At 43.4% G+C, this 101,684-nt stretch overlaps 1 protein-coding gene across 3 annotated transcripts; it reads left to right on the plus strand.

Moving 5' to 3' along the window:
* Nucleotides 1-407: 407 nt before the first annotated feature.
* LOC122557074 (sodium- and chloride-dependent neutral and basic amino acid transporter B(0+)-like) lies at nucleotides 408-95,368 on the plus strand. 3 transcript variants are annotated; one of them, XM_043704355.2, is made up of 14 exons: nucleotides 415-676; nucleotides 4,088-4,235; nucleotides 6,441-6,572; nucleotides 16,745-16,912; nucleotides 28,281-28,419; nucleotides 28,887-29,019; nucleotides 30,129-30,269; nucleotides 34,105-34,333; nucleotides 47,745-47,870; nucleotides 63,060-63,178; nucleotides 77,198-77,297; nucleotides 87,838-87,947; nucleotides 88,036-88,206; nucleotides 93,945-95,368. In XM_043704355.2, the coding sequence occupies exons 1-14, from the start codon at nucleotides 605-607 to the stop codon at nucleotides 94,083-94,085; spliced, it is 1,929 nt and encodes a 642-aa protein (XP_043560290.1). In that variant the 5' UTR covers nucleotides 415-604; the 3' UTR covers nucleotides 94,086-95,368. The 3 variants fall into 3 exon arrangements, with proteins under 3 accessions (XP_043560292.1, XP_087848369.1, XP_043560290.1); XM_087992243.1 differs by lacking the exon at nucleotides 47,745-47,870 and having other exon boundaries at nucleotides 411-676; XM_043704357.2 differs by lacking the exons at nucleotides 87,838-87,947; nucleotides 88,036-88,206; nucleotides 93,945-95,368 and adding an exon at nucleotides 77,387-77,498 and having other exon boundaries at nucleotides 408-676.
* The last annotated feature ends 6,316 nt before the right edge of the window (nucleotides 95,369-101,684 follow it).

The following is a 101,684-nucleotide window of genomic DNA, read 5'->3' on the forward strand; positions in this document are numbered from 1 at the left end:
CCCACCTCAGTCCCCCCTCCCATTTATCTCTCAGCTCCATTGGGCCACAAGCCTCATTCCTGATGAAGGGTTATGCCCGAACTGTTGACTCTTCTGCTCCTCGGATGCTGCCTGACCTGCCGCGGATTTCCAGCACCACACTCTTCATGTTTCACAACACACCCTGTATTTAAGAATAAACCCAGAAACCTAAAACAAAGGATTCCATTATAGTTGGAGCAAAAGCAGATTTATAGGAAGCAAATCTGGGCTGTCCCTACCAGTTATAAGATTCTGTTTTGTCGAACGTTTCACTCAGTGCTGAACTCTTTAAAAATTCAACGCTGACAAACTGAAATCTGATACTGATTATTCGGAAACTACCTTTGAACTGAGATATTCAGTATGAAAATTAAAGATTAACATCAGACATAATCTTGGACTACCACCTTAAACAGCGCAAGAGATTGGTTACTCATGTGGAAGCGTCAATTATCTGTGAATCAGCCTTCCAAGTGTCTCAGAGCAGATAAGTGTTTGCAAACACTTCGGGGTGAAAGCAGCGTACTGAATAGTTACATCCAACTCTGAAGCCAGTACAGGAATCATTCACCATTGACCAAATATGGACCAGAAAGAATTGGTTTTAAGTGCGTGCTCACAGAGTGACCAACATACCCACCCTCCAGAGGACACAGTGAGTATTTTGTCGAATTAAAACTGCAGTAATTTGATTGAAATGTACACGATTGGTGGGGGGTTTTGACAGGGCGTCTGCGGAAAGGGTTTCTCTTGTGGGGGTTCCTTGAACAAGAAAGATGCATGGGGGAGACTTGTGACTGCTCCTGGGTTTGAGGTTTTTCCAGCGCTGGAATTGGATTCCCACTCTTCTGTGGGGCACTCCTTTGTTTCAGTTTCGCAATGTTTTTCAAACCTTTTGTAAAAGATATCAGAAACAAGTGTATTTTAAAGGGGAGAAAGGACAGCACATGGAAATGAAGTTTTGGGAGAGCGATCACAATGGTAAGGTCAGAGACTGACCATAAGCAAAGGTTCTGGAGATCGGGTGTCTGTGAGATGGAGACCAGAGCAGGAGTCACAGCTAATATTGGGAGATCGAATCTTAGAGGCAGGGGGAGCAGCATGCTGGAACTCAAAGCTGGAGAGCCCTCAGTGATTTCTAAACATCGCTGCCTAATAGTACATTAAAGAACTTTGGGTAATGAACCTAATCAGCTCAGTATTATAAGAGTTTTATTATAAGATATATGATATCACTATAAGTTATAAGGTTGGAACTTAAGAGTTAAAAATTGTAATTTTTTTGCATTTTGTTTGTAAATATAAAACAGTGACAAAGGGACACATTTTTAATGGCTATCCTGAGATCTGATTCTGCATTGCTTTTCAAAATAAGAATTAACTTGTCACAAAGCAGTGTTGGAGAAATAAGTCTGTGCTAACCCTGGGACTTTCAACAAAGTGTGAGGATTTTATTTAGGTAATTCTGGTTCTGCAGATTGTAAAAGGGGTCAAGATGGTATGCTCTTCCTGTCAAATGTGGGAGATCAGGGAGCAGTTGAATGATCCGGGGGACTATGTCTACTGAAGCGCATTTGGTTGCGATTTCTATCAGACCACATGGATTGTTTGGAGCGGCAGCTAGAGGCAATGAGGAGTGTACAGGAGCTGGGGAGTGTGATAGACAATAGCTTCAGGCATGTGGAAACACTGCAGGTACAGTCAGGTGACCACCAGGAGAGGTTGGCAGATAGTACAGGAGTCTCCTGTGGCTATCCCCCTCTCAAATAAGTATATCATTTTGGATACTGTAAAGTGGGGATGGCCTCTTGGGAGTATAGCACTGACAGCCATGTCAACAAGGTAGACAGGTGTCACAGATAAGCTGTTTGGTAAGCTTGTCTCAATGGTCAGGGCCTTGTGTACAGGAGTTTGGACACCGTGTTTCAGCTGTACAGGACATTGGTGAGGTTATTTTTAAAATATTGCATAGATTACTGGCCTTCCTGCTATAGCAAGAATGTTGTTAAACTTGAAAGGTTTACAAGCATAATGACAGCTCTGGAGGGTTTGGGTTATAGAGAGAGGCTGGATAGACTGGAGAAATTTTCCCTGCAGCATCGGAGGGTGAGGTGTAACCTGAGATAAGTTTATAAAATAACAGGTAGGGTGATTAGCCAAGGTCTTTTCTCCCAGAGTAAGGGAGTCAAAAACTACAGCAGATCATTCAACTGCTCCCTGATCTCCCACCTCTGACAGGAAGAGCATACCATCTCAGCCCCTTTTACAATCTGCAGAACCAGAATTACCTAAAAAATTCCTCACACTTTGTTGAAAGTCCCAGGGTTAGCACAGTCTTGTTTCTCTAACACTGCTTTCTGACAAGTTAATTCTTATTTTGAAAAGCATTGCAGAATCAGATCTCGATATAACTATTAAAAATATGTGTCCCTTACCTTACTCACTATTTTATATTTACAAGCAAAATGCAAAAAATTATGATTTAAGGTGAGAGGGGAAAGATACAAAAGGGACCTGAGGAGCAAAGCTTTCATGCAGCAAGTGTTGCATGTATGGAACAATTTGCTGAAGGAAGTGATGAAGGTGGACACAATTCAGAGGTGGTTGGACAGGATTGTTATTCAGACTGCAGGCCTGTGGACAGTGGCGTGATGCAAGGATTAGTTCTGGGTCCACTACTTTCCATCATTTATGTAAATGATTTGGATGTCAACAAAGGAGGCATGGTTAGTAAGTTTACAGATGACACCAGAGTAGGTAGTACAGTGGACAGTTAGGAAGGAGGACAATGAGACTTTGATCATTTGGGCCAATGGGTCGAGGAGTGGCAGATAAAGTTTAATTTTAGGTAAATGTGAGGTATTGGGGTTTGCTAAGACAAACCGGGGCAGTTCTTACACAGTTAATAGACAGTCCCTGGGTTGTGCCAAACAAAGAGACCTTGAGATTCAGGTACATGGTTCCTTGTAAGTAGTATTGAAGGTAGACGGAGTGGTAAAGACAGTGTTTGGCATTCTTGCCTTTATTGGTTAGTGCATTGAGTATTGAAGTTGAGACATCATGTTGCAGCTGCTAAAGACATTGGTGAGGTTACTTTTAGAATATTACATTCAATTCTGGTTGCCCTGCTTTAGGAAGGATGTTGTTAAGGATGTGGAAGGGTGCAGAAAAGATTGACAAGGATGTTGCCAGGACTGACTGGCTTGAGATGTAAGAAGAGATTGAATAAGCTAGGGCTTTTTTTCCCTGGAGTGTCAGAGGCTGAGGGGTAATGTTATAGAGGTTTATAAACTCTTGAGGGGCATAGGTAGGGTGAATGGTCAAGGCTTTTTCCCCAGGGTAGTGGAGAAGCAAGAAAGCATAGATTTAAGGTGAGAGCAGAAGGCTTAAAAAAAAATGACCTGAGTGGCAACGTTTTCACACAAGAGGGTGATGCCTTTATGGAATGAGCTGCCAGGGCGATGGTGGAGGCTGGTACAATTGCAACTTTAAAAGGCATCTGGATGGGGATATGAATAGGAAGAGCTTAGAGGGATATGGGCCAAATGCTGGCAAATAGGATTAGATCACTTTTGGATGCTGGTTGGCATGGGCGAGTTGGATGGAAGGGTCTGTTTCTGTGCTGTATGAATCTGCATGAAACCCATAAAAGTATGGGTTGCCCAGTTAAAACAGAATAAGGAGAGATTTTTTTTCTCTTATTGAGGAGTGTCTGTCTGTCTTTGGAACTCATTCCCTTAATAGATAGGTAGCTTGAAAAGCAAGGGGGTGTAAAGTTATCAGGAACAGGCAGGAATGTGGAACAATCAGTTCAACCATGGCATTCATGAACGGCAGAGCAATCTCGAGGGACAATGATGTGTACTCCCGCTAGAAATTTGTATGTCCATATGTTTGGGTGAGTCTCCGTCTATAGGGTTCAGGGTATTTCCAAACTGTTAACCACTTACTGATAAAAAAGGGAATAAAGTAGTGTTTCTATAGTGAGCAAAAATGACCTTTTGTTTTAGTTCTAATCTGAAAAAAATCTCATTTCTGATTTGGCCATTTACTCTCTTTCTCCTAGTTGGATCCTATTAGCGGTGAAGCTGACGAGAATGTGGAACGGGGTAACTGGTCCTCGAAGACTGACTACTTGCTCTCGATGATTGGCTGTGCTGTGGGTCTGGGCAATGTCTGGAGGTTCCCTTACCTGGCTTACAGAAACGGAGGAGGTACTGTCATGAAATCCAAACTACAGGGCAGCGAAAGACGGAAATAAAGAGAACTCTTCAAAAGCTAGAAGAAATATTCAAGTCAGTCTAAGAGGGGATGCTTTATTATAGCAGGCAGATAATAGATATTTGAAAAATACTGCTTTAAGAAACAATTGCACATCATAAATTTAACAGTTGGATATCCATTAAAGATTGTCCCTAGGGACATCATCTGTTTGATTGTGACTGGAAGGTATTCAGGTTTGATTTCTGGACAGCAAATGGGGATTGATTTGGGAGATTGTCAAAGTATACATGTCACATGAGGTAACACAGACCTCAAAACCTTAGATCTCCAGTGCCACATTTTGCAAAACTGAGTGAGGCATATTCCCCGCAAACTCCACTGGGTCATTGTGTTTCTCCAGTGGCCTCCTAAATGATCTGTCAAGGCAACGCATGACATCAAGACATCATGTTGTTTAATGACCTTAACGAGGACTGATGCTGGTCCAAGCTGACCAGCTGGTCCTTGTCTCCAACCCTACTTCACCTACTCTTCGACCCTGCAATACTCTACCACCCCCTCCACTCTCCCAGCCTAAACTTGAGTATTCTCCCAATTGGTGCTGTGCCCCCTATTTTTGCAGATGAGCTGCATGCAGTAGCCAGATTGAAGACTGCCGCTTACTGGTTTTGCGTACATTGGGCTCTCATCCTCAGCCCTCAGACTGAGTCACAATGTGCCATCACAATGCCAGGTTTGACACAGAGCTGACAGCTAGCGTTCCAACTTCTTTCAGGACTCAAAAATAATACAGGTTTCCCTGATCACTATTATCCTTTCTTGAAAATATCGCCTGCAAGTTAACACTTCTGCCCTGAAAACAGGAATAGTACAAACTTCAATGTTCTACCTTTTCTTGGTTTGATAGAGGTTAGTGAGTCAATGCATTGTCCTTTGGTGGAAATGGTTTAATCGGTATCGATCAGGCCATAGGATATTCAGCTGCATTCTTTTCATTGTATCTCTATAACGTTTTTTTAAAATAGTCATTTTCAATATTACATGTAACAAGAAATTGTTACAAAGCAGATCTGTAACTAAACATCCAAATCCAAATCCTATTCTTTGAAAAGAACTTAGATATTATTACAGAAATAATTTTCAGTGAAAAGGCTGCCTTAGCTGACAAGCAAATCATTTCTCAACCCTTTCTTTGGTATAACTCGTACCTTTGTATAGTTCCCAGTCTCTGAACTGCTTTTATTGCCATTGACTTTATGTAGATGGTTCAGTTCAGTTTCTGATCAACGGTTACCCCCAGGATGTTGATGTTCGGGCATTCAGAAATGGTAGCGCTATTTAATACTCAGGGGAGATGGCTGGATTCTACCTAGTTGGAAATGGTCATCAACTGGAAATTGATTGGTGCAAGTGTTAAGTAAGGAGCTCCAGGATTCAACCAAAGTATGATGAAGGGGCAATTATATATTTTCAAGTCAGGACTGTGGTTAACTTGTGGGCATTTTCTGAAGGTATTTGCACTCCATGCACTTGTCCTTGACCTTCTAGATGGTAAAGGCTGTTATGATTGATGGTGTCCTGGGTTGATGGTTTTTTTCTTTATGGTGAAGGTATGGACAGGTTAGACCTGCACACATTATAGTTCAGAGGAATCAGAAGTGGAGACCTTGTGGCGATTTGGCAGAGGGATATTGAATGGACAGAGGATACTTTCCCTTCATGGAAGAGACTGTGTGGGACACTTTTTAAAAATGAGCACTTCCTATTTAGCATTGTAAATTAGTTTTCTCTCAGAGGGTTGTTAGTATGTAGAATTCATTCCTTTCCAAAGCTGCAGAGTCTGGGATTTTGAATATTTTTAAGGCTGAACTATGTAAGTTCTGGCTTGAGAGAGGAGAATGAGAATGTGGACAGGAAAGGAGAATTGAGATTACCATCAGATCAGCCACGATCATATTAAATGGCAGAGCAGGTGCAAGATGATGAATGGCGTATTCCTAGTCCTATTTCCTACGTTAACATGACTGAAGATTGGCAATGGAGTAGAGCTGGAAAGTTCATTATGTTGTATTCAGACGCTAAGAATACTAGCAAATTGGCAATGTTATTCTGCCAATGAAAACTTTTAGCGCCTGCATTGATATGAAATGAACCGATTTGATTTACATTTCATTTCCTTCTTCTATATTTTCCAGGCACATTCCTAATTCCCTATGTCATCACACTGGTACTTGTTGGGATGCCAATGTTTTTCTTGGATTCTTCGCTTGGGCAGTTTGCCAGCCTCGGACCTGTTCCAGTGTGGAAAGCTGTGCCAACATTACAAGGCGAGTACATATTTCGCAATACAAACATGGCAGCAGTTGAAACGAGTGATCATGTCCAATTAATTTGAATAAGTTGCATATATTTTCCTTAACAATGAACATTTAATCCAGCCTTGCTGAAGTTTTACATGGAATCCATTCCGCTGTATCATTCAGGACAACAATAATGAAAATAGACATAGTGAGTGAAATGCTGGATGAGATTTAACATGATAAATGTAGATTCGGCACCCCAGTTGGAGAAACTTGAAAGTGGTTGCCAGTACCATCTCAGTCCCCAGGATGGTATGGTGGCTCAGTGGTCAGCACTACTGCCTCACAGTACCAGGGACCCAGGTGTGATTCCACCTTCAGGCTGCTGTGTGGAGTATGCATGTTCTTAGCATGTCTGCATGGGCTTCCTTTGGGTGCCCCTGATTCCTCCCACAGTCCAAAGATGTCCAGGTTAGGTGGATTGGCCATGGGAAATTCAGGGTTACAGGGATAAGGTAGGGAGGTGAGTCTGGGTGGGATTCTCTTCGGGAGATCAGTGGGTCGAATGGCTGGCTTCCACACTGTAGGAATTCTGTGATTGACGGTTGTGGGAGTTGGAATCCTGCACCGCTGCCATCCTTCTCCTGCACCCCTCTTCCCCAAGAGCTTCCAGTCAATCAGAGAGTGATCTGATACTCAGCACCAGCTCAGACATCGACACTCTGTCAACCGTAGGGAGTGATACAGGATTTGGCAGATAGTGGTAATCATTTAGTCAGTACGATGGGCATGCTGAAGATCCAAATGTGGTTCAAGGCCTCCTGACCAAGCCTGGAATCATTGAATATCAGTGGGCGAACTCTCCACTGGTTGGAGTCATACTTGGCACATAGGAAGATGGCTGTGATTGTTAAGGTCAATCATTTCAGGTCCAGGAATCTCTGCAGGAGTTCCTCAGGGTAGTGTCCTAGGCCCAGCCATCTTCAGTTGCTCTCATCAATGACCTTCCCCCATCTTAAGGTCAGAAGTGGGGATCTTCATCGTTGATTGTATAAAGCTCAGTACCATTCACAACTCCTCACATACTGAAGCAGACCTTGTTCAAATACAGCAAGATCTGGACAATATCTGACTCGGGCTGATAAGTGGCAAGTAACATTCATGCCACACAAATGCCAGGCCATGACCATTACCAAGAAGAGACAATCTAAACATTGCCCCTTCACATCCATTAAGATTACTGAATCAGTCATCATCAGCATTCTTGGGGGTTTACCACTGATCAGAAATACAAATGACCTCATGGAATAAACATGGTGGTTGCAAGAGCAGGTCAGAGTTTAGGAATACTATGGTAACTTATCTCCTGACTCCCCAAAACCTGTCTACCACCTACAAAGGCACAAGTCAGGAGTGTGTTGCAATACTCTTGTCTAGACCCTTCTTAAATATGTCAGAGGCTGCCTGTGCCACCTTAAATAAGTTATACAGCTTCAACCAGAATGTTATGAATGAAGGGCAGCACAGCGGCTCAGTGGTTAGCACTGCTGCTTCACCAGGGACCTGGGTTCAATTCCAGCCTCGAGCGACTGTCTGTGTAGAGTTTGCACATTCTCCCCGTGTCTGCGTGAGTTTTCTCCAGGAGCTCCGGCTTCCTCCCACAAACTAAAGATGTGCAGGTCAGGTGGATTGGCCATGTTAAATTGCCTATAGTGTCCAGGGGTGTGCAAGGTTGGGTGGACCAGCCAGGGGTAATGCAGGGATAGAGTTGTAGGGGGTTACTCTTCAGAGAGTCTGCTACAGGAGGCTGCTACCACTCCCCACTTGCCTGGATGGGTTTACCTTCAACAGCACTCAAGAAGCTTGACATCATCCAGGACAAAACAGACCACTTGATTGGCACCATATCCACAAGGATCCATTCCCTCCAGCACTGATGCTCAGAGGTAGCAGTGTGTACTATTAGATTAGATTACAGTGTGGAAACAGGCCCTTCGGCCCAACAAGTCCACACCGACCCGCCGAAGCGAAACCCATCCATACCCCTATATTTACCCCTTACCTAACACTACGGGCAATTTAGGATGGCCAATTCACCTGACCCTGCACATCTTTGGATGGTGGGAGGAAACCGGAGCACCCGGAGGAAACCCACGCAGACACGGGGAGAACGTGCAAACTCCACACAGTCAGTCGCCTGAGTCGGGAATTGAACCCGGGTCTCTGGCGCTGTGAGGCAGCAGTGCTAACCACTGTGCCACCGTGCCGCCCATCTACAAGATGCAGAAATTCACCAAAACTCTTTAGACAGCACCTTCCAAACCCACAACCACTTCCATCTAGAAGGACAAAGGTAGCAAATACATGGGAAAACACCCACTTTCAAGTTTCCCTTCAAGCCACTCACCACCCTGACTTGGAAATATATCCCTGCTCCTTCATTGTTGCTGGGTCAAAATTCTGGAATTCCCTCCCTAAAGGCATTGTGAGTCAGTCCATATCCATGCACAATGCCAGGGTTCAAGGAGGTAGCTCACCACCAATTTCTCAAGGGCAACTATGGATAGACAACAGATGAAGCACTAAAGTATTTGTATCACAAAAGCAGAACCTGAGTGTATCCCCAAATGTTACTATCTTAAAAATGATGTCTTCAAGAGGAAGTGGAGGCCATCACATGTTCAGGCAGATGAGAAGTGGGCAGAAGTTCATCAAATTGTATTAATGGTGGGCTTTTGAAAGGAGGTGTTGAGGGTTGCACAGGAATTGCCAGTAGAAGATCAATTGGGTACAAGAAAAACTCAAGCCAAAATGCAAAATCATTTTTATTGGCCTGGACTGCATAAGGACATGGTTGAATTTTGCCAGACATGTCATACATGCCAGGTAATTGGAAAACTTCAGGCAACAATAAAACCAACAACTTTAATACCCATTCCTGCATTTGAGGAACATTTTACAAGGGCCTTAATTGATTGCATAGAATCCCTGGCCAAAATAACAAGTGGAAATCAATATTTGTTGACCATGATGAACGTGTCCTCTGGATTTTCAGAGGACATTACATTACACAGTATCATGGCGTAAAAGAATGGTAGAAGACTTACTCAATTTCTTATACTAAGCATGGCCTACCAATAGAGATCAAGGGTGAAATTTTACATGAAAATTATTAAAGCAAGTTATAAATATCTTAAGAGTAAAACAATTCTAACCATACCATCTAGAATCACAGGGAGCATTAGAATGGTAGTATCAAACTTTAAAGACCATGTTGAGGGCTTATAGTCAAGATTATCCAGAGGAATGGGATAAAGAAATTCCATTTGTACTTTTTGCCATTGGAGATGCACCAGATAAATTGGCCAAATTCAGTTCACTTGAATTAGTTTTGGGGCATGAAGTGAGAGGGCCATTGAAATTAATTAAGGAAAAACTGGTGAGTCAGAGATCAGAGACCACACATTTGGGCTAAGTGTCTAATTTTAGAGAAAGATTAAATAGAGCAGGTGAGTTGGCTAGACAGCATTTAAAAGTAACACAGCATGTGATGAAAGAGGAAGCAGACAAGAAATAAAAAATTCACAATTTCATTAAGAAAGTGTTAGTGTTACTTCCAGTGGTAGATGAATCTTTAAAAAACAGGTTTAGTGGGTCTTAACAAATCAAAAAGGACAATGAGTGAGGTGAATTATTTATTAAAAACACCAGGCAGAAAGAAATTTCAGAGTGTGACATGTGAATATAGTCAAAAGATATTTTGGTAAGGAAGGAAAACAAAAGGGAGACAGTGTTACTGGTTACAACACACAGTGAAGAAGCATGTTCAGAGGATTCTGAATTGGACATTCCTCAAATTAAATTGGACAATGAGGAAGTTCTCAAAAATTGGGATAAATTATTGAGTTATCTTCCAGAGGAAAATTGAAATGACCTGAAAGATTTATTACTATCGCATGGGGAGATGTATGGGAATAAGCTGGGAAGTGTGAATCTAATTATGCATGATGTAGATATAGGAAATGCTGTTCCAATTAAACAGCATCTTTATAGACCTAACCTACTAAGTTGGCACAGATTCAAAAGGAGATTGAATGCATATTCAAAGATAACATAATCAAAGTGAGTTGCAGCTAATAGAGCTCACCCATAGTAATGGCATCAAAACCAGATGCTACCTAACAATAATGTGTGGCCTATCGCAAAGTCAATGCAGTTACAAAGTCTGATTCATATCCTATTCCACTTTTGGAAGACTGTATTGAGGAGGTGGGACAAACAACTTATATTTCTAATTTAGACTTATGCAGAGGATACTGGTAGGTAGCTATATCTGAAAGAGTGAAGACAATTTCGGCTGTTGTGACACCGAATGGATTCTACAAGTTTAAAGTCATGCCATTTGGTATGAAAAATGGGCCAGCCACATTTCAAAGACTAACCAGTAAAATTATTTCAGGATTGCCCAGTTATGTGGAGCATATCGATGATCTGGTGATTTTTATTCACACTGGGAATGAACATTTGCAGCATCAATCAGAATTGTTTTTAATCAACTTTGGGAGAAAGGCTTAGTGATAAACTTGGCCAAGGGTGAGTTCGCAAAAGCCCAAGACACATTCCCTGGCCATGTCATTGGACATGGACAGCTGACCCCATAGGATACGAAAACCAAGGCTATTGAAGAGTTTCCCATAACTTCAACAAAGAGTGCAGTACTACGATTCCTGGGGTTGAATGGTTTTTATTCAGAGTTTGTACAAAATTTTAGCAGCATGGTTGCTCCACTGACTTATTGAGAAAGTGCAGAACATTTCAGTGGATGGTTGACTGTCAGAAGACGGCTGAAAAGTGTGGCACTGGAAAAGCACAGCCGGTCAGGCAGCATCTAAGGAGCAGGAGAATAGACATTTCGGGCAAAAGCCCTTCATCAGGAATGTGGGGAAAAGGGACTGAGAAATAAATAGGGGTGTGGGGGTGGGGGTGGGGTGGGGCTGGAGGGAAGTTAGCTGGAAAGGCGATAGGTAGGGGACGATGTTGATAGGTCGGAGGGACAGGTAGAGTGGATTGGTGGGAAGGAAGATGGATAGTTAGGACAGTGCAAGAGAGTGGTGTCAATTTAGAGGGTTGAATCTGGGATGAAGTGGGGGGAGGGAGATGAGGAAACTGGTGAAATCGACACTGATGTTGTGTGGTTGGAGGGTCCCAAGGCGGAAGATGAGGCATTCTTTCTCTAGTCGGCGGGTGGCTTGGATTTGGTGGTAGAAGGCCCAGGACTTGCATGTCCTTGGGGTAGTCGGAGAGGGAGTTGAAGTGGTCAGCCACAAGGCTGTGGGGATGTTTGGTGCGTGTGTCCCAGAGATGTTCCCTGAAACATTCCAAGAGTTGGTGTCCTGTGTCCCCAGTTGGAGGAGACCACTTTGAGAACAATGTACAGAGTGAATGAGCTGTTTAAATATGCAGGAGAATCTCTGCCGGGTGTGGAAGGATCCTTTGGGGCCTTAAATGGAGGTGAGGTGTAGGTGCAGGCCTTATACTTTTTGTGGCAGCAAGGGAAGGTGCAGGGAGTGGAGGATAGGCTGGTGGGGTGCGTGGCCCTAACAAGGGCATGGTAGAGGGAATGGTCTCTGTGGAATGCAGATAGGGGTGGGGAGGGAAATATATCTCTGGTGGTGGGGTCTGTTTGTAGGTGGGAGAAATGGCAGAGGATAATGCGATGTATCTGAAGATTGGTGGGGTGGAAAGTGAGGACCAGGGGTTCTTTGCTTGTTGCGGTTGGAGGGGTGGGGTTCAAGGGTGGAGGAGCGGGAAGTGGAGGAGATGCACTGGAGGGCATTGTTGACCATGTGGGAGGGGCAATTGCTGTCCCTGAAATAGGAGGCCATCTGGCATGTCCTAGAGTGGAATTGCTCCTCCTGGGAGTAGATACAGTGGCACTGCAGGAATTGGGAGTAAATGATAGCGTTCTTACAGGAGAGGGGTTGTAGGGAGGTGTAGTCCAGGTAGCTCCAGGAACAGCCAGCTTGAAGTTGATGTCCCTGTTGAGTTGGAGATGGAGATCGAGAGCTCCAGGAAGAGGAGGGAAGTGTCCAAGATGGTCCAAGTGAACGTGAGGTCAGGGTGGAAGGTGTTCATGAAGTTGATGAACTGTTCAACCTCCTCTTGGGAGCACGAGATGGCGCCAATACAGTCATCGATGTAGCGGAGGAAAAGGTAGGGAATTATCTCAGTGTAACTGCGGAAGATAGACTGTTCCACATATTGAACGAAGAGACAGGCATAGCTGGGGCCCATGTGGGTGCCCATGGCTACCCCTTTTGTCTGAAGGAAGTGGGAGGATTCGAAGAATAAGTTGTTGAGGGTGAGGACCAGGCCACCAATGGAATGAGTGAACTGGTGGAAGAGTACTCATTGGGTCAGCAGGAGAGGAAGAAACAGATGGCTTGGAGGTCTTCATCATGGTGGTTGGATGTATAGAGGGACTGGATGTCCATGGTGAAGACGAGGCGTTGGGGGCCAGGGAAATGAAAGTCATGGAGGAGATGGAGGGCATGGGGCGGAAGTTAAAAGAGGTGACCGAGTGGCATTGCTAATCAGAGCTAGTGTCTCAGCTGCAGAAAGGGTGGTTGTTGAGGAGGGTTTGTCTGTTGAGTCAATATGGGTGGAAGTCAGAAACAGGAAAGGAGCAGTCACTTTAATGGGAGTTTCTGTAGAGCACCCCAAAAGCAACAGAGACACAGAGAAGCAAATTGGGAGAGAGATTTTGGAAAGGTGCAGAAGCTAACAGGGTTATTGTCATGGGTGACTTCGATTTCCCGAATATTGATTGGAAACTCCTTCACGCAAATAATTTGGATGAAGCAGATTTGTCGGGTGTGTCCAAGAAGGATTCCTGACTCAATATGTAGATAGGCTGACTGGAGGGGAGGCCATATTGGATTTGGTATCTGGCAACGAACCAGGTCAGGTGTCAGATCTCTCAGTGGGAGAGCATTTCGGTGATAGTGATCATAACTCTCTGACCTTTACTATAGCCACCGAGAGGGATAGGAGCTAATGGTACGGGAATGTATTTAATTGGGTGAGAGGGAATTACAATGCTATTAAGCAGGAACTGTGGAGCATAAATTGGGAGCAGATATTCTCAGGGAAATGCACGACAGAAATGTGGAAGTTGTTTAGGAATCACTTGCTGTGAGTGCTGGAGAGGTTTGTCTCAATTAGGCAAGGAAGGGATGGTAGGGTGAAAGAACCTTGGGTGACAAGAGATATGGAACATCTAGTCAAGGGGAAGAAGGAAGTTTCCTTAAGATTGAGGAAACAAGGATCAGATAGGGCTCTAGAGGGTTACAAGGTAGCCAGGAAGGAATTGAAGAATAGACTTAGGAGAGCTAGAAGGGGGTAAGAATAAATCTTGGTGGGTAGGATTAGGGAAAATCCCAAGGTGGTCTTCACTTATGTGAGGAACAAGAGGATTGCCAAAGTGAGGATCAGGCCGATTAGGGAGAGTAGAGGGAAGACAGAGAGTGGTGGGTGTGTGGAATGCACTGCCAGCAGTGGTAGTAGAATCAGATACATTAGGGACATTTAAGCAACTCTTGGATAGGCACATGGATGATAGTACAATGAAGGGTATGTAGGTTAATTTGATCTTACAGTGGGATAGAAGGTCAGCACAACATCGATGGCCGAAGGACCTGGACTGTGCTATACTGTTCTGTGTTCTGTGATATATATTGTTCCCAATACTTGCCAATCACATGCTCCAGTACTTCTATATCCTTACTATAAAATAACAGGAACAGCATATTGCACTATAAGCATGGCCAAACAAAATATTGCTACATGTTTTGCATAATATACCTACTTCTCAATTCTATACTTCTACAAGTAATTCCATGGGTTCATTTTGGTTTTGTGGCTCAACATTTAGTCATTTGGGATGTCGGTCCATTTGTTTCTCACCTTCCACTTGAATCGTAAAAATGATGAATGTTCTGCCCCACATTTATCTGTGTTGAAAATCATTCCTGAAATAGTTCTAAAGGCCTGGCTTTGCACTTGGGAGGAAAAAACAATGACTGCAGATGCTGGAAACCAGATTCTGGATCAGTGGTGCTGGAAGAGCACAGCAATTCAGGCAGCATCCGAGGACAGGCAAAATCGAATTTTCGGGCAAAAGCCCTTCATCAGGACGTCGCTTTTGCACTTGGGAGTCAGGTCACAGGTATCAGGTGATTGCCTAACTCTCCACATTCACCTTACAAGAAACTCCCTGGATGACTGGCTCTTCTCTTCAAGGGTGGGTATGGGTTTCTCAAAATGCTCAAAGTGGCTCTATGGAACCTTTATCCCAGTTTTAAAATCCATCTCACCTCAAACTGCCACAGAATCCTTTCCATTCTTCAAGCTCCATGCATTCTAATCCAGTCCAACCCATACCCCATCCACATCCATGGCCTCTCATTACCCCTATGTCCCTTATTACCACATTTCAATCTAATGCAAACTCATGCCCCTGACAACCACCTTCCATGCCAATTTACCCAGTATTCAAGAGCAGTCATTAGGGGCTATGTTAAAGTGTAATGGAAAAGAGTATAAACAGAACCTAATACATCTTTCAGCATGTAAAACAAAATCACCATTCATGAAAATTAATTGAAAGCATTTAAATCCCTGCAATAATCCACTATTTTAAAAAAGGTTGTAATTCATAACCTTACAAAGATACCTAATCTTTTAATAACCTACTTGGACTATCAATCAAACAATGAACCTATTATGATAAAAATTGTTTTTGCAAAGCAACAAAACATTAGTAAGGGTATAATGATAAACCTGAGAGCTATATTTGTTTTTAGCTTTTTCTAACTACTGGAATTGATTTATTTTTTTATCATCCACTCGTAAAGACAGGCTGCTGTTAGAAAGAAATCAAGGGCTGAGCATTTAAGTAACTCAGCAAACTGGAGTGTTATAAATCTTATCTGATGTTCAAGAACATTTATGGCTCCTGTAGTTTTCAGAGCTGATCCATTGTGGGTTAAGGGCTGTGTTGCAGTTTTGAGCTTGGGTAGCTTTGCTGTGTTTGGGTTTCCCAGACGTGTGAATCACATTGCACTGCTATTCCCCACCCAGCAAAAATGGGATCTGTTGAAAGTAGGGATCGGATTTCTGGATCTAGACCTTATGGACCATTTTTGTTATTAGAGGTGTGTTGGGGGTCACCTATATTTAGAAAGGGCATTCATTTGAGCGGCGGTGTCCAAAATCCTAGGTTGGCCATAAAATCTGGGCTCTATCTTGATTGATCTCACAATCTAGCTATTGCATAGTATCAGCTCACTCAAAGAATTCACTCAATGAACAATTGCTCTCTGCCACATAATGACCAGTAGGAGCCATGCTGGAGATGGTGGGAATCACCTCCCCACCATTTTCATCTCAATCCACTTCCATTATGTTGGAAATACTTGCATGATAGAGTCTGATTTTGCAGCCCAAAGCATTAAAGTACAAAAACAGAAATTGCTGGAAGAACACAGCATCTGTGGCGAGAAAGCAAAGTTAAGCTTTTGAGCCCAGTGACCGTTCTTCAGGACAGAAGGTTTCTGAGTTCTGAAGACTGGTTCCTGGACTGAAAGTGTTCATTGTTTTCTCTCTAAGCATGCTGCCAGATCTGCTGAGTTCTTCCAGTGACTTATGTGTTTGTTTCAGATCTTCAGCATCTGCAGTTCTTTGTTTTGTTGCAGTAAAGTACAACTTCCCCAAATCTATGAAAATAACTTTGATTTGCCTACCAACTGAATGCATGCAAAAGAGTTTAAATTCAGGGATGGCATGGTGACTCACAGCAGTAGGTTCAATTCCAGCCTCAGGTGACTGTCTGTGTGGAGTTTGCACATTCCCACCGCGTCTGTGTGGGTTTGCTCTGGTTTCTTCTTACAATCCAAAGATGTGCCGGTTAGGGTGAATTGGCTGTGCTAAATTGCCTATTATGTTCAGGGATATGTAGGTTAAGTGCATTAGTCAGTGGTGTAAGTATACAGTAGTGGGATTGATTTTGGGGGGGTTGGGTTACTCTTTGGAGGGTTGGTGTGGACTTGTTGGGCCGAAGGGCCTGTTTTCACAGTGTAGCGATTCTATGAAAAACTTCTATAATCTAATCTAGCTCTTGTTTCCCATTTCATTTTAAGGTGTTGGTATAACCATGGTCCTTTTTGGTGCAATCTGTGAGGTTTACTACTCCTGCATCCTCGCCTACAGTCTGTACTACCTGTTCGCTTCCTTCCAATCACCCCTGCCGTGGGCAGACTGCTTCAGTTGGTGGGGAGCAGATGAAACATGCAGCAGGACTCCCAAAGGTACAGTATTTCTAGTGGGGAAAGTGTACACACCAACTGTTCATTGTTCATTCTGTCAGTCTGAGTGAGGGAGAGAGATGGACAATAGTTTCAGTGACCATCCTCACTGTGACCATACAGCAGAAAGACTTGGATTGATGTTGGCATTGTGCATCATATCTCTGAGTCATTGGGACTGATGGATAATCAATCCTAAATTGTTAGTTTGTACTGTGGAATGTAAAGAAACTGCTTGCTATTACACATATAAAAATAAACTGAGACTCAATCTTCTTGCCCCTCTGTTTCTCACCTGCACTCTTTTTCTGATCCTGCTAATTTTGATTTTGATTTTACAATCATGTCTTTCTTTTTCTCTCTCTTAAATAGTCTCTCCAGACTCTGTATCTGTCCTGCCTTTTTCTCTTGCTTCCATCTCTCTTACATTTGTGCAGAATTTCTTTTTTTGTGTGTTTCCTTTTTCTGTGATATCAGTTTTCATTGAAATGGTTCCCGTCTTTTGTATATTTGTACGCTGCAGCGTATAATCTCTCTGGGGAAGGGTTGGTGAGATGAGTCAGCATTCAATCACTGCCAAAACATGACGTCAGTTTCAGGAGTGTGATTGACCCTATGCCCCAATGCAGTTACCCCCTTGCAATGTTTACCTTGCCTTACTAATTTAAATGCTAAAAGTGAAAGGCTTTACCTGGAACTCTGAGCTGTATGAGTTCACTTGCTTAGACTTGATAGCTCTTAATGTATAGAACAATGAGCAGCAGGACTGTCTTGCTAGCTCTGTTCCACCTCAATCTCTTTCACACAAGCTTTGCAGTGTGTCATTTAATGTACGTTTCCAGATCTGCTTTCTTTCCCATCTGTTGGAATCCATTCTCCTGCAACTCTGAAAGGATGTGCATGTAAGGAGGTGAAATACATGCCCTGCCTGCCTAAGTCGATGCTTTGTTCCAATATATCAAGGCGGTGCCTCTGACTAATCTCTGCAGCAATTCTTCTTAAGTAATGTTGCCTCTGCAAGGAATATTCAGTGATAGCACTGATGAAAGACATCCAATTGATGCTATGGTGGACTTGTAGAGTCACAGTTTCCTGACCATGTTGACAGTACTGGATGGTCACACCACATAGAAATCTTGCTATACTGATCCTTGTGTAGATGTCAATCCCTACATCGCCGATACTTGGAAATGTTGTGTTCTAAATAGGGAAGCGGCCAACATTGTGGGTGCTCCAATGGTGTTAGTGGGATGGATGGGGAATTCCTGCCATCCTATTGTCAATGTTCATCTTCTTGAAGTTGATAGAACAAACAACATAGAACAGGAACGGGCTCTTCAGCTCGTGGTGTTGTGCCAAACAACATTGGCCATCCTCTTTAACTTTTCAAATATTGCCTGGAAATACTATAGTTCGATCACTTTAGATAAGTCAGTTTTTGTCCAATGTGTGCAGGAGGGTTTCCTGACACAGTGTGTAGACAGGCCAACAAGGGCAAGGCCATATTGGATTTGGAGGTAGGTGAGCACTTTGGTGATAGTGAGCACAATTCAGTTGCGTTTACTTTAGCGATGGAAAGAGATGGGTATATAATGCAGGGCCAGAGTTATTGCTGGGGGAAAGGCAATTATGATGCAATTAGACAAGATTTAGGATGCATAGGATGAGGAAGGAAACTTCAGGAGATGGGTGCAATTGAAATGTGAAGTTTATTCAAGGAACAGCTACTGCATGTCCTTGATATGTATGTACCTGTTAGGCAGGGAGGAAGTGGTCGAGTGAGGGAGCCGTGGTTTACTAAAGAAATTGAATCTCTTGTCAAGAGGAAAAAGAAGGCTTATGTTCGGATGAGACGTGAAGGCTCACTTACGGCATTTGAGAGTTACAAGTTAGCCAGGAAAGACTGAAAGAGAGAGTTAAGAAGAGCCAGGAGGGGACATGAGAAATCATTGACATGTCGGATCAAGGAAAACTGTAAAGCTTTCTATAGGTATAGCAGGGCTAAAAGAATGACTAGAGAAAGATTATGGCTAATCAAGGATAGTAGTGGAAACTTGTGCATGGAATCCAAGGAAATGGGGATGTGCTAAACAAATATTTTTTGTCAGTATTCTCACTGGAAAAAGACAATGTTGTCGATGAGAATACTGAGATACAGGCTACTAGACTAAATAGGATTGAGGTTCATGAGGAGGAGGTGTTAGCAATTCTGGAAAGTGTGAAAATAGATAAGTTCCCCTGGGCCAGATGGGATTTATCCTAGGATTCTCTGGGAAGTCAGGGAGGAGATTGCAGGGCCTTTGGCTTTGATCTTTATGTCATCATTGTCTGGAAGAATGGAGGATTGCAAATGTTGTTCCCTTGTTCAAGAGGGGGAGTAGAGACAACCCTGGTAATTATAGGCCAGTGGTCTTACTTTGGTTGTAGGTAAAGTGTTGGAAAGGGTTTTAAGAGATAGGATTTATACTCACCTAGAGAGGAATAAGTTGACTAGGGATAGCAAACGCAGGTTTTGTGAGGTTAGGTCATGCTTCACAAACCTTATTAAGTTCTTTGAGATGGCAACCAATCAGGTGGATGAGGGTAAAGTGGTTTATGAGGTATATATGGATTTCAGTAAGGGGTTTGATAAGGTTCCCCACAGTAAGCTATTGCACAAAATACGGAGGCATGGGATTGAGGGTGATTTAGCAGTTTGGATCAGAAATTGGCTAGCTGAAAGAAGACAGAGGATGGTGGTTGATGGGAAATGTTTATCCTGGAGTTCAGTATATAATAGTGTACAGTATCAATCTGTTTTGGGGCCACTGCCATTTGTTATTTTTGTAAATGACCTGGATGAGTGTGTAGAAGGATGGGTTAGTAAATTTACAGATGACATCAAGGTCGGTGGAATTGTGGATACAGAGGGACGTGGATATGCTGCAGAGTTGTGCTGAGAGGTAGCAAATTGAGTTAATGTGGAAAAATGTGAGGTTTACAAAATTATGAAGGGTATGGATAGGATAAATAGACAAAGTCTTTTCCCTGGGGTGGGGGAGTCCAGAACTAGAGGGCATAGGTTTAGGGTGAGAGGGGAAAGATATAAAAGAGATCTAAGGGGCAACTTTTCACGCAGAGGGTGGTACGTGTATTGAATGAGCTGCCAGAGGAAGTGGTGGAGGTTGGTACAATTGCAACATTTAAGAGGCATTTGGATGGGTATATGAATAGGAAGGGTTTGGAGGGATATGGGCCAGGTGCTGGAAGGTGAGACTAGATTGAGTTGGAATATCTGGTCGGCATGGATGGGTTGGACCGAAGGGTCTGTTTCCATGTTGTACATCTCTATGATTCTATGACTCTATAATTCACTTTGGAAGTTTCAACAGGAATAAAGAGTACTGGGCTAATGGTAAAATTCTTGGCAGTGTAGATTAGCAGAGAGATCTTGGTGTCCATGTACATAGATCCCTGAAAGTTGCCACCCAGGTTGATAGGTTGTTAAGAAGGCATACTGTGTGTTCACATTTATTAGTAGAGGGATTGAGTTTCGGAGCCACAAGGTCATGCTGCAGCTGTACAAAACTCTGGTGTGGCCGCACTTGGAGTATTGCATACAGTCTGCCTACTGCATTATTGGAAAGATGTGGAAGCTGTGGAGAGGGTTCAGAGGATATTTACTAGGATGTTGCCCAGTATGGACGGAAGGTCTTATGAGGAAAGGCTGAGGGACATGAGGCTGTTTTCGTTAGAGAGGAGGTTGAGAGGTGACTTAATAGAGACATATAAGATAATCAGAGGATGAGATAGGGTGAACAGTGCGAGCCTTTTTCCTCGGATGGTGATGGCTAGCATGAGAGGACATAGCTTTAAATTGAGGGGTGATCGATTTACGACAGATGTCAAAGGTAGTTTCTTTACTTAGAAAGTCGTAATGGGTGTGGAATTCCCTGCCTGCAATAATAGTAGACTTGCCAAATTTAAGGGCATTTCAATAGTCATTGGATAGACATATGGATGAAAATGGATAGTGTTGGATAAATAGGCTTCAGATTGATTCCACAGGTTGGTGCAAAATCAAGGGCCGAAGGGCTTGTTCTGTACTATAATGTTCTACATCCTATGTTCAAACATGACCCTAAATGAAATTAATACTTTCTACCTGCCCTTCATTCATATCTCTCCAATCCTTTCATATTCATGTACTTATCTAAAAGTCCCTTAAGTGTTTCTATTGTATCTGCCTCCACCATCACCTCTGGCAGACTCCTACCACTCTCTGTGTAAAAACTTTGCTGCTCACGTCCTCTTTGAAGTTTTTCCCCTCTCACCATAAATGCATGCTCCCCAGTGCTAGACATTTCAACTCTAGGAAAAACATTCTGACCATCAATCCTATCTATGCATCTCATAATTTGACAGGCTTCTATCAAGTCTCCCTCAGACTCTGCTACTCCAGAGAAGTTTTTCTAGCCTCCTCTTATAGCTTACACCCACCAATCCAGGCAGCATCATGGTAAACCTTTTCTGCACCCTCTCCAAAGCATCCACATCCTTCTCGTAATGTAGTGACCAGAATTGAACATCATGGTTCCAACTAAGTTCAAGACAAACCAAAGTCTTATAAATCTGCACATGGCACCCTGACTCTTGTACTTTTCTCCCCACCCAATAAAAGCAAGCATACCATATGCTTTCTTTGCCACCCTACCAACTTGTGTGGCCACTTTCAGGGAGCTATGCACTTGAACTCCAAGATCCCTTTGTACATAAAGATCCCTGTTGATCAGGACCCTGCCATTAACTGAATACTTTTCCTTAGTATTTGATTTCCCAAAGTGCAGCATTTCACACTTATATTCAATCACTCCTGGGTTAAACTTCATCTGCCATTTCTCTGCCCACATCTTCAAATGATCTATATCCCGCTGTATCCTTTGACAACCTTCTATACTATCCACAACTTCATTGATCATTGTGTCTTCTGCAAACTTACGAACCCACCTATCTCCATTTTCATCCAAGTTATTTATATGTATCACAAACAGCAGAGGTCCCAGTACAGATCCCCATGGAACACCACGGGTCATGGCCCTCCAGCCAGAAAACACTCTTCCACCACTGCCCTCTGCCTTTTATGGGCAAGCCAATTCTGAATTCATGCAGCCAAGACACCATGAATCTCATGCATCTTAACCATGAGGGACCTTGTCAGAAGCCTCACTAAAATCCATGTAGACAGCATCACTGCTCTACCCTCATCATCACCTTTTTCACCTCCTCGAAAAACCCAATCAAGTTAGTAAGAAATGGCCTGACCTGCACAAAGCCACGCTGACTGTCCCCAATTAGTTCATTGCTTTTCCAAATGTGCATAAATCCTATCCCAAAGAATTCTCTCCAATAACTTCCCAACCAGCGATGTGAGACACATTGGTCTATAGTTTCCTGGATTATCTCTACTTCCCTTCTTGAACAGAGGAACAACATTAGCTACTTGCCAGTCCTCCCAGACTTCTCCAGTGGTTAATAAGGATACAAAGATCTTGGTCAAGGCCTCAGCAATCTCCTCTCTTGCCTTTGGGTAGATATCATCGGGTCCTGGGGACGTCCCCACCTTAATGCTCTTCAAGAGACCCAACACCACTTCTTTCTTGATCTGAAAATGCCCTAGCATATTTGCATGCTCCACACTAATCTCACTATCCTCAATATCCTCATCCTGTGGGATAGTGATGCATTTAGGATCTCATGAACATCCTCTGCCTCCAAGCACAAATTCCCTCCTTTATCCTTGAATGGTCTTACCTTCTCCCTCATTATCCTTTCATTTTTAATTGATCTATAGAATGCCTTGGGATTCTCTTTAACTCTACTTCCCAAGGCCATGTCATGGCCCCTTCTTGCTTCCCTAATTCCCTACTTGAGTTCTTTCCTGCTTTTTTTTTCTATTTGTCACAGCCCTAACCAATTTTAGTTTCCTAAACCCTATTTATGCTACTTTTTTTCCTTTGACTAAATTCGCAACTTCCTCATTATCTGAGGGTCCCTTACCTTGCCTTCCTTGTCCTTCCTCCTTACTGGAACCTACCGGTCCTGAATTCTGCTCAGTAGGTCTTTAAGCAACTCCCACGTATCAAAGGTGGATTTGCCCACATAACAGTTCCTCCCAATTAATACACCTTAGCTTCTGTCTAATACTGACATAATTTTCCCTCCCCCAATTCAACACCTTCCTGCAAAGTCCTGACTTATCCTTGTTCATAGTTATCTTCAAACCTAAGGAGTTGTGATCACTGTTTCCAAACTGCTGTCCCACTGAAAGGTCAGTCACATGGCCAGGCTCATTAACGATCACAAGGTCCAGTATGGCCCCTCCTCTATCCACATACTGTTTCAAGAAATTCTTTTGAATGCACTTAACAAATTCTGCCCCATCTAAGCCTCTTGCTGTAAGAGAGTCCCAGTCAATATTTGAAAGTTAAAGTCACGCACTATGATAACTCTGTTTTTAATGACATCTTTCCATAATCTGCCTACATATTTGTTCTTCAATGCCTTAGTGACTGTTGGGGTACCTACATAATCCTATCAGAATGATTACACCCATTTTATTTTTGAGCTTTGCCCATATTGTCTCAGTGGGTGAGCCCATATTGCCCATATTGTCTCAGTATGTCCTCTCTGATGTAATATTCTCCCTGATTAGTAACTTCTCCATCTCTTTCACCTTCCTCTCTATCTTCTTTCAAACAACAAAGTCCTGGAAAGTTGAGCAGTCACACCTGTCCCTCTCTCAACCAAGCTCTGCAATGGCCACAACATTATAGCCCTATGTTCCTGATCCAGGCCCTCAGCTCATCTGCCTTACTTACAATACTCCTTGTGTTGAAATGAACACACTTCAGCCCATTAATACCATCATTTTCATTTACCTGCCTGTCCTTCCTTTCTGACTTGCCAGTCCTAACATGTACCTTCCCTTCAACCCTCCACTTGCTGACCTGCTGCTCTGGTTCAAAACCCATTGTCACTCTATGTTAAACCCTCCTGAGTAGCACTAGCAAGCCTCCTTGCAAGATTATTAGTTCCCCTTCAATTTAGGTACAACCTGTCTCTCCTGTGCAGGTCACCTCTGCCCCAGAAGAGGTTCCAATGATCTAAGAACCTGAAACCCTCCTTAGCCAGACTTTAATCTCTCCTATCTTTCTATTCCTTGCCTCACGAGCACATGGCACTGATAGTCAGCCAGCTCCACCATTGCTTGAGAAGCTTGACATTATCTACTTGATTGACACCACACCCACAAGCATCCACTCTCTCCCTCAGCGACTCACAGAGCAGTAGTGTACACTGTCTACAAGATGCAGAAATTCACCCAAGATCCTGAGACAGCACCTTCCAAACACCCAACCACTTTCATCTACAGGGCCAACGGAACACCACCACCAGCAAGCTCCCCTCCAAGTCACTCACCATCCCGACTTGGAAATATGTCACTGGGACAAAATCCTCATATTCCATTCCTAAGGGCATTCTGTGTCTACCTTCAGCAGCGGATCAAGAAGCCAGCTCACCGCCACCTTCAAGGGCAACTAGGGATGGGCAATAAATGCTGGTGCCGTCAGCCATGCACATATCTCATGTGTGGGTAAGGAAAGATCTACACCAGTCCTACCCATCTTGCGCACTTTAAAATGGAGCAGAGTTGCAATATCTTCATTTCCAGGTATCAAAGTTTTTGATTTAACTTTCTGAGCTATCATATTTTCGAAGGAGCTCTTTTAAAGCAACATCTTGTTTCGTTTCTCCCCATGGTGGCCCAACCCATTTTGTGTACTGCAATATGAAGCTCTGGAACTGTCAAAGCCTATTCTTTCATTCTGCTCTGTGAGGAAAAATTCAATAGTTCTTTTTAATTTAATATGGAATACAATCAGTTCCAAGATCTGAAACGAGGTTAGGTGGAGGGGAACAGATAATTTTGAAGTAGATACTAACCACTTCCTGCATCCATGATGAAAACCTTCTCCAAATCTCAGAAAAACGGGAAGCTAGGAGCTGTTGCTTGGTTTGATTACTGTGCAAGCAATAAAGCATTGAGAATCAAAGGTTTCTAGGGCAATCTCCTCAATGGAGTGCAGCTGACGAGTTTGGAAAAATCTTTTTAAGTTCCTTAGATGCTTAATATGTAAATTATTTGAGCCATGTGCCACAGTGAAGTTGTGTTACAATTGTTCATCATCCCGTCATATTTTGCTGTGTTGCAATTGTTGCAAGGGTTGGTGCCTTAAAATTGGATGCCCTAAACGACAATGAAGGCATGTTTTATGGTGGAATCATCCTTTGAATTGAGATCACAGGTTATAGCAGCATCATGTGCTATTTCTCTGGGCTTTCCTTTGATCTCCTGTTCAAGTTCTATTGAATGACACAGAAACTCTTAGAAATTAGAGAGGATGGTAACATTGTGGTACTAGTTCTGGGTTGGTAACACAGATGCTCAGATTAGTTCTCCAGGGACCACTGTCCAAATGCCCCTTCAAACAAATAGACAAGTTAAATTCAGACTAACAAATCTCAGGGCAGAAATAGTTTGAATTGATAATTGCCATTAAAATCATCAGGTTCACTATTGTCCTTCATCAATAATATGATTTTCTATATGTTAGCCGATGCGTAAGATTCAATTTGGAGCCACATGTCGGCTGGCCCAGAATGCCAGATTTCCTCTCAGTATTGAGTGTCCCAGATGTCAAAAGGCACTGTCCTTTTAAGGCAGCTACATGACATCCAACAGATGTCCATGCTTCAGGCTCTCTGCCTTTATTCATGATGAAGGGCTTTTGCTCGAAACATCGATTTTACTGCTCCTCGGATGCTGCCTGAACTGCTGTGCTCTTCCAGCACCACTAATCTAGAATCCAACAGATGGAGTTTAATTCAGATAAATGGGAGGTGCTGCATTTTGGGAAAGCAAATCTTAGCAGGACTTATACACTTAATGGTAAGGTCCTAGGGAATTTTGCTGAACAAAGAGACTTTGGAGTGCGGGTTCATAGCTCCTTGAAAGTGGAGTCGCAGGTAGATTTGATAGTGAAGAAGGCATTCCTGCTTTCCTTTATTGGTCAGAGTATTGAGTACAGAAGTTGGAAGGTCATGTTGTAGCTGTACAGGGCATTGGTTAGACCACTGTTGAAATATTGTGTGCAATTCTAGTCTCCTTCCTATCGGAAACAGTTTATGAAACTTGAAAGGGTTCATAAAAGATTTACAAGGATGTTGCCAGGGTTGGAGGATTTGGTACAATTGCAACATTTAAAAGGCAACATTTAAATTGCAACATTTAAAAGGCATTTGGATGGGTATATGAGTAGGAAGGGTTTGGAGGGATATGGGCCGGGTGCTGGTAGGTGAGGCTGGATTAGGTTGGGATACCTGATCGGCATGGATGGGTTGGACCAAAGGGTCTGTTTCCGTGCTGTACGTCTATATGACTCTATGACTCTATATGAAGCTATAGTAAACAAAAAGGTCTCAATCTTACTCTGTACCTCAGCAGACAATCAGACTGATAGCCAACCTCAGCAGACAATCAGACTGATAGCCAACTAATCAGTTGGTCATTCAGCCAGCTAATTACATATAAAAGAAAGTGAGGACTGCAGATGTCAGAAAGTCAGAATCGAAAAGTGTTGTGCTGGAAAAGTGCTGCAGGACACATATACCATGTAACAAGAATGAAAATTTGGGTTTTTAATTGAGTTGGATATCTGAAAATTTATTAGCAACCAACAATGGAACTGATATAGTGTCTTGGACCTGCTTATAGTCCTGGTTATTTACTTAATTATATTATAGATATTTTGAATCAACTTGCTCAGAGTTACTATGAAACACATCGAGAGGTGAACATGAACCTAGACTTCCAAGGATAGAAATAAGGACACTACCACTGCACCACGAGAGCTCTTACTCATACAGTACATGTGTAGTTGGCTCAGATGAAAAGTGTGACTCTGGAAAAGCACAGCAGGTCAGCCAACATCCTTAGAGGAACAGGGGAGTCAATGTTTCAGGCATAAGCCTTTCATCGGGAATGTGGATTAGGAAGGGGGCTGGGAAGACTGTGGGTGGGGAGGGAAGGTAGCTGGAAAGGCGATAGGTAGATGCAGGTTTTGCCCGAAACGTCGATTTTGCCTGTCCTCGGATGCTGCCTGAATTGCTGTGCTCTTCCAGCACCACTGATCCAGAATCTGGTTTCCAGCATCTGCAGTCATTGTTTTTACCATAATTGTCGTAGGTTGGTGGGGCAGGTGGAATGGATAGGTGGGAAGGAAGATTGACAGGTAGGAGAGGTCAGATCAAGAGGGCAGTGCTGAGTGGAGGGTTGGATATGGGATGAGGTGGGGAGAGGGGAGATTTGGAAACTAGTGAAGTCAATGTTGATGCCATATGGATGAAGTGTCCCAGGGTGGAAGATGAGATGTTCTTCCTCCAATTGGTGGGTGGCTTTGATTTGTCAGTGGAGGAGGCCCAGGATTTGCATGTCCTTGGGGGAGTTGAAATGGATGGCCACAGGGTGGTGGGGTTGTTTGGTATGTGTGTCCTGCTGTGCTTTTCCAGCACCACACTTTTCAATTCTGACTCTCCAACATCTGCAGTCCTCACTTTCTCTTTTGTGTAATTAGCTGGCTGACTGACCGACTGACTGACTGATTAGTTGGTAAGGTACAGAGTAAGATTGAGACCTTTTTTGTTTACTCCAGCTTCAAATGTTGGATGTCACATAGCTGCCTTAAAAGGACAGTGCCTTTTGACATCTGGGACACTCAATACTGAGAGTAAATCTGGCATTCTGGGCCAGCCGACATGTGACTCTGAATTGAATCTTATGCCCTCTGAAATATATGAGCAAGCCACTCTGTTGTATTAAACCACTGCAGAAAGAAAACACTATGGTAGAACTTACTCACATTGGACTACAGCAATTCAAAAAGGCAATGCAGCAGCAGCTTCTCAAGATGGAGTAGAGAAGCAGAACAAATGAGAGTCCTATTGTTAGTGCTCACACCCTAACACTAATAAAAATGAAAAAAGCCTCCCATAGTCTATTCTGTGAAAAGCAGCTCATTGCAGAAACTAATGCCTCTGTTTAGGTTTGTGATTTGTCAGATCGAAAAATTTGTTAAAAAATACCCATTATTGCAGCAAACAGAGAGCCAAACTGTGCTGGAATGTGCAGACTGTACAGCGTTCTGCAGTGTGTAATCTCGCCCGTGTATTCTAAATATTAGACTTGTTCAGGCAGAGTGAAACAGTGACCATGAGAGATAGGAGCAGCATTCCAAAAGAATACTAATTCAAACACACATTTCACACTTTCTAGATCCACTCTGCAATTTCACTCTGGATGGTGGATCTTTTGAAATCGTTAATACAACATGGCTGCAGGCAAACAATGAAACTTGTCTGAATGGATCAGAAATCTCCGTTCCTCACCAGGGTCCGAGTGAGCAATACTGGGAGTAAGTACATTGCTGCAGAGAGCTGCACCTATAACCTGCACAGCTGGGCCAGTAACTCCTCTTGGGAAGGGTAGTAGAACCTGTTTAATGACTGAATCAGTCTAGCTCAAGAGACATAAAAATATCATATCTCCCAGAAAATAGCATGATAAAAACAGAGGACCTTTTCTAAACGAGATAGCACTGAGAATGTGAAGGTAACTGGAATGTTTGCAGCAAACACCAGTGTTGCGTTTAAAGGGAAGCTTGAAATAAGAAAGAGAAAAGAAGACATCGATGAAAGAGTTTGGTGCAAAGAGTCAAGTTCAATGGATCCTGTGTTGTAAATTTTATGTAACCTTTGAAAGCAGAATTATTGCTCTTTAATATGAAATTTACAAATTTACAAGAAATTTACAAATGAAAGTATATTTGTCTAAATATTCGTGTGCACAGTATCTAATAATGACGGCTGTCATTTTCTTCAGTAAAGTGGTTTTACGCCGTTCCAGTTCAATGGATGAGACTGGGGAGATAGTCTGGTATTTAGCCCTCTGTCTGCTTCTGGCCTGGCTGATGGTTGGGGCAGCATTATCGAAAGGAATCAAATCTTCAGGAAAGGTAAATGATCGGTGATGAATTGAATTAAAACCAATGACAAAGTACAAACTTTCTGCAACAGTAAACCTAGAATTTATAAATTACTTGTGAAGGGGCTGATTTATCTCCCAGGTGATGTTAACAGTGTCACTTTGGGAAATGGGAGATCCATAATTCATCAGTACTTCAGGCCTGAGGGAGATCTGAAGATCTTTCTCCTGAGGGAAAGAACAGCAACAATTCCCCCAAACTCCAAAATGCTTCCCTCATTTTAAGGGTTTCAGTCACTTAGACTCGCGGGCAATTTCCAATTGCTCTGAGAGATTGTACTGTTTTGGGTGAAGTGATTGAGCAGATGATGGTCATGAGTCTGAATTATACAGGGGGACAGATGTCTCTCTCCCTGGCTGTTAGTTGAGATGAAGGGAGTTGAAAGGGGCTAGCCTGTTAGAGTTAGATCCAGAATCCCTACAGTGTGGAAAGAGGCCCGTCAGCCCAGCAAGTCCACACCGACCCTCCGAACAGCACCTCACCCAGACCCATTCCCCTACCCTATTATTCTACATTTCCCCCTAACCACGGCACCTAACCTACACATCCCTGGACACTATGAGCAATTTAGCATGGCCAATTCACCTAATCTGCATATCTTTGGACTGTGGGAGGAAACCAAAGCACCCAGAAGAAACCCATGCAGACACAGGGAGAAAGTGCAAAGTCCACATGGACAGTTGCCTGAGGCTAGAATCTTAGCTGGGTCCCTGGCACTGTGAGGTGGCCCATGGCAGGGAACCCTGTTTGGTTGGGTGCTTGGCACGGTCCTCTCCCTTGGCCTATCCAATACCAGCACAGCAGGATCAGATCCTCAAATACAAAATTGTTGACAATTTCATGCCTTGAAGTGGCCCACTGGCAAACAGATCATGTAATGCCACTGATGGAGCCCTTATAGGTACAGTGAGAGAAGGGAGGGGAGGTGAGACGTTGGCCAATTTAACCCCTTACACTGTCCCCCGCCCTCTCAACGACATCAACCACAATTCGGTTAATTTACCATTTAATTGGATCTAATATTGTCAGTGCCTCACCAACTGTACAGGGAAATCTAACAAGTTTCTCTCTGCACTCAGGTGGTTTATTTCACTGCGACGTTCCCTTATGTGGTTCTGACCATTCTCCTGATCCGTGGGGTTACCCTGGAGGGAGCTTCTAAAGGAATTGAATTCTACATCGGAAGCCAATCAAACTTCTCCAGACTGGCTGATGCTGAGGTAAGCCACACCAGAATAATCCTTAGGATTTCAACTGAAAGACAAGTGTTGCTTTTGAAGTGTTTGTTCAAAAAGAGAGAAACTGATTCCATTCTTTGTATTTCCTCCTATAAAAATGTTGCTTCTGCAAAAGCAGCAGTCCATGGCAGGGAACCCTGTTTGGCTGGGTGCTTGGCATGGTCCTCTCCCTTGGCCTATCCAATACCAGCACAGCAGGATCAATCGAGAGCTCTTATAGAATTCCAAAGTGTTAATTTTGACACCATGGTTTTGGCTGACAGACAGTGCTGCCTCTAATTTTCTTACCTATGTGGATCCCTGAGGCCTGTGTATGGCAGTGATTTCCAGAACCTCCCAGATCACCTTGTCGACGCTGATCACCATGTGAGGATCATTAGTCCCATGCAGATTTGAGGGAATGTTGTTGACAGGAAGTTAGAGCTGTGAATGAATGCTAAACAATTAAATTAGATTGGAATCAAGAGAGGATAGATTACATTGGGTTGCTTAAAATAATCTTGCAGAACAAGTCATTTGGCCTACTGCTCTGTGCTACTGATGATGCTCCCCTCAAACCTCCTCCCAACACCCCCATTCCCAATTAACTCTGACATTAGCACCTCGTACTTCCATCTCTATCAAGTGAAGTCTAGTCCCCGCTGAAATGTGCATACTATTCAAGAATTACTCTAAAATAAATGTGCCACTGAAGCTTTTTGTCTTGCGCTGGTCAGGACACAATCACAAGATTTCTAAAGCTTAAAGGGAACAATAACTTATACTGCATAAAGAGAAAATGATTGTTTGGCAAGTCAATCTGATTGGTTAAAGTATTGCCATGGAGCATGCATGATGACACTATTGTCCTTGAGATGTTCTTTGTGCTTCCAGAAGACAGAGTCTTCAGATGAATATATGGAGCCTCTAGCAATCAAAGATATTGCTGTATTGTGAGACTGGCTGATAATCTTTTACTGCGCGTTAAAGTTGTTCTTGGAATACTCAAGATTATTTGCTGTTTAATATGAGTCACCAATCATTGTGGTGTGCAGCCTATGCAACTGGTATCACACTGGCACTGAAACATAGCACTTTTCTCATTTGTTATGGAAGGTAGCATGTTCAGCTTATCGTCAGTATTCTGCTAGTTAAAAATACCACTCATGGTGATATTGCGATAAGAAATAGGAATGGAAGTAAGACCATCGGCTCATTGAGTCCACTCCGCCATTCAATGATGGAGGATGGGCATTTCAATGCCACTTACCCGCATTCTCCCCATATCCCTTAATGGTCTCAGGGGTCGCCTCTTCTTCCTTGAAAGAAGGCCTGAATTGTCCCCATCGACCACCACCCTCCTCCATCTGGTCGAGCTCGTCCTCACTCTGAGCAACTTCTCTTTTAAATCTTCTCATTTTCTTCAGGTCAAATGGAAGGCCATGAGTCTCTGCATGGACCCCAGTTATGTCTGTCTCTTTGTGGAGTATATGAAACAATCCTTGTTCCAGTCCAATTCTGGCCCCCACCTACAGCTCTTTCTCCAGTATATCAATTACATCATCGATGCTGCTTCCCCCTCTTGTCCAGAATTGGAAATCTTTATCAATGTCACTTCAACTTTCCACCCTATTGTCACCTGGACCTGGTCCACCTCTAAAGCCTCCCTTCCCTTCCTTGATATTGCCATTTCTGTTTCTTGGGATAGGCTGGACATTTATATCCGCTACAAACCCACTGACTGTGACAGTTAGCTTGACTATACATCCTAACACCTGCTTCCTGTAAAAACTTTATTCCATTTACCCAGTTCCTCCGTCTTCATTGCATCTGTTCTGTTACAACGTCACATGTGCTGCTGTTACACACAACCCTATGTCAGCTTCTGATAGTCCCCATTAGCAGCTAGTAATTCTCCTCGGTTGACCATTATTCACTCCTTTGTCTGTCCAACTATTCTTCTCTCTCTTCAGGCTCTATCTTCCAACTGTTATTTACTCCTTCACCCCTCCCCTCCCCTCCCACCCTATCTTCTGCATTAAAAAAAAACAACTTTTTCATCGCTCCAATTGGTTCTGAAGAAGGGTCATTGGACCCAAAATGTTAACTACTTTCCCTCTACAGATACTGCCAGGCTTGCTGAGTTTTTCCTGTTTTTGTTGCCACTCATGGTGTCACTGTTAGCAACATGTGAAATAGCCATCTTCACCTGCTGGTCAAAGTTTTGAGCTATTTATACTTTCCAGACAATGTAGATTCAGTAGTTTTCAGCTTTGAAAATTGTAGTCTTCAGTGAATATATGAATAATCAACAGGCAGTGATCTAATTGACTGTCTACCACAATCCCACCTTCACTGGCCACAATAGATTAGATTCCCTACAATATGTAAACAGGCCATTTGGCCCAACAAGTTCACAGCAACCCTGTGAAAAGTAACCCACCCAGACCCATTTCCCTCTGACTAATGCACCTAACACTATGGGCAATTTAGCATGGCCAATTCACCTAACCTGCACATCTTTGGAGGGTGGGAGGAAACCCAGATAGACATGGGGAGAATGAGCAAACTCCACACAGACAGTCACCCAAAGCCCTGGCGCTGTGAGGCAGCAGTGCTAACCACTGTGCCACCATGCCACCCCATACACTTTGGGATTAAGGGCTACGGGGAGAACGCTGGTAAGTGGAGCTGAAATGCGCATCAGCCATGATTGAATGGCGGAGTGGACTCGATGGGCCGAATGGCCTTACTTCCACTCCTATGTCTTATGGTCTTATGGTCTTATGGATGCCTGTACCTCCAAAAGCTTATTCACCTTATTGGTAACCTCATAGACGGAACCTGGGCCATTTGCTCACTGTGCGAGCTAAAGGAGGGCACATCAAAGATATCCTACAGTACAATCATCATTTTGATCAGATCATTGCTCAACGAATCAGCATCCTCTTCTGCAGAGAATTATTGCTCCATTTGAAATTTATCATTTATACGTCAGTTCTGATGAGTGCAAGGTGAATGAATGAATGAATAATTTTTATTGTCACATGTATTTGGGAAAATACAGCAAAAATATTTTGTTGCTACAATCCTGCACCATTTTGGATTACAACATGAATAAAAAGAAATTGCTTCATTACAGCTTCATCTTCTGTCGAATTGACAGAAACATATAAAGGCAGACAAATAAGAAATAATGTTCGACTTTACAGTCCTTTTTGTCAAACATGGCTTCAGGTTTTCTTAAGCTCTCCAAGATTTCTGGAAGGTCTCCCAGTCTCCGGGCTGCAATGAATCCCCATTCCGGGACCAGCCCATGCCCCAGGAGTTCCAGGAGATGTAGCTCGGGAATTGCGAATGGCACTGAGCAATGGCAATCATCAGCAAATCTCCTCACCTTTGACCTTATGGAACACCATTGAGGTAACAGCTTGCAAATGGTTGGGCTCACAACACTACTTTGAGGAATATCCAAACTTGGTGTTTAATTGAGTGGGATTTTGATACCCTTTAGTTCACCCTTTATTTTGTAATGAAAAGTCTCATCTTATTTTTGTTTAAAAAAAGAACTGGAATGTGAATGTCTATTTACAGAATAATAGAATTATCAACTCTTTTTCAGACTTGAAGTGGAGAATCAAGTCAATATTAGAGGAAGAGGCAGGCAGGGAGACAAAATAGTGTTGAATGGAAATAGTGTTAACCAAAGGGAGATTCCCTCAGTCAATTCACCATTGAGCTGTAGGACTAATGCACTTCATGTTCCTTATGCTCAAGGTAGTTTTGTCCATCGAATGAAATCTCCCAGTGCTGATTAATTCACCTTTCTTTTTACCAGGTCTGGAAAGATGCCGCAACACAGATTTTCTATTCTCTTGCATTGGGTTCCGGCAGTTTAATAACTCTGTCATCCTACAACAAGTTCCACAACAACTGTTACCGAGACTCCATCGTGGTCTGCATTGTAAATTGTGCTACGAGTGTGTTTGCTGGATTTGTCATCTTCTCCATCCTTGGACACATGGCTCATGTACAAGACAAGCCTGTTTCAGAGGTTGCACAGTCAGGTAAACTAGAGCTGGTAAAAATATCAACTCGGGCCGCACAGCTTTAATCTGTTCTCTGAAGTGAATAACAAACACCTGAGAACTCTGAGAAACCTAGCAGGTAACATTGGCGGAGAGAGAAACAGTTAATGTTTCAAGGCCCGGTATGACTCTTCTTAAATGAATTATCAATTTTATATGATCCACTTTACAGACACCATAATCAGTACTCAGAATCAAAGTAAGACCTTTGGTGCCAAATGATGTTTGCATTCTAACATTTCATACGATGCTTGGGTAATAGTGGCTAGCGATCGAAGCTGTGTAATGGTTTGGAATGAATTGAGAGTGACAGAACTATTTATTCGGCCTTTGCCCCTTAAATTTGAGAAAATGAGATGAAAAGCAGGGCTGCATATGAATATAATCACCTGCAATAATTTATGTGTGAGTTTCAAACACTTGGAACAAATCGGGACTTGTTAAAGATAAGTTAGCAAACTGTTCAATCCAGTTGCTAGTATAGTTTGGACTTTGTGGGGTGTGGACTGCTTGGATGAAGGATCCATGCTGTATAACTCTATAACTCTATAACAAGCAGGATCACAGAAATAAAAAAATACAGATCAGCTCTTTGAAGAGATCCAGTTGTCACATGCTTACAAAAGAATGGTGGATTCCAGCGTGGGTCAAGAACTTATTTGTTCCCACGAAGGAGTGGGAAAACTAAGGGCCTTTAAAATTGATTGGATGTCAGGAGGTGGGATGTCTGCCATTTTGCCACGACCAATGATATTCTACTTGTGTATGTGGCAGCTGACCTAGCCCCTCTCAGGCTGAAAGAGGCCCTTAATTGGTCATTTGATGGCCACCTAAAGGCCTGTTGGGCTGCTGTATAAGAAATGATACATCCACACTAGAGTAGCTCCACCAATCCTATCTAGCCCAGGGAATAATCTATTTTCACACTTTCCAGAATTGTTATCTCCTCCTTCTTGTGAACCTCAATCCCGTCTAGTCTAGTAGCTGCATTCTCCTCAACAACATTGTCTTTTTCCAGTGTGAATCCTGATGAAAAATATTCATTTTAGCACTTCCCCATGTCCTTGAACTCCACGCTCAACTTCCCACTAATATCCTTGATTGGCCTTAATCTTTCCCTAGTCATTCTTTTATTCCTGATATACCGATAGAAAGCTTTAGGGTTTTCCTTGATTCTACCTGCCAAATACTTCTCATGTCTCCTCCTGGTTCTTCTTAACTCTCTCTTTAGGGCTTTCCTGGCGAACTTGTAACTCTCAAACGCCATAACTGAGCCTTCACGTCTCATCCTAACATAAACCTTCTTCTTCCTCTTGACAAGAGATTCAATTTCTTTAGTAATCCACAGCTCCCTCGCTCGACCACTTCCTCCCTGCCTGACAGGTGTATACTTATTAAGTGTTGTGGTTCTGTTCGCCGAGCTGGGAATTTGTATTGCAGACATTTCATCCCCTGTCTAGGTGACATCCTCAGTGCTTGGGAGCCTCCTGTGAAGCGCTTCTGTGATCTTTCCTCCGGCATTTGTAGTGGTTTGAATCTGCCGCTTCCAGTTGTCAGTTCTAGCTGTCTGTTGCAGTGGGTGGTATATTGGGTCCAGATCGATGTGCTTATTGATTGAATCTGTGGATGAGTGCCATGCCTCTAGGAATTCCCTGGCTGTTCCCTGTTTGGCTTGTCCTATAATAGTAGTGTTGTCCCAGTCAAATTCATGTTGCTTGTCATCTGCGTGTGTGGCTACTAAGGATAGCTAGCACACCAACTAGCCACGAAACGTCACGACCAGCTATCCTTAGTAGCCACATACGCAGACGACAAGCAACATGAATTTGACTGGGACAACACTACCATTATAGGGCAAGCCAAACAAAGAACAGCCAGGGAATTCCTAGAAGCATGGCACTCATCCACAAACTCCATCAACAAACACATCGACCTGGACCCAATATACTGGCCACTACAGCGGACAGCTAAAACTGACAACCGGAAGAGGCAGGGACAGGCCACTATAAATGCCGGAGGAAACATCACAGAAGCGCTTCACAAGAGGCTCCCAAGCACTGAGAGTGTCACCTAGACAGGGGACGAAACGTCTGCAACACAAATTCCCAGCTCGGCGAACAGAACCACAACAACAAGCACCCGAGCTACAAATCTTCTCACAAACTTTGAACTTATTAAGTGTTGTTGGAGCTGTGCCCATCCAGCCAAGTGGGGAATATTTCATCACACACCTGACTTGTGGCTAGGCACAGAAGAGACTATAGGTAAGTTACTGAGAGTTTAAAGTTGAGGTAGATATGTTTTTGTTAAGCAAAGGTATTAATGGACATTGGTCAAATACAGGTATCTGGAATTAGGCCACAGATCAGCCACAATCTCAGTGAATGGCAGAACAGGCTCAAGCTGCCTGAATCCTGGTCCTGTATACTCATTGCAATTTAGCGGTTAATCTTCCAGCACTTAAGGCAGCCCCAAGGTTCCGATTGTATTGAAGGAAGGATTGGTTGCAGAACATGCAGCCAAATAGGATTGTAGCACAACTGGTTCCCATTGTTTCTGATCAGATGGCCAGCACTTCATGCAGGCAAGGTACTCTGCCTCCGAGGGGTGAAAAACCATAATTACAGTGAATTAATTACTTTAACAATGCAAAATTGAGCTGTGGCATCTAGGGGCTGGCTTGATGCTAACTTCCTAGTCAGTGTGCTGAGCCACAACTTCCTGACATTCTTCTTGCAGATCCCATTGTGAATGGTCATTGGAAGTTGCTCTGGCAGGTAGTTCGAGAAAAGGTCTGTGTGACACTGCAGTGTAATGTAGTCTACATTCCCAGTCAGACCATTTGGGTATACTACATTTGAGATGGCATTACTGTGGAATATCTCTGATATTAATGGATTGATGAACTGGGACCCTGATATGAATCAGGCAAAGTGTTGTCAGAATATCAGTCAACGACACAGTCACTTGGTTATAATTTTACCTGTGATCCAATCCGCACCAAAGCGCATGATGTAGGCCTGCAGGAGACAATCACTACTGCAACATTTAAAGGACAAATTAAAAGAGGAAAATTGAGGGAGCCGAAGTTGGGAAGGAAAGAGCAGGAAATTCCAGAATGGAGTTGCGACTTTCGAAGTGTCTCCCACAGTTCAGTACCACCTCCCTCCACACGCTGTTTGGGGCTGGGAGAAGGTGGGAAGTTGTTTCACACCAACGAGAGGAGAAATCCTACTGTCGAGATGCAAGCAGCAGGATTTGCTCAGGTGGTCAGCAGCAGGAGAGTCACGACAAGCTCCTGAATTCAGCATAGGAAACATTTTAATGCCATCACAAGGTCAGGAAAAGGGAGCGTAGTTGCACATTCACCGACCTCCCACTGTTGACATCATTGTCACCCCCTCACTCTGCCTCCTGCAGCCTACTCCATCACCTCACTATAACATACCCTGCAGTTGCACCCATCAAGGTCTGTGCATTTCCTCACATCCTTAATTTTTCATTCTCCTCTGTCACTTGGTCTCATCCTCTTGAGTATTTTATATCTCATGTACTCACTTCAGTAGGCATGGCTACAGAGTGTTCCATGATATGCAAATCTGTACAGCTTGTTTTGTTTCCTTTGTTTTAAAGTGAAACAGTTGGTACGTGTACCACCATTTAAGAGTCTACTGATGACTGTGAAACCATTGCTAGTTGTTTTAAAAACCCATCTGCTTCACTAATGCCTTTTAGAGAAAGAAACTGTCATCCTTACCTGGTCTGGCCTACATGTAACTCCAGCCCCATAGCAACGTGGTTAACTCTCAACTGCCCTCTGGGAAATTAGGGATGGGCAATAAAATCTGGCCTGGTCAGTGACATCTACATCCCGTGAATGAATAAAAAATACAACTTTATTGAATACTTTATCAAGGAAAAACAGTATTTAGCAGACTACTATTATATATAGTGTCGGTGTGGACTTGTTGGGCCGAAGGGCCTGTTTCCACACTGTAAGTAATCTAATCTAATCATATATTAGTTCAACTCTATCAATTTCTTCACAGGACTTTTCAGTAAATAGTCTTAAATCTCTAAGTAAGCAGTTTCAAATCAACACTAGCTACCTACTTCTGGCACGCATTTCCAAGTATTCCCTACACCCTATCCACAGGGCCCTATCGCTATAATCTGAACTGTTTGTTGAAAGGGCTGGTTTCCATTCACTAAGGTTGAGACAGGCTGTTCCTCAGTTTTCAAAGGTTGGCTGATGTTTCAGGATCTGCGGTCATCAATTTGGGCTTCCCCTCTCATTTAGGGCTGGTTCTGGGGTCTTTGGATGGTCTCGCCAAGGTCGTCTCTCTGTTGAAGAAGGTGCAAAAAGCAGAGTGAGCCAGAGCTCTCTTTTATTCCCCTCTTAGTGCTGTTCTCAATGGCTCTGTGGCCCATGTCCAACACTAGCATCAGTTGGGAGGCAGAAAGATTCATTGAGGTGACAATTTTCCATATTTGGAGGGAGCAGAACACGGTTTTGAACCTTCAACTGTCAAGTGCTGTACTTGTCATGCTATGTCTCTGGCCTCCGACTGAGCTGGGCACCACCAAGTCTGTGTAGCAGTTTTCTAACAAAGCAGTTTCACTGGAAGTGGAAACAACGGTTTGTTCTGAAACAATGTGGACGTTAACACTTGGCCAGGCAGCTCCAGGCCTGTCTGGTTTTGACAGGAAGTTAATTGTCCATGGCCTGAATAAAAAAGGTGTGGCACTGGAAAAGCACAGCTGGTCAGGCAGCATCTGAGGAGTAGGAGAGTTGACTTATCAGGGCTCTCACCCGACACTTTGACTCTCCATACCTGATGAAAGGCTTATACCTGAAATGTTGACTTTCCTGCTCCTCAGATGCTGCCTGACCTGCTGCGCTTTCCCTGCACCACACTTTTCGACACTGATCTCCAGCATCTGCAGTCCTCACTTTCTCCTGGCTGCATGAATTGCAAAGTTAATTGCTAAGTTTAAAATCGGCTTCCACATTTCAAGTTTAATCCGTGCTCTTGAAAAACAAAGCAATATTTCAACGTATCAATACATCAATCCTGGCGACCATTTTGTTTTAGTTATTTTTGTGTGCTCCAGTTTAAAAATTAAGAACAGGAAAGCTTTAATCAAGATGAAGGTTTGTTTATTAAACCACTATTGCTAACAGTTGCTCCATTAAAAAGCAATATAGTTGTCAGCTGCAACGCAGATACAAAGACTAAAAGAAGTACAGATAGAAGATACACTTCTTTAAAAGTCTTTATAGACTCAGGGACTCAAAGATGTTTCGAGCATAGAAGGAGTTATTTTGATCCTCATGTCTATGCTGCTCTGTCTGCTTACTCTAATCCTAATTTCTAGCTTTTGACCCAAAGCACTGGAGGGACATGGTAACACAAATAAATTTTCTAAATGGAGATTTACTCTCTCATCCGTACAACCCCACTCTCTCACCCTCGTGGCTCTTGAACCACCAGATCACACAGTTTATCTGTGCCTAGCTACATCCTGTCTGAACCCTCGCTCTAAGTCACTGCTGCTCTTTCCCCGGTGCCCAGTTCCACATTCCAAACCCCTCCCCCTTCATATCAACCATGAAATTTGTCATTGCATGCACAAGAATTCAACATCATACTGACCCGGGATATAATGCAGAGGTGCTCCCCTCATCCTATGCTCACCTTCAGAAGTTCCATAAATTCCAGGACCCTTTTGGCCAGCATTCACCTCCTTTTTAACCTCTAACTTCTGCATCACTGAAATGGCAAAGTTAGATTAGTTAGCATCAATGGCTTCCATCTTTGAGCAGTAGGCAATGCCTAGGCATGTTCACTCTGCATATGTTGCATATGTGCAAAGAAATATAACTGGGGTTTTCAAACCCATGCTTCGTGTATTTGCCCCTTCAGTTTCCTAACGTCCAGCAGACGTGGATCCTGTGTTTTCAACAAGGAAGTGACATTGATTCCACCCGACCCAGTCATTTTTCTAGTATCACTTGCATCTAGAGAACAGCAAGTGATGGTCAGAGACTGGTGGACACCATCAGCACCAACCTCTGCCTGGTTATCAGGCACCCCTAACCCTAACCCTAAACTTAACCCTAACCCTCAGAGCCTCCATGTCCCCTTTTATTTTGCTCTATCACACAGCATATTTGCACTCATGTGGAAACCCATCATATTGAACCGCACCTCCAACTCTTCTCCCTGTCCCCTCAGCCCCAGTGTTATACCTGAATGATGCCCATTCTGGTTCTCTGTACTCCACTTGCTGGTGCATTTGGATAGTGCCCTGGGATGCTTTTCAGTGTAGAGACATATGGAGGTTCCTCAGCTAGTATGAACTGAAGGTGTCAGGTACCAACATCTACATCTGACCGCTCGCCATGTTGGTTCAGGTAGCAAGCTGAATTTTAATGAGGTGAGCTGCGGCATTAGTTACATGTTTAACAAGCAATAATCCCTCTTAACCAGCAACTCTGCCGCAGTGCTCAGCAAATGCCGGAAAAGATGCAGCGAGTTGCTCTGTTTGCCTGATTCCGCTGCACATCTCACCAGAGCCCATGTTCCTCAGACATCCGTAAGATTTCACCTTGCAACTTTGCCTGGAGATGAAGACAGATAATCAGGTTTGCACCTAACACACTGAAAGGAAGAACAGGCAGCTGATAGAGGCCGGGGCAGCTCTTGAGAGTCTGTGATGAAATACGCAGCCCATTTTGAAGTTCTACTCAACCGGAAATGCATTCAGTCAACAATAAGGGGAGGTGCTGAACACCAGCATAGAATATGCACTGACAGTTATCCCCCCCACCCAAAAAACAGAATGCAATTACAGAGAAGATGACAGAGATGTAAGGCATTGCAATGATGTCTTTTGCCAGGGAGATCTATCAAATGAGGTTATGAACTGAATGCATTCATTTCTTGGCTCCATTTGCACTGCCTATTGATGCCCCAAATCCTTGCCAGAATTGATAGGACAGCCGGTATCTCAGTTTTATAATGCTGCATTGATTTGCAGGAGAAAGTGAGGAGTGCAGATGTTGGAGATCAGTGTTGGAAAGTGTGGTGCTGGAAAAGCACAGAATCCAAGGAGCAGGAGAATCAATATTGCGAACATGAGCCCTTCATCAGGAATTCCTGATGAAGGCCTCATGTTTGAAACGTCAATTCTCCTGCTCCCCTGATGCTGTCTGACCAGCTGTGTTTTTCCAACACCATACAATTCTGCCCTGATTTGCAGGAAAGCTCTCACCTTTACATGGAGCTATGGCACGAAGGAAGTGGTAAAAAGAGGTGTGGAGACAGTGACTCAGTTTAAAGTATTTCTACATCACCCTCCTTTCCCTCTTACCCAACAGTACCTCAGTGAAATATAACCTGCCTTGACTTCTAAGGGCTCAGAATGCCCCTGCATAGATGAAGCTGAACTAGGTATTGCTGAGGCCCTTTCCAGCTGCAAAACTCTAAGGTTAGCAACCAAGAGCAATGAGGACATGGATCTAAGCAGTCTCCACAACCTCTACAGAACAAAGGGGTTAAATGAAGAGCATGGCATTATCGTTGTACAAAGCTATACCTGCAAGTGGTTGAGAAAACGCGTTGTTAAGATCCTGTTGTGTAGTCAGAAATAATACCAATTTATATTCTTTTCATTATGGTGATGACACCAACCTACTCGGTTGAATCTCAGATGGCGACAAAACATACTACAGAAGGGAGGTTGATGATCTGGAAAAATGGTGCACTGAGAACAACCGAGCTCTCGATGCTGGCAAAACCAAGGAACTCATTATCGACTTTCGGCGGGATGTTACTCATGCCCCCCTACACATTAACAGCACAGAGGTGGAACAAGTGGAGAGTGTCAAGCTCCTGGGAGCGGTCATCCACAACAAGCTTTTTTGGACTCTTCATGTGGATGCACTGGTTACAAAGGCCCAACAATGTCTGTTCTTCTTCAGGCAGCTGGGGAAATTCGGCATGATGGCAAATACCCTTGCCAACTTCCTGAAGAAGGGCTTATGCCCGAAATGTCGATTCTCCTGCTCCTTTGATGCTGCCTGACCTGCTGCACTTTTCCAGCAACACATTTTTCAACCTTTCTAGGTGCATCATCGAGAGCATTCTGTCTGGATGTATCACTGCCTGGTATGGCAACTGTACCATCCAAGATCAGAGACAGTTACAGAGAGTGGTGAACTCGGCCCGGACGATCACAAAGGCCAACCTCCCATCTATAGAATCCATCTACCAGGCCCGTTGTCAAGGAAAGGCCGCCAGCATTCTCAAAGATCCATCCCACCCTGGCAATGCTTTCCTCCAACCTCTACCATCGGGGAGAAGGTACAGAAGCCTGAACACACGCGCCAGCCGGTTTCAAAACAGTTTCTATCCTACTGTTGTTAGAATATTGAATGGACTCACAAGTTCTTAACATCTGCCTGTACCTGTGTTTTTGTTTTTGCCACTGTTTACCTATTAGTTACTTATCTATGCTACTTAACTCTGTGATCTGCCTGTATTGCTTGCAAGACAAAGCTTTTCACTGTGCCTCGGTACATGTGACAATAAATTCAATTCAATTCAATTCAAATCAATTATCTTTGCAATCTTCTTATCTCCGCTGCAGCTGCTTTAAACCTTATACAAGATAAAAATAGATTTATTCAAATATTTATTCATGGGACGTGGCCAGCATTAATTGTACATTCTTAATTTCCCAGAGGGCAATTGAAAGACAGTCACATTTGAACGTAATGTGTTAGCATGGATAAATGATACATAACTAATGGAAGACAGAGAGTTGGGACAAAGATGTATTTTCAGGATGGTGATCTGTAACCAGTGGTGTCCCATGGGGATCAGTGAGGGGGCAACAATCATTTACAATCCTATATGAGTTTGTTGAAGAAAGTGGATGTATTTTAGTCAAGTTTGCAGATGACACAAATAAGTGATGTGGACACAAAGACTCCACAGATATATATATATATATATAGGTGAAGTATATGAGCAAAATTTTTGGCAGATGAAATATAACGTTGGAAAATGCCTGATAGGTATTAGAGGTGGAAACCATTACAGTATTTCAGATGAATTTAGATGAACTCTTGAATAACTACAGAATTCAGGGCTGTAGACCAATTGCTGGGAAACGGGATGAAAGTAGATATATGCCGGATGATTGATATAGACATATGGGCTGAAAGGCCTCTTTCTATGCTGACCCTATGACTGTATAACCTAGGGTGCATGGATTGCCAAAGATGTGCTCACAATGGTGCTGTGTCGCAGTGGGAAATCTGTCTGAGACACAATGCCAAGTGATCATTCCGAATGACTTTGCATCAGTTCACGTACTTGCTGGCCATGAAAAGCAAATTTGCAGTCACCTTTTTTGCTGCATTTGTTGACTGACCATGAGGAAACCTCAAACGTTATGTTTGACCATCTCTGGAAGTGTGAGAGGCTGAAGTGTTCAGGGTATAAGAGAACAGAACATGTACTAGGAGGCTGTAGCTACTGCCATCAGCTGGCAAACACCTGAACTGCCTGAAATGTTACTGTTCAGTCCTGTCTCAAGGACACAACCTCACCGCCCTGTAGCCAATCCCCCTCCCACTCCACCAAGAGCATGCAAGTCCTGGGCCTCCTCCACCGCCAAATCCTAACCACCTGATTTCTGGACAAAGACCACCTCATATCCTGCCTTGTGACCTTCCAACCACACAGCCTCAACATTGACTTCACCAGTTTCCTCATCTCCCATCCCCCACCTTATCCCAGATCCAACCCTCCAACTTGGCACCACCCTCTTGAACTGTCCTACCTTTCCATCTTCCTTCCCACCTATCTGCTCCACCTTCCACTCTGACCTATCACCATCAACCCCGACCTTCATCCACCTATTGCATTCCTAACTACCTTCCCCTGAGACCCAAGCCTCTCCCATTATCTCTCAGCTCCCTTGGGCACCCCCCCAACATTCCTGATGAAGAGATTATGCTTAAAACATTGACTCTCCTGCTCCTCAGATGCTGCCTGACTGGCTGTACTCTTCCAGCACCACATTTTTTGACTCTGATCTCCAGCATCTGCAGTCCTCATTTCCTCCATGTCTATCTCTGCCTGGATTGTGCAAAGTTATTCAGTGAGCTGTATCCCTCTCTCAGCTAAACCCCTCTCACTACACAGCTCCCCTCATCACTGCCAGCCGCTCTGCTGTTTAACCTGTTCAACATGCCAATAAACAGCAGGCTATTACCTGTGCCAGTGTTGGGGATATTGGAAGATAGCTACAATCCCACCCATCCTTCTGTGATTGAGAAAATCCCCAAAGTGTAGAAAATCATCTCTCACTGAATGTGAACAAACTGACATTTCCTCTGGTTTGATTTTGCTCAAACTGGAACACGCAGGAAGTCAGAGAAACCCATCGAACTGATGCAGACTTTGAAAGTGTGTATAAATAACGCAGTCAAATGTGCAATTAAGGCCCTTTAATGGGCAACCCAGCTCTCCCTGAGCATTTGTACAGGTTGGTTTATCACATTGCAGTTAAAGCCAGGTGTTTTTGGTGAACTGTAATTTCTATCTATAGTCACTAGCCCTACCCACATTTTCATTTTCTTAACTCCCCTCTCTGTGACTGACGAGTAAAGGTTTTCTTCACATAACTCCCACCCATCCTTTCTTCACATGCAAGTTGCAGTCTTGATTTTTCGAGGGTCACTGTGCCCAGACTCATGTTGTAATATTACAATGGGACAAGGCGAGGAGGTAGGCTGAACTGCTCACTGTTGGTGTCCATCTGAATAACATGCTATCTGTCTAAATAGTGAGTTATCCATCCCCCATTGGCAAGAAGAAATCTGCCATTTTTACCTGGTCAGGCCTACATGTGACTCCAGACCCACAGCAATGTGGTTGACTTTCAACTGCCCTCTGGGCAATTAGGAATGGGCAATAAATGCTGCCTAGACAGTGATACCCTCATTCTTTGAATTAATAATGAAAGTAAAACCCACCTCTCCCCTCTTGCTTTCCTGTATTTAATGGTGCTCTCACCAATTGGAAAACATAACACAAGCTGGTTCCTGAATTCTGTGGGACCACATGCTCGGAATTCTGCACATTAATGTGGGATTGACAGACAGATGCTGTGATTGTGAGGATTCTGACCCCCTCAGTGAAAGCAACTGAGTCAAAGAAATCGTTCAACAGATGGCCAGGCCAAGCCAGTGTGAATGATCCTTTTGAATCTCCAGAACAGTGGTGAGGAAATCCCTCCCACGTTATACACCAGACAGATCACAGAAGGAAGAGGTTTGAAAGAGGCTTTTCTTTTGTCACCTTGCTCAGTGATGTGGAAGTTCAGGGGTCGACAAAGTTAAAAATCAAACAACACCAGTTTATAGTCCAAACAGGTTATAGTTGGGTTAACCTGTTGGACTTTAACCTGGTGTTGTGTGATTTTTAATCTTGCTCAATGAGGAGGGACTCAGCAACACATTTAACTCATAGATCAGATTTACTGTGTCAGTGCCTGAAAAGAAGTACCGTTTGTCCAGGTATTCTTCCCTGTGTGACAGACTAAAAGCAGGGAACTGACTCAGAACTTAAATAAACAACCCCTTCTTTATTTGACTCTTTAAGTATCAATACTTAATATAAAACACACGTTCATTGTAACATTTCCTTCTTACTTCATCTAATGTAACTTCAACCTTGACTCACTTCATTTAACTTCAGTTTTAAGTGAAGTGAAGTTAATCCACATTTAACCCTAAATCTAACCTTAACTCAATAAATTTGGCTTCGATCAAATACTATCTCAATTTGAGTGAAGTGGCCAGCTTTGTTCTCCATGTTATTCCTGCCTTATCGTTCTTTGTTCTCTCTGAAGATTACTTCAGGGCACATGCTTTTCCAATATGATATGGAGGATCCTTCTCAGAAAATCCTTTTATTTCGCTAACTTTTATCCCAAAAATGTGCTCAGTCTCCAGAAAGTTCTCTGGCACTCAGCCAATGAATCAATCAAATCCTGATCACACTGTCCAATGCTAGTAAACAACTCCCAATTATATACATCAAGCTATAAACAGCCAAATTCCATTCTCCATATAAGCGAGCATGTTTCGAGACCAATAGGACACTTACCTTATTTGGTCAACAGGAGAAACTGCAGGTGCTGGCTGCAGTTTTAATTGAGGTCAGAGTTTACTAGCTTGGCCAAAATTACCAGCATGCTTGATTGTAGCTCTTAACCAGTATCATAGCCATTTCTGATGCTGGTCACCTCACCACAGGGCTTCCTGTTGATCCTGAAGCCTCCCAAGTGAAATGCATCACAAACCAAGACCAACCTCTCTCTCACAGGGAAGTATTTGAATTCAGTCAAACTAACTAATGCTGTATGACTAACATTACACTGTCACAAATAATTAAAATTTCACCTGTGTAACATCAATTCTGTGGTTAACTGTTGTGCTATTTCTCTTTTCTATTCAAAAAGCTGAACTGTAAAAAAACATTTAAAAACATTTTAAAAATTAAGAGACACGGCAACATGTGCTAAAAGATGAATCCAAGGGTGAATCTGTACACATGTACCCCGATCCCATAAATCATCCCACTAGTTAGATACTTTGTTAGTGTTAACTTCCTTTTTAATCTCTTCAGTTCTTTGAACAACAAAGGTTCAATAGCAATGTTGGGTTTCTCGAGATTGTTACTCAACATTCCTTTTAAATCACCTGCAACCCATTTGTGTTTATCACTTAACTCTAAAATCCTATTCTAGCTGGTGTTTGAGGTCGAAACCAAAGACAATGTTGGTAATATTACATCTTAATGCACCTGAATGTAGGTTTGCTCGCTGAGCTGGAAGATTCATTTTCAGATGTTTCGTCACCATATTAGGTAACATCTTCAGTGAGCCTCCGGACGAAGCACTGCTGATGTTTCCTGCTTTCTATTTAGATGTTTGGGTTTCTTTGGGTTGGTGGTGTCATTTCCTGTTTTTTTTTTCCTCGGGGTGGTAAATGGGGTCCAAGTCAATGTGTTTGTTGATAGAGTTCCAGTTGGAATGCCATGCTTCTAGGAATTCTTGTGCGTATCTCTGTTTGGCTCGTCCTATGATGGATGTGGTGTCCCAGTCGAAGTGGTGTCCTTCCTTATCTGTATGTAAGGATACTAGTGAGAGTGGGTCACGTCATTTTGTGGCTCGTTGATGATACTTGGCAGAAGAGTTTCTTTTATTTCTGCAAGAATTTGTATGTTCCTGTGATTACATCAATTTTCAGCATTTCTCTATTTTCAGCACCGTTAGTTACATAATGTCAATTCAATTCATTCATCAGATTTTGGTTTGGTCTTCATTGCCTACCCAGAGGCCCTTGCACAGTTGCCATGGGCACCTTTATGGTCCGTTTTATTTTTCCTCATGCTGCTAACTCTGGGACTCGACACTCAGTTTGCGACTGTGGGTAAGCATCGTCTTTGCTTAATTTCACCAAATGCCCAACAATTTTTATTCAAATGAAAGTAAGAAAGAAATAGAAAATACTTATTTTATAACAAAGTTAAAAATCACACAACACCAGGTTATAGTCCAACAGGTTTAATTGGAAGCACACTAGCTTTCAGAGCGACGCTCCTTCATCAGGTGATTGTCAGGTGTGATTTTTAACTTTGTACACCCCAGTCCAACACCGGCATCTCCAAATAATGTTTTATAACATACAGTGAGAAAGTTTTTTTGCGGATGACAAATGTTCATCATGTTTTTGTACCAATTTTCTGCTCACTCTCCTCATGAAATGGGATCGTACTTCTGAGGTAAAAGATCATAGTTCTGTAAAGATTACCTTAATGTTGCTGCCTGGACCGATGCTTTCACACAGACTTTGAGTAGAGGCAGTGGAGATGGGCATGAGTTCCTGAAAGGAAGTAATGTGTTCTGCTCAGATCGTGATAGTCCTAAGTTAATGCAAACTGTACCTGTTGCTGTCACGTAATAAACCTCCTTGTGATGCAAGGGAAATGTGTCAAACCTTGCCCGTTTAGACTCACCAGTGATCTATCCTCTACCACCAGTGATCTACCCTCTACTATTAACAACTAGCTAAGCCCTAAACACAACAAAGACAAAGGAGGATTTGTGGCGACAAATTACAGAATTAAGTATATAACATGATGGGCAGGCTGAAGAAGAAAGAAAGAAATGACTTTTGAAAATAGAAGTTATTTTACCACAGTAAGAGCATTGCCACTTTAAAAAAGTGACATATTCTGGAGATGTCAGAGATGGACTGAGTGGCTAAAGCCAAAAATCAAACAACACCAGGTTATAGTTCATGGTTGGAGATTTATTTGAAATTGCAAGCATTCGGAGTTGTGCTCCTTCCCCAGGCATGGTAAGATAGTGAGGTATAAGACACAGTATTTATAAACAAAAAGTCAACAATTTTAAAACTAGGTGCCCTGGTTGAAACCTTTAATCAGTTAGGAGGGAGACTGCTGATTAAAATGCAAAATCCGTATTCGTTTCAAGTCTTTGTCCTGAGATAATTATAGGTTTTACTAACGTACAAAATTAAAACTCAAACAATACCAGATTATAATTCAACAGGTTTATTTAGAAGCATTAGTTTTCTGATCACTGCTCCTTCATCAGGTAACTAGTGGGGCAGGTTCATAAGACATAGAATTTATAGCAAAAGATCACAGTGTCATGCAATTAAAATGATATATTGAACAAACTTAGATCGCTGTGAAGTCTTTAATCTTTTAGAATGGGTTGCAGGTTTTGGTTCATTAATATGTAAATCCCAGAACTTCTTTCACGTCACATTCTCGAGATAACTTAAGGCACACGGAACAGCCACGGGGACCAAATTTGCACCCCAATATGCTAACATTTTCATGCAGAAGTTTTAACAAGACTTCTTTGCTGCACAGGACCTCCAACCAGCGCTATACACCAGATATATTGATGATATTTTCTTCCTCTGGACCTATGGTGAGGAGTCACTGAAACAACTGCACAGTGGTATTAACAAGTTTCATCCCACCATCAGACTTACTATGGACTACTCTTTAGTATCTGTCTCATTCCTGAAAACACGCATTACCATTAAGGACGGACACCTCAGTAACTCACTCTGCTGCAAACCCACGGTAATCTCACAATGCTGCATTTCTCAAGCTTCCACCCTAAACCTATCGAAACAGCCATCCCCTAAAGACAAGCCCCATGTGTACACAGGATCTGTTCAGATGAGGAGGAATGTAATGGATACCTCAAGGTGCCCTCATAAGATCAGGGTATGATGCTCAATTCATCAATCGCCAATTCTGACATGTCACAGGGAGAAACTGTAATGACCTCCTCAGGAGACAGACACAGGATGCAACTGCTGTGTTACCCTTCATTGTCCAGTACTTCCTGGGAGCGTAGAAACTATGCCATGTTCTTCGCAGCCTGCAACACGTTATCGATGAGGATGAGCACCTCGCCAAGACCTTCCCTGCACCTCCACTTCTTGCCTTTAAACAACTGCCAAACCTTAAACAGACCATTGTTCACAGCAAACTGCCTGGCTTTCAGAACAATATCGACCACAACATCATATAACTCTGTCACGGAAACCACTGCAAGATGTGTCAGAGTGTCGACATGGATACCACCATTACATGTGGGGACACCACCCACCATGTACACAGCATGTGACTTGGCCAACGTTGTCTATCTCATACACACAGGCTAGGATGCCCTGAGGCTTAGTAAATTGGCGAGAGCAAGCAGAGGCGACAGCAATGGATCAAGGGACACGGCACAACAATCAACAAACAGGAGTGTTCCCTCCCAGTCAGGGAACAGTTTAACAGTCAGGGACATTTTGCCTCGGACCTTCAGGTGACCATCCTCCAAGGCTGACTTCGGGATATGCAACAATGCAAAGTTGCCGAGCAGAGGCTGATAGCCAAGTTCGGTACTCATGAGGATGGCGTCAACTGGGACCTTGTGTTCATGTCACACTACAGGTGACCCCACTACACCACACACACACACACACACTCTTACATACTCACACACCCACACACTCATGCAGGCCCTCTCTCATGCACACGCTCTCTCTTATACACACACATGCATCCCCCAGACTCACACCCATGCACACACCCTCTCACAGGCTTATACTCCATCATACTTGCGCACACACTCTACCGAGCATTCATACATGCATGTGTGTGCATGCATGTGCGCTCACACTCACGCACTCATATATAAGTCTATGGGTTGAATTTGTATTTGCAGATACATTCTATTTTTGTTCAAAAAGCTCACAATCTGCAGGCAGTCAATGCAGACTGTCAATCCATGTAACATTTTATAAATTCCTACTTTGGAAATAGAACAGTCTGACTCAAAACCAGGATACAGACAAACTCTAATCTCACACCTTTAATACATTGTTTGAGCTGAGATGTTACCTTTTTGTTTATAAAACCTTAAATTATCTCAAGAAGGTGGCTTAAAAGAAATTCTGGGGTTTATATATTAATGAACCGAAACCTGCAACCCATTCTGAAAGATGAAAGACTTAACAGCAATCTACGTTTGTTCAATATATCATTTCAGTTGCATGACACTGTGATCTTTTGCTATAAATTCTATCTTATAATTCTGCCCCACTAGTTACCTGTTGAAGGAGCAGTGCTTGTACTTCCAAATAAAACTGTTGGACTATAACCTGGTGTTGCGTGATGTTTAACGTTGTCCAGTCCAGTCCAACACTGGCACCTCCGCATCATCAATATACAAGAGGCAATATCTTTAGGTGTGAGGTCCCTCTTTGAATCTGTCTGTTTTAAGCTGAATAATTATTTGATTCAAGATTCTTTTCTGCCAAAAACAAAACAGATCTGAGCTTAAAACATAGACTAGATTCAAAGTTGGGAACTTATACCTAAAGTGCATTGTCTATCCTGAGATATCACCCCTTGTATTTTGTTAATTATCTCTGGACAATGACTTGAATAGAATCTAGATTTTGCATTTTAATTAGCAGTCTACCTCCCAACTGATTAAAGGATTCAACAAGGGCAATTAACTTTAAAGTTGTTAACTTCTTGCTTATAAATACTATGTATTATACCTCACTATCATACCACACCCTTTGAGTGCTTGCAATTTCAAATAAATCTGTTGAACTATAACCTGGGGTAATTTGAAATTAGAGACAGACACCAACTGACACTTAATAATTGACTGTCAGCAGTAACCATGGGAGCAGCAAAAAAACATGTTCCAAACAGAAAAATCACCAAGAAACTTGTAAGAACAGCAAGGAAAACAGTGTGAGCTAGACAAACAGAAAACACTAGCCATACTTGTCTGAATGAATACATTTTCAATGACACTCAAGAAGCTTGACACCATCCAGGAAGTCAGATTCACAAATGTTCAGTCACTCTAAAACTGATGCTCAGTAACAGCAGTGTGGTCTATCTACAAGCTGCACTACCGAAATTTACCTTAGAAGTCATCTTCCAAACCCATGACTATTTCTATCTCAAAGGACAAGGGCAGCAGATAGATGGGAACATCTGCAAGCTCCCCTCTGAGCCACTCACCATCCTGATGTGGAAATATATCACCGTTCCTTCACTGTCACTCGAATTCCCTCCCTAATGGCATTGCGGGTCAACCCACAGCAGTTGGATTGCAGCACTTCAAGAAGGCAGCTCACCACCACCTTCTCAAGGACAACTAGGGACGGGCAATAAAATGCTGGCCAGTCAGTGGTGCCCACATCCCAACAGTAAATAAAGGAATTATGAAACTGAAGCGGTCTTAGCAAAAGACGTCCTGTAGAAAGCGAGTGCTTGCCCTAGGAGTAAAATTCGACATCCCTGAGCAAATGGGGGAAAGTTTTATGAAAACGGTACAAAGATCAAAAAAGAATGGCAACATAATTAAAAAGAGAGCTTTCCCCTTTTACATTGAAGAACGCCACCATTACAGATTGTTTCTACTATGGATAGCTGTCTAGATCAAAAATGTAACTTGCAGTAGAGCTGCACCATCAGGAATACCTCAGAATTCATTTCATGCAGAAAAGAGAACAGTTAGAACAATTTTGAGGGCACAGCAGAAAGAAACGTCAGAAAAAAAACCTTTGTTTTAAAAGTTTCAGGTAATCCAGCAATTCCTATTGATGCTGCAGCCAGAGAACTTCATTCCAAACAAAAACAGACATTGCTGGAAAAATGCAACAGGTCTGGCAGCATCTGTGGGAAGAAAGCAGAGTAAATGTTGCAAGACCAGTGACTGTTGATAGAAGTGTTACCACTTTTTCCTAGCCGCTAATAGTTCTGATAAAGAACCTGCTTTGGTTTCAGATCTCCAGCATGCAGAGTTCTTTGCTGTGGTTTTTATAGAAAATGATTGCGCAGAGGAATTTACAATGTGTTTTGAACCATTTAAAGATAGGAAAAATGCCCATTTTTCTCACAAAGAAGTGAGAACGATGCTGCTTTGTCACAAAGACTGAGGAAATCCTATAACTAGTGGGAAGATGCCATTTTTTCTGTAAAAAAACTGGAAATAATCAGTAAAGAAATACAATATTGCAAGGAAACAGGATTCTAAAATGTGTAATCATTGCAGAACGGTGTTTAGCAAAATTTCTTTTTAAAAATGGAAACATTTAAGACAGTATTATTACAAAGTAGACATTACAAAGATTAGTAGACAAAGAAATGACTGCAATGTTGCTATAATAGAGTTTAAAATAGATGATGAACCATTACAATAACAAAATATAAAACAATATTGATGAATGTCAAAGAACCAGCTTAAATAACAAATTGCAATCATTATTGAAATACTGCAGATTTAAAACAGCTTTATTACAATGAAAATTAATAATCATACTAAGAAGGAATGACAGCAAAAATAATTATTGCAAGAAGGTTCCTATGTTTTATTTAAATGTGAAGAAAATCATTTAAATTATATGGGAAACAAACCAGAAATATGTACAGACTCCTCCTGAGAGAAGTGCTATCCTACCTGAAGAGGGTGGCAGGCAGTATTCATATTATGGTAGAGGGAGCCTAATAAGGCTCATAACAAGCCAAACTGTCAAGACTAAGAGTCAGTGTCAGCACCGTGGAACTGAAAGGCCTGTTTGCAAAACTGTAGGTTACATTCAGAAGACGTGCTGAAGTAAGACACAGTTCCAAAAAAGTGGAAATACTTGCACTCACATATACACAGAAGTCTCCACAATGAACACTCACCTCCCTTAGAACAAGTTCTCGGCTATGTACCTGTGTTAAAAAAAACACCAGAGACAGTTCAATGAGAAATAAAGTTTGAAACAAAAGTATTGATCCAACTGACTCAAGGTTTGCAGAGTTTGTTTACCCTAATGAATATAAGTTTAGATACAAGAACAATTGTCCTTGCTTTATCAAATCAGATACAATGACTGAAAATATATAGGTTACAAACTTAAAGATTAAATTACTGTATCCAGGTGGAACAATGCTTAAGATTAAAGGTAGATTGTAAGGAATACTGGAACATGAACATTGTGTGAGAGTTGAAAATGTCTGTATGGTTCACAAACCTCATTTTTGAGCCAACACACATGTTTTGTCCACAAAGCCTTGTGGAAGCCGAAAGTAATCAATGATAGTCAAGGGACCAATGGTTTCAGCAACAAACCAATGTTCACCAATGGGTTAGGGAACAGCCAGTATAAGATTTCATTGAGTTTTATGAACTCATGCTGGAAACTAAATCGAAGTAGGAATCAAGTGAAACTATCTATATTGGCAAAGGAGAATGGTTTCATGCTGTCAACACAGAAGAAGAAACAGGGTTGGATTTGTTACATGTTAGAGTCTCCCCTGGTGGTGACAAAGTCAGAAGTCAAGAATCCCAAATCCTATCCCCAGAATAGGAGCTTTCATTAGTGTGGGAATGATTGGGTGTGATCTATAGCTCACGCTTATGTTATTCTTATTGGCAGTTGGCTATTTAACTGGTTGACTGCCAGCAGTGAAGTCAGGTTTTTGCAATCCCTGGACCAAGGTAAGAATAGTTCTGTTCTCAGTGTGTTTCTTTTGGATAGCCAGGTTACCCAGATAGACACCATAGTTGCCCCTTTAGATCCACTAATGGGACCCTTTTATGAAATTAAATTATGAAATAATTTTGTGGACGTTTGCGCTGTGAAGTGTAGGCATCATTGTGCACAAAGCATACATCATTTTTTATTCTTTCATGGGGTGGGGTCATGTCTGGCAAGGCCAACATTTAATGCCCATTACTAAGGATGTTGAATAACATGTTGGTGAGCTCCTGTTTTGAATTCTTCAGACAGAAAAAAACCCACTTTGCTATTAAGAATTTGTTCTTGCATTTTGTCCCTGCAACAGTAAAAGACCAGCGATATATTTCCAAACCAGGATATTTGTGGTTTGGAGGGAAACTCGCAAGGTGGTGGAGTTCATGAATATGGAAGGTGTTGTTGCAGGATCCTTGGTTAGTTACCGCTGCACATCTTACACATGGTACACGTTGCTCTCACTGTGTATCAGTTGTGAAGGGAATGAATGATAATGGCGGTGGATGAGATTACAAACAAACAGGTTGCTTTTTTTCTTTGTCGGTGTCAAGCTTCTTGAGTGCTGTTAGAGTTGCAACCAAACAGGGCGGTGGAGAGTATTTCCCCACAATCCTAACTTCTATCTTGTAGATGGTGGATTGGCACTGGAGAGATGGAAGGTGACTAACTCTCTGCAGAGTTCCAGTCTCCAATCTGATTTATTTGGCTCAGTTTTTGGAATGCTTCAGTATCTCAGCAGTTGCCAATGGTGCTGACCATTTCATCATTATCAATTAACTTCACCCCTTCCTTTGGTAGAGGGAAGTTCATTGATGAAGCAATTCAGTGGAGTTGAGTTGATTCACCTCCAACTACAGCAACCTTCTTCCTTTGTGTCATGTCCTTTTCCGCCCAGTTCCCATTGATTCCAGTTTTGCTAGACCTCCTTGATGCCAACCCTCAGTTAAACACTCCCTTGATGTCAAGGACAGTCACTCTCACTTTGCCTCTGGAGTTCAGCTCTTTTGTCCATGTTTTGGACCAAGGCTTTGGCGAGGTAAGGAGCTGAAGAATCTGAGTAGCCCTGGCAGAGTCCAAATGAGTACAAGTGAACCATTTACTGCTGAGCAAGTGTTGCTGGATAGCTTTCCATCGCATTGCTAAAGATTAGGATGACAATTGGAATTGGCAAAACTGGGAAAGCTGTTAAGGCACCATCCCAAAATAAGTTGGAGTTTGAACAAAAGCTGTGCTGGGCTTTGTTTTATGGTCCTGTGGATATAAATTAAACTATTATAACATCTGTGCTACATGATTTTCCTGAGATGATGATTGTCTCTTCAAGAAAGGCACAAAATGTGGAACAGTTTATAAGAAATTAGAGAATAAGAGAAAAGTTATGCCGAAGAAATAACAAAGGAAAAGGTTTTTGTTTAATTTGAGAGTGGGAGAGATTAAAAAAACAATAGGGATGAGGAGTTAGTTGGTGGTATTCAGACAAATGAAGGAAGAACAGGAAGGGGTGAGATCATGTTTTTTTTAGCAGAATGACAGCAGGAATAAATCAAGCAGAATAAGCAAAATCCTATCAAAGCCCAGAAAGGTGTGCAGAAAATAGCTACACCCTTGAGATGCGGACCTCCCTGATCATATGTCAGTCTTGTATTCCCATTTTAAGTTGAAATCCATGATTCCTCTAACCACGTTCCTGCAGCACCATCACCCTCCTGAACAATCCCGTCCAAATGTCTGGAAAAGTTTGGCAGCATCTGTGTTTCCGTGCTTCCGATTAATGATTCTGCATCTTTTTCTGGTACATGGATGAGGATATCACTGACATTTCCAGCTCTCAAGCTGAAGTAGAGCGTTCAATCAATTTTACTTTAACTTTCTGCTCTTCCCTTAATTTTAAAATGTCTATCACTAATTCTTTCGTATCTTTTTGTAATTCCTCTATCTCAATTTCTAGGGATAGGCCATCAACCAGTACCTATTAGAATTTCAGTAATTTGCCTCAAATATGTATCTTCACAATTCACTTCCTGTCAGGACTTATTTTCCCAGTGCTTCCAACATGTTCTCCATTGTCCTCTACTCAGACTTATCCCCACTTTGGCTGAGAGGGCCATGGGCCATGTCCATTTCAGCATTTTGGCTCCCATCACATCCCCTGCCACAGCTACAATAATGTTTCCTTGACCTCACCTTCAACCCTACAACCCTCACCCTCTGCTTTCAGATGCTGCCGCCAATTACATTACCCCCTCCCCTCCCTCTATTCCTCCACAACCTCCTGTCTACCTCTCAATGGTTCCCCCACTCCTTTCTATCGACCAAATGAAAAGGAGCAAGAAAGGACCATTTCTGAAAGAAGGTCATTAACTTGAAAGGTTATCTCTGTTTCTCTCTCTGGAAATGTTAAGCATGCTTGCTAAGTTTTTCCATCAATTTTTGTTCCAGATTTCCAATTTCTCACTTCTTCAGTATTTTGTTGTATCTGGAAGAGATCATCCTTTAACATCAGCAGCAGTAATTCTAGACTAGGAGGTTCCTTTGGTGAAACTAACCATAGTGTTCTTGAACTGAAACGAACTATTTATTCTAACACATGCAGCTGGCTAAGGGTGTTTAAGGTTCAATGGACTATTCTCGTCTGTAATGCTCTTTTCACTGTTGAAGATGGAGGTGGTGTGGTGCTATCATTTTAAGTCAGCTGAGTGCCCAGGAGATATTGTAAAGCTCAGGAAATTTTGGGGATGATTATCAGTTTTCCTCTCTGGGCTTTGATAGTGTGAAGATTGAGAAAAATTCAATATCTAGTTGTGACGCACTCTTTCTGTTTCTCACATTGATCAAACAAGACATCCACTTCTGCAGGACAACATCTCCTGAGTGTTGCACTATTCTGAACTGAAAAAGATGACAGTTACAAGATGGAAGGAAGGAGGCCATTCAGCCTATTACAATTGGGTTAAATCTGTTCCTTATTTGCTAGTATCAGTTACAAGTCAATTTCTCTGCTCTTTGACTGTGTTTTCTCATATTCTTTTCTCAGATACTTGTGCAGTTCCTGTTAAAAAAAATGTAAAATCTATGCTTCTGTGGTCACTTCTGGCAAGACTATTCACCTCCTATTCATAAAGTGTTACTTTTATGTAAGGAGCCATTGTCCAGAAAAGGACCATAGCCATTTTTCTCCATTAAAGCCAGCAAATGGTTTTGTATATTCTGAGAGTGATCACTCCACTAGCATGGGGGATGGTGAGGAGATAGGGCCCCCATAAATTATGTAAACTGGTACTGGGATTGTATCACTGCTATTGTAGAGTCATAGAATCATGCAGCATGAAAACAGACCCTTCGGCCCACCCAGTCCATGTCCAACATAATTCCAAACTAAACAAGTCCCACCTGCCTGCTCCTGGTTCATATCCCTCCAAACCTTTCCTGTTTGTGCCTTTATCCAAATGTCTTTTAAACATTGTAATTGTACCCACATCTACCACTTCCTCAGGGAGTTCATTCCACACACAAACCACCCTATCTGTAAAAAAATTGCCCCCCTGTCTTTTTTAAATCCCTCTCCTTTCATTTCCCACCTCGGGTGACTGACCGTGTGGAGTTTGCACGTTCTCCCCGTGTCTGCGTGGGTTTCCGCCGGGTGCTCCGGTTTCCTCCCACAATCCAAAAATGTGCAGGTCAGGTGAATTAGCCATGCTAAATTGCCCGTAGTGTTAGGTAAGGGGCAAATGTAGGGGTATGGATGGGTTGCGCTTCGGCGGGTCGGAGTGGACTTGTTGGGCCGAAGGGCCTGTTTCCACACTGTAATGTAATCTGTAATCTAATCTAATCTTAAAAATTTGTCCCCTGGTATTGAAATTCCCCCATCCTGGGAAAAAGCCAACTACCATAAACTCTGTCTATACCCACCATCATGTTATAAACTTCTGTAAGGTCGCCTCACAACCCCCTGCACTCCAGTGAAAAAGTTCCAGCCTACCCAGCCCATTTTTTTATAACCCAGACCTTCCATAGTCATTAACATTCTGGTAAATCTCTTTTAAACCCTCTCCAGTTTAAAAATATCTTTTGCGTAACTGGGTGACCAGAACTGGCAAATTAGTGGGACTGTTGTATGTCAAGGGCAAGAACTTAAGATTTTATATTGCAAGGATAGGAATGGATGAATATACCAGTTTTTGTTTTACCATTTTGGGATATTCCTGGTTAAGGTGCTGTTTCAGGAGATTAAATGGGTGACATACAGCCGGTGATTGTATAAATTAGTAAATGCCCCTGAAAAGGATGGCACCAATGGACCTAAGAGCCCTTTCATGTTTCATGCTATAGGTTGCAATGAAAACTAGCAATTTAGTGTCTCTGTTGCTTTAACCAAGTTTGAGAGTGATTGGGCACCCTTCCGTTTGGATTGGAATGACTCACTGACTCACTCTCGGGTTAGCTGTTAACAATGGTGATAGCTAGACAATATGTTGAAGGTGTTAGCCTCCTGTGTTCTCTGTCTATGACCTGATGTTTAGATTGATTCCAATCTAAAAAGTGAGATAACAGAGTTTTACATAAATTCATGCAGTTTTTGAGCTCAGAGTTCTACATGAATGTATGTGGTTTTTGAGCAAAGTGCAATGTAACTCTGAAAGTACCAAAAAGATTCACCACACACAATATATATATATGTGTGCAAGTGGGTCTTTGTCTGTCTGTGTGTGTGTGTCTGTCTGGGGTGGGGGTTGTCTGCCTTTATTCCTGATGAAGGGCTTTTGCCCGAAACGACGATTTTGCTGAAGCTCCTTGATGCTGCCTGAATTGCTGTGCTCTTCCAGCACCATTGATCCAGAATCTGGTTTCCAGCATCTGCAGTCATTGTTTTTACCCTGTCTGAGCATTTTGACCGGGTGCCAAACTGCTGCCCTAATTCGCATGTTGGATAACGATTGGCTATTACCTCTGCTTTAATTTGCATGTTGGATAATGATTGGCTATTAACAACAATGCCCTCTTAAATGCCGATAGTAGCCATGATTTGGAGATGCCGGTGTTGGACTGGGGTGTACAAAGTTAAAAGTCACACAACACCAGGTTATGGTCCAACAGGTTTAATTGGAAGCACTAGCTTTCAGAGCAACTACCACCTGATGAAGGAGCGTTGCTCCGAAAGCTAGTGTGCTTCCAATTAAACCTGTTGGACTATAACCTGGTGTTGTGTGACTTTTAATTCTTAAATGCCTTAATTGAATTGTCCTCTATCACACTTCCAGGCAGTACATTTCAAATGTGTGTCAAAAAGGACTTACTGACTTTGTATAACATTTTAAGCATGTGCTCTTCAGTTCTTGGTTTTTGTTCAAAGCGGAACAGTTTCTCATTTCCCATCGTTTGGACCCCACATGATTTTGAAAACTTCTATCAGATCTCACCTCTGCCCTCACTGCTCCAATCCCAACTTCTTCAATCTATCCTCATGACTGAAGTTTCTCATCCCTGCAAATGTTTCTGTAAATCTCTTCTGCACTTTCTCCAATGCATTCACATCCTTCTAAAGTGTGGCACCCAGAACTAAGGTCCAACCTGCATCCTATAACTTCCCTGCACTTGCTCTTTTTAATAAAGCATAGAATACTATACGCTTTATTAACAACTCTCTCCACCTCTCCTTTAATGAGTTAAGCACATATACACCTATGATTCTCTGCTCCTGAATACCCTTTGGAATAAGACCTTTTATTTTAAACTGTCTCTATGTATTTTCTGTGCTAAAGTGTCTTACCCCCACTTCTCCATATTGAATTTCATCTGCCCTGTCCCCCAACTTGTCAATGCTTTTTGAAGTCCTACACTATCATCTTTACAATTCTTCTAAGTTCCAAGTAGTTCCCTGCACACAAAGACCGAGACCACTAATATATTGTGCCGCCATCATCTGACCAGACCATAGGGGCTGCTCTCTCATGAGTGAGAGAAGTAACTGGTGGTGTTTTAACCTGAGAGCCACCAGACCTCAGGCAAGGGAAGAGGTTGAGAAGGGGATTCTTTCATGGTAACCTCAAACCAGTAATGGGAATGGAACCCATGCTGTTATCATTACACTGCTCTGTAAACCAACGATCCAGCTAATTGAGCTAAACCAAGTCCCATTAATATCTATCAGCTGATAAACACTTAGATAAGAACATTATAAAACAAAGCATAATGCCAAGCTGCATACAATATTAGGTCAGATGACCAAAGACGTGGTCCAAGGTGTAGATTTTAGCGAGGAAACTAAGGTAATGATGAAGAAGGTGTTCCAGAGTTTGGTGTCTAGACCATTTAATAGTCATCAGTAATGGAGAAATTACAATTGGAGGTGCAAATAATGCTAAAATGAGAGAAAGGCAGTTATCTTGGAAGGTTTGGGGATTGGAGAAGGCTATAGAGATAGAGAAAGGCAAGAGATTTGACATAATAAAACTATTGGACCAATTATATCATAGACAGTAAAAATGTACATAAAGAATGATTATACTTTGCTGCATCCAGTCATTCAGCTATAACTGAGGTGTTGCACTCAGTAATGTTCAGTTTCATTGCTTTGTAACTTATTTCCAGGTCTATAATAATCATTCATCCGTCAACAATGTTCACAATTCACCAGAGAATCTGAAAATGAAATCTAAACATTATCAGTCAAGGCACCAAGCCAATGGTGAGGTTGAAGCCAGGTGCTGGAAACACTGCCTGGAAGCTTCATTATTGTGAGCAGGAGCACACAGACCTGTCCCAAATCATTCTACACTCCCAGCATTGAGCTTGCCAGATGGCTAGTGTTGCATCACCAGGGCAGAGGCTGAATTACTGAGAGAGATTTTCGGTCACAGGCATCAGGATCGTGTGCAGAGTGTAGGGTCATCAATTCATTGTGCAAAACTCTAAAACTCAGTTCCACACTGCCCTCATTCTGAGGTTGGTTAATATTTATGGTCTCGCTCACTGAGATTCTGGACAATGGTTTGGATGAAATCTGCAGGAGCGAGAGCAGTATCTGCTGTTGCTGCAGAGACAACAAATGGATATCTGAAAGCACTGGTTTTCCTCTGGCTCTATCAATATGTCCTGGTTCAATGCTACCACCCTCTTAGATGATCTCACTGAAGAACAGAAGATGAGAAAGCAAGAACTATTGGAATTAAACTGCTGTAACAGAGTTGGATTTCTTTGTTCCTGGTGCAAACAAGTGCTTAAGGCAAAAAAAAACCTTATGGTGATGTTTGACGTTAAATATTCAAAAGTCTGATATCCCAACTCTTGGAGCCAATAAAACCTACAGTACAGAAAAATGTCCTTTAGCTCGTTGCATCCGTTCTGGTCGAAAACAAGCACTTAACTATTCTCATCCTATTTCCCCGCACTTGACACATAACCTTGTATTCCATTGTATTGCAAGTGCACATCTAAATACTGCTTAAATGTTATGAAGTTTTCTGCATCTACCACCCTTACAAGCACTGAGTTCAAGATTCCCACCACTCTCTGAGTGGACATGGATTTGCTCACATCTCCCCTAAACTTTCTGCCTTACCTTAAACTTATATCTCGAGCCAATGATCCCTCTATCAAGGGGAGCAGTTCCTTCTGGTCTACCCTATCTACAGAATGGAACAGAATCCCTACAGTGTGGAAACAGGCCCTTTGACTCAACAAGTCCCCACCGACCCTCTGAAGTGTTCCCAACCCAGACCCATTCCCCTATCCTATATTTATCCCTGCCAATGCACCTAACCTACACACCCCTGAACACCAGGGCCAATATACCATGGCCAATTCACCTAACTGGCACAACTTTGGACTGTGGGAGGAAACCCATGTAGACATGGGGAGAATGTGCAAACTCCACATAGAGAGTCGCCCAAGGCTGGAATCAAACCTGGATTCCTGGTGCTGTGAGGCAGCAGTGCTAACCACTGAGCTACTGTACTCCCCTAAATATCTATGGCCCTCATAATTTTATAGATCTCAATCTCGTCCCCTCTCAATCTCCTCTGCTCTAAGGAAAACAACACCACTTTAATCTCACCACGTCCAATCAAACTCTTCAGCCGAGGCAACATCCTGGCACGTGTCTTCTGCACCCTCTCCAGTGCCATCACATCTCTCCTATAATGTGGATTCCAGAACAATATTCTCGCTGCGTGGGCTAACTAACATTTTATACAGTTCCAGCATAACCTACTTGCTCTTAAAGTCTAAGCCTTGGCCATGTGCCTACGTAATCACTTTATCTGCCTGTCCTGATACCTTATGGACTGGTGGACATGCACCAAGCTCTCTCTAATTCTCAGTGTTTCATAGGATCCTACTGTTCATCATTTATTCCCTTGCCTTGTTTGTTCTTTGTCTCATGAACGTTACAGAGAAAATTTTCAGGACAATGATGTTTGTCATTATTGGTTCCTCTGGTTTGCAGGATTCCAATTTGACCGATGCTGCGTTTTTTTAGAAATGCCTAGATTATGATTAATTTTTAATCTCATTTGATATTTCTTTCACCAGAAACAAATATAACCATTCTACTGGACCAGTTCCCTAAATTTCTACGATCAAAGCGCCTTTACCTGACTATTGGTGTTTGTTTGTTATTTTATTTCCTTGGCCTTGTATACGTGACACAGGTATGTTGACTTTTTGGGAAAAATGGGAAAAGAAAAGAATTGAATGACCATAAATGTGTGGTTTTGGGTCAAAAGGAAAGTGAGGTTTAACAAAATTAAACCGAACACATTTTTAAACTCTTCCCGGCCCTGCTACTGATTTTGATGTTGATGGTGAAAGTGGCAGTTATCATGTTGCATTCTGGTCAGTTCTTCAAATATTTGAAGACGCTTCATGCTTCCAGTTTCAATTAATTTTTATTGTTAATGCCGGCAGGTTCCGTTTCTATGAATTGTGAATAACCAACATCAAAGGGCTAGAAAACTGAATGGCCTAAAGGTGGATAAATAACCTGGACCAGATGGGCTACACCCCAGACTTCTAAGGGAGATAACTGAAGAGATAGTGGAGGTGCCAGGAATCACTAGCATCAGGGAGGGTCACAGAGGACTGGAAAGTCACTAACGTGACACCCCTGTTTAAAAAGGCAAAAAACAGAAAAGTACAGACCAATTAGCCGATCCTTGGCTATGGGTAAGATCCTGGAATCCATTGTGAAGGATGAGATATCTGAATGCTTGGAAGTGTATGGTAATAAGAGCAGAGTCAGCATGGTTTCATCAAGGGAAGGTCATGCCTGACACATCTGCTAGAATTCTTTGAGGAAGGAACTAGCAGGTTAGACCAAGGACAGTCAATGGATATTATCCACCTGGACTTCAAGAAGGCCTTTGACTAGGTGTTGCACAGGAAGCTACTGAGTAAGATAAGGGCCTATGGTGTCAGGGGCAAGATGCTATCATGAAGAGAAGCTTGGCTGTCTGGCAGAAAGCAGAGAGTGAGGATAAAAGGTCCTTCTCAGCATGGTAGCTGGTGATAAGTGGTGTCCCACAAGGCTCAGTGTTGGGACCATAACTTTTCACTTTAAACATTAACAATCTAGATGAAGGAACTGAGGGCATTCTAGCTAAGTTTGCAGATGATACAAAGATAGGGTGGAGGGACAGGTGGCATTGAGGAGACAGGGAGGCTGCAGAAGCATTTAGAGGTGGGCAAAGAAGTAGTAGCTGGACTACAATGTGGGAAAGTGTGAGGTCATGCACTTTGGTAGGAAGAATTGAGGCATAGAAAATTTGCTAAATGGGTAGAAAGTTCAGAAATCTGAAGTGTAAAGATACTTGGCAGTTCAAGTCAAGGATTCTCTCAAGGATTCTTGTGGGTTGAGTCAGTAGTTAAGAAGACAAATGCAATGATGGCATTGAGAGGACTTGAATATAAAAGTGGGGTTGTACTTCTAAGGCCCTATAAATCTCTGGTCAGGCACACATTTGGAGTATTGTGTACAGTTCTGGGCTCTGGATAGGGGCGCTGGAAAAGCACTGCAGTTCAGGCGGCATCTGAGGAGCAGTAAAATCGACGTTTCGGGCAAAAGCCCTTCATCAGGAATACAGGCAGAGAGCCTGAAGGGTGGAGAGATAAATGAGAGGAGGGTGGGGGTGGGGAGGAAGTAGCATAGAGTACAATAGGTGAGTGGGGGAGGGGATGAAGGTGATAGGTCAGAGAGGAGGGTGGAGTGGATAGGTGGAAAGGAAGATAGACACGTAGGACAAGACATTGTGACAGTGCTGAGCTGGAAGTTTGGAACTGGGGTGAGGTGGGGGAAGGGGAAATGAGGAAACTGTTGAAGTCTACATTGATGCCCTGGGGTTGAAGTGTTCCGAGGCGGAAGATGAGGCGTTCTTCCTCCAGGCGTCTGGTGGTGAGGGAACAGCAGTGAAGGAGGCCCATGTTCTCGGCAGAGTGGGAGGGGAAGTTGAAATGTTGGGCCACAGGGCGGTGTGGTTGATTGGTGCAGGTGTCCCATTAGATGTTCCCTAAAGCGCTCTGCTAGGAGGCGTCCAGTCTCCCCAATGTAGAGGAGACCGTATCGGGAGCAACGGATGCAATAAATAATATTGGTGGATGTGCAGGTAAAACTTTGATGGATGTGGAAGACTCCTTTAGGGCCTTGGGTGGAGGTGAGGGAGGAGGTGTGGGCGCAGGTTTTACAGTTCCTGCGGTGGCAGGGGAAAGTGCCAGGATGGGAGGGTGGGTCGTAGGGGGGCGTGGACCTGACCAGGTAGTCACGGAGGGAACGGTCTTTGCGGAAGGCGGAGAGGGGTGGGGAGGGAAATATATCCCTGGTGGTGGGGTCTGTTTGGAGGTGGCGGAAATGTCGGCGGATGATTTGGTTTATGCGGAGGTTTGTAGGGTGGAAGGTGAGCACCAGGGGCGTTCTGTCCTTGTTATGGTTGGAGGGGTGGGGTCTGAGGGCGGAGGTGCGGGATGTGGACGAGATGCACTGTAGGGCATTTTTAACCACGTGGGAAGGGAAATTGTGATATCTGAAGAAGGAGGCCATCTGGTGTGTTCTGTGGTGGAACTGGTCCTCCTGGGAGAGATATGGCGGAGGCAGAGGAATTGGGAATACGGGATTGCATTTTTGCAGGAGGTAGGGTGGGAAGAGGTGTAATCCAGGTAGCTGTGGGAGTCGGTGGGTTTGTAAAAAATGTCGGTGTCAAGTCGGTCATCATTAATGGAGATGGAGAGGTCCAGGAAGGGGAGGGAGGTGTCAGAGATGGTCCAGGTAAATTTAAGGTCAGGGTGGAATGTGTTGGTGAAGTTGATGAATTGCTCAACCCCCTCGCGAGAGCACGAGGTGGTGCCAATGCAGTCATCAATGTAACGGAGGAAGAGGTGGGGAGTAGTGCCAGTGTAATTACGGAAGATCAACTGCTCTACGTAGCCAACAAAGAGACAGGCATAGCTGGGGCCCATACGTGTGCCCATGGCAACCCCTTTGGTCTGGAGGAAGTGGGAGGATTCGAAGGAGAAATTGTTAAGGGTGAAGACCAGTTCGGCCAAACGAATGAGAGTGTCGGTGGAAGGGTATATTGGGGACGTCGGGAGAGGAAAAAACGGAGGGCTTGGAGGCCCTGGTCATGGCGGATGGAGGTGTAGAGGGATTGGATATCCATGGTGAAGATGAGCCTTTGGGGGCCGGGGAAATGGAAGTCTTGGAGGAGGTGGAGGGCATGGGTGGGAAGGAGCCTTCCACATCCATCAAAGTTTTACCTGCACATCCACCAATATCATTTATTGTATCCGTTACTCCCGATGTGGTCTCCTCTACATTTGGGAGACTGGACGCCTCCTAGCAGAGTGCTTTAGGGAACATCTCCGGGACACCCGCACCAATCAACCACACTGTCCTGTGACCCAACATTTCAACTCCCCCTCCCATGCTGCTGAGGACATGAAGGTCCTGGGCCTCCTTCACGCTGCTCCCTCACCACCAGACGCCTGGAGGATGAATGCCTCATCTTCCGCCTCAGAACACTTCAACCCCAGGGCATCAATGTGGCCTTCAACAGTTTCCTCATTTCCCCTTCTCCCACCTCACCTCAGCTCCAAACTTCCACCTCAGCACTCTCCCCATGACTTGTCCTACCTGCCTATCTTCTTTTCCACCTATCCACTCCACCCTCCTCTCTGACCTATCACCTTCATCCCCTCTCCCACTCACCTATTGTACTCTCTGCTACTTTCTCCCCACCCCCACCCTCCTCTCACTTTTCTCTCCACCCTTCAGGCTCCCTGTCTGTATTCCTGATGAAGGGCTTTTGCCCGAAACGTTGATTTTACTGCTCCTCAGATGCTGCCTGAACTGCTGTGTTTTTCCAGCACCACGCTAATCTAGAATCTGGTTTCCAGCATCTGCAGTCATTGTTTTTACCTACAGACAATGGGTGGGCAAGGTGTCTGCAATGGGATACAGACAGGGGGAGAGCCGAGCATCTGCAAAGGGATACAGGCGGGGGAGGGCAGAGCATCTGCAATGGGATAAAGTCAGGAAGAGGGCAGAGTGTCTGCAGTGGGATACAGACAGGGGAGGGCAGAGTGTCTCGATGAGATACAGATAAGGGGAGAGTAGAATGCCTGCAATGGGATACAGATAAGGGGAGAGACGAGCATCTTTAATGGGATATTGGGGGTGGGGAGTGAGAAAAGAGCATCTACAATGGGCCCATGTCTCAGGAAGGACATACTGACCCTGGCGCGTGTTTAGAGGACCTTCACGAGAGTGGTCCCAGGAATGAAAAGCTTAACATATGAGGAATGGTTGAGGACTCTGAATCTACACTTGATGGAGTTTAGAAGGACGAAGAGGGGGATCGAATTGAAGCTTACGGAATACTGAATGGCCTGGACAGAGTGAACATTGGGATATTTCCAGTGGTAGGAGAGACTTGGACCTAAGGGCACAGCTTTCGAGTAAAGGGAAGATTTTTTAGAATGGACGTGAGGAGAAACTTCTTTAGCCAGACTCTATGGAATTCACTTCCACAGAAGACTGTGGAGGCCAGGTCAAAGAATGTACTTAAGACAGAGAAAGGTAGGTTCTTGACTGTCAAGTGGACAAGGGTTATGGGGAGAAAGCAGAAGAATGGAGATGAGAAACTTATCAGCCATGATTAGTAGAGTGTTTGAGTTTATGAGCCGTGAGGTTATGGTGCAGCTCTATACAGCCCTGGTTAGACCACACTTGGAATATTGTGTTCAGTTCTAGTCACCTCATTACAGGAAAAATGTGGAATCTTTAGAGAGGGTGATTTACCAAGATGCTGCCTGGACTGGAGAGCATGTTTTTTGAAGAAAGGTTGGGGGATGTCGGGCTTTTCTTACTGGAACGAAGAAGGATGAGAGGTGACTTGATAGAGGTATACAAGATGTTGAGAGACATAGATAGAGTAGACAGCTAGAGACTTTTTTCCAGGGTGGAAAAGGCTCTCATGAGGGGACATAATTTTAAGGTGATTGGAGGAAGGTTTAGGGGAGATGTCAGAGGTAGGTTCTTTACACTGATAGTGGTGGATGCATGGAATGCACTGCCAGCCGTGGTAGTAGAGTCAGATACATTAGGGACATTTAAGCAACTCTTGGAAAGGCACATGGGTAATAGTACAATGAAGGTTAGTCTGATCTTAGAGTAAGATAAAAGGCTGGCACAACATCGAGAGCCGAAGGGCCTGTACTGTGCTGTATTGTTCTATGATTGAATGGTGGAACAGACTCAATGGACTGAATGGCCTAATTTCTACTCCTGTGTTTTATGGTCTTAAGTATTAATGACTGGGTCCAACAGGCAAGTGACTTTACAGCTTCTGTGGCAACAGGAGTAGGATTATGTCTGTCCAACACAAGAATCTTAACTTCAAATGCTTGTTCCACTCACGCAACCCGATCAAACTCCACCATCTGTACTGCCCAGTCATTAATCTAACTGATTCCATTGCACCCTGTCTGATTGCTCCTGGATGTGTCTGTTCTCCTTCCCAGGAGAAATTCCCAAACAAGACCTGTCCTCCTCTCAGTGATTACTGATCAATTAAACTTCAGATTTCAGATTCCCAGTGAATAATAGATTCCCGATAGTGGCCTGGGACCATCTAATGGCCAACAAGCTTTCAATCTGTCTGACAGTGGCTGGAAAATAATGCATGTAGAGGAATTGCCTTCCTGTTAAAGTCTACTGACCATCTGAGAGACCTTACCACCGGGTTTCTCAGTGGCCAAACTTCCCCTGTGCCCCCTTCCACCTCCCTATAATTATCAAGCCCGTAATGGGACTTCAAGAGGCATCCATGATAGCAGAAAAAAAGCACTTGGAATTCTTTAATTCGCAAACTTTCAATAATTCACCCTTAATCTCCATCGGCCCACCTGCTCTGGGTGGTGGGAAGCTGGGATACTGTTCGAGTGACTATGTCACTTCATGATATCCCTGTTTCCAGAAGGGTGCGGTGAGGCGTGAATATTTTGGCCACGGAAACCTCAGGTCTCCCAGGGAAACTCAAGGAGCAGAGCTGAGCTGGTGAGGTGCAAATCCCTATACAGGCAGTCAGCACCACTGAGGGGAAGAGGCAAGTAAAGGATGCTGGGACAGGCAGGCAAAGATGGAGCTAGATTCAAAGCAGCTGTTTGGAATGGGTTCTTACTCTATGTTAGAGAAAAATGCTAACTTGGTGAGTCTCCGGTAAGTGGCTAAGATGTTTTCTATTCTTAACTTTTATCATAGTAAACAAGTTGATGGCAAAGTCAATAAAATATTTACAGGTAACACAAATGACTAAAATCATTAAAGCTAACTGAGGATATCATTTCAGCTGCAGGTCATGGCTGCAGAATATGGGAGTTCCTGCATGCCATTGTGATCCAAGGCAAGCACGCCTGTAGCAAGGACTTGAATTTTGTGTAGCTTCAGATCAGAGTGTACAAGCTAGAGTCTGATCAACGCACATTGCAGTGTAGCAGGGATGGGGAAGGATGCAGTAATACCACTTTGCATAGGGTGATTTGATCACTGTCAGGGAAAGGAGGGCTTGACTATGAATTGGGCAGATAAGGAGTCTCATTCCTGATGAATGACTTTTGCCCGAAATGTCGATTCTCCTGCTCCTCAGATACTACCTGACCAGCTGTGCTTTTCCAGCACTACACTCTCGACTCTGATGTCCAGAATCTGTAGTCCCCAGTTTCTCCCAGATAAGGAGACCCAGATTGCAGAAATGTCAGCCTATCGATTTTCCCAACAAGTTCAGGTTCCTCAGCAATTTTGCAGAAGACTAGGGGCTTCGGGGCTGATAAGCAAACTGACCATGGCACTGAGGTGCAGCTGCCATGAAAGTGGAGGGAGCAATAAAGAATTTAGGTGACAGTTGTGTATAGTTAAAGATCTGGACATCAATCACTGCATCAAACAACACAGGTCCAAATGGCCATGTTGCCTGACCAGGATCAGGGTTTAAGACATCTGCTCAGGGCTAGAAAGGAACATAGAACGTAGAACAGTACAGCACAGAACAGGCCCTTCAGCCCATGATGTTTTGCCGACCACTGATCCTCATGTATGCACCCTCAAATTTCTGTGACCATATGCATGTCTAGTAGTCTCTTAAATGTCCCAATGACCTTGCTTCCACAACTGCTGCTGGCAACGTATTCCATGCTCTCACAACTCTCTGTGTAAAGAACCCACCTCTGACATCCTCTCTATACTTTCCTCCAACCAGCTTAAAACTATGAACCCTCGTGTTAGCCATTTCTGCCCTGGGAAATAGCCTCTGGCTATCGACTCTATCTATGCTTCTCATTAACTTGTATACCTCAATTAGTTCCCCTCTCCTCCTCCTTTTCTCCAATGAAAAAAGTCTGTCAACCTCTCTTCATAAGATAAGCCCTCCTGTCCAAGCAGCATCCTGGTAAACCTCCTCTGAACCCTCTCCAAAGCATCCACATCTTTCCTTTAATAGGGCGACCAGAACTGGACGCAGTATTCCAAGTGCGGTCTAACCAAAGTTTTATAGAGCTGCAACAAGGTCTCATGACTCTTAAACTCAATCCTCCTGTTAATGAAAGCCAAAACACCATATGCTTTCTTAACAACCCTCTCCACTTGGGTGGCCATTTTAAGGGATCTATGTACCTGCACACCAAGATCCCTCTCTTCCTCCACACTGCCAAGAATCCTATCCTTAATCCTGTACTCAGCTTTCAAATTCGACCTTCCAAAATGCATCACCTCACATTTATCCAGGTTGAACTCCATCTGCCACCTCTCAGCCCATCTCTGCATCCTGTCAATGTCCCGCTGCAGCCTACAACAGCCCTCTATACTGTCAACGACACCTCCAACCTTTATGTCGTCTGCAAACTTGCTGACCCATCCTTCAATCCCCTCATCCAAGTCAGTAATAAAAATTACAAACAGTAGAGGCCCAAGGGCAGAGCCCTGTGGAACACCACTCACCACAGACTTCCAGGCAGAATATTTTCCTTCTACTACCACTTGCTGTCTTCTATGGGCCAGCCAATTCTGTATCCAGACAGCTAAGTTCCCCTATATCCCATTCCTCCTGACCTTCTGAATGAGCCGACCATGGGGAACCTTAACAAATGCCTTGCTGAAGTCCATATACACCACATCCACAGCTCGACCCTCATCAACTCTTCTAGTCACATCCTCAAAGAACTCGATAAGGTTTGTGAGGCATGATCTACCCCTCACAAAGCCGTGTTGACTGCATTTGATCAAGCCATGCTCTTCTAGATGGTCATAAATCCTATCCCTCAGAATCCTTTCTAACACCTTGCAGATGACAGACGTGAGACTTACCGGTCTGTAATTGCCGGGGATTTCCCTATTTCCTTTCTTGAAGAGAGGAATTACATTTGCCTCTCTCCAGTCCTCAGGTACGACTCCAGTGGAGACCGAGGATGCAAAGATTTACGCAAGTGGTGAAGCAATTGCATTTCTCATTTCCCAAAGCAGCCGAGGACAAATCTGGTCCGGGCCTGGCAACTTGTCAATCTTAATGTTTGACAAAATTTTCATCACATCAGCTTCCTTTATCTCTATCCATTCCAGCATGCACACCTGCTCTTCAAAGGTTTCATTCACTACAAAGTTTGTTTCTTTCATAAAGACAGAAGCAAAGAACTCATTTAGGCCTTCCCCTACCTCCTCAGACTCCACACACAAATTCCCTATGCTATCCCTGATCGGCCCTACTCTTTCTTTGACCATTCTCTTATTCCTCACATAAGTGTAAAATGCCTTTGTGTTCTCCCTAATCCGTTGTGGGAAGAGTTAATCCAGTTGCCTTGATCCATGTAGGTACCAATAACATGGGTTGCACTATGAAAGAAACTTTGCATAGCAAGTATGAGGGACTAGACACTAAGTTACAAAGCAGAATTTCCAAGATTATAATCTTTCATTTATTTGAGCTCAGTGAAATTTGCTGAGGGGACACTGAATTAGACAGGTGAATACCTAGCTCAAGACTGGCATAGGATATGTAGGTTCCTATCTGTGGGCCATTGATATCCATACTAAGGAAAATGGAGGCTGCACCATTGGGGTGGTCTACACCTGAAATGTGCTGGGACCAATGCTTTTGCAAATTGTATAACTAGGGAAGTAAAGAGCCCAAGTAGTTAAGCAAAGGGGATCCAGTGTGGAAACATGTGTTCAAGTAATCAAATGCACAAAGGAAAAAGACAAAGTAAGAGGGGAAAATAGTAAGATGGGTAATGAGTCAGAGAATGGCAAGAAAGCTCAGAGAAAAATCTAGAAATACATGAAGAATGAGGAGTTAGTGCTAAAAGGATATCAAATGGCCAACACTGAAGGCTCGATCTGAATGCGTGTAAAATAAACAGATTGTTAAGCGCACACAGAATTAAATGCATACCATCTGATAGCCATTATGGAGATATGACTTCAGGGTGACAAGGATTGGGTCCCGAATATTGAAAAATATTTGCCAACCAAGAAAAATAAGAAGCAAGAGAAGGGTGGAGGGGTGATACTGTTAATCAAGGATGGCATTTGTGCAATAGTATCTAATGGTTCAGGTGATCAGGGTGTCGAATTGGTTTGGTTGGAGATACAAAATAGGGGAAGGAAGTCCCTGGTAGGAGTGCTCTATGGATCCTTTAACAGTAAACACTCTGTGATACTATGCAAACAAGAAGAAATATTGGATATTTGTGATAAAGTGATGCAATATTCATGGTTGACTTTAATCCAGATATAACCTGGAAAAATCAGATTTGGCAGAAATGGCCTGAATGAGGGCTTCACTGACTGTTCTTGAGATCATTCCTCATTACAGCACATTTTGGAACCAACCAGAGAGGAGGGTGCATTAAACTTGGTAATGGGTAATGTGACAGGATTAGTCAATGACCTCAGCGCAAAGTCACACCCTCAACCTGATTGTATTTAATCAGTGTGAAAGGGAAAAGATTTGGTCTCAGTCTCGTATTTTAAATCTGAATAATCAGAAAAATATGGGCATGGAAGTTTAACTTCATAAGATGTGGGCATCGCTGGCTGGGCCAGCATTTATTACCCATCCCTCATTTCCCTTGAGAATGTGATGGTGAGTTGCCTTCTTGAACTACTGCAATTCCTTTACTGTAGGTAGATTCATAATGTAGTTATGGAAGGACTCAAGGACTTTGACCCAGGAACAGGTGCTGCAGCCCATCATGGAAATGGTACACACTGCTGCCACTGAGCACCGATAGTGGAGAGAGTTAATGCACAATCAAATGGACTGAATTACTCTGCATTGTGTCAAGCTGATTAAGTGCTGCTGAAGCTCAGGCAAGTGGGGATTATTCATTCACACCACATGGGTGGTGTGGTTGATAGAATTGTTTTGGAGGTGAGTTACTTGCTGCAGGATTCCTCACCTCCGACCTGTTTTCATAGCTTCAGTATTTAAGGAGCAAGTCCAGCTCAGCTTCTGGTCAATGAAACCCTACTGGAGTGTTGTTGTGAACTGGCATATTAGGCTCAAGGGTAGATCAATAGAGATAAAAATTGCAGAAACTTAAAGACACATTTCAGAATGGGATACAGTATTACATACAAGAAATATTTGAAAGGAGAGGCCACCATCTGTTAAATAAATAAGTTTGGGAAAGCATTGAATTTAAAACAAAAGAAAATAACCGCGAAAGGATAGGTGGCTGGTCAAATGATTGGTCAGAGCATAATGAATAGCAGAGAATAACTAAGATTAATCAAGTAGGAACAAATGGGACATGACAGGAAGTTAGCAGCAGCAGGAAGTTAGCAGCAGCAGGAAGTTATCAGCAGAGCATTGATGTGAACACAGACTTGCTTGATCCCAGTTTGCAAACTTGCCTCTGCAGTTGATCCATGTGTTGAGGATCACTGTTTGAATATTATCCTGCATGAAGCGGAGGATAGTGAGAAATGTCAGCACCAAACTGCCAGGTTTCAGGAAAATATTCCATAATCCTTCTCGATTGGCCAAGTGAAAGTCTTTGTGAGATTGGGGTTGGTGCTCCTCTCTGAATCTTTCTTAGGCTTGTCTTGCCATGAAGATTTGTCCATTTTGCCTTTTGATGGATCAGAATCTACACTGAAACTCCAGGATGATTTGTTTAGCCATCAGTGAAGAGATTGAGGAGGATTTTTACAAAGATCCTCCCTTTGATGGACAGTAGAAAGACCCTTTTGCCTTGTCACAATCACTCGTGACTTGTTTTATTCAGTCACAGGATGAGGGCATCACCAGCTAGTCTAGCATTTATTGCCCAACCCTAATTGCCCAGAGGTTAAGAGTTAACCGCATTGCTGTAGGTCTGGAGTCACATGTAGGCTAGACCAAGTAAAAATGGCAGATTCCTTCCCTAAAGGACATTAGTGAATACAATGGGTTTTTCCCCATTAATCAACAATGTTGTCATTAGACTCTTAACTCCATTTTTATTGAATTCAAATTCCACCATCTGCTGTGGATTCAAACCCAGGTGACACGGTGGCACAGTGGTTAGCAGGATCAATTCCAGCCTCAGGCGACTGACTGTGTGGAGTTTGCACATTATCGCTGTGTCTGCGTAGGTTTCCTCCAGGTGCTCCGGTTTCCTCCCATAGTCCAAAGATGTGCAGGTCAGATGAATTGGCCATGCTAAATTACCCGTAGTGTTACGTGAAGGGGTACATGTAGGGGAATGGGTCTGGGTGAGTTGCGCTTCGGCAGGTCGGTATGGACTTATTGGGCCGAAGGGCCTGTTTCCACACTGTAAGTAAGTAAGTAAACATTAGCTGGGTCTCTGGATTAACAGTCTAGTGATGATATCAGTAGCCATTGCCTACCATTTGTTGAAGAGGGTTACAATTATGATATTGTGGAGATGTGTTGGAATGATATTTGAATATGAAGGATGAGGTTTTGGAGGGAATCAAAGGAGCAGAATTTGGTAGAGAAGTAGGGAAACAGACCAAGATGTAGTTTATTGCTGAGGTCTTCATTAGAACTACAGTGCGGAACAGGCCAGTCAGCCCAATAAGTCCACACCGACCCTCCAAAGAGTATCCCACCCCGATGCATTCCCCTACCCTATTACTCTACATTTCCCCTGACTAACACCCCTAACCTACACATCCCTGAACACAATGGGTAATTTAGCATGGCCAATTCACCTAACCTGGACCTCTTTGGACTGTGGGAGGGATACAGGGCACCCAGAGGAAACCCACCCAGACATGGGGAGAATGTGCAAACTCTACACAGACACTCGACCGAGGCTGGAATCGAACCTGGGCCCTTGGCAATATGAGGCAGCAGTGCTAACCACTGTGCCATAATGCCACCCCTAATTTCCATAAAGAACACATATGCACACTAGGAGCTCCTCTAGGCTGCTCCATCATCTAAGAAAATCATTACTCCACATTCCATTCTACCCTCTGATAACCTTTCACCCCTTTGCATATCCAGAAACTATCTACCAATGCATTCAATATAGTCAATTTCCAGCTTTTGAGGAAGAGTTGCAAAGACAGATGCTAGAAAAATTACAACATTTAAAAGACACTGAGGTAAGTACATGAATAGGAAAGGTTTGGAGGGACATGTGCCTGAAGCAGGCAGCTAAGGACTAGTTTAGTTTGTGATTATGTTTGGCATGGACTGGTTGGACCGCAGGGACTGTTTCCATGCTGTATGACTCTGTAACTTCAAACTCTCTGCATGTAAAAATGTCTCCTTGTTGCCATCTGAAATGGGTGACCCCTTATTTTTAAACAATGCCTCCTCATTTTAGAACGTCTCACATCCTCTCACACACCTTCTGAATAAGACACCGAATGATCTTATTTGATTGGGACCAGCAGCGAGCAATGCCAAAAGCCAGTAGTGGGGAGGAGGGTTCGTTCAGGTGAAAACTATCACAATCCATCTTCCATGTTTTTGACAGGGACTCTGTGGTATGGGATTAGTTCACAAATGACTGTACACTCAGAAGGAAGGTGTGGAGTGGAGCAGTGATAGTAGACCCAGTGGCAGCCACATGGTCTGAATTGGGGTTAACTGGAAGAATAGGAAGGCAGTTGACAAAATTAGTCTCAAGTTATGGACCAGACCAGACCAGACCTTCTCAAAATATGTTAATAAGGTAGCCTAGACCCTAACTTCTCCTTATTTCAAAGGTAAGTGCAAGGTACTGTATTCCAGATGCAACTCAACTGGTCAAACTAATCAAGCAAAGCACAATTTATTCAAACAGTATAGTTAAAATACAACAAAAGAAAGAGGATCTTGGAATAACTTAACTCAACTGGAAAAACTAAAAGATTAGTAGATTATTTTTCTTAACTAGTAACTATTCCAATAGAGTAACATATTATTAATGCACCCTTGGCAAAAAAGCAAAAAAGCAGATTATCTCACTTGCAACTTCAGTAGCAGGCACAGAACCCCAGCTTTTGGCTGTAGCAGAGAGAGAGAGAGAGAGCGAGAGTAAAATAGCTTCTACCACTTCAAGATCCTAATAGCAACTGCTGAAAGCTAAACCTAAAATTCTTGCTTCTGTGGGCGGGAGCTTGACCACACCCATTCAGGCTGCTTCTATTGTTCCAACATCTTTTTTAAAAAAAACAAAGCTTCACAAGTTGTTTATCTTCTCATAAACTACTCTGAACCTGTGCTCCAATCTCTCTCTAAAAAAAATCAGGTCACCTCTTGAAGCCAAACTCAACATGTGCAGGAAGTGCAGGGAGTGAAGAGAATAGGGCAATTCAGACTACGTCTCATTAAGTGGCAGGGACAATTGTCACTTTGGGCCATGTAAAAGATGCAATGCAAAGCACCGGGGAAGCTGCAGGATTGGTTAAAATGTAACTAAGCCTAGGGACAATAACATACGAAAAGTAAAGGCATCATGTTCTACCAAGTTTAAGATTTGTAAAGGTAGCATGCTTGAGAGTAGAGCAAAACGAGGCACAGTGGTGGGGAAGGAGAAAAGAGGAAAAAGAGAAAGTAAAAATTGATTTAATGTGTCACAATTATACCTAAATAATGGAATCCATTTGAATTGATTTGAATTAAATAAACAAAATGCCAGAAATAGATTTGAGTTCCTGAATTAACTTTGAACTTTTCCATTCATTTTAGGCTGGAATTTTCTGGATTAATTTTATTGATTATTTCTGTGCTGGATGGATTCTGATTACAACTGGTCTACTGGAACTCATTGGCCTGAGTTGGATCTATGGTAGGTACAAAAGTGCAAACAAAAAAAACCACAAACAAAATCAAATCATAAGTTAGAAAATGCTTACATGGATCTTTTTGTCTCTTAAGAAAGAAAGAAGTCAAATACATGGGCTGAAGTTATAAAGTTCCAGGGAAGAAGCAGTAAGATTCGATGAGAAGCCAAAACATTGGTTTGAGACCCACAGTGACAGATTGTGAAGTTTTAAAATTTAATATAAGCCTGGAATTGAAAGCTGATCTAATGATTGCTGTTTTGTTTTCAAATGAACATCTTATTCATCAATGCCCTTCAGAAAAGGAAATGTGCCATCCTTACCTGGTCTGACTGACATGGGACTCCAAACCCACAGCAATGTGGTTGACCCTTAATTGCCCACTGAGGAGGCCTTCATTATCAAGTTTATCCAAAGCTCATAGAAATAGAGAATTATAGAATGCCTACAGTGTGGAAACAGGCCATTTGGCCCAACAAGTTTACACCAACCCTCCTAAGACTAACCCACCCAGACCCATTTCCTTACCCTCTTATCCTATATTTACCCCTGACTGATGCACTTAACCTACACATCACTGAGCACTATGGGCCATTTAGCACCGCCAATTCACCTAACATCCACACTTTTTGGATTGTGGGAGGAAACCCACACAGACACAGGGAGAATGTGCAAACTCTATACAGAAAGTTGCCCAAGGCTGGAATTGAACCCAGGTCCTGGTGCTGTGAAGCACTGAGCCACCATGCCCCAAAGGAACAAAACCACCCAGACCACTTAACATTGACCTAGGCACCAAATCCAATAGAAAACCAACCAGTTCCAAAAACGTACATCCCAAATGGCCTCCTTCTTCAAGGACTGCAATTTCCCCCCCGACGTGGTCGACGATGCCCTCCACTGCATCTCTTCCACTTCCCACTCCTCAGCCCTTGAGCCCCGCCCCTCCAACCGCCACCAGGACAGAACCCCACTGGTCCTCACCTACCACCCCACCAATCTCCATGTATAGTGCATCATCCGCCGTCATTTCCGCCACCTCCAAACGGACCCCACCACCAAGGATATATTTCCCTCCCCTCCCCATCAGCATTCCGTAAAGACCACTCCCTCTGTGATTCCCTCGTCAGATCCACACCTCCCACCAACCCAACCTCCACTCCCGGCATCTTCCCCTGCAACCGCAGGAGGTGCAAGACTTGCGCCCACACCTCTCCCCTCACCTCCCTCCAAGGCCCCAAAGGAAACATCCATATCCGCCACAAATTCACCTGCACCTCCACACACATCATCTATTGCATCCTCTGCACCCGATGTGGCCTCCTCTATATTGGGGAGAGAGGCCGCCTACTTGCGGAGCATTTCAGAGAACACCTCTGGGACACCCGGACCAACCAACCCAACCACCCTGTGGCTCAACACTTCAACTCCCCCTCCCACTCCACCAAGGATATGCAGGTCTTTGGACTCCTCCATCGCCAGACCACAACAACACGATGGTTGGAGGAAGAGCGCCTCATCTTCCGCCTAGGAACCCTCCAACCACAAGGGATGAGCTCGGATTTCACCAGTTTCCTCATTTCCCCTCCCCCCACCTTGTCTCAGTCAAATCCATCGAATTCAGCACCGCCTTCCTAACTTGCAATCTTCTTCTTGACCTCTCCGCCCCCACCCCAGTCTGACCTATCACCCTCACCTTAACCTCTTTCCACCTATCGCAATTCCGACGCCCCTCCCCCAAGTTCCTCCTCCCTACCTTTTATCTTAGCCTGCTGGACACACTTTCCTCATTCCTGAAGAAGGGCTTATGCCCGAAACGTCGATTCTCCTGTTCCCTGGATGCTGCCTGACCTGCTGCGCTTTTCCAGCAACACATTTTCAGCTCTGATCTCCAGCATCTGCAGACCTCACTTTCTCCTCAAAGAAAACCAACCCTGTCAACTCTACAGAATCCAAAATTTGAACAAGACATTGATAGCTTAGGTGAATGGGCAAAGCAGTGGCAGATGGATTTTCATATAAGGAAGTGTGAGATAATCCATTTTGGATTACTGAAGTATATTAGATGCCCAACAGGATTTGGGGCTTCAGGTGCATAGATCTATAAATTGCCACAAACTGGTGCAGAAAATAGTCAAGAAGGCTAATGGAATACAGGCCTTCATACTGAAAGGTTCGAATATAAGCACGCAAGAGTTATGCTGCAGCTGTATAAAACCCCAGTGAGACCCTACTTGGAGTACTATGAGCAAATCTAGGTGCCACATATTGGGAAGGATGTTTTGACCCTGGAGGGAGTTCACCACAGGTTTAAAAGGATGACATCTGGATTTCAGGGGTTACGCTATGAGGAGAGATTAGCCTTTATTTGCTAGAATTTAGAAGATTAAGGGGGAATCTAATCAAGGTCCTCAGGATATTAACAGGGAAGGACAGGGTAGACAATGACAAATTATTTTCACTGGTTGTAGATTCCAGGACCAGGGATATAGTGTGAGAATTGGGGTCAGGCCATTCAGAAGAGATGCACTTCTCATCACAAAATGGAGTTTTAGAACTCTTCCTCAAACAGGGGTTGATGCTAATTCAGTTGTTAAATTTAAATCTGAGACATATTTTGATTAAACAAGGTTATCAAGGGATATGAGCCTAAAGTAGGCACACAGAGTTAGGCCACAGGTCAGCCATGATCTTACTGAATGGTGAAGTCTCGAAGCACTGAATGACCTACTCCTGTTTCTATGCCCCTAATGTCCCTGATGGCACCTTCGCTATCTCTGGATATAACCTGTCCTACCAGCACAGATACATCAACTGTGGGTACACTGTGATATAAACTCAAGAGTATCTCAGCAACACATCTGTTGTGGGTAAATTACCACAGGTTACCTTTAATTCGGTTACCTATTTAAAAAGTTCACAGACAATCAAGCACCGAAACAATGATTTAAATTTTATTGCATGTAGCAACCAGAAAAAGACCCCTCATGAAAATAAGTTAAACTTTACAACTCAACTTGTCAATTCCCAATTAATGGTGGAACTCAGCCACAATTCCATCCAACAGTGTCTGTCTGTCTGTTTGTCTCTGTGCATGTCCAGGGTTCAATCCTTTAGCAAAGCTGTCCTCCAGAGTTCTGCTAAAGAAGGAGCTCTGGTGTTCGATTCTTATACAGATTTTTACTCAATCCTTTTGATCCATGATGTGATATTACTAATGATTTCTTTAAGAGTCCTTCCATCCAAAATATTGATTAATCTTCCGGCACCCTTGAGATTGCAGCTTGCTTACATTTGGCATTATCTGTCTGCCCCAAAACACACTATGTCTTGTAATTACTGCTTAAATTCTTCAGCAAGGCAAATATTTATACTTGTGGCATGAGGCAACAAGTTAGCAAGCAGGTATCAAAGCAATGTGGGGTGGCATGGTGGTGAGCACTGCTGCCTCACAGCACCAGAGACCCAGGTTCAATTCCTGCCTCAGGCAACTGTCTGTGTGGAGTTTGCACATTCTCCCTGTGTCTGTATGAGTTTCCTCTGGTTTCCTCCCACAATCGACCATGAGAACCTTTTTCCACATATGGAGTCAGCTATTACGAGGGGGCATAGCTTTAAATTAAGGGGTGGTAGGTATAGGACAGATGTTAGGGGTAGATTCTTTACTCAACGAGTCGTGAGTTCATGGAATGCCCTGCCAGTAGCAGTGGTGGACTCTCCTTCTTTATGGGCATTTAAACCGGCATTGGATAGGCATATGGAGGATAGTAGGCTAGTGTAGGTTAGGTGGGCTTGGATCGGCGCAACATCGAGGGCCAAAGGGCCTGTACTGCGCTGTATTTTTCTATGTTCTATGTTCTATGTTCTAATCCAAACATGTGCAGATTAGGTGAATTGGCCATGCTAAATTGCCCATAGTGTTAGGTGTAGGGGAATGAGTCTGGGTGGGTTGCTCTTCAGAGGGTCGGTGTAGACTTGTTGGGCCTGTTTTCACACTGTAAGTAATCTAATATGTTTTGTTTATGAAATCTCAACTCCTTAATTTCCCGGACATGGCTAATTGCTTTCAATCTCCGTGTAACAGCTGGTCTGTCCCTTAGCAGCTTATCCCAGACAGAGCTATTGCTGCTGCTCTCTGTGTGTAATCGTTTATCTTTGATTCTTCCAATCCATGAACAGTCATTGAAATTTAGAAGTCTATAGTATCAAGCATCTATTAATCAAGGAGGCCAAGTCTTAAAGGGCATAGTGATGAGGGCAAAATTCCCTCCAACTTGTCTTCACCAATTTACCTATCAACAATGCATCTGTCCATGATTGTGTCACTAGGAGTGACCACTGTGCTGTCATTATGGAAACCAAGTCTCCGCTCACAATGTAGATACGTAGATACTGTTCATCAATTTGTGTGGTACTACCTCTGAGATTTAAGAGATACTTTTGAACAGGAGCCTATTATCCACGGGGTACTGTGGGCCAACAGCAGAATACTATTCAACCACAATCTGTATTCTTGCAGCCTGGCAAATTCCAGAGTGGATGAGACATCTTGGGTCCTACAGAATTCTCCAGCCAGATCGCTTCACTCAATGTAACTGCTGGAGGCACTGAATATTGCAAAAGCTATAGACACTGAAAACATTCTGGCAATAGCACTGACGAAGCTTGGTATGGAATTAGTTGCACTGCTGGCCAAACTGTTCCAGTCCAGCTACGACAATGGTAGCTAGCAAACACTTGAGCAATATCCCAAAGTATGTTCTGCACACAAATTAAATCCAAGCAATCATTGCTCTGAGACTACTCTCAATCATCAGCAAAGTAATAAAAAGGATCATTGATCAATACTATCAAGTGGCATTTTTAAAGTAATAGCCCACTCAGCGCGCAATTTCATTTCTGCCTGGATCACTCAATTCCTGGCCTTATCACAGCCTTCCTTTAATTATAAACAAAAGAGCTAAATTCCAGAAGTGGGGAAGTGAGAGTGACTGTCCTTTTTCCCAGGGTAGAAATGTCAAATCTGAGCTGAGAGGGGGAAAGTTTAAAGGAAATTTGCAAAGCAAGTATGTTGCAGAAGGTGGTAGGTGCCTGGACCACATTACGAGGGGAGGTGATAGAGGCAAATTCAACAGCAACATTAAAGGGGCAGTGAGACAGATATAGGAACTGGCCTGGATTTGAACCCTATCACGTGGAAAAGGTGAAATTTCAATTCAGTAATGTAGGATAAAATGCAAGCCTTATGTTTACCATGTACTAACAGTAGATTGTTGGAAAAACCTAACTGGTTCACTAATATCCTTTTCCAGTAATGTCATTGTCTTGCCGCTAGGCAATTAAGGATAGGCAATAAATCTTGGTCAAGTCAGTAATACTCACATCATCTGAACAATTTAAAAAAAATAGAGAATTTTACTACCACTCCTTGATGTTCATTGGTGTTGCCATCTCTGAACCTCCCATTATCAACATCCTTGGGCTACCATTAACCAAACTTGAAGTAGACCTAGTTAATTGAACTAGATCTAGACCAGATGAATACTTTGGTTACAAGAGCAGTTTGGAAGCCAGCTAATCTGTGGTAAGGAACTCAGCTACTGCCTGTCCTAAACCCTGTCCACCATTTACAAGGCACAAGTCTGATGGCATACTCCCCACTCGCCTGGATGCGTGCAGCTCCAACAATACTCAAGAAGCTCAACACCATCCACATACTGGTGTCCCATTCGCCATCTTCAATATTTGCTCACTCTCTTCACCACTGACACATAGTGGTAACAGTGGAGTAACTCATCGAGGCTCCTCTGATAGCATCTTCCAAATCTAATGACCTCTACCACCTAGAAGTGATAGCAAGGGAGCAATATGACATGTAAGTTCCCTCCTAGCCCCATATCATCCTGACTTGGAATTGTATTGCTGTTCCTTTACTTCCTGGTTCACAATCTTGGAACTCACTTCCTAAAATTACTATGGAAGTATCGGCATGTCAAACATTGCATCAGTTCAACATGACAGCTCACCACCACCTTCTCCAGAGCAATTAGGGATGGGTAACAGATGCTGGCCCAGCTAGTGATGCCCACAATCTTTTAACAAAAAAAAAACATGTTTCTCTCTACAATCTTCTTGAATTGATTCTTCTGTTCCTTGTTGTTATCGCATACAGCCTGATCAAAGCTCAAAGGTTTCACATTCTGGTGTCTGGCAAGCAATGCCCTGACCCAGTACTCTGCTTTCAGTCAATTCCTCAAAACTGTATCTGTTCCCTAAGGAAATGATTGGCTTCCAGCTTCTTGGCGACCTCATGTGCTCTTTCTACAACACAGACTTTGATGTCAAATGACAATAGAATTACTGTATAACAAGATTAGTTTTGTGGCTATAACCACAAACTCAGGTCAAACAGGGTGAAAATCTTGTGTGTAGGAGGCTGTATTTGTAGACATTCTCTTGATCACTTCTTTCCAGTTTTGTGATTCCATCGTTGTTGTGAAGCTTCATCTTTCTGTCATTTCTGTGTTGTCAGTACGTTTTAGTGATTTTGAGAATTCCACTTAAACTTTCATAGTTAAGGTGTTTGGTAATCTGTTCCTCATGACTAGTAGAACTTATTGTCAATATTGCTCTAAATCTGCATTCTTGAAATGATGCGGTCCTTGTACTGTAGATATTCCCACAAGGCCATTGGGGAGGGAATTCCAGAATTTTGACCCAGTGACACTGAAGGAGTGGTGATATATTCCAAGCCCTAACGGTAAGTGGCTTGGAGGGCAATTTGCAAATGATCTTCCCATAGATCTGCTATGTTTGTTCTTTGAAATGGAAGTAGTCGCAGCTTTGGAAGTGCAGAAGTTTGGAAGATTTCTGTAGTGCATCTTGTAGATGGTATACAAGGCTGTTGACCTTCAGTGATGGAGGGGGCAAATATTTCTGGATGTGGAGCCAACCAAGTGGGCTAATTGAAAAGTTGAGCTATTGTATCAACTACTATATGTGTGTGGAAAGTCTGTCAGAAACCTTGATTATTCCTTCAGTCCGATTTTGAAAAGCGTCTTTATTACGATCAAGTTCACATTGGTTGTCAGTGCTTTCCTGTAAAGTTTGGTTTGGTAACTATCGAAGAGTATGAACTCTAAACTGATTCTTGCTCTTGGGGGGCTTGACAACTTTCATGGTTAAGGCTGAGATGCTAGGCTCATCCATAACTTTGATGTCAATGCGATTGAAGTGTGGAGATTCATTCACGGCTTTTTAACATGAAATAGTGTTCTTCATTGCAGGGCAGTGAAGTGGAGAAAATACAAATTGAAAATGTTGTCAGTGTGCGCAGTCACTCATGCATGACTGCAATCTCTTGTTATGTGAACATTGAAAAGCTTGTCACATTCTCAAGATGAGTGTCAGGCATTTCAAAGATGTTGAGAACATTCGATGGTTTGTCACTATGGAAATGGAGATTTTTGTCTTCCCTCGTTTTCAGAGACTAAAGTTGTTCAATATTGTCTCCTGTGGGCATTTACTGAACCTCTTCGATCTGAGAGCATTTACATCAGAGCAGCCGGTGGTCAATGTTACGTGTGGCTGTGTCTTCTGTCCAAAACAGTGCTCCTGACTTTATTCAGGGTCATCCTCTACAGATGCTACATTCTCTCACCCTTTCATTTTGGTACTTAGTACCCATTGGTGCTGGTCTTAGTGTTTAATTCTGCACTGATGAACATGAACAAACTGGTTGAATTTTTCACAAGCTTGACAATATATTTCCCAGGAGCATGACACAGGACCCAGTGTGGGGAGTACCACTGCAGCAAAAACATTGTTTGGAACAAGTCACAACTCATTCAGTGAGATTTCTCTTGGGGCTTTTAAAAAGAAAACTCAGAACCTAGAATCAGGTGCAGGCCATTCAGCTGTATGAACCTGCTCCACCATTCAATATGATCACGGCTGCACATCCAACTCCGTCCCAGTTCCCACTTTCTCCCATACCTTTGATTCCTACAGCACTAAGAATCTATATCTACAGCTTCTTGAAAGCATTAAATGTTTTGGCTCCAGTCACTTTCCATAGCAGAGTTTTCCCATATGTCAGCAATGTATACAACTCTACTGTTGGCAGTCTCAATGTCAGTAGCTCTGAACTCTGACTGTGATAGCAATAACTCTCGCAGTTCTGTCAGCTTTGTGTCTTTAACTGCTTGCCAGCATTGCTGATCAGCAACTAAACCTTCTGTTATTTGTTTTAATTTCCCATTCATCATGTTAAACATCACCAGAAATCACTTTTCATTTCTATTGCCTCAATGGCATGCAATATTGATCAATTGCTTTATTTACTTCTTAGTGCATTTGAACATAATTGTTTTGTTTAAATTATTTTTCTTTGGTGCAAAGTAAGTTCTTAATGCATTTTTTTCTGGCGTTGTAATAATTTTCCTCAGGTGGTATAACAGCATCAAAGGAAATTTTAAAATTTTCCACTTGTAGTAGAGAAATCTTTATAGAATCATGTAGCATGGAAAGAGACCTAACTCATCCATCCTAAACTGAACTATTCCCATTTGCCTGTGTTTGGCCCCTATCCCTCTAAGCCCATCCTATTCATGAACCTGTCCAAACATCTTTTCAATGTTGTAACCACACCTGCATCTACCACTTTCTCTGGCAGTTCGATTCTTACACGCTCCACCCTCTGTGTGAAAAAGGTTGCCCCTCAGGTCCCTTTTAAATCTTTCTGCTTTCACCTTAAATCGATGCCCTCTAGTTTTGGACTCCCCCACCCCAAGGAAAGCACTTTGACTATTTGCCTTATCTATTAGATTAGGTTCCCTACAGTGTGGAAACAGGCCCTTCAGCCCAACCAGTCCACACTGACCCACCCAGACCCATTTCCCTCTGATTAATGCACCTAACACGATGGGCAATTTAGCATGGCCAATTCACCTGACCTGCACATCTTTGGACTGTGGGAGGAAACCAGAGCATCCCCACCCAGATATGGGAAAAATGTGCAAACTCAACACAGACAGTCACCCAAGGCTGGAATTGAACCTGGGACCCTGGTGCTGTGAGGTAGCAGTGCTAACCGCTGAGTCATTGTGTTGCCCCATCTATGCTCCTCATGATTTTATAATCCTCTATTAGATCACCTCTCAGAGTCCTGCACTCTAGGGGAAGAAAGCCCCAGCTTCTCCTTATAATATAAACACTCCAATCTCAGTAGAAAGGGCATAGACAACACCATCTTGAGTCAGCAATGCATGATTGAGGATCACATTCCTTTAGAAAAAATATCCTCGGATGATCCAAGTTATTTTTTCGGTTTTAATTGAGTGGTTATTGCAATGAGATTACTCTACACACTAATCAGGCCACCCTATTGACAGCAGCAGTCTCTTCCTCTTTTTCAATGTCTTGCTCTATTCCTCACCTTTCCCTACTCTCTTTCTGTTTCTAGGCTCCATCTCTCCCTGATTCACTCAATCCTACCCCTCCCCACCTCCTGGCACATAAACAGACCCTTTCTCTAAGCTCCTATTTTGTCTCCACAGACGGTACCAAACCTGTTGAGTTTTTATAGCAATTTGTTTCTACAGTGTGGAAGCAGACCCTTCAGCCCAACAAGTCCATACCGACCCTCCAAAGAGTAACCCACTCAGACCAACCCTGTTATCCTTTATTTATCCCTGACTAATGCATCTAACCTACACATCCCTGAACACTACGGGCAATTTAACATGGCTAATTCACCTGACCTGCACATCTTTGGATTGTGGGAGGAAACCCGGGCACCTGGAGGAAACCCACGCAGACATGGGGAGAATGTGCAAACTCCACGCTGACAGCATTCTGAGTTCTTTGTTTTGTTAATTGTTCAAATATGGATTTCTCTATTATCCTTTAAGGCATCCCTCTGCTGGTATATGTGGAAGGCAGCCTTCAGCAGGCAAAGTACACAATCAAATTCTCAATATTCAGCAGATTAGGTAGAGATGTTCTTCATCTCCTGAAGATGATGGGAATTCAAGTGTTCTCCTTCATTGTGAACAGTGTATATCATTTGGTTCCAACAGGAGAGACTCTGTATTATGAACTCATGATCCCATCATTCTTACTTGCATGCAACTAGTTGAAGCTGGGGTGATTTTTTCTGCAACTATTTTTGTATAAGGGTGTGAGGTCTGAAAGAGCTCTTGCTGAGGTGTCTATTAAGCACTGTCTAACATGGACTTGGTCGGAGAACAGTTTAGGATCTTGTAAGAGTAAAGACCTCTGATTTTGATCTTTCATATAGACTGTAACAATGTCTGTCACATCAGTGTAATTTGGCTTTCCAGTGTCATGGTAAATCAAACAGCTTTTTAGATCCGACCCTGAAAGAAGATGGTGGCAGTAAATCACATGGTGAGCAGAGGCATGGATTGTTCATATGACATTCTGCCACCAGCTGCTGATGGTGATGCTGCCAAAGTTTTACCTTTTGCCTTGAAGACAGGACAAACAAGTGATTTGGTGTCTCTGCTTCCTTGTTGTTCACAGGGACAAACAGATTCATCAAGGACATTGAGATGATGATTGGGGAAAGGACTTGGCTCTTCTGGCTGTGGTGGAGAGCCTGTTGGTTTTTTATCACCCCATGTGTGTTGACAGTAAGTTTTTGTGATTGAACAGAAATTAATCAGGATGCCTCTCTCAATCGCTCTTTTTAATCTGGTTTCACACATTGATTTCCCTCAGATAATTCTAATCTGGTCCTTAGCAACGATTGCCCCTCCAACGTATGGATCTATTGAATACCCTGTCTGGGCAATAGCACTAGGCTGGTGTCTGATCATCTTCTGTATGATGTGGATCCCGATCGTGACTGTGGTGAGAGTTGTCCAAGCTGAGGGCTCCACCTTGTGGCAGGTAAGGAAACACCTTGACGTTGTCCAAAGATTAAGAGGATATGAAGAATCCTTACTTTTTTCATTAACTACAATGAAAAGCTAAACAAAAATTATGTAAAGCTTTATTCATCACAGGACTCTCTTTTCCTGGTACTTTTGTCAATAAATTGAATCTAATGGCGCTTTCTCGTCAAACCAGTTAACGTTGGTCAGTTTTACTGACACTACACCTAAATAGATAGTGTTGCCATCCAATCTTCACTAGTCCCATCTCTCTCAAGCAACTGTTGGCTCCAATAAAAGCATATTTTTGATGTATTTTCATTAGGAATAGGTGTTCGGTCTATTCATTGCACAAGGGTAAGTAAAAGAATGTAGGCATGCCTTAGTGAGCTCCGCAGTGAGCTCAAAGTCACATTTAAAATGGAACTGTCAAATTAGCATCCTTTCCTTGATCAGCCAGAGGTTTCTCTACTACTGAAAGCCCTTAACCTACCTTCACAGGGCAGTATAGATGTTGGCATTCCTTTCGCTTCATGACCTCATAGATATGGCCCAAGCCATTTGTTCACTTTGCAAACGTGATGCTAAAGGCGCACACACCAAAGCCAGTCTACTGAATAATGGTGAACCTGATTAGATTGTTCCTCCCTGTTAATCATGCAAAGCCATGTGTGGACTAAAGCTGTCACTTTGATAACTGCCTAAACTACCTCCAATTATCCTGGAAGGATATTGTACCTCTAAGCATTGGTACAATGCTTAGTAGTGCAACACTCATGGTGTTCACCACTAACATGATGTTGCCATCACTTAAAAAGTTGCTCTGCCTTTTGCATAAATGCATATTATAGCATCTGGATTTCAGATGTTCTGATGTTTGGTAAGTAGTCCATTAGTGACAATGACTGTTGGATTGTATCAAATAGCATTCTGCTTTGGCAGTTCACAACCAGTGAAGTATTAACTGTGCACCCTGCCAGCTGACAATTACAAAACCCAGAAAGCAGTGTTGAATATGTGAGATGATTCCATGATTGGGCAACATTTACTGAAGTTCTAGTACATGCTTCAGCTTTACCTTTTGCAACAATCTTAAGCCAGAAGTGCTGAGTGGATAATCCATCTTGACCTCCTCCAGCACGACAGATATCAATCCTCCACCAATCTGAATAACTCTACGTGACTTTAAGAAATGGAGACACTGGATACTGTAAAAGCTAAGAGCCCTGATAATATTCCTGCAATAGCAATGAAGACTTGTTCTCCAGAACCTGCCACACTAGCCAAGTTGTTCCAGTATAGTTTTAAAGTTGGCATTTTTCTCACTATGTGGAAAATTGCTCAGGTATGTCTGCATGTATAAAGCAGGATGAATCCCACTCGGCCAATTACTGCCCCATCAGTCTACTCTCGATCACCAGTGATGGAAGTGTCATCAACAGTGCGATCCAGCAGCCCCTGCTCAGCAATGACCTGCTCAGTGATGCCCAGTTTGGGTTCCACCAGGGCCACTCAGCTCCTGACCTCATTACAACCTTGGTTCAAACCTGGACAAAAGAACTGAATTCCAGAGGGGAGGTGAGAGTGACAGGCCTTGACATCAAGGCCGCATCTGACCGAGTGTGACATCAAGGAGCCTTCACAAAATTGGAGTCGATAGGAATTGGGAAAACTCTGTGCTGTTTAGAATCATGTCTGCACAGAGGAAGATGATTGTGGTTGTTGGAGGTCAATTATCTCCAGCTCCAGGCCATCTCTGCAGGAGGTCTTCGGGGTTGGTATTTTTAATCAACCTCTTCAGACTTGTTATGGCACAGATCTGGAGCAGGTACAACTTGAAGCCATGGTCCTTATGGTCCAGAGGCAGACTCACTATGATTGGCATAAGAGCCCTTTCGTCTAATTCCTCAAAATTGTGTCTGAGGGACTTCAGCTGCTTCATCAGTGACCTTCTCTCCATCATAAGGTCAGCAGAGGAAATGTTTGCACATTGTTCAGCGCTATTTGGAACTCTTCAGAGAGTAAAGCATCCCATGCTCAAATGCAGGAAGACCTGGACAGTATCCAGCCTTGGGCTGACAAATGGCAAATGACATTCATGCCTGCCTATGACCAGTTCCAGCAACAGGAAACCTGATTACTGTCCTTGACATTCAATGGTATTGTCATCACTGCAACTCCCACTCACATCCCTGGAGGTGCCATTGACAAGAAAGTCAACTGCCCCGTGGCCCAATATTTCAACTCCCCCTACCACTCTGCCCAGGACATGCAGGTCCTGGGCCTCCTGCACCACCACTCCCTCACCACCCGACGCCTGGAGAAAGAATGCCTCATCTTCCGCCTCGGAACACTTCAACCCCATGGCATCAATGTGGACTTCACCAGTTTCCTCATTTCCCCTCCCCCTACCTTACCCCAGTTCCAACCTGACAGCTCAGCACTGTCCTCATGACCTGTCCCACCTGCCAATCTTCCTTCCCACCTATCCGCTCCACCATCCCCTCTGACCTATCACCTTCAACCCCCACCTCCATCCACCTACTATACTCTTAGCTACCTTCTCCTCAGCCCCATCCCCCTCCCATTTATCTCTCCACCCCGGAGGCTCCCTGCCTCATTCCTTATGAAGGGCTTTTGCCCGAAACGTTGATTTTCCTGCTCCTCGGATGCTGTGGTTTTCCAGCACTACTCTACTCTGATCCCCAGCATCTACAGTGCCCACTTTCACCTAAGAAAGTCAACTGGACCCATTATATACATACTCTGGTTCCATGAACAGGTCAGAGCTGAGGATCTTACAGTGAGTAACTCACCTCTTGACTCCCCAAAGCCTGTCCACTATCCACAAGGTGCAAGTTAGGAGTGTGATGGAATACTCTTCACTTCTCCAGATGAGTGTAGCTCCAATAACACTTGTCAGCATTCAAAACAAAGCAAACTACTTGATTGGCATTACATCCACAAACATTAACTCTCTCTCCACCACTACTCAATAGCACTAGTGTGTATTATCTACAAGATGCACAGTAGAAATTCAAGGTTCCTTCAACAGCACCTTCCAAACTCTCAACCCCCAGCAAAGCACAAAGAGCAAAGAAAATTACAGGAACAGGCCCTTCGGCCCTCCAAGCCTGCTCGGATCCAGATCCTCTATCTAAACCTGCCGCCTATTTTCCAAGGATCTCTAACCCTCTGCTCCCTGCCCATTCATGTACCAGTCTAGATTAGATTAGATTAGATTAGATTATTTACAGTATGGAAACAGGCCCTTCGGCCCAACAAGTCCACCTGCCCCGCCGAAGCGCAACCCACCCATATCCCTTCATCTACCCCTTACCTAACACTACGGACAATTTAGCATGGCCAATTCACCTGACCTGCACATCTTTGGACTGTGGGAGGAAACCGGAGCACCCGGAGGAAACCCACGCAGACACGGGGGAATGTGCAAACTCCACACAGTCAGTCGCCTAAGGCGACTGATACATCTTAAATGACATTATCATGTCCGCCTCTACCACCTCCGCTGCTAATGTATTCCAGGCACCTACCACCCTCTGCGTAAAGAAATTTCCACGCATATTTCCCTTAAACAATTCCTTTCTCACCATGAAGTCATGACCCTTAGTAACTGTGTCCCCTACTCTGGGAAAAAGCTCTTGTTATCCACCCTGTCAATATCTCTCATGATTTTGTAGACCTCAGTTAGGATCCCCTCAAGCTCCATCTTTCCATTGAAAATGATCCTAATCTACTCAACCTCTCTTCATAGCTAGGACCGTCCATACCAGGCAACATCCTGGTGAACCTCTCCTGCACTCTCTCTAAAGCATCCGCATCCTTTTGGAGCAGAATTCTATGCAGTATTCTAAATGTGTCCAAACCAAAATCCTATACAACTGAACAACTCCTGCCAACTCTTGAACTCAATACCCCGTCCGATGAAGGAATGCAGGCCGTATGCCTTCTTGACCACTCTATCGTTCTGCATTGCCACCTTCAGGGTATAATGGACCTGAACACTCAGATCAGCTGTGATATCCTCTCTGACCAGTAATGCAAAACTCCTCCACCCCTTTTACCTCTCTCTCTATCCCGCCTGAAGTACCCATATCCTGGGATATTTAGTTGCCAGGTAAAAACAATGACTGCAGATGCTGGAAACCAGATTCTGGATTAGTGGTGCTGGAAGAGCACAGCAGTTCAGGCAGCATCCGAGGAGCAGAAAAAATTGACGTTTCGGGCAAAAGCCCTTCATCAGGAATCCTGGTTTCCTGACGAAGGGCTTTTACCCGAAACATCGATTTTACTGCTCCTCAGATGCTGCCTGAACTGCTGTGCTCTTCCAGCACCACTAATCCATGTTTAGTTGCCAATCATGCCCTTCCCTCAACCAAGTCTCAGTAATAGCAAAGCCATCATACTCCCAGGTACTAATCCAAGCCCTAAGTTCATCTGCCTGACCTACAACATTTCTCACATTAAAACAAATGCACCTCAGGCCAGCTGTCCCTTTGCATTCATCGTCTGCTCTCTACCTACTCTTCTCCTTAGTCACGCTGACGTCATTATCTAGTTCCTTACAGGCTTTAGTTACTACCTCCTTACTGTTCACCAACCTCCTCATTTGGTTCCCACCCCCCTACCACATTAGTTTAAACCCTCCCTAACAGCATGAGCAAAAGTACCCCCAAGGACATTGTTTCCAGTCCGGCCCAGACATAGACTGTCCAATTTGTACTTGTCCCAGCTCCCCCAGAACTGGTCCCAATGTCCCAAAAATCTGAACCCCTCCCTCCCCTACGATCTCTCAAGCAACTTATTCATCCTGCCAATTCTTTCATTCCTACTCTGACTAGCACGTGGCACGGGCCGCCAGGAAGGTAAATTAATAGTTTAAAAGCTTACCTCATGAGAGCAGCAGCCTCCACTCTCAGCAGCAGCGAGAGCAAGGACCAGGGGGCTGCTGGGAAGGTAAATCAATCCGATAAAATCTTACCTCGCGTAAAGGCGGAGTGCAGGCTGAGCAGGAGCTGACATGTGGGAAGTTGCCCATATATTTGAGCAGTTGCTTTATCTGAAACACTATGTACCTGTCAGGCAGGGAGGAAGTGGTCGAGTGAGGGAGCCGTGGCTTACGATAGAAGTTGAATCTCTTGTCGAGAGAAGAAGGAGGATTATGTAAGGATACGATGTGAATGGTCTGCAGCAGTTTTAGATTAGATTAGATTACATTACAGTGTGGAAACAGGCCCTTCGGCCCAACAAGTCCACATTGACCCGCCGAAGCGCAACCCACCCATACCCCTACATTTACCCCTTACCTAACACTACGGGCAATTTAGTATGGCCAATTCACCTGACCTGCACATCTTTGTGACTGTGGGAGGAAACCGAAGCAGCCGGAGGAAACCCACACAGACATGGGGAGAACGTGCAAACTCCACACAGTCAGTTGCCTGAGGTGGGAACTGAACCCGGGTCTCTGGCGCTGTGAGGCAGCAGTGCTAACCACTGTGCCACCGTGCCGCCCCGAAGGAAGCAGCTCACTACTACCTTCTCCATAGCAATTGGGGAAGAGCAACAACTTCTAGGCCAGCCATCACTTATGAATTTTAAAAAATCAACACCTGCTTGTCTTGTCGGAACAAACTGATGATTTGATAACAATTTTGGATTTTCTAGCTGATTGTCAATAGCCAGTAAAAGTAAACAAAATATATGTAATATTTAATTTTTTTATTTTCACAGAAATTATCTTCTGCTTGTGCATCAGCTCCTGACTGGGGTCCATACTTGGAAAAGCACAGAGGAGAAAGATACAGCAGAAGGCCTGACTATACAGGGATCCCAAACCAGCAATTTCTTACTTTGCCCGAGATGAAATTTTAAACGATAATCTCCTAAATGAAAAGCAATGGGAGTAAGAATACATCACCATTCAGATATAATATATTATTAAGACCTCCATTATTTTTACGTTTCTCTCTCTTGGTCTGGAATCGTGAGCTAGAGTTGAAGGCAAACTTTCGGCTCTGAGCAACATCTTGTTTTTTTTAAGAAATGGTAAGAGTTGATATTTGTTTCTGGGACCTGGCCTAAAAGTTAATTGCAGGTTGGTTATTGTTCAAAGAGCATTGGCAATAATGTATCACCAGGGCCGAAAAGTCCACAAAGGCTGGCATATGATTGGATGTTAAAAGGGGCCATTACTGAGACTGGCGCGAACCACTCTAACTGTTGGGGCAAAAACAGAGAGCAATGGTTTTGAACTGTATTTTTTAGACAGGCTATAGTTGTGAGAGGTTTTGTTAGTTTGCTCAATGGTTAGCACTGCTGTCGCACAGCACCAGGGACCGGGGTTCAATTCCAGCCTCGGGCGACTGGCTGTGTGGAGTTTGCACATTCTTCCTGTGTCTGTGTGGCTTTCCTCCCACAGTCCAAAGATATGCAGGTTAGGTGAATTGGCCTTGATAAATTGCCCATAGTGTTCAGGGATATGTTACTTAAGATGTAATGTATGTAGAGTAACAGAGTAGAAGAACGGGTTTGGGTGGTATACTCTTCGAAGGGTTGGTGTGGACTTGGGCTGAATGGTCTGTTTCCATCCTGTAGGGATTCTGTGAACTCTAGTCATCCCTCTATTATTGTCTTATTAAGAGTTCAGAAAATAGAATCCTAGTTATAAGAACTGAATGAATATTCGTTAGAATATTGGAAGATATTTTCATTGACCAGGTCAGCGTCTTCAGAAATCAACTGTAATACAATCCCATGTGCCTGTGATATTACACATATTGAAACTGTTTATATGTGCTGACCAATTATATCTCTTACTTTATCCCTTAACTGTGTCTGTATCTGAGTGAGTTGGGCTATGTTCAATGATGACTGGTTTTAAATCTTAGATGTTAATTAGATTGCCATGTTGTTTAGTTTTGCTGAGCTAATGTTACAGTGTTGTTAATCAATTGTTAATTCTTGTTTAAGTATAAATTTGGTGTCTGTTATTTGTAAAGTCTGGTTAGGAAAAAATAGGTGATTCTGAGGGTCATTGAATGTTTTAATTTTACTGTGCTGTGAATACAGGCATTGGGAAGATGATGTTTTTTAACAACTTTCCTCTTGTACCATAACAATAGAAATATGGACAGAGGAACGTTTAGAGAGTAAAATAGCTTTTTATTTGTCATTTCTACCATATACAACTGATACAGTAAAAACGAGACAGTGTTCCTCCAGGACCGAGGGTGCTATATGGACAGCACAAAGTACACAATCGTACACAGCATAAAGTGTACAGCAAGTGCAAAACAGGCAAGTTACAGTGAAATAGAAGAATGATAAATAATATAAATTTTTCTAGCAGCAATTCAAAGTTGTGCACAGAATTTCAGATGGGAAAGAGTCCGATCACACAGTGTTAAGGAGCCTGGTGGCTTGGGGGAGGAAACTGTTGCACAGTCTGACCGTGAGAGACCAAATGCTACGGTATCTTCTGCCAGATGGCAAGAGGGAGAAGAGTTTGATTGAGGGGTGTGTGGGGTCTTCCACAATGCTCTTAGCCTTTCGGATGTAGCATGTGGTGTAAATGCCTGTAATGGAGGGAAGAGAGCCCCCGATATTCTTCTCAGGTGTCCTCACTATGTGTTGTCAGGTCTTACGATCCAAGACAGTGCAATTCCCGAACAGGCAGTGATGTAGCAGGTCAGGATACTCTCAATGAACCCTCTGTAGAATGTGGTGAGGATGGGGGCTGGGAGGTGGGCTTTCCTCAGCCTGCACAGAAAGTAGAGACATTGCTGGGGCTTTCCTGGAGATTGTGTTGAGGGTCCAGGTGAGATTCTCCGCCAGATGTACGCCAAGAATTTGGTGCTCTTCATGATCTTCATGGGGGAGCTGTCGATGTCCAGCAGAGAGTGCCCTCCTGAAGTCAGCAACCATCTCTTTTGTCTTTTCCACGTTCAGAGACAGGTTGTTGGCTCTGCAGCAGTCTATTTGCCACTGCATCTCCTCTGTGTCTGCTAAATCGCCATTCATGCTGCTGAGACCCACTACAGTTGTATCATCAGTGAACTTGATGACGTGATTCAACCTGTGCATCACTGCACAGTCGTGCATCAACACGGGGAACAGCGGTGGACTGAGAACACAGCCCTGAGGGCCCCCGTGCTCAGTGTGATGGTGTTGGAGATGCTGTTCCCAATCCGGACTGACTGAGATCTCCCAGTCAGGAAGTGCAGGATCCAGTTACACAGGGAAGTATTTAGGCTCAGCAGACTCAGCTTTCCAATCAGGTGCTGAGGAATGATGGTGTTAAATGCAGAGCTGAAATCTATGAACAGTAGTCTGATGTAGGTGTCCTTCTTCTCCAGGTGAGTGAGGGCCAGATGGAGGGTGGTGGACATAGCATTATCTGTTGGGCAGTTGGGTGGATCCAGCATCAGTGGGAGACCATTGTGAACATTGGCTATGCAGGCAAACAAAATAACCCAGCTTAATCCTATTTTCCAGGTTGGTTTTTTACCCTGCAGGTTCTGTTATTCGATTGTGTAACTAAATGTTGAATGAATACAGTGAAGATTTCTGCTTCCATCTTCCTTTCAGACTCAGGGTTCCAGACACGAAACTCTTCTAGAAAAATTAAATTTTTCTGAACTACCTTCTAAAGCTGTTGCCAGTTAGCTTTAAGCTAGTTAGTGACCTTTCATCTGAGGGAAATTGGGTCTTTTCAGTGTACTCTATCTAAACCCCTCATATTTTTATGCGTAAGTCAAAGTCCTCCTCATTCATATTTTAGGAAATGGAGCCAAAATTGGAAACATTTTTCCAGGAAAGTGCCTGATCCGGCAAGTATGACAATTTCCCAAACTCCCCTTGCACACCTGTGCTCCCCCACCCCCACCCCGCCCCACATTGCTATTGTGGCAGGACAGAACACAGCAGAGATGGTGGACTGGCAATGTATAGTCAGGAAGGTGTGACGCTTGGATCTTCAAATTGAATTCCAGACTTGATCAAGTCTTTGGCCATTAAGTCAAAAATGGATGAGGAGACCCTCTAGCCATTTACCATGACCCAGCATCTTCAGTTGATGAATCAGTACATCTCCCTATGATCAACCCTCAGAAGCCCAGAAGGGCATATATACAATGGATGAGAGACTTCAGCAACGTTCAGCACCAGGATAGCCAGGTCTTGAGGCAGTTACTCATGAGTATAGATTCCAGTGAGGAACTGCCAGCAGAGGGTGACATTTCAATCACATTAGCAGTGCCACAAGGACCAGTGGTCATTGTCGATGAAGTCAGGACCCTGCCGGATGGAATTCTTTTCTTCAACTGAGGGGCCGGGCACAGAAAGTGCTGCTGTTTGCAGCATGAGCTGCTGTTTTTCCTGTCCACAACTCCCTTTCTGATTATGAAAGATCTTCTTCCCCCCAGTTTGCTGCTGGAAGGCCATTTTCACCTCGGGTGGATTGCATGCTCTCACTCCATCACTGTTGAAGTACTATTGTAAAGCTAAAGCGAACTTTAGCAGGCCTTTACATTAGTAAACTGTTTGTTCACTGCCTGTTCTAGGAGTTCATCTGATGTAACGACCCCCCCCCCCCCCCCCAACTTCATCTCCGCCTCTCCCCATCCCCTATTCCACGTCCTTTCAAGGAACAGCAAAATTCAGCCCTTCATTTCAGATTAATGATGACTTCTTATGTGTTGATGGTAAAATAGTGGTAATGTCAATGGCTAGTGATCCAAAGGCTCCGTAGAATGCATTTGGGACGTGGGTTCAAATCCCACCATGGTCACTGATGGCATTTTAAATTCCCTGAATGAAATCCAAAATTGGAGTCTGACCTCAGAAATGGAGATTATTGATTGTTTTAAAAAAAACCCATCTGGTTCACTAATGCCTCCATATCCACAGGAATGCGATTTACTGAGATATCGTAGAATCCCTATAGTGTGGAAACAGGCCCTTTGGCCCAACAAGTCCACACCAACTCTCTGAAGAGTAATCCACCCAGACCCATTACCCTACATTTACCCCTGACTAATACAACTAACCTCTACATCCATGAACACTACGGACAATTTTGCATGGCCAATTCGCCTAACCTGAATTGTCCTTGGACAATCTTTGGATTGTCAGAGGACACCCACGTGGACACAGGAAGAATGTGCAAATTCCACACAGACAGTCACCCGAGGCTGGAATTGAACGCAGGTTGCTGGAGCTGCGAGGTAGCAGTGCGAACCACTGAGCCACCGTGCCATGCTCTTAACCACCGCGGAAATGGCCCAGTTCAAGGGCAATTGATAATTGATGGATGCTAACCTTACTCCCACATCTCATAAAAGATGAAAATAAATTCCTTTTACATAATTTCCTCTCCGCACTATGTAATATAGCGTCCCATTTAATTATTAATATTTAACCACTTAACTTGTTACAGCCCCACTCTACCCCAGGTCTTTTCAGGCTAATGTGTCATTCTCCAACCATAGTCTCTGCCATTGTTGAGTTTGTGTAGAACAGACAGACATCATGTGCTGCTTCTTGGAAACAAAAATTGCTGCAAGGCTGTGGTCCCATCCTCTGGTAGCAAATGAAGCATAAATGGTACTACCTCTCCATTCTCATGAGCAGGAGGCTGGTCTGGAGTCAACAACAACCACCTCTGGATCCATGGTCAAATTGCTCATTCCTTAAGTTGTGGGAGGACTGGCACACACACACACACACACACACAGACAGACATTGACACCTATGCCAGCAGACACCTACGCCAGCAGACACCTACACCCACACGCACACCTACATTCCTTTGCAGGTCACCATTCCTGGGCCATGAGGAAAATGTGGGGTTGCACCAGCATAAACAAGGGAACACTCCAAAGTGGTCCTCCTGGGAGTCAATATGTGCAGTCAGCTGTAAACAGTTTCATTCCCCTTACTGAAGGAAAGATACACTGGTACAGGAGACAATTCAGACATGTTACACTATGAGGAGGCCATGGCCTAGCAGTGTTATCGCTGGACCATTAACCAGATAATGTTCTGGGGACCCAGGTTCAAATCCCACCATGGCAGATGACGGAATTTGAATTCAATAAAAATATGGAATTAAGATCAATTGTGAGGAAAAACTATCAAGTTCAGTGGTGCCCTTTAGGGAAAGGAGTTGCCATCCTTACTTGGTCTGGTCTACATGTGACTCCAGACCCACAGCAATGTGGTTGGGCAATAAATGATGCCAGTGATGCCCTCATCCCCTGAATGAATAACATAAAAGGAAAGCAAGGATTATGGAGAATGAGGAGGAACATGGACATGAGGCACATTGAATAAGCTACGATTCCATTGAATGACAGGACAGGCTTGAGGGATTAAACGGCCTATTCCTGCTTATGGTTAAAGGTTGACATTGCATAAAGGGATTTGTCTTCTGAGGGATTTTTAAGTTGGTTGGGCCCGTAGTCATTGAAGTTTAGAAGAATGAGAGAAGACATAGAAATGTGTAAGATTCTTAGGGAGCTGCACATGGTAGGTGCAGAAAGCTTGTTTCCCCTTGTGTCAGAGTCTAGGACCAGAGTACTCAATATCAGAATAAGGGATCACACAGTTAGGACAAAGATGAGGAGGAATTTGTTCTCGGAACTTTGTGAATCTGTTGAATTAATTCCTAAAAGGTGGCAGCTGATGCGGAGTCATGAAGGACATTTGAGTCTGAGGCAGCCTGATTTTTAATCAGAAAGAGATTTGGAGGTTATGGAGAAAAGTTGGGAAAGTGAAGTTGTCGAATATCAGAGCAGCCATGATCTCATGGAATGACAGAACAGACTCAAAAACAGAAATTGCTGGGACAACCCTGCAGATCTAACAGCATCCACAGAGAGAAAGCAGAATTGATATTTCAGGTCCACTACCACTTCTGCAGAAGTGATGGTAACTAGGTAAAGGTTGGTACTTATGCTGAAGATGGGGTGCAGAGGGGAAGAGGTGGAATGAACAATAGGTGGAGATGGAGCCCCAGAAAGAGCAATAGTTGGACGATGGAATGGGGCAAGGTCAACCTGGGAGAATCAACAGCTGCTAACTGGGGCCATTTGTATCTGACAATGGGACGTTTGGAGTAGCAAACGATGGGATGACAGGTCTGAACAACGAATGCAGTCGACAAAACTGAGCAAAGTGTAGGTAAAGCGCTGCTTCACCTGCAAGTGTTTGGCCCCTTGGATACTGAGGAGGGAGGAAGTAAATGGGGAGGTGTTGAACCTTCTGCAGTTGAGGGGAAGGTGCCATGGGGCTGGGGGGGGGGAGCATTGGGAGTGAAGGAGGAATGAACCAGGGGGTCCCAGAATGAATAGTCCCTGCAGAATGCTGATAAGGGAGGAATCTGGTGGTGGCATCTTGCTGGAGGTGCTGGAAATGGTGGCTGATGTGGATGCTGGGGGGATGGTAAATGAGGATCAGGGACCCCATGGCTGTTTTGAGAGGGAAAAGAAGAGGTGAGGGATTTGTCAACCATCATGGTATGGAATCCTTGGTTGAGGAAGAAGATGGACATTTCGAAGGACCCCTTGTTGGAGTTGGCATAATTGGAACAGTTATGATGGAGACAGAGAAACTGGGAGAATAGAATAGAGTATTTGCGGAAAGCTGGTTGGGAGGATGTGCTATCAAAGTAACTGGGAGTCTGTTTGTTTGTATTGGATATTGGTAGCCAGCCTATCCCCAGAAATGTCTTCCTGATTGGCTGCCACTTCAACAGACCGCTGTGTTCCCTGGGCAACATCTCTGTCTCAGGCTTGCTGCAGTGCTCCAGTGAAGCTCAGTGCAAGCTGGAAGAACAGCACCTCATTTTCCACTTGGGGACTCCACAGCCTTCAGGACTTAATATCAAGTTTGATCATTTTAGGGCTTAAGCACTTTCTCCCATGTCCTTACCCCACACCTCACACACCGACCTTGCCATCCCATGGACCAGTACCACACACAACCCATTAGCAGCAATTCATTCTCCCAGGCTGACCATCACCCATTCCTTTGTCTGTTCAGCTGTTTCTCTCTCTTTGGGTTTAACTCCACCTATCGTTTACTGCAACCCCCACACCCCCGCCTCTGACCCAAACTTTAACACATGTACCTACCTTTCCTGAGCCACAATCAGTTCTGAAGAAAGGTCACTGGACCTGAAACATTAACTCTGTTTTCTCTCCACAGATGTTGCCAGACCTGCTGAGTTTTCCCAGCATTTTCTGTCTTTGTTTCTGATTGCAAGCATCTGCAGTTCTTTGGTGGAGCTGACTTGATGAACTGAGTGGCTTATTTCTGCTTCCAGGCAAATGTGAGGACTCTCCACCCTGGAGGCTTCCTGCCTCTATTCCTGATGAAGGGCTTTTGCCCAAAACGTCGATTTTCCTGCTCCTCGGATGCTGCCTGACCTGCTGTGCTTTCCCAGCACCACTCTAATCTAAACCCTTACTT

This window comes from Chiloscyllium plagiosum, unplaced genomic scaffold (assembly GCF_037043375.1).
Source record: "Chiloscyllium plagiosum isolate Xiang-an unplaced genomic scaffold, Cpla_swu_hap1 HiC_scaffold_11, whole genome shotgun sequence".
Taxonomy (NCBI): Eukaryota; Metazoa; Chordata; class Chondrichthyes; order Orectolobiformes; family Hemiscylliidae; genus Chiloscyllium; species Chiloscyllium plagiosum.

Bases quoted from the DNA above. Each gene is read 5' to 3' on its own strand.
- LOC122557074 (XM_043704355.2), top strand. From the start codon at position 605: ATGGACCAGAAAGAATTGGTTTTAAGTGCGTGCTCACAGAGTGACCAA. The intron at 4,236-6,440 runs GTACTGTCATGA...TATATTTTCCAG, and splicing joins GGCTTACAGAAACGGAGGAG to GCACATTCCTAATTCCCTAT. The intron at 87,948-88,035 runs GTAAGTTTTTGT...GATTTCCCTCAG, and splicing joins TCACCCCATGTGTGTTGACA to ATAATTCTAATCTGGTCCTT.